At 41.2% G+C, this 130,414-nt stretch overlaps 4 protein-coding genes across 7 annotated transcripts; 2 read left to right on the forward strand and 2 right to left on the reverse strand.

The window, feature by feature from the left end:
- The first annotated feature begins 32,231 nt into the window (after positions 1 to 32,231).
- Positions 32,232 to 40,971, forward strand: LOC133269201 (cytoplasmic tyrosine-protein kinase BMX-like). Its single transcript, XM_061453144.1, has 3 exons — positions 32,232 to 32,537; positions 38,742 to 38,898; positions 39,889 to 40,971. Exons 1-3 carry the CDS (start codon positions 32,494 to 32,496, stop codon positions 39,961 to 39,963), a joined length of 276 nt encoding a protein of 91 aa, XP_061309128.1. The 5' UTR covers positions 32,232 to 32,493; the 3' UTR covers positions 39,964 to 40,971.
- Positions 40,972 to 43,275: 2,304 nt separating this feature from the next.
- ACE2 (angiotensin converting enzyme 2) lies at positions 43,276 to 71,413 on the reverse strand. Its single transcript, XM_061453145.1, has 18 exons — positions 71,106 to 71,413; positions 68,593 to 68,751; positions 66,626 to 66,719; positions 65,901 to 66,044; positions 64,984 to 65,096; positions 64,337 to 64,445; positions 63,509 to 63,606; positions 61,832 to 62,001; positions 60,602 to 60,828; positions 59,648 to 59,792; positions 53,675 to 53,773; positions 52,922 to 53,044; positions 52,395 to 52,567; positions 51,395 to 51,453; positions 47,215 to 47,315; positions 46,169 to 46,285; positions 44,719 to 44,913; positions 43,276 to 44,081 (listed from the first exon to the last, which is right to left on the reverse strand). Exons 1-18 carry the CDS (start codon positions 71,286 to 71,288, stop codon positions 43,961 to 43,963), a joined length of 2,430 nt encoding a protein of 809 aa, XP_061309129.1. The 5' UTR covers positions 71,289 to 71,413; the 3' UTR covers positions 43,276 to 43,960.
- An 8,055-nt stretch (positions 71,414 to 79,468) lies between these two features.
- On the reverse strand, positions 79,469 to 103,412 carry CLTRN (collectrin, amino acid transport regulator). 2 transcript variants are annotated; one of them, XM_061453149.1, is made up of 6 exons: positions 103,266 to 103,412; positions 102,828 to 102,886; positions 97,115 to 97,200; positions 89,501 to 89,617; positions 86,019 to 86,213; positions 79,469 to 81,396 (listed from the first exon to the last, which is right to left on the reverse strand). In XM_061453149.1, exons 1-6 carry the CDS (start codon positions 103,330 to 103,332, stop codon positions 81,240 to 81,242), a joined length of 681 nt encoding a protein of 226 aa, XP_061309133.1. In that variant the 5' UTR covers positions 103,333 to 103,412; the 3' UTR covers positions 79,469 to 81,239. The 2 variants fall into 2 exon arrangements, with proteins under 2 accessions (XP_061309133.1, XP_061309134.1); XM_061453150.1 differs by lacking the exon at positions 79,469 to 81,396 and adding an exon at positions 83,055 to 83,215.
- Positions 103,413 to 110,412: 7,000 nt separating this feature from the next.
- On the forward strand, positions 110,413 to 125,209 carry ZRSR2 (zinc finger CCCH-type, RNA binding motif and serine/arginine rich 2). Of its 3 annotated transcripts, none has more exons than XM_061453151.1 (11): positions 110,413 to 110,548; positions 112,360 to 112,439; positions 112,574 to 112,673; positions 112,969 to 113,077; positions 113,413 to 113,499; positions 115,995 to 116,033; positions 117,846 to 117,961; positions 120,765 to 120,978; positions 123,460 to 123,515; positions 123,692 to 123,801; positions 124,432 to 125,209. In XM_061453151.1, exons 1-11 carry the CDS (start codon positions 110,502 to 110,504, stop codon positions 124,911 to 124,913), a joined length of 1,440 nt encoding a protein of 479 aa, XP_061309135.1. In that variant the 5' UTR covers positions 110,413 to 110,501; the 3' UTR covers positions 124,914 to 125,209. The 3 variants fall into 3 exon arrangements, with proteins under 3 accessions (XP_061309135.1, XP_061309137.1, XP_061309136.1); XM_061453152.1 differs by lacking the exon at positions 110,413 to 110,548 and adding an exon at positions 110,616 to 110,809; XM_061453153.1 differs by lacking the exon at positions 115,995 to 116,033 and having other exon boundaries at positions 110,472 to 110,548.
- Positions 125,210 to 130,414: the final 5,205 nt, after the last annotated feature.

Consider the following 130,414-nt stretch of genomic DNA (forward strand, 5'->3'; position numbering starts at 1 on the left):
GACAAGATGGAACATTTACCACAGAACTGCAACTCTCAAAACTTATTTATAAAAATCCAGAGAATCTTTAGTCTTAAAGTTTAAGGAAGCTGAGACAAGCTAGGTTTAAACTTGTCTGCAGATGTATGATAAATAAAGCTCTACAGCACACAAATCACTTGCATATACTGACCAGTTGTCACAGTGTTCTAAAGAATTTACCTTTGTCCCCAGCATCTCTCCTGAAGTGATGGATGGGATTATTTCATTCTTGCAGGGTTTTGGAAGTGCTTCTGCTTTCTTTCATGATCATAGAATGGTTTGGGTTGGAAGGGACATTAAAGCTCATCTAGTTCCAATCCCCCTCCCATGGGTAGGGACACCTTCCACTAGACAGGTTGCTCAAAGTCCCATTCAATCTAACCTTGAGCACTGTCAGGGATGGGGCAGCCACAATTTCTCTGGGCAACCTGTGCCAGCGCTTCATCACCTTCACAGGGAAGAATTTTTTCCTAGTATCTAACCTATTAGATTAATCTAATATCTATCATTAATTAAGATAATAAGATCTAATGATAGTGAGGCCTTACCATTTTCTCTGATCTGCTCAAATTGATTCAGATTTGCAGTCCATGGACTAGTTTCTCTGAGTAAGAAATCTCTGCATGAAGACCTGTTTGTCTCATTTGCTAAAGAAGAAGAGGTTAACAAACAGATGACAAACAAAAAACAGAAGTCAGACACTGAATTTTAGAACACAGGATCACAGGAGCATAGCAATGTCACAGAACATTTCCCAGTGTAAGAAAGACACCCAGCAAAATACTAAAAGACAAAGTACAGTGTGGTGACATAGGTATAAAACTCACAGCATTAAAAGAATCATAAATATCCCTATACTCCTTCAACAGGAGATACCAGATTAGAGGAAGTATGGATGGAGAAAAATAAATACGAGAATTGCATTTTATGGGACAAATTTATATGGCTGAGGCTTTCACCTGAGAGGAAGATAGGTAAACAATAGCTTTCATATCTATTATCTGTTGATTTTCTTGTGTTGAAATGGTGCACTGCAAAATACCACTAAAATGTTAATCAGCTTTAGCAGATCAAGAAAGCATGGTAATTCACTGCTGGTGGAGATTTAATCAGTGCAAACCTAAAGATTCTCAGTAAATTATGACATGTTGAGGATTCATCTGGAATGTAAACATGCTGCATTCATGAGGGAAAATACAACATTTGGCTGACTTCACCAGCTGGTTGCAACATACCAGAAAGATGCGGTAACAAAAGCATGCCATACTTTTAGGCTGCAAAGTCTTCATCAATTCATATACAAAGGCAGATGGAGCCTCCTATATATCAAGTACTACTTTCTGTCAAGATTTCCTTACCTGTGAACCTTGGCTTCAGCTTAGTCACATGTCCACAGAAGTACTCATAAGCCATAAAACCTCTAATAGTTAAGTTACCTTGAAGAGCAAGGGATACAGATTAATTCAACAGCTGCCAGCTCCTTTCAAAACAATAACAAACCCACACACTTCACACTAACTATAGAAATACACTCTGTCTAGGTTTGTTTGTATTGTTTCTAGGACAGGAGAAAGAGGAGAAGAAATAAGCTAAGAAACTAAACCTGCATACCACAGTTTTTGTTACAATGGTAATCCAGAAAAACCCACATTTTATGAAGACTGTCCTGAGGAAATCACGAGGAGAAGCACCACAGAACAAGCCATGGGCCATTTTTCCTGCAACAATATGTTGAGGAAAGCACTGTTGAGACATCTGCAGGTCTGGCTGTTCCTACAAGCACATAATGCTCACTCTAAGGTTTTCAAAGTGCAAATTAAATCTGGGTGAACCAGCTGCCAAATTCCCTGCTTAGCTGAACTGTTAACTGCTGTGCTGAGGCAGGAAGAAATACTTTCCACTAGACAAGCATCTCTGGGCCTCAGTTAGTTTCAGCTGACAGCTGGGTGTAGGCTCATGCATTTCTCCACCTGTTTTTGCTCACCTCAGATGAGCCCCAACATCTGAAGCTGTCAAATGGTGTTGTGCTATCTCATCTCTGGATCAGCTTCACAAAAACAAGTTGTAGTTTGAGCAAAATTTAGGTCAAACAAGTTACAGATCTGGGACAATAAAGCCAAGAACTGAGAAAGGATAGGAGTCTAATTACATGGAAGAGGAGTCAGAAGTCAAACATAAAGCAGCATTTGTGGGCATCTAGAATAAATAGCCAGTTAAACCAAATATGAACCCCCATGTAGGGACTGATGCAGAAGCGATTATCAAAAAGCCTCTGTCTGCCTACTCCAAATGAAAGCCCATCTTAAGCATTTATAAACCACATGTCAGGCCTTCAGAAATCATGCTGCTCTAATATATATATATTTATTTAGACATTGCCTACTGTGTCCATTTATTTTTACAGGAAGCCTCCTAACTTCAGCATGCAAGTAAACAGTTCAAATCCAATAGTCACTACAATATGGAAGCAGCAAATAACAGTCCCCTAATATCCACATGAGGGAAGCTCCATCTACCATATCAAAACCCCCTGTGCCAGGCAGATGGCTATTTCAACTGGCCTCTCCCGTAACCTGTAGTCTCATCTTCACTATCTATTTCATGAGCCTTCACAAGCCGGCTCTCAGGACATCTCCTTTATCTCCTCAATCTGTTACACACTCACATTACCCTATCTCTCTCCTACTGCATCCCACCCACCCAAGACCATCACATCTGCAGAATGCAGCTTTTCCTTTTTGGTTTTGTTTGGATTTTTTTTTTTTGGTTTTTTTTTGTTTGTTTGTTTTTTTAATGAGTTGAAAATGTCTTTAAATGAGTAAATAAAGACAATGTCAGCCATTCTGATCCACCCTGACTCCATTGAAAGTGATGGAAATCTTTAGTTGTTATGAATGAGGAAATAAAATTCCAGGAGATGGAAGGCAGCAATAAGGAAATGTGAATTAGGGACACATCTCAGTATCAGGAGACTAAATTCACAGATACATGTCACAGAGAGCAATAGTGATATGCTCACTTATGCCATGGGTGAATTTGGTCTAGAACAATTTTCATGTTTATAAAGATGAAGAAAAACTTTGTTAAAATATTAAAAAGCAGTTTTTGCAGGGTGTCTGCAGAAATTATCACAAACTCAACAAAAACATCTGTATCTTTTTGCAGCCATGGATTTATTTATGTACTATAGTCAGGCGGTATTTTATGCAGTTATGACTTTTTCAGTATTTGCATAAAAACGTTGCTGAAAATCAAATTTTAAGGACAGCAAAACCATCTCCGGAATTATACCCACAGCAACTCAACTCATGTAGGAGGTTAAAGTAAAGCCCTCTCCCCTTTTTATCAAAAGCTTCAACCAGAATAATTTTTAACATTTATCCTGGATGTATAAGAAGTTACTTCAATATATGACTCAACTGCAGAGGTATTGCTAACAATTTTAGCTCTTTAAACTTAGATTTTTGTAGTTTATGGTGTTTGTAGTACACCATGCATCAAGTGAAATGCAATCTGCAGGATATTTATTATTTTACAATACAATCTGGTGATTTCCATCTAATCTGCTGTTTTCTGTACATCCCACTCCTTTACTTTGAACTTCTGCTATTACAAGGAGTGTTTCAAAACAAAAAGCTGTGGTTATCATCTCCCAGCGATTTTCAATATGAATTGTAATCTGTGATATTGCATCTTTATTCAATGCCACCCTAATAATCTAACAGCAGTATTTCTCCACTGATTTTCTACCTCTTTACTCACTGAACTTTGAATGCCTTGTCCACTCTGCAAAAAAAACCTTATTTTCTCTTAAATTTATTTAGACATTTAGTTAATATGTTTCCTGTGATGTTCAAATGGTTTAATCATCAGTTATCAACTAAAACCTGCATTTTATTATTTTCCCCAAGACAAGAGGAGAGCTATTCTTTTGAAAAGAAGGGTTAATTTACTACTACCACACTTAGATTTATGCCACTGAAACTTCACAGTGAGAAAAAGTCACCAGTGTTACACCATTACAAAACTGAAGTTGTATCAGGCCCTTGAATGGAGATCTAGAAGAGAAAAATTGTATGGATTAATCTGTGCTGAATACTTTTTTATAGGTTATGTTTCACCTGTCATTCTGTTATACTGTGAATAGGGCCAGAAAAGTTAAAGCTGCTTTAGATTTTGTGACCACATCTTTACACATCTTTTTGTCTAAAAGACCTAACTTGTTTTTTTATTAAAACTAACAATGTAAAGTGCATAAATTCAAAAGAAAGAACTGCCAGGTGTCTGAGCTATGGGAACAGGTAATGCAGTTACCCTTGGATTACCTCTTTAAGGTGAGTTTCAGAGAGCTGCCACTGGCAGAAAGGCTGATCATCCAATTGTAGAAGCCCAGAAAAAGAGGTTTCATTCTGTTGTACAGGTGACTCTGGATCTCTTGCTGAAAGGAAATGCTGTTGAGATAAAGCAGTAGAGAGGAAAACCAACAATAAGAGGTAAACATTACCAGAGCCCCCAGAATGTTTTCCAAGGAAGAAGATATCAAGCACGTATTGCTGCTCCACAATTATTAAATCTGCGTCAGTTTTACTGCTGGCTGTGCTCAGGCAATTTAAAATGTAATGCATCAGTAGAACAATTTACAGATGCATTAATCACTACTTACTCTTGTTAGCAAAGAATGTATAAAGCATCTTCCAACTTTAAGGCAAGTGCCATGTAAAGTTCATCTGATAGAGCAAATTTTCATCCTGAAACAGTACATGATTTTATTCATAGCATTTAATGCAATGAAGGAGAGCTTAATTTCCAAAGGGAGACTACCAGTCATTAAATAGTTGAAGAAAGTTTTACACACAAATTCTGTTTCATAATAGCCAAATCAGACACACGCATAGGGTAATAGTGTCTCATCAATTCAGAGTGCTCTGCCCACAATAGCATTTATAGATTTTAACCAGATCATTATTTTCTGTCTAGGAGATTCTGCCAGATTAAAAAAGGTGGAGAAGGAGGAATAAAAACCGCTTTAGAATGAAGAGTGGTTTTGCCAGTGGAACATATTTGTTTGGGTCAGTGTCAAAAAAAAAGAGAAAACCTGAGTCTTTTAACATAATTTGAAACCAGATCCTGCTCTGAGGAATGGAAATAGGAAAAAGAATAAGGAAAAAAAAAGCTGTTGTCCTGAGGCTAGGTGTGAAGGCAAACTGCAATAACCCTAATTAAATGTCGCTGCCCCCATAAGCATCCTCCTGTAGACACATACTGCAGCATTGAAGCAACACAAGGCTGAGGGTAAAAATGAAGTGGGACTACTTTATTGGATTTATTTTCCAATGGGAGAATCCAATCAATGTGTCTATCACTAATACTCCTTTGAAAGTATTTCATTTTAGAGAGCATGGCTGTCAGGTGGGGGCAGAGCAGGAGCCAATAGTATGAGAGAGACTACTCTGATGGCTAACAGCAGGAAGGCCCTACCACCTCAGGTGGTGAGCAGGAGAAAGAGGTAAACATGAAGCTCAACTGAAAAAGATGTACTAAAATAAATATTTTCAGAGGAATATTTCAACAAAATAATGAGTCCAGAGCAGGGCCATGAAGATGATTAGAGGGCTGGAGCACCTCTCATATGAGAACAGGCTTAGGGCTGGGATTGTTGAGCCTGGAGAAGAGAAGGTTCCAGCGAGACCTTAGAGCAGCTGACAAGAAACCTGGAGAGGGACATTTTACAAGGGCATGTAGTGACAGGACAAGGGGACTGGCTTTAAACTGAAAGAGGGTAGATTTAGATTAGACATTAGGAAGAAGCTCCTGACTATGAGGGTGGTGAGGCACTGCTCAGACACTGGCACAGGTTGCCCAGAGAAGCTGTGGCTGCCCCATCCCTGGCAATGTTCAAAGCCAGGTTGGACGGGCCTCTGAGTGATCCGTCTAGTGGAAGGTGTCCCTGCCCATGGGAGGGGGTTTGGAACTAGATGATCTCTAATGTCCCTTCCAACCCAAACCAGTCTGTGATTTTATGATTCTATGAAAACTGTTGATTTAAAATAATCAAGATTTTCACTGAGAAGAGGGATTTGAATCAGCAATTGAACCAGGGCAATGGAGTTGGCTGGCACTTGGCAGAGATGGGTTTCTATCATTCTAGCACCTCCGTTCCTTGCTCTCCCAGCCCTTCAGTCCCTATGCTTCCTTTAAGGAACAGGGAAGAGGCAAGCAAGCAGACAGCAGCTAGATAGTTAACTGCATTTCAGTTCTCTCAATAAACTTTTTTTCTCCCTCTAAATGTCTGGTGGCTGGAGCTGAATTATTTGCTTTCCTTAGTGTGAATCCAGACATACGAAGGTCCCGTCTCATTCCTGCATCTTCCCTTTTCAGTTCCTTATTTCTAACCCTGGATTACAATTCCTAGCCCTCATCATGAAAATACCCTTTTTTTTAGCACATAGGAATGAGTTTATGGCAAAGACCACAAACAGTTTGTTAGTACAACTGAAAACAGTTATGTTAGTACAACGGAAAACAGTTATGTTAGTACAACTGAGAGGGTTGCAGGAATATGAAAGAGCAGCCAGCAGATGACAAAGGGCAAGAACTTCTTGTCTCCAAAGAAAACACACTGTAGAGCACCCTCCTGAGAGCTCAGCCAGCTTCAGCCAGGCTCCTGGCTCTCCAGAACTACTCCCCAGACCTTGGCCCAGCACATCTGCTCCTTCTCAGCACCAGCTGTATTTGCCATAGTAAGGTGAATTTCACAATACTAGCTGTTTTTCAGTAGCCCTTCTGCTCTGGAATAAAGAAAAAAAATTACTTACCTTAAGAAACAAACAAAGAAAAGCATTTGTGGTTTGAAAGACAAGTTTGATAATGTGAACCCTGATGACTCAACACATCTAGAAGGAAAAAAGCTGCATAAAACTAGTAATTTTTTAATGGCTTGATTTTATTTTTTTGTGGGATGACTTTTGAGCATAACACTCAGAACCTGCAACACCCCATCTGCATTTCACTAGGACACAGGGTTGCTTTCCTTCAGTTTGTCCATGGTTTCACCCTAAAAAAATCAACTTCCCTATGTCTATATAATGTGAACAGAGGTGCTTTTCTTTATATATACAGACATGCCCACAATAAAGCAAAAGATTGCAAAATTAGCAAGAAGGCCATTGGCTTTATCCAGTCCCAGATGGAATAAAAAGATTGACCATATAAATGAAGTTTGAGAACACCTGCTCTTCTTTGACATGTTCTGCCACCAGCATTATGGCAGAAGCATTTTCATGACACTTGGCAAGCTACCATAAGAGCTTGCTCTTGCCAGCTACACACTTCCTGTTGCCTTAGTTGTGCCAGCTTTCATGTTGTTCATCCTATTTCTCCATGAACCAGTGTAACTTATGCAATGCACAGAAAAAAACTGGCAAATAATGAAGACACTTCTGCTGTTATAGTGAGTCAAATCAGTTCAGCAGAAGGTAAAACACTAACCAACAACCTCTGCCAAGGAGAAAGCAATCTGAGTGATCTTGCATAGATCATTTTCTCCTTTACCTCAGCTTCCTTTTTGTAAATGAGGCTCATGCAGAAAAAGGAATGCTATTAGAAATGGTGTTTTTCTTCTGAATGTTCACGAACTTCACCCAGCTGTTTCGGCTAGACTTGCTTCTGTTTTCCCAAATTTTGAGTTTCCTGTAATTAACCAGAAGCCTATTACATGGAAAATGGAAGCTAAACAAAAAGAGGCAAGTTGTCTCTTGCTAGCAGTTTGCCCACTGTCTGTGGTTAGCAGTGAGCTACTCCATTATGCAAGGCTGTATCTAGTATAGCATAGCCATGTAACTCTGTAGGCATATCAAATTCAGCACAGCTGGCTTCAGTTCCAATGCTATACATGTTCTTGGGAAGCAAAAGCATCAGGAAGTGTTTAGATCAGTCAATAACAAAGGCTTCTCTCATCATAGTCTCTTGTTTTCATATCCTAAATGAAAAATTTCCTTTTAAGTGAAATCTGTAAGTATCAGAAACAAATATATCAGACAGCTAGTATTTTTGTTCTGTAAGAATTGCAGTTTCAGTGCTCATCAATAAGTTATTCTTATGACAAGAGCACAAAAGTCTATACAGTACAATTTCTGACAGTTAAAAATAAATCCAAGCAACCCTTTCCAGACTTTTTTCTTGCTATTATTTTTGAATCTTGAGATTTAACCATTACCCTTCTTAGAGCCCTTCACAAAAAGAAGACATTTAAATAACAAAGATTCTCTCAGATATGAAGAATGCATGGCCTGATACGTTAGTAATTGTTCCCTTCCTCAGTATGGCTGCTCACAGTTTCACTACCCTGAATCATCAAAGCTCAGATTTGAACAATATTAGGTCAAAAAAAGTCGTTATTATCTTAAGCATTATTTCCATGTATTTCAGAACTTTGGTTGGAACATCTGTAACAAGGAAGATCGCAGGAGTCCTTTCTAAGGGTGAATTTACAGATGTAAACATTCTGAGTTAACAAAACCATTATGCGACTTAGTCTAAACTCACAAACACAATTCAAACTCAAATCAGCCAGCTAGTGCAATGTTGCACTTTCATTCGAACCACAACCACAACAATGTGCAGCAATATATAGGTTTAATTTGTGTGAGATTCAGCACATTTTCTTGTCTGAGCTTTATATGGATTTGTACCTAATGAATCTTATTTAGAATTTGAGCCTAACTGCAAAATTGCTTCCTAAATTTGCTGCACAGGTCATGAAAGTTGAATCCCACATATTACACAAACACATAACAAGGGCCTTGGGTGTTAGGAAGACTCATGAAACCATCAACACCAAAACATGGCTACAAATAAACAAGAAGGCAGAATTAAATCTAGTTCTTTTAAAACATTTATAATTCTCTGAGAATTATTTGGCAGCCTTTTAGAGAAAGAACATTGACGTAGCCCAGAAAGAGTCAACAAAAATGATAAAATTTGATGGTTAACATGCACAGAAAGTCTGGAAAAGCATGAATGCCATAAAGTGAAATGTAAGCTTTTAAACTCTTAAAATGGTGTTTCATAAAAGAATAGAGCAAAACCAGCAGTTATCACTCCAGGAACGAGGCAGTGCATTTTGCAAAGCAATAATGGAGCAATAATGGAGCTCCTTGCTTGTGCTTTTAGGAGTAAGAGTTCTGTTTGCTTATCTCTGTGGTTATACCCTGCTTAGCAATGAAGAACCCTGAGCCCAACTCTGAGCATTTTGGGTACTTTTACTCAGAAGTCAGCATTCTACACTAAACTGAGATACAAAGGTTCCGTTCAGTACAACCAAGTCCTTTCCATTACTTTGTCATTTCACACATTTTAAATACATATATATATATATAAAGAAAAAAAAGGTCAGTGAAAGAAAAGATCAAGTTTTTTCTTCCTATAGAAGCATGTGATACTGTTGTGTGCATGAACTGCCATCCTTACATGGGGGATGTAAGAAAAAGTGTATGTATCCACAGTGCGTTTCCTGGCACTGCATCACATTTCTGAGAATGCATCCTATTTCCTGTTTCCCCTCTCTCCCCTTTTTGTCCTTACTCTGGACCTTATTCAATGGCATTATTTTGACATCAAAGGGAATTTAGATTAACAATCACCATATGTTATTCTGCATGACCCTTTGCTATGGCTGGATCCTGGTATCAGAGCACTGACACTATCAGGCTGATGACAAACAAAGCTCATGAAATTCCAACACTCCTAGGGCAAAGAGCTTCTTACTTCAGCACATGATAGTAAGCGACCTGACAGACTCTACCAGCCTGATGAAGCTAGACTGAAATGTTCTGTCCTTCTCTGTTTGGCCTTCATTTCTGGCCACTAGACAACCTCTGCTGCTGTAAATTTCCACCAACTCATTTAACTGACTCAATTTTGAAGCCCCACCTTGTCTGCTAAATTCAGTAAGTATTGAACATTACAAGGAATGGGAGCAGTAATCTTTTTTCAAAGTGAAAGCATGAGTGAAACATAAGGAAGACATTAAAATGGCTGAGGGTACACGTACACTGTGCAGTGGATTATGGCACAGAGATCCTCAAACTATCACGCAATAAATGAGCTCCAGGACAAGCAACATTAGAACCGCACTGTCTGTGGGCTAATCAGACTTGCTGAGAAGCACTGCATTAATGCAGTTACAGTGTTTCCAAGATTCAAGATCCCTGGTTTTGTGGTTAAATCTAAAGAAATTTTGATTTAAATTTCTGTTAATGCAAAACTTTGAAAAATAGTGATCTGGGCAAAAATAACATTAGAAACCCCAATAATTTTATTCTATTCATTGTGGGCATTTTTTATAATGAACAATGCTAAACTCGTAAGGGCAGAGAAACAGCCCTCAAATGTATCTCATGTCCTCCACAGTCTTGGCACCTTTGCAGAAGGGTGCAGTTCACTCCTCTGCTTCATTGTGAGTAGAACTTTTAACTAAATCTTTGTCTCCTGTCTCAGGCAGAGATAGAGACCCATTACATTCATCCTTTTACACCAGTTCCAGTACCTAGAAAACTACTGGCCACAGGGAAAGAGACTGATACTGTGGTGGTAATTAACAAATTCTTTGGAGAGGTTTTGGTTTCAGCTCTTAATCCAGTACATATTTCAGAAAAGCAGCTTCAAAGACCAGAAGAAACCACCCTGAATCCCCTGCAGCCTACAGCAAAAAAAGCTCCACAGGAAAAAAAGACCACGTTTCAAATTCCTTTCCCAAACCTGACAAAGAAATAACTTAAGAAAAGGTTTTCTTTTTCCTCCCACTCTTCAAAAAGAGTACTCTGACCACTGTGCTATGAGGGTGGGCTTTCCAGGGCTAAGTCCATTGAATATTACTTCTGAATTTAGTCAAAAGCAAGTTTCATCAAATTCACCTCACTACTACCATTACTCATTCAAATGCTACTTCGGACAGCTCAGCTTGTCCCCCTCAAACATTCATACAAGTATGTTGCTACTTCATTGTATTAAACACCTTCAAAATGTTCAGTTTGGACCTGCATCTTTGTCCTATAATTAGGAGCAGCATCATTTCAACACTAATAAAAGATAAATAAGCTTTTACTCCAAGCACTCAACTACAATTTCTAAACTGACAGTAATCACAAAGACTTCAGTTGCAAGTAGTCATCATCTTATAAAAACTGTTTATACTACATGTCTGCTCGTTTCCGTGAGCTTTTCCCAGAGATTAAGGTAATGCATACATACAAGCTGACAAGAGCTAGGGAAAACCTTCCAGCTGTGACATTAACTTACGCCGGATGTACCTGAACATGGTACATTTTAATTACTCACTTTCTCATCCGTATCTGTTTACCAAGGCAAATATTACTTAACCAGAAGTCTTTTGCTTCACTGGAAATTTTTTTATCTCGTTACATTTGCTTTTATATATTCATGACTTGTATCAAAGCACAATAACATAAACAGCAGAGTAAATCAACAATAAAATTAGATGGAGCCTAATCATAGAACCATAGAACAGTTTGGGTTGTAAGGGACATTAGATAATGTAGTTCCAACACCCCTGCCAAGGGCAGGGACACCTTCTACTAGACCAGGTTGCTCAAAGCCCCATCCAACCCAGCCTTGAAAACCTCCAGGGATGGGGTATCCACAAATTCCCTGGGAAACCTGTGCCAGCATCTCACCATCCTCACAATAAAGACTTCTTTGTTATATCTAATCTAAATCTACTCTCTTTTCATTTAAAACTTGCTCTTATACAAAGAGCACTGCTTGCTCTTATACAAAGTCCCTAATCATCTCTAACAACCATTTCTGTTCACGTGAAAAGAATCACACAGAAAGTGCAGCCTTCTCCCTGCCTCTGCATTTCCCACAGATTCCACAGATGCTCACCAGAAATGAAGTATGGGCTAAACTGTTAAGCAGCAAGGTCCCAGATGCCTGCTGTTTTTAAAGTTCCAGGTCCTGGTCCCATTGATGACTGGTGGTGCACCTTTCTGAGGACCAACCTGTAATGCCTCTGCTGTGTTGGAGGGCCCATGTCTTTCATTCACTCAACAAGCTCACATGTGTACATGAGGTCATGAGGCTGCCTAGCTATAAGACACCTATAAGGTGCTCCTTAAAAGGTCAAATGGCCTTCCTGTCAGAAATGGAGAGCCAGGAAAGATCACCTTTAACACCAAACTAATGCTATGCTACCAGGAAGGCCTACCAATGTAGTGTAGTGTTAACATGGCTTGGGCACACACAACACACCTTCAATACAAAATTTGTAAAATTAATTACAAAATTTGTAAAAATAAAATAAACTTCTTTTTAAAAAAAAAGCCTATGCTGAATACCCCTCTCTGAAGTAGAAGTGGTTCTTCCTGAGTCCTTTTTCTAAATAAACATGGCTTTTTTTTCTATTCAGCGTGTAGCACACCTTACTGCTGCTTGCGGATTTTTAGTGCTGTTGAACCGTGCCATCTGCTGGCTCTCCTGAGAAAGAAAGATTGCTGAGAGCTCAAAACCGCAGGATGCTTGCCGGGCTGAAAGGGACTTCCGGAGAGCCTGCTGCCCAAATTCCTGTGGGAAATGATGGCCTTGCATATGTCAGACTGAGTCTTGGCTATTTCTGGCAAAGAAGATCCACCATGATTTCAATATTAATTCTTATCACAGAGAAGTATTTTTTCCTTACATGCAGACGGAATTTCCTGAGACCTGCTGCTTCTTGCCCCATCATTATGCATCTTTGTGAAGAATGTCTCAATCTTCTCTATAAATACCTTTCATTATTTGATATTTAGTATTTGATTAATATTTGAAGGATGTAACTAGTTCCCTCCCCTTCCTTTTCCTCTATATCAGGAGGCAATGAGGTTGGTTATGCACTGTTTACTCTTGGTAAATCTGACTTAGCTTGTTCCAGCCACCTTCTTGCACTTCAAAAGTAAGCAAACAGCTTCCACGAGGACATGTTACATACTGTTCCCAGGGTGTGCTCACCAGCGTGCAGTTTCTTTCTGTGTAGTTCTTTCTTTTCACAGTTGGGAATAGTACTTTGTCCTCTTCCTGTTGTCCACAACCTTCCTCTGGTTTCTGTGACCTTTCAGAAATGGTAGAGTGGCTTTGCAATTACATCAGCTAGCTCTCTTAGAAACCTCAAATACACCCCCACATGTCCCACAGACCTTTTTAAATATATTTTTCTCCAGTTTGTACAGACTGTCCCCAGTCAACTTAATACTACTGTTGATGGTGTGCCATGTCAGCCTTGCACTTTGGCACAGAGGAAATGCTGGTGGCTACATGCACATGTAAGTCTGTTACGAAAGCCTTATTTAAAACCTGAGTAGAACAATGTCAAGGCACTTCATGATTTGCTGAAGTCTTTGGCTACTGAAATCAGCCGTATATGTGAAAACAAGCAATTCTCACTGACAACAAAACTAGATTCCAAGTTTGTGTAAAACAAATTAAAGTGACCTGAAGGTGATAAAAAAAACCCTTCAATTCTATTTCTTTTCTTTTTAATTTCATGGTTATTTGATACCTGACTGGTACTTTGCTTGGCAATAATATGAAGATATTACATCATACCTGATACATAAATTACAAATGTATATAATTTATATTGTTAGCTTTATTTGTCTAGATAAGTGATCACTGCTTAAGAAATACTGGAAAACATCAGCAATCAAAAAGATACTTTATCAGGGTAATGGACTGTGCTTTTTAAGTATATTAAGTCCATACTTCTTTCAGAGAAAGCTCAGGTCACAAAACTATTAGAGTAGCACTCATACAGTATGAGATCACTAGACTACTTCCTGAAACACTGTCTTATGTAAGCAAAGAAAATTTTAATATCCTCAGTACAACCGCAACTGTTCGGAACACAAAACACACACTTCAGGATGCAAAAGTAATCAAAGATCCCTAGATCCTTTACGTCTCTTCAACTTATATGGAACAAATGTTTACAGTTAATTCCGTATGGCTTTTTATTTTATTCCAGAGAGAAATTAGCTTTCACAGTTGAAGCACTTTAGCTCCACCCAGCAAAGAGGGAGGATACCATACCCTGCAATTCTCTAAGTAGGCAGAATTTTGTACACAGCACAGGCCACTCTCTGCACTTTCTCCACTGAAGGATTATCACTTCAGCACAACTGAGTGGTTAGAGCAAGCACATTCTGACTTGCTCGGAAGAGTCTGGTTACAGAGGAAGGGCAGCCTGGGCAGTGAAAAGGCAGTGCAAAACGAGCAAGTTTTATTCCTTCAACTGTAACCTTATTTTAAAAAAAGTAAAAGAAAAAAACAAACCAAAAACAAATCCCAAAATGTTGATTTGACGTAATTTCAGCTATTACAATTTCTTGTCCGCAAGAAGGCAAAGAAGAGTAAGCAGTGGATCTGCACAAATATTAGCTTTGCTGTCAATATTTTTTTTGAGTTTGAAATTGTTTTCTATCTATCTTAAATTGTAATGAGAAGTCAAAGTCTGGAAAACGTTTTTTAAACTTGAACCAGAGCACTCCAGTAATGAAGTGGCTTATATAAGCTGCAACATAAGCAGCTGCTCCCTCAAAGACTGAAAACAGTATTCTATTTTAGAGATGCCAAGGGATGTAATAAACTTACAGGCTATTTTACATTTTTCTTTTAATCTGTACCTTTAACCATCTATTGCACCCTTAGAAACAGGTCATGTGCTTGCCACAGATCCACAGATAACAAGGTAGAAGGTTTACTATTAGATCACAAGGCAATCCAGGATGTCATATACTATGCAAGGACATATGCACAAACATCGTGTTCCTAAGTGGAACAGACTGTTATTTTCAGCTAATTGTTTCAGAAAGAAGAGTATGTGGGTTTGCCTATATTAAAAAAAAAGAAAATAATATATATATTACAAGTATTTATATTTTTAAGAAATATGTTTAATAAATCTTTCAGGAGTTTAATATTTATTTCATATTTTGTATTTGATATATGTAATATTCCTGTATTTGTAATACCATTTATTAACAAATAGGTGTTACAAGTTATGATTTATAGAACGTAAGGTTCTAATACTTAAATGAAATTATAGACTGTGATAAATCCTTTTGTCATTACCTTTTTCTTGGTATGCACTCATGGCGCAACTTTGTCAAACCCAGAGGTTGTTTTGTTAGTTCTTCTACAAGTAGTAATGGAAGTACTTGTTCTTTTTTCTAAGCCACACCAAGTATAGACTGCAGTCACTCCATGTGACTTCAGCTGGTATTCTCTGGGCTCTCAGTCGTTAGTGTTAGAGTCCTTACTTCTGAAAGTCTGACTTCTCTGAAATGTTTTCAATTAATTGTGATAGAATGTAGATCAAATCTTGTTTATTTATGTTCAAAGGTTTATCAGATATAGAGGACTAGAAACCTAATCTCACATGAATGATGTTATCAGTCCTGGCAGTTCAGGTAATTGCTCAGAGTAATTCAAGCAGCAGTTATTTAAGAAATTTTGTAAAGATCACCGAGTGACAACCCTGGAAAAACGAGCTACAAATAATGCTTTAAAATATGGTAGCTAAAATTCCACCTCACCTATCCTTTCTCTTAGCCTCCAGTAGGTTAGTAAAGCCCCCTCTTTTCCTCTTCAGACTGTTTCTACTAGATATTTGGTACTTTCTGGTGTTGGGTGGGATTCAGTGGAGAGATCAGGTGACTATGATGAGCATCATGAAAATTTTCCTTTCCTGCTGGGCTCTCTGAAGTGAACATGGACAAAACTAAGTGGGTTGCTTAGCTCAGCACTTCCCCTTGGAGCTCCACAATGTACAGGGCAAAAGACGTGACCTACATTCTTCACATTTCAGTAAGATAACCTGAAATTGTATTAAACTTGTAGAAATATGATGGATCTCATCCTTCTTGGCATTTTCCATTGTATGCTTAGCAAGGCTAAGAAAAAAATACATAGCTGTAAATATATATGCATATACATACCTTGCAAGAACGTTTTTACTTTTTGATCTTTCTGTGTGTCACCATTCTATAAACATGCATTTATTTCAGTTGAAATAAAGGAATGAGAAATTTTTAGTTCAGGGAACACAATTGTCAGCACTAGGTATGTTTTTCTGGTCTATAAATAGAACGGTTTTCTTTCTTGTCATTCTCTTTCCTGCTGTAATGACTTGCATGTTATGCTGCAGATGTAATACATTCGTGGATAAAGCAGACTATGCTCTTTGCCAGAAAGGGTGCATGGTCTTAAAAGCAGAGATCCTCAAGACAGTAAAATAACAGAGATTCTTTTTTTAGAACTACAGTATATCTGTAGCTTAATTTTTGTATACTATTATTGTAGTATACAAATATAATAAAAGTATATTTTTGTATACTGTTATTTGCATACTATTAATACTGCTTAAACAAATAAGGTTATTTAGTTTATTCACTCAGTAAATTCATTTAAGCAGTATTAAACACATGCTTTGTAACCAGATATTACATAAAATTTTATAAAACATATAGAATACAATGATTCTTAATATATTCATTACAGTTTCTATAGTTGATCTTGCAATGCTTATTTATAGTAGTAATACAATGGAGAAGAAAACAATTCTAAAAGAACTTCTTTTAAAGAAATCACAACAGAAGAAAAAATATCACTAATTAATTACAAGAAAAGTTTGTTTGTTCAGACGAAAGCAAACCTTTCTTACTATGAATATGACAAAGGGATAAGAAACATTTTTTTACATAAACGTCTAAGATTTTCTAGTGTCACCTTACTCCTCTGTTTTTCTTCTGTGAAACTTAATTAGACATTATGTGTTGTAACAACAAGTGTACTTTGTTCTGAGTAGAATTATAGGGTATCAGATCCTAGTTTCAGTTCAGGAAAACACTTAGCTGCAGGCTTGAGAGTGTCTTCATTCAAAACAAATCTTACAGTGATTACCATTGAGCATCTGTTTGTGTCCTTCCAAAGAGAACGTAAGCAAGTAATTAACACTGGCATATGCTTATGTTGCCTTGAGTAGGATGTTTCCTTTTTCAGGCTTCCCTCTGAACTGATGTAAATAATGGGATTCAGAAGTTAGTTACATGTATAAGGAATAATTAATTCAGAATCCCGTCCGTCAGCTGCACAAAGCAAATGGTTGTCCCTTTTTTCCTAAGGAGTGACTGTATATCGTGAAAGAGTGGCTTTTTACTCAGAAGATCTCCCATGAGGAATGCAAGTGTATGCCCCAGGCAGCTTATCTTGAAGTTTTTGCTCCTTTAAACACATTTGGACTCCTCCTATGAGATACATCCCACTGCAAAACTGCAGGGAAGCTCAGTGAGAATAAGCTCCGTTACCTTAACAAAATTATGGATGCTGCTGCTAGGCTTCTGGTTTGCAATTAAAGTGTTTTCCTCCTAATTTCTCCTTCTTCTTTTCCTCCTAGCCCCTCCTTCTGCCCTGTACTCCTGCAGCTGCAGCAGATGCTTTCACAGATGTGTGGCTGTGTTCTGCAATTCTTGTAACTGACTTAAAAAGGAATTTGAATAACATTATATTAGGGTACAAGGGAGGTTTTTTACTACCTTTATTTTAAAATTTAACAAAGCCAAAGCTGTGGCTTATACAGCTTGAAAAATGAAATTGAGTGAAATCATCAAAGTAGAACACTTTATACTGTGTTAATATTAGTTTACAGTCTGCTGTGTTTTTTCTCTCTTAGAAAAAAAAAAGAAGCAAAAAAGGGATCAATTGAGAAAACACAATGTGTTGAAACAATGAATCTTGAGGAAGCACCACCTCCTGCAAGACAATATCCTTTTCAGGTTAGCCATGAAATCTGTTTGATTTACATTTCATGTGCAAGATGACAGTCATCCTAAACAGTTGCACTTAGTGTTCCTGTCCTGCGTGGAGATACCTGACATTGCTGAGTGCTAGTGATACTTAATGGTTGGACTTGATGATTCAAAACGTCTTTTCCAACCTAACGGATTCCATGGTGTCCGGTGTCCTGGGTTCAGCAGAAGCAGTCATTTTTCTCCTTCTTAGTAGCTGGTGCAGTGCTGTGGTTTTGACTTTCAGCCTGGGAACAGTGCTGATAACACCGATGGTTTTAGTTGTTGCTCAGTAATGTTTAGTCTGAATAAGGACTTTCCAAGTCTCATGCTCTGCAGGGAGGAGGGGGAGCCAGGAGGAAGCAGAGACAGGACACCTGACCCAGACTGGCCAAAGAGGTATTCCATACCACAGCACATCATGCCCACTATATAAACTGGGGGCAGTTACCGGGAAGGGCTTAGATCACTGCTCGGTCAGGCTGGGTATCGGTCGGCAGGTGGTGAGCAGTTGTATTCTCTTCCCTTGTTATTTCCCTTATCGTTATTATTATTGGTGATAGCAGCAGTGGTTTGTGTTATACCTTAGTTACTGGACTGTTCTTATCTCAACCCGTGAGAGTTACATTCTTTCGATTCTCCTCCCCATCCCTCCAGGAGCAGGGGGAGTAAGTGGGGGGAGTGAGCGAACTGCTACGTGGTACTGAATTACTGGATGGGCTTAAACCACGACGCATGGTTCTGACATTGTCAGCAAATAGAAAAGCAATCCCTATTACTGAAGTTGTGACTTTGATGTAATATTTTTAATTGACTGTGATAGAATTTAGATCAAGTCTTGGTTCTATTGAGTTCAAAGGTCTATCAAATATTTGCCTTAATATTATCTGAAATATATAGATCACTATACTATGTGATTATCACTTTTTTGAGGCAGAATTAAGCACTTAAAAATTCTTATTTTGATTTTCACTGCCTCTTTCCACTTCTGTTTCGGCCTTAATACCAAGTGCAAGATTTTACTTCTGACTGCTCCATTATCATTCAGATGTGCCACAGTCACGAAAACCAAGCCTATGCCCTGTATCAGAAGATGGAGCTGCACAAAGCATTACACATTCAAGAATTAAATGTGATGAGAAAACCATAACTTCAAATTTGCTGCCTTTCATCTGTTTCAGTTGCCCAGTTCAGGTTCCTCCTAAAGACTCCATGAATCTCAGTTCTACAGTCAGTGAAACTAGAGTGCCACTGACAAACAGTACAAGTGCCATGTTTGGGAGAGGGAATGCCAGTTTATGAGTATTTGTGTTTCAGCCTTTTAAAGCTTGTTTATTTGAAACTGTGGAGCACTGGGAGATCCACTAATTTCAATCATGGTTGAACCTTGGTCTTACATATTTACAGTCACAATCAAAAAAATATGAACACAAAACTAGAAGTTAAATCTAAAAATGTAGGTGTGAGCAGTTAGGTACCTGATTTAGATCCGTGAGACTTCTTCTAACAGGCATTCATTTTTGAAAATTTAAATGAATTATACAGGCTTATCTACTATTACTACAGGTTTCATCATTATGGAACACTAAATAATGTAAAGAGTGGTCGGTTGATTTATATCAGTAATGTTAATAGCTTAATCTAGCTTCAAAATCACTTGTTTCAAAAGCAAATAAGGAGGCCATGAAACCCCCATCAATTACAAGGACAAGGCAATACCTCATTACCGGTCATGGATGATTTAGCCAAGATAAGAATGATAAAGAGAGTTTTTTTATATTGAATGCTTCGTTTATGTCTGAGATAAAAAAGCATGCAGGATAATGTGCTGTATCTACTCTAAATTTGTTCCTAAATAAGTTCCTAAGGTTGTCAACAGAGATGTGCAGAGCACAGGGAGACTGTCTATGTAGAGATGACTCCAGATAGCCTCAGTATTGTAACCACTGGGTAGTTGAAAGCAGTTTTTATCATTGCTTCATAGACTAAAAATGTCAATGAAACAATTTCAAAGAACCAGAATAAAAATAAAGCATACATGTGTTTCCTTCTGAATGCAATCAAATCAATCACAAAGTGAGTTTTCAGTTCTTGGAGAAATAAAAAGGGGGGGATCAGCAAAACTGCAGAGGGCTGAATTTGTCCTATTTAGAAGCCTGGTTGATAGTTCCTTGGGAAGCAGTTCCGAAGTGCAAAGAACTCTAGGAAAGCTGGAAATTCTTTAAGAAATAAATCTTAAAGGTGTAGGAATAGGCTGTCCCTATGTGCCAAAAGATGAGCCAGTGGAAAGAAGACCAGCCTGGCTGAATAGAGAGATGGAAATCAGGAAAAAAAAAGGGGAGTTTATGATGTTTGGAAGAAGGAAAGGGCCACTCAGGAGGACTACAATGATGTCGTGAGGTTATACAGGAAGAAAATTAGAAGGGGCAAAGCCCAATAGAACTTAATCTGGCTACTGACATAAAGGACAAAAAAAAAAAAGTTTCTATAAATACATTAGGAACAAAAGGAGGCTAAGGAGAATCTCTATGCTTTATTGGATGTGAGGGGAAACATAATGACAAAGGATGAGCAAACGGCTGAGGTACTTAATGCCTACTTTGTGAGGTGTATGTTGATCTATTGTCCCAAGTAACAAGCAACAGGATGAGAGGAGGTGGCCTCAAGTTGCACCAGATGAGGTTTTGATTTGCTATTAGGAAAAAGTTCTTCACCTTCAAAGGGTTGTTGAGCATTGGAACAGGCTGTCCAGGGAAATGGTTGAGTCACCATCCCTGGAGGTATTTAAAGGATATGCAGGCATGGTTCTTAGGGACACGGTTTAGTGCTGGATTTGGCAGTGCTAGGTTAGAGAACAGACTCAATGATCTTAAAGGTCTTTTCTAACCGAAGTGATTCTATTATTCCAACTAAGCTAACAGAACTGGGAAAAATACACAGCTAAATACAACAACAAATTTCTCTGAATTCACATTTTACCATAGATTAAAACAATGATTGATGAGTTTATTAAGGATATTGAGATGGTGCTTGAATTAAGAGAATGTTAAAAACACAGAGCTAGAGCATGTCAGAATATCAGGCAGATGAAATGTCAACTGTCATGATGCTGTTGCTACCACTATATAGATCTGGAAGTGAGAGAGCCCCAGGAGATGAAAACCCACTTAAATTTGTGGGGTTTATTTTAATTCTCCCTCTCTTCTAGATGTGACTCTGCGTTGTACAACTGGGTCTCTAAAACCACTGCCTCCAGTCCTTCAAATGCTGGTAGGTGAAAACATTTGATTATCTGGCTGGAGGGAAAGACCCAGGTGGTAGGAAGGGTGTGGGATGGAATGGAGAATTGAAACAGCACTCACTGGAAGTTGGTGTAAACTTCTAATCTGCAGTGCAGCTTCAGAATCTTTGTGTCCAGCAGTTTGTCAGACATAAAGACTCATCTCCCTCCTCCATGTGGCAAACTGGGAAAGTATCGGCCACATTCGATTTAATATGCTGGTGGCAGTACTGGCTACAGCCCTTGTATTGTATATATCTTTTACTTTATATACCTATTTTCAGTGGGACCAGAGAATGACATCAAACTTAGCTCTCTAGTTTGTAGGTGGTCCCATTCCTACAGATGCCAAAAACTTCCCTCCACCACACTCCCCAGTGAAAATGGTGCTCACAGTACTTCGAGAAAATATTGTGACTGAAGACGTCAACAAATATACCTGCTTTGTGGGGGTTAGAAATGGTGGACGAACTACATTTATCTCAGGCAAGTCCCAAACTGTGCTCCTCTGCGGCTGGGTCAGGAGTACAGATGCCTTTTTAATCCAACTTTACAGAGGCAGCCTCTAAGTTAAGAAATTGCAAAGTTCATCTGAGCTTTTTATCTGCTCTTGCCTTTATCTTGACTTTGTATCAGACAAAAGCCCAAGAGTGTGGTGTTCCACCAGCACTCACTGGGCCTTACTGTCCATCTGAGAAAGGCAGGCTTTCACAGACCCAAAGAGACAAACATAACACTAAGATGCCAAAAGGTAATACTTGGGCTTCATTCATCCTGAGTCCCCTAGCACAGCAGTTGCTTGATGAAAAAGGTCAGCAGTTAGAAGGGTTAAAAAAAGTAAACTGGAATATCTGCTTCTATGCTTATTTCCTCATCTATCTTCTCCTGTAAAATACAAGAACAATAGTGATATCTTTGACCTTAATTTTACTGCCCAGCTAAATTACTGATGTTTGTAGGTGGGAAGGAGGTAACAATGACAAGAGAAGAGACCAAAGTGGCTTCAGTTATAATGTTTTTATCTCTTAAAGAAATGTCTAACAGTATGGTTGGACTGTGTATTCACACACTGTTACACAGCCTCCTCCAAATTAAACCAGTTTGGGTCTCAAATAATGAGATTTTAAAATCTGTATTTCCTGCTTTATTTTGTCTTCTGTTTTGTATCTTTAGATCTGGGTCTATATCTTAGCTTTTTCTGAAAGCTAGGGCTTTAAGAAACACATAGATTATCAAGAGACAGAAGATAAAACCATAAAAGCTGTAAAATGGAGTTTTACAAAAAATAATAATAAAGCCTTGTAAAGAAGCTATGAACAAAGAAGCTTTTGACATTTTTTCTGATAATGAGATTTTAAAGTAATAGCATTATGAACAGGCAGCAGCTTAACTTGTTTTGAATACTGAGGTCTGTTTTGCCTGACTTCCGTCAGGAGATGCTTTGCCTATCTGGAGAGATCACCAGTCATGCAAATCTGCTTCTGAACATACTGCCTTCTGCTAGGCTTTTATGATTTATTTTTATTATCTGCTTGAGTTCAGAGATGATATTTTGAAAAGGAAATTTAAAAAGCAGGAACATGACAGTTTTCAGATGGGTACTTCCAAATCAGGTTTAGTAAATGTAGGTATAATAACTACCACATTTGGTTAGAAAAATGTGATTTCATTTTCCCAAGCAGTACAATATAATCAGGTTAAGAAGGCTAATACTGACTTCTTATGGTAAGAAAGTCTATATTTAGTCACAGAGCTACTTCTGTAAGATCTCAGCACATTTTCATTTTGCCCTTTCATCTACTCAGTTAGGTCACCAGAGGTACTACTGTTATCCCTAACCTTCCTTCTGCCTACTTTTCAGTTCATGTTCCTCACCTATCCAGCCTTGTAAGTTTTGCTCCTTGCTTTCTTCCCAGCTGATCAGAGGCATCACTTCTGTGTGTGGGTAAAACTGACTAGAGGCACTGCTTTTGGCATGAGGCATTACTTTTGTATGCTTACACCCTGCATCCTTGATGCCTCTGTCCCTTTCACCAGTTCAGTTATACCTCAAAGTCTCCCACAGTGGAGCTGGTTCCTAAAGAGCGATGGCATTACAAAGAATAGTGGGCACAAAGGTCCCTCCACAGGAACCCATAGGCACATCTCCTGTGCTTTGGTAACAGCTTCTTGCCTGAGAAACACTTTCACCTCTGCTGATGCCTGGCATCCACTGTCTTTGCAATAGGAAATGGTTCATGGTGGACAGACCAATAGTGCAGTAGATCAGATAGAAGTTCATTGAGTGCACACAAACATCTTCTTATGATTATATATTGGACAGGTTTTATGGAAGCTGAAGTGCTCCAGGACATGCTTCCAGTTTTATGGCAGGGGTGCAGTTCTGCAGAAAGTAACCATTGCCTATATGGACATCACAGCCGAATCACAGACTGTCACCTGCATCTCTTTCTAGGTAAGAGTGTCACAGTCATCAATATGAAAACCACAACAATATCACTGCCAGCATAAAGGAAATAATAAGGTTCACCAAGTTACTGTTAGGAAATGCTCTGGACCTTTCTGCTAGTGTTGGAAATGGAAAGCTGCATATAGGGACACAAGTGAGGACATTCATCTCTATCAGGTTACAGATGAAGTCTATCCAGAATACTGTAACAGACTATTGCAAACAGACATGTTCAGAAGGACACAAATGTCATGGGCTCATTTTTGGCTGTTTCTTTTCCCTGTCCCTGGTTGGACAAAGCAAAACTAATTTCTTTGATAATAATTCTTTCTACCATTTACTTTGGTCAGGGCTTTGAAATTTCTTCTGTTCACACAAAAAGATGAAAGCTCCATCAAAGAGTGACACTCTGGTCATTCCACAAGTGAAACACAGGAAATTAAGAAAGAACAATTTAATCTCAGAAAATTACTAAGGCCAAATGCAGGAGGGGCACATCAGCTCATAAAAGCATGTATTGAGTATCAGCTTTCTCTAACATCATTAGATGCTTTAAAGAGAAAACAGTTCAATCTTTGCATTATAATTTTCTCCATCTTTCTGAAAACTGCAGGAAACACTAGTTCTGTCATTATTCTACAAAACAAATAGCCAATCTAAAACCTGAATGATGCCTAACACATACCCTCAAGCTATAAGCATCTTTCCACCAAAGTCAGATATGACAAAAAAGGAACCACTCTTATTGGGTTCAAGTAGTAGTAGCTGATGAGTAACAGATCTTCTTCTGTTCAAATGAAGATGACTCTGCTGTGAGTGATATCTTTTAAAGAATGAGTATCTCCACTGGAGCTTAGTGGGATCAGATGAGGCTTTGTGTGTTTGCAGGAAGAGATCATGTGTGTCTTCTGGCTCAGTGGACTCAATCAGGCATTCACTTGGCTCTTTGGTTTCTCCTTGTTTAAATAAAATAAATAAATAAATGTCAGTGAAGAGAAAACAAGCAAACATGCAATGCTATGTTCACTTGGACTTGATTTAAAGAAATCACAGCCTGATTCAAGACACTTGGCGTTCTTCCCTGGTGTTTCATTGCAGTGGTTTTCAATAATAAATAGGTGTCATTTGGAACTTTTTCTCCTAAGTCTTTCTTATTTTCCCTCATCCTTTGCTGCCAGTGTAGTTATCTCTGCTCTTAAAGAATTGTGATGCCTGGATTTTCTCAGTTATGTCATTTCCCAAATTTCTAAATGCATTTCATTGCCTTAATTTTACATGCTCTTTTGCCTATGGTTTGGGTGATGTCCCATAACTTTAATGCTAGGCTTCTCCTTCAAGTAATTTGTGTAGGCCTCTTCAACAATCAGTGATGAGTGATAGACATTTCTGTAGGATGACATATTCCACATGAAGTTAATTGCTTCTGTTGTCATTATCACAGAACTTGGTTCTGTTCTCACCTGTCTCACACGTATGGACAATATTTGGGACGTGCGTCTGCATGGATGAGGAAAGAGCTGCTTGTCTGTGGCCATCTTTTTAGCTTTAATAAATTTGACTAGTATCATTCTACATGTTGAATATATAAGTGATCCTGTACATGACATGTTATTACTGTACCCTATGCTACATCCCTTTATAATTTTATTTCCTCTGTCTTCAGAAGTGGAAGCATAGAAGAGTGTCTCAAGTGCCATCACCACACAAGTCAGTCCTGAATATGGCTGTGGCCCAGTGCAACTATGAACTCAAAGAAAATTCAGCTATCCACCTTGTCAGAAGCAATAAATGCTATATATTGCAAGAGGAAGATTCTGACTCATGGAATGCAAAGGATTTGGAAAGGCAAGTGTACCCGGCAGAATACTTTTGTTTCATGACCATGGTCTTCCCCATACCTCATCTTCACAGACAACACTGCAGGCAGTCCTAGTACCTTTCAGGATCTATGTTAGAATTACCTTAGTAGTTTTAAATGTTGCTTTAGAAGCCTCATTGTCATCTGTACAACTCCATTTTCATTACCATCCTTGGCTGCCAGGTTGAGTAAGATTTACAACAGTCACTGCCTAGTACACTAGCAAAGGTGGTCTTAATTTTGACATGTGCCTGAAGAAGGGCTTATGTACACAGAAACTGTAATTTTTTTCCCAATTATTTAGTTTAAATGAATAAAAAGATAAAATCTCAGAGATGTTGCCTCTGTCGTACACACAAACCATCTAGACCAACTCCATTACTATTGCAGTAGGGGAGACCAGTGAGAACTGCTGAGGCATGAATTACTTATGACTCCAGTCTCTCCCCAGTGTTGGCAATACTTATTCATGAAGAAAGGGCACCCAATACCACACAGAGTTTAATTATTCTCTTTGAGGTTCACAAAATGAGGAATCCCCTTTAGCAACAGAAAAAAAAAAAAAAAAAGAAAAGGTATTTTTCATTAATATCCAGCTGAGGCAGAAAAGAGTGTCTCTTCCCAAGTTATTAAATAAGAAACAGCTTTAGGAGTACACTGGAGGCAAAGGCAAGGCAACAAACAGAAGCTGCCTGGAAGAGATAAGATTCCTTGTCTGTCTCACGTTGGATGCTAGCTGAGTTTGATTTTATATAATTGATAGAAATGTGGAAGGGAAGAATTTTTGAGCTAAGGGATGCCCAAACTAGTTTGGAACAGAATAAAATTACTTAATCCGCTCACAATTCATTTATTTGAGTTTACAACTGCAGGAAAATCAGCAACCTTAATTTAAGCTAAAGTGTCTGCATTTTATATCTCACAAGCTTAGCATACTGTTCTGGATGAAGAAAGCAGCACACAATGCCAGCAACTCAGAGATGTTGTAAGCTGAGATACACTCTTAGGTGTATTCACTGGACTGCTTATGGCTATGTAAAAGCATATAATAAAGGGAGCTCTGCTTATAAATCCTGAATAGAGGGCTCTAAGATCAATGGAGGAGCAGGGAAAGGTCAAAAGAAAGGGAGGACATTTACAGTTTTTTCTTTGGCTTGAGAAACTTGAGAGTTTTGCATTACTGATTCTGTAAGGACAAATCACACATACATCATTAGAAAACCTTTAAATTCTGCTTGAAAAGAAAAGATATAGTTTTGTTGAATGTAATAAGAACGAACATCAGAAGTTACCTGTTTCACCTGTTTTCATGCATTTTCAGTTTTCTTTTCACTTCACTGAAATCTGTGCTAAAGAAACTCTTTCTATGTCTACCTACATTCAAAGGTACTATTTATTCCCCCTACTTATTTTCCTCTTGGGCACAGCATATAGCCCACCCCTTACTACTACAGATGCCTGCTGCGCCTCATAACTTAGGTCTATCATGCCGTGCTGCCAGATGCTTTTAAGTGCTAGCTCAGCTGTCCATCTTCACTTAGCTTAGCTTCTCAATTGCATCTGTCATTGTGTCAGGAAGAGTGCTGAGCCTACCTATTGACTTTCTGCAGTCGACCTTGGATGCTCTGCTGGCACCCATTAATCACTGGCATCCTTCATCGCAGCAGCTGAGATGACATGTAATGATATTGTTGAACAGCTGCTCCCATCATTCCATATGATGAAACCAATCACAGGGGAAGAAGCCATTTCAGTGGCTAGTGAAAAGACTATTTCATTGAAAGGTAACTTTCTAAAACAAATTACTTCTCTATTTTGCTATATGGTAAGTAAAAGCAGAAATGTTTTCACCATAATCATTTCAGCCAGTGGCATTCTAAAAATTGACTTTCTGATTTACTTTCTGAATCCCTTTATTTATTTTAAATGACCAAATTTAAGATGCTAACTGTGAACTGTTTTTTATTTTTTTGTGGAAATGAAGGTTTTGTACTGAGCACTTACTTGAGAAAGACATCTCTGAGTGCTGATGAGCCAAGATGAATAAATATGCAGCCTTAATGTTTTCCTTAATGTTTAATGCTTAAATGTTTTAAATGTTTTCCTCCCCCCTCCAGTAAAGACAAGGCAATATTTTTGGAATACTTTTCTTTTTAAATAACACTGAGTTTCCTGAAATGTATAGAATCAGATACAATTTGTGCTCCTGACTCATGCAAAAAAAAAACTTCAGTTGAAAATACTGATTTCATTTAAATCAATACAGTTTTGCCATTGACTTCAGCGATGCTGGCATTTCAATCTTTTACTCATGGAAGTGCTAGCAAGGCACTAAATCAGCCTTGCTAGCACTTCCATGCCTTTGTATGTATGTGAGTAGTCCAGTACAGGATAAAGGGAGTCCAGGTCTGTCAGGGTGATACATCAGATTCCTCTTTCCCTTTTTAGTAACATGACATGATGTTGTAAGCATTAAAGGTACGCCATAAATGTATGACAGATTATCTTACCATAAACCATACTGCACAAGATTCAGAGGTTTCCTTAAAAAAACCCTACTTTTACAGTATCCTGTAAAAGGCAAGCATAAATCAGTATTATTTTTGCATAAGAGGTTATTTTAGGCATCTCTTTTTCTGCCACTGTTTTCAGCCATACTAAACACTTTTTGGAAAGTCTAGCGCTTTATATGTCTGCCATGCAAATTTTGAAAAGGTAGATGCACTCTTCATAAGGTCACTAAAGTGATGTGTAGTTTCATAGCCTGTTACAGTATGCAGAGAGAGTATTTGGCTTTCTGACACATTGCACAGTGGAGAGGAAAGTCTGTGTGTTTATCAAGTCCCCCAAAAAATCCAAACAACTAAACATGTCTCAACTTTTCAAAATATTCGCTTTAGACCATGGCATAGCCATTCAAAAAACATACATAGTATGGCTTTTAACCATAGTTATTTTTCGTAACTGATTTTTCATAATTTCAGCATGTTGTTTTGGTTTTGCAGGGAAAACACCAGGGTCAGTGAACAAGCATTGGCAGAAACAGAGTATCATTAAGCATGAGTGAGTATATAGAATATGTCTTCATAAGAATCCAAAGGATTCTTTGGGCAGAGATTGCCTTTCCACTTTTAGTGTCTGCTATACATAGAACAATGGTATCCTACATATGGCTGTCATAAAAATTATCATAATTGCAGATATTGTTATCAGCAACGTAACAGCCAGCAGACTTTCAAAGGCATGAATGTATTTGCTTTCAGACAAAGTCATTAGACGCATCAGTCTTGTATGCTAAAGGGCTGCTTCATGAAAGTGAAGCTATTTTTTTAAGCTATTTAAAAAGTTTCATTGAAGCTTCCAGAACTGATCTGACATAGCATGTTTGGCTTGTTTCCTCCATTTGGGATCTCTCAGTTTACTGAAATATTATGATAACTAGAAGGTTCAAGATTAGAAAAGAATCATGCACAGCCCAGCTTTTAGAGAGACAGCTATGTCATGGTCAGCAGGAGACAGAGTAAATTACTTCTGGTAGGGATCCTAGCAGAACTTTAGGGCAGCAGAGTCCTCCTCTAACAAGCTACTGTAAGTCAGAGTCACAGAGTGAGTCCAGATATTTCAGGGTGAGCAGAGCCATTGGAATAGAGGAAGCAGATGGGAACTAGCAATTTCTCTTTAATATCCTAAAGCCACATATGCAGGACAAGTCCCAGGTCTACCCTCTGGCTTTTAAAAGCAGTTTTGAAAATACAATGACTGGCATTTTTATGTGCCTGCTGTGCCTTTTTCAGAAATCAGCTTGTGAATAATAAGCCCAATATTCCTCTTTGAAGTCAGTATGCTGGTAATATCTCCTGTGCCCAGTATGAGCAGCTGCTCCATCAGAAGGACCTACATATCCTTTATTCTTTATATATGAACAACCATGGAAATGTTTGTTGAACAACAATGAACTTTGAACAACATTGAACAACAGCGAACAACAGCAGCTCCAGCCAGTGACAATCACGGCAGTCAGATGAAGTTCCCAACGACTGGAAAAAGGGAAATATAACCCCCATTTTCAAGAAGGGGAAAATGGATGACCTGGGGAACTGTAGACCAGTCAGTCCCACCTCTGTGCCTGGCAAAATCTTGGAGCAGATTCTTCTGGAAGGCATGCCAAGGCACGTTTAAAACAATGAGGTGGTTTGTGACAGCCAGCAGAAATCAGACCAAGGGAGATGTAACAGTCTTCCTGGTAACATGTACTAGATTGTTATTTGGGCAGCTGGAATGTGGCAGTTCATTCAGTAACCAACTGATCTATTAGCATATGGGCTGGAGGGCACTTTCCAAGGCTTTGATATGTGCTACACTTTGGGGAGTTGGACTAGATGACTTTTGAAGGTCCCTTCCAACCCGAACTGTTCTATGATTCTATGCTTTTCTGAAGTAAAAAGGGAACATTCAAACATTACCATGTGCATAAAACTCCTGAGAACAAGTATTACCTCACTAAAAATTACTGTTTGAATCAATTCCCAAGGTTATACACTACCATCAGCACAACTCAGATGGTAATCCCATATGCTCTTTCTACTTAAGTTGCTTTGTCTTATGGTATTTCTCAGCATTATGTTGACTCTCTTCCAATACTGAATACTCTAAATATTGAAACACATTTTAGGAAAGTTTGGGTGGAACTTGATCTAACATCTTCGCAATCAATATAGCTGCTTTCCTTTGATGTACTGAAGAATTGCACAGCTGCAGGCAGAGGCGACCCCACAGCAGCAGGCGGAGGTGCCCCCACTGCTGAGTGGACGCAGCTGGCAGAGCTGCTTCATCCAGCTGTGTCCAGCCAACACCGCCCAGCCCATTCTCACCACTGCTGCTGCTCCTGCTCCACTGCCGGGTGGTACCAGCTGTTCCGAGCAGTGTGGAAGCACTCCCCGGGCTGGCAGCAGAGGGAAGAACTGGCTTGGGTCTCACACAGCTCTTTCTATGCCCCTTCCCCATGCACAGACCACCTGAAGGAGTCACCCAGCTGCCCTCCATCAAGCTGGTGCTCAAGGAGCTGAGTGGCCGCAATTCTGTAAGTGTCCCTCCTGCCACTGCTCTGCCCCAGGGGCTGCCCCACCCCAGCATCAGCTGCATGGCTCCTCATCTTCTGCTCTTTTCCCATTGCCTAGGATTCAACACTGCATGCCAGCGGCCTAGAGAAGCTGCTCCAGCACCAGGCTCAGGTCAGGCTCACAGCCTCTCACACACAGCCAGGGCCTGATGCAGCTCACCAGGGGCCTGGTCTGCTGCAGGGCTGCTTGGTGAGCGCAGCACATTTCTTGCAGGCTGGTGCCAAGCAGGAGCCACCTCCAGAAATTGAGGTGGATGTCTGGGAGCACTCTCCCGATGCTTCTCCTCCACGGCTCTTTGCTTTGTTTCCCTTGGCAGCAGTGGGATCCATAGGAGCAGGAGGAGGCTGACCAAGACATTTGTGTGGCCAGGGACCTCAGCTGCAGTAGAGGCACTGGGGCCGCCAGGCTTTGCTGGTGCAGAGGCTCTCTTTGGCTGGCACCTGCCAGCTCTCTGCAGACAGGAGAGCATACTGCCCCAGCCCTTCCAGGTAAGCCAGCACGGCCAGGGGGTCCCCATCCCACCCCACCTCATCCCATCCCATCGCATCTCATCCCATCCCACTGGCTCCTCCAGAGAAGGGCTGTCCCCAGCACCTACCTCAGTGCCTGTCTCCAGCCCAGCAACTCTCCTCTGTGCCCGCAGGACCTGCTGGTTCTGCTGAAAAAGCATGGACCATCCACAGAGGGGATCTTCTGGTGGGCAGCCAGCGAGCATGCCTCCCGTGAGATCAGGGAGGCCCTCAACAGCGGGGTTGAGGTCCACCTTGAGAACTAGCCTGTGATGCTGCTGGCTGACAGCTTCAAGGTGAGCCCTGCTGACCTGGAGCCCAGCAGCCCCCAGCTCTCTTGGTGCTGATGGGCACCTGCAGGAGCACAAGCAGAAACCCAGTCACCTGCTCATGAACCAGAGGGCCTGGGGATGCTGCAGGTGCTCCTGGGGGCAGTGGCCAAAGCCTCATATGGAGCCCTTGGCATTGCAGGATCTCCTCCGCAAGATCCCCTTCAAACTCCTTGATGTCCAGCTATACGAGGAGTGGATGAGTGCCCTTCAGAAGACCAGCAGGCAGGAGAGGCTGGCAGCACTGAAAGAGTAAGTGTGGCAGCAGCCTGCCTGCTCCGCAGGGACTGGCACAGGCCAGGACTCGCCTGCAAAGCAGTGGCCTGCCTGAAATAGCCATGGTTTATGCAAGCCACCTCTACTGATGTGGGGTTTGGATCTGGGGAGAAAGGGTGACAGAAAATCTTTTCTCTGTGGGAATCACTTTCTGCAGACATTGGAGCTTGCTCCAGCAAGGGCCTCTTTCAGAAGGGCAGGGAGGGAGGGGGGTGGCTGCATCTCAGGGAAGGCAGTCCCTCCACTATAAACCAGGTGGTGGCCTTGGGTGAGATCAGCCTGGGAGACCTGTGTTGTCAACACCAACTTCATTAAGGTTGTGCTTCTGTTCCCTCTGGGTGGCCAGCAAGTTATCTGAGGCCAACATGCTCCTGCTTCAGCACTTGCTGTCCCTGCTCCATAACATCACCAGGAACCTGGCCATGAGCAAGTTGACAGCTAGGAACCTGGCCATCTGCCTGGGTCTAAACCTCATCAGCCCCCACCATGAGCTCCCCCCGGATGTCCTGGCAGGAGACAGGGAAGGTACACTGTGTTCACCTCTCAGCTACAGCCTCCCCAGCTGACCTTAGCCTTGTTGCTCAGAGGGCCCTGGCTGCCTCCTCCCATCAGCAGCTGGGAAGAGCAGCCACACAGCTGCACCTTCCTGCACAGAAGTGTGGATCAGGCTGGAAAAGGCTGTTTGAGCCCTTATCAGCCTCCTTGGTGAAACCAGAGCTCTGCTGTGTGCAGGTGACGCAGCTTGTGCAGCTCTTTATTGAACACCAGGAAGAACTCCTTGGGGAGGAGGTGGTTGGGCCGGCTAGTGAGGGGGATGAGGAGCCACCAGCACCTCAGACGGCACCAGAAACAGCAGAGGTAAGTGAAGTGCACAAACAGCATAACAAAAAACTCCCCCCTCAGAAGGTGGGGCTGCTGCTGCAGGGACAAGCACGGTCATCCACCAGCCTGCAGCTCTGCCAAAGCGCAAAGCAAGGCTGATGCAGGTTGGCCATCCCTCTTTGTGCTGTGATCCCACCACAGCTGGCTCACCTGAGCTGAGCAAACCCACCCAAGGGATGTGCCTTTCAGAGCTAGGGCAGCAATTGAGCAGGGAGGTCGTTGCCCCCTACTAACTTACACATTGCCATTGCAGGTGCCTCCCATTGCTCCCAAAAGCAAACACCTGAAGAGCTCTTCTGGGGAGAGAAAGTAAAACTACCTTGCTTTCCTGGGTTCAAGGTAATCATGACTTCACCTGTCTAACTATGCTATTGAACAGAAAGGTTGCCTGGGTCTTCATGGGGCACCAGGAAGCGAAGAGCAACCTGTGAAGAGGGGAGCAACTGACAACTGGTCATTAGGAAGAGAAGGCTGGCAACCGAGCTGCCAGAGATGGGCAACTGAGTAAATCCAAACAGGGGAAGGAGAACAAGGCACCTGGGTATATAGCAGATCCTGTTTTCAACCTTTCAAAGCTCTAAGTGTAGGAAACATCCCTGAAGTGAACAGGATGAGTCCTAGACAGGGGGCATGTACATGCCCTTGGGGGAACATGGATGTCAGGTGCCTCTCCCCTGTATCCCCTTTTACAGCATACTTCAAAAAAAAAACAGGAGTCAAGTTCCGCCTGTTCTTGCCCTCATGGCTTCATCAGCACTTTCTGAGTCTGCCCTTGCAGGTGCCCATTTCCTTGTGCTGCTTGGATTCCCTGGATGAGCTCTGCCTCCTGGGCTTGCAGTTCCACCCTGCTGCCCCAGCACCACCCAGGCGGCAGCAAGGACAGCGCCACCCTGTCCTTCTGCTCTGTCTGGAAAGTTCCACCAGCTCGCTTCAGAGTCAGAGCAGTGCCCTCAGACCCATTCCAGACCTTGCAGGGGGCCTTGTTGGCTCACTTGTCAGCTCTGCCAGCAAATGCCACCCTCTGACCCATCTCCCTGAGTGGGGAGCTGGCCTCTGAACTCCATCTCACACATGGCCTTGAAGATCATTTGAGTGGGACAGAGGGCACAACACTTATGCTGGGACACTTGTTTATTACTGTGTTTGTTAATATGTTTATTATTGTGTTCATTACTATGCTTATTGTTATGTTTATTACTATGTTTGTTACTATTATATATTACTGGTTTTTATTACTGTGTTTATTACTCCTTTGTTTCTGAAATAAATTTTAGGATATACTTTATCATATATTTAGGATATATTTTTAGAAACATGTCAGAGGATATAGGATATATTTAGAGAGTAGTTTAGGAAACGTTATAGGATAGTATTTATTTCATATTGTTTACACACTTCTAGGGTCATAGAATAGTTATGGTTAGAATAGGGTAGTTAGGGTTGGAAAGGACTTCTAGGAATTTCATATTATGTCACAAGACTACTCTTAGAATGATTTTTCAGCTATATTATTAAAAAAGCAGAAAGAATTACAAAAGTCATATCTCTATCTTGCCATCTGCATCCTGTAGAATGCAAAATGGAAAAAAAAGTATACTTTGATTGTCTATGTATTAGGAAAGAAATGACAGAAAGATATTTATGAAAGCAGAAGAAGAATGGTAAGTTATCACATATCAGACTTGACACTTCTGAGTGGGTGTTAAGAAAGCGTATAATGCCAGCATAGCTACACTGCCTTTTGGTACGGGAACAAACCACTACACCTTGAAAAGGTTAAAAAAATTCATTCTAAGCAGAGAGATGCTGAACAAAAAAAAAAACAGAAAACACACAAACAAAACACCTGACAAACAAAAAAAAACAAACAAAACCCAAAAAACAGACCCAAAAAAAACTAAAAAACCCTGAAAAATCCCACAAAAAAGAAACCAAATTAAAAAAAACCCTAAATTATTTTTTGAAGATAATAATAATAAAAAAAAATCCTTAGATCCCTCTGCACTCAAAAGTGAGAAACATCAGCTCTCAAGATCTCAGTGGGATCTGCCATAGATGTCCAGTGTATATAGTGATACTTTATAAACAGAAGGCTATCTAAATGCCATTGGGAAATTACAGCAGGCATTCCATCCATCTTCAAACAAAGCTGTCTTAAATCTGAGTACCAACAAAGCGATTTGTTTGTAATAGGGCTGAGTGACAACTGCTACAGCATGGCATGGGACAGAGGAAAAACTGACTTGAAACCTGCATCCATGGTTCAGGCTCTTCTGCTCTTTTTAGAGGAAGGTTTAGGGTGTGTTTTTCACATTTAGATGTAATTTCCACTGAAGTTTCAGAATGGACTGAAAACCACAAAGTTGGCAATATCATGATAGTCTTGCAAATACTTTGCAACAAAGGAAGCCTGAAAATATTAGAAAATCTAATTTCCAAAATTCTTGATTTAATACAATATTATTGGTACTCCTCAAACAGCTCAAACTCTCAACATTTCAGATCAACAAAAGGCAATGATTATTTTCTTCAGCCTGAAGTTCTGCAATTTATCTGATTTCCCAAAGATATGAAACTCACTATAGTGCTCTATGACCATCTGTGTATATATGTCACACATGTGTGCGTATGTATTTTCCATTCTCACCATAATAATTTCAAATATTTTACCCAATTTTAACTCTATTTCATAAGGTTCTACATTTTTACAAGTGTTGAAGAAGTAAGTCATTATAGACATAGGTAGGGAGTTCCTATTCCTGCCCCAGAAGAGAGAAAGGCTTTTATGCAAGCGCTGACGCTGCAGACAATTCACATAGGAGGTGAGCCTGAAGGTGTGAATTCATAACAAATGAAGTATCATCTACTCTGCTGATGGAAAATCTACCAGGTTTTGGAACTGCCAGAAAACCAATAGATTAGTTCTCTGAGAAACCAGTCTTGGCTATAAGGTATCTTGAGACCATTTTGTCTTTCCTGGACAGAGTTATCTTTACCATCCAGACCACCCTGAATGTTAACTGGGTTTAGCTTCCTTTTTGAACCTCTAAGATGTCCTTTGACATAGAAAAAAATCCCATTAGTGATGCTGAAGGGCTCAGTTCTTCCTTTCCCACCCCAGGACGTCTTTTTTTTAGTTCGACTCCCAGATGACCTTCTCCCACCTGTCCTGAATCCTATAAATATTTTTCTAAAGCCTGCTGGGTTTCTGCACCACTCCACAACCCAGTTCAGCAACACACAGTAACCTTAAGCTGCTGCACTGAAATCAATACTCACGTGCCTAAGTGCTTCGCTGTAAAGGGGACTGGATAGCCATAAGGCCATTGCCTTGTCACTCCATGTAGAGTGATTACTCTGCTATGCAGTAGAACTCTGTAAATGTGATCTGTTCAGCACAGCAAATAAATACCTCTATTGGAACATTCACGTAGGGCTTATTTGTGACATGTGTGAATGTTATTTATTAGAAAATTTAAACATTATTGCAGCCAATTAGAAAAGCACTTTTTATTACTTGCAGCCTTTGCTGCTGCCAGTGCCTCATGTCTTCCCTCTTAACACCACTGTTATATACTGGCTCACTTAAAAGGCACAGGGAGCATGCCCAGCTCTGCAAAGGTTCTGTAATCTGAACTCCAGGTGTGATGGTAGTCTGATTTCAGCTATGCTGCTTGTGCTAAAACTCAAGCAGACATGAACACAACTATTTGGAGGATTCAAATCTCCACTTGGACATTTGAGCCATTGATCACTCTTTGGGTGCAAACATCCAGGCAATTCCTTATCAAGTTAGTGTCCTGGGTTCAGCAGTAGCAGTCATTTTTCTCCTTCTTGGTAGCTGGTGTAGCGTAGTGTTTTGACAGCCAAGTTTGGTTCTTGCATTGTAGGTATGTTCTGGATGACTAGTATATAAGTTCACTAGGAACCAAGTTTCCAGTAAAGTGGTCAGCACCAGAAGTTTTTCATTACACCAAATTTAGCAGCAAGTCAGACGTATGGACCTTTGGTATGTATGGAATTTGACTTATAAATATACATGCATATATGCCACTATGTTTGGATTTCCTCAGCTTACTAAGCAGAAATGATAGACATTTACACACATAAGGAATGTAAAAAACATTTACAGCTTATGTTCTTGTTTAATAGTTTTATGCATCCAAGCCCCATACTCTTCAGATTTTTCTAACTATACTGTTTTTCTTCTAGGCACATTAAAACTGCCTAATCCCCATTTACCATTTATGTGTTTTAATATGGTAAACTAAACTGTTGGCAGTGGAGATCAAACAGTATCTTTGGTGTATCTAGACAACAAATCAATGCTGCTCAACTCAAAGCTTTTCTGTTAGTCACAGAGGTCAGAGTGGACTGCGTGCATGAGCCAGCTGTGGAAGAGAGTGGGTGAGCTAGGACTGTGTATCTCAGCAAAAATAAAATACGTTTGCAGATCACTTTCTATCCAGGAATTTCAAACATCTGAACTTCTACTTCAGTGCTTTTCAAGCTATGATTTACAAATCCCTGGAGCCTGTTCCCTGTTTCTAAAAGTCTGCAAAAGGTATCAAAGGGAGCCTTTTGTGAATGTGCTTAAATTCTGCTTACATCCTCCTAAAGCAGGAATTTTTTTTTGCAGCTGTCAAGTTGATGAAAGATTGGCAATCCACTTTTCTTGACATTGAACAATGGTGAATAAAGCAGATGAAACTATTTCCAAATAATGGGCTTCTTCTTATCTTTAACTTCAGCTAGTCTCCCAGTATTAACAGCCACAAGAGAAACAGCTCATTCATGCCCTTTACAGGTTATTTATAATATATCTGATTAAATCAGAAGTTGGATTTTCTGGTGATACTTTTTCTTTTTTCTCTTATAAAAGAAATCCTGGCTCCAGGCTACATTGTTGTTAACTTCAAAATTGGCATTAATTTCAGTGAGAAACATTAATTTTCTCTGGAAGCTCTTTCCGCGTTTAAAAACTATCTGTTGATGCAGTGGAAGCAAGGGGAGAGCAGGATACATCAGTTCTTGTTTGGTTGGTTTTAACTAATGAGTCTTTAAAGGGCTAAAGAACTGATGTATTCATATCCCAAAAGCAGATGTCAGAGAACAAATAACCTTGTTGTTTAAATTTTCTCATCACAGAAAGCTGGCATTCAGATACCATTTTATTCTGATCCCACTGTACAATGCTCCACTCTTCAGAATAATTGCTGATAGTGCACCTGGGTCTTGAATAAGCCAGGGAGTGTTTAGGTGCAAGGTCGGGCTGGGAAGCAGCCTGGGGAGTGATTGTTTATAGACTGGAATTTACAGTAACTGAAAACAGTCACTGGGAATGATGTAGTTGCTGTTTGGCTTTATGGCTCAGATCTGTATCTGCATGCTATGTATTACCATGCTTCGGTGAATAAAGAAGAGCTAGTTGTGAAAGCAGTGTGTGTGTGCATGTGCGTGTTTAGCCTCTTTCTTTACAGATGCTGCAGTCATTGCTGACAGTATTGCATATCACCGTGAAATAAATATTTCACTTTTTTTTCACTTTAGGGTTGGCATGATTATCACATATGTTCAGTTACAACAAAAATTGTTTCTTGTAAAAGCTATCATTATGAATTAATGATTATGATGTTATCCAGTGTTTCTATTGCTTCAGTATAATCCTGTTTTTACAGGTATGTGTAGCTGACACTATAATGTATTTGGCTATCTTTCTGTTATGTCCCACAGAAAACAAAAAATCAGTAGCAATCTTTCCTATTATTCTATAAAAACATAGATACCTATAGCTGTCATTTTGGGTTTTTTCCCCTCTTTCTGTGTGCATTCACATACATAAAGGGATGTTTGAATGGATTTTGTAAAAAGCTCAGTCCATGGATAGCTATATCTTGGGATTTCTCCATCATTGACTACTTTATCCATCATTGACTACATTAGATATATTTTATAACTGTCTTTATCATTTAACTTTACCTTATTCTGCAGTAGAAGTTGTTTTATATTTATGTACAGAATCGCATTTGTCAGTCATATCTGTACTTTTCTTTGGACTGTATTCTCTGTGGAGTCTGACCAGTCATATGTTGCATGTGTGTCTTGTTCTGGGAAAAAGGACTAATCTTCTATGTCTTGACTTTCATTTTTTGTCCTCCATTGCCATGAAAATTTTTGCAGGTATCTTAATGTGGGAGATGTCACTTTGGGAAAGCACCCCTACAAGGTTTATGATAACATGAAGGTGATTGAGAAAGTTTTTCAGGGATACAGACTTTATAGACCGCAACTGGTTCCAGACATCATCTACCAGATAATGTACAACTGCTGGCATGAGGTATGTAAATCTCCACATACAAACTGGAGAAAACAAAATAATAAAGGTCACTAGGAACCCCTCTTGATAGCTGAACTAATGTTCATAGTGGAAAATATCCCTTATAAAAGCCATTGATTGTACATTCTATATATCAGTCTAATTCAGGACATTGTTAGTACAGGAAACAGGCCATGAAGGAAGATTGGCTCCCTTTTATCAGAACCATGTATTTAGCAAATAACAATAAGTGCACTTCAACATCAACATGATACACAGAATGAGATTCTTCTCATCTAATTTAATAGTTTAAAATTTGGGTGCTGAGCTAGCTAACTGCCTTAATTCCTTCCATGGTTACAGGACCATTACTGTTACCTGTCCATGGTCATTTATCTTGTCTATCTCAGCCACCACAGAATAAAATACCTGCTTTCTTATACAGCGATCTTAAACAGCAAATGTAGATGAAATGTCTGCCTCTTTAGACAGCTTAAGTTCTGTGAAGCAGCCCCACCCTTAGAATGAGAAGGATGTGCTACCCTATCAGTGAGTCTTCTAGGAGTTGTAAGTCAGATGCTGACCATGCTCATTTTATTTTGACACCTGCATCTTCTCTACCAAGACTTATGCTGATTTATTGTTCCTCTTCATTGAAATTTTATACAGCTGTCTGTGGACCATGACTTGTGTCTCAGCAGCAACAAAGAACTGTTTGGCACATTAGTAGTGATACCATGAAATGACAGTGATGTTTGGTGTTTTTGTAATATAATTGTCAGAAAAATAAGAAAAATAGCTTACATTTGAGGAAATGTTAATGCAAAGAAAGAAGTTTAAACTATCACAGCGTAAGACATATATAAAAAGTAATTTAATTTTTCTTATCTCATAGTCATCACTGTCTCTGCAAATTTCTGCATGCTAAAATCAGGAAAAACTAATGCAAATTCCAGTTCCTGAATGATTTCAAAATTAAATAACCTTATGCATCATCTTTGCTTCATTTAGCTACCAGAAAAGCACCTTGCCTTTTATCAGCTCTTGTCTTTTTTTGAGGCACTAAGAGAAGACAACAGATCTTGAAAAAGAAGACTCTGCATACTGGTTCCATATCACCTGTCTTCTATATGAGAGCTAAGTCTGAAATCTGCCTGACATTAGCTATCCCTATTATTCTGTATGTTAGCGTTCTTCTCATTTAATCAGCATTCTGGGGAAAGAAGCATATGGAGAAAGCTTTTGTAACACTCTGTAGGTGACAGAATTTGCAAGGATACTGAGGTAGAATATAATTCATTTTGTTAACATTGTCTCAAAAGACTTTTCAGACACTGAGATATATATTCCATTTGTGTACACTCCTTCAGTGCATCAAGCAGTTATTATTTGGCCTTAACTGCAAATGTAAACAAGGAAATATATGCTTGTTAGGTTTTTTTCTTATCATAACTCACCTGAATGTGTTTTTTCTCTGTAATCACCTGAAACTGATGCCTGAAGTAGGTCAAATTTAGAACTGCTGCGAGTGACAGAAACACAGGTTATAGTCTTGCTTTCAATTACTAAGAAATTACTACTGGTAAAATATTATATGTTTGCTTACAAGCACTATTGACTTAAGTTTCAGTCCTCAAGGTGTACATTTGATTTCAAATTATTCTAAGCTACATATCTAAGATATCTGCATCTTAGCAGATGAGGTATTTACTAGAGCGTTATTGCTTCCTGCTGCAGGTAAAAATAGAGAAAAAAAAAGTTTTATGCAGAATTCCTTAGTCATTGCAATAGCAAATGGTAAATTTGCTGATCTCTATAAAACCTGAAGAAAATTAAAAATGCTATCAATATAATTACTTTGCCAAATACTTTACTACTGAGGAGGTGAAATTTGGCTCCTGACTTTAACACTTAAATAAGAGCACCCAACTTTCAAATGTGCTCAGCACTGCACAAATTAGTGCTAACTTCAGTAAGTCTAGAGTTACCAAATACATCTGCAGCTAAAAAACTGAGGCATCTAAACTTAGACACTGGCGTTTACAAAATGCTGATCTAGTACGTATAAAATAAGGGGGGTTTAAAATAAAGTCTGAAAAACCACTCTCCTCTCTCCTTATATTCCAGCTAGTTCGGTGTGTGATGCCTCTAAGAGTCCAAGTCACATCTGCTTGCCTTTTCTGTGATGGAGCTGGCTCTACCCTATCAGGGACACCTCTACAGGTCCAGTTTGAGCTCAACTGAATGTAAAGAGTAAGAAATGCAGGGTGCAGACAGGTAGGGAGAGGGGAGAAGGAAATTAAACCAGAGGTTCCAGCACCTGTGCTCACTGGTGTTGCCTGGTCCCAGCACTGTAAGGTGGCAGGCAGAGCACATCCCTGTCTGCACTGGGAGCTGTGAACGAGTCTGAGGGAAAGCAGCATTTCGGGTCATTCAAATGACTGTGGGGATCTACACAGGCCTGGAAGGCCATGGGAAGCTGCATTTAATGGAGAAGTAGGGGCATGGTATGATGCTGCCTATGCATCAAGTTGGGCCAAGGAGTGCTGGCCCAGAGAAAAGGACAGGAAAGAGTGCTGACACAGGCAAAATCTGAAAGGAGTGTGCCCTTGCAGCACAGAGGATATGAGGTATTGTTGGGGCTAATGCATGTGGTTGATTTTTTCAATATAAATGTTTTATTTCTGTTCTAACATCCTGCTGTATTTTTTTTAGTGGCTTTATGTGTTGACAGTTCTGAATGGTGTTTTTTTGATTCATAGCACAGCTTTTAAAATTAATTGCTTGAAATGAAAGCTTGCTTTAATGGAAATGTTAGTCTTAACAACAGATCTGAAGATAGCTGGCATGACAAATTATGTTACTTGATTGTTTCCAGCTTTGCCATTCCCTTTTTCCGTTACCGCACATTAAGTGGGAAGACCACATATAGTTGAATTATTTATCTCAGAAGTTCAGCTGAAGTACTAAGATTTGGGGATGTTATGGCAATGGGATATATGATGTAGGTAAGAAACTTAGAGAAAAATTATTTTTATTGCTTTACATTCCTGTCTAGTTTGCAGTTAATCAGTATCATCTGCCTACCATCTCATTTAAGGGCTTTGTCTCTTAAATATGAAGGGAGAGTGAAACATTAGGATAGTGTTTTATGAATCCACAGAGTCCAACTGTATGTTTTCAGATATGTTTGCCAGCTTTCTACAGTTTCTGGTTATTTTGGAGGCACATTATTTTAAAAGTCTATGCATTTGTTGAATGCTTTCATGCAGGCTTGTGTTTGCTACCAGCTTTTTGTCAGAATGCATGACTGGGTAGATACCTTGTGCTTTTCAGTGACCCTGGTGTGACAGAAGAACTGCACTGGCATGGTGGCAGGAATGGCATAGATGGCATAGGTCCTACAAGAGACAGAATCACAGAAATGCTGGCTGGAAGGGATGTCTGGAGGTCACCTAGCCAAACTTTTTCAGTCAGAGTGGGACTGTCCCCACTGCTCGGTCAGCCATTCCTTTGCCTACCTGAGTTCTGGACACTTTAAACGTGAAGATGCCACAGTCTCTCCCAGAGCATGGAACAGGGAACCTGTTCCAGTATTGCAATACTGTCCTGGTGAAGAGCATTTTCTTTTTCAGGTGCAACTTGAACCTCTCAAGCCCCAGTCTACTGACCCCTGTATATAATAGTGCAATTTGTATTTGTAGCATGCAGTATTTGTAATGCAATATTTGTAATAGCGGTGGTGAGGTACTGAAAAATAGAAAAACTTTACTGTCCTGGGTTCAGCAGTAGCAGTCATTTTTCTCCTTCTTAGTAGCTGGTGCAGCATTGTGTTTTGACTTTCGGCCTGGGAACAGAGTTGATAATGCTGATGTTTTAGTCTGACCAAGGACTTTATGAGCCTCATGCTCTGCCAGGGAGGAGGGAAAGCTGGGAGAAAGCAGAGACAGGACACCTGACCCAAACTGACCAAAGAGGTATTGCATACCACAGCACGTCATGCCCAGGAGGTAACTGGGAGTTAGCCGGAAGGGCTAGGACTGGGGGGCTGGATGAGGTATCTGCTGGTGCTTGGTGAGGCTGGGGGAGCAAGTTATCGGTCGGCTGGTGGTGAGATGTTGTATTCTCTTCCCTTGTTATTTCCTTTATCATTATTATTATTGGTGGTAGCAGCAGTGATTTGTGTTATACCTTAGTTACTAAACTGTTCTTATCTCAACCCGTGGGACCTGCATTTTTTTTGATTCTCCTCTCTGTCCCTCCGGAAGTAGGGGGAGAGCAAGAAGGAAGGGGGGGGGGGGGGAGTGAGTGAACAAGCTGGCTGGCTGGGTTTAAACCATGACAATAGTTTGGTTTTAAGAAAGTTATTCCATTTTTGGATGATAACATAACACAGAGATCTTTTAATTATTTTTTTTTTTCTGAGAGAGCATGGGCTATTTGTCTTTACAATACTTATCAAGCAAGCAGTTAGAAAAATAACTTATGTTACAACTTCCTAACAAAGTTCCAGTGCTTGTTAGCCTTCATCTAGTATCCATTTCACATTGATATAGATTTCCTGAAGGTGCAAAAATTGCAGTTTCATAACAAATTGAGTTCTTCATCACTACAGATCTTCTGGTGATCAGTGGGCTTTTTTTCTTACTGTCTATTAGACACCCTTTTAAGGTCTCTGTCTTGAATGATCAAGATTTTCCTCACAGGCATTAGGAGTGTGTGAACTATTGTTATGTCTGTCTTGACCTGTATACAACTGTATACTTCCAAGTTTTTGCATCTCATTATAGAAGAAGCAAAAAGAAGTTGGATACAGCACACTTATGGAAAGCAGCAGTGTATAACATTATGTGCATAATTCATAGAAAAGCCACAGGACATATATATCTTCAAATTTGCATTTTTTCTAGTTACCACATAAACAATAGATGTAGTTGATGTTGCCTATGAACCAGTAAGTTAATGGTCAATCAGAAGATACTATGCATAACACTATGACATCCATAGTATTTTGGTCCTTGCTAGGCACTACTGCTAAAAGTGAGATGAAAAATCCCACAAATCCTTAGTGTACCCACATCTTCTAGAATGATGTTTGTGTCTCTTCAGATGGCTCAAAACCCATGTTGCTTTTTCCTTCTTCAGCATAAGGGTTCACTTCTTGACAGTTTGATCCTGCTTCACCTCTCCTTTCTCTCTCTTTCCTGTAATGAAAATGCAGTTTCTTATTAGAAGCCTCTGTTCAGTTCAAGTCCTTCTGGATCCCCAGAATCCCCTACTGTAAATAATACTGTGTTTAAACAGGAATCTTTATATAAAAGGAATTGTGTCGGTTTTAAGGGAACTGTAGCAAACCTACTACATTCTTAGAAACACCATTAACGGAGACACATAGAAAACCAACCCAGCTACATTGCTGTTAATGCAGTAATATTTAAAGAACATTACATTACTGGACAGCCTCCAACAAGATTACTGAAAACTGCCACTGGTGATGAATGTGGGCAACTCTGCTCTCGGAGAAGGCACTGTGTTCCCAGCAGGCCACACCATCAATCTTGCAGTGAGGCTGGCAGAAGCCTAGCTCCTCACAACTCCCTGAAGCTACAGCATCCAGCTGTGATGATGATGGGGAAATTGCACTAAGCTGCCAAATCTGCTGTGCAGGAAAAGCAGGAAGCTGAGCCTTTAGCTATCACTGTTGGTGGGAGGGGAATTATAAGCAGTAATTCCTTAACTTGCTTCAGTTAGATTTGGCAGCCTATTTGTGAGCACCCTGGCGATTCAGTCATCAGGACATCTTCCAGCGGTCATGATCATAGTATCAAAAATATTACTCACTTTTTGCGATCTCTCTGACCAGTGATGATCAACACAATAACTCCAATGACAACCAGGCTAATGACCACCCCAAATATAATTAACCAGATGGTGACTGGTGGTTCATAAGGTGTGGCCAAGGTTGGAAGTATGCCCACAAACTCCAGCGTGTTATCATCCAGTCTGAAAGCCTCATTGATACGTCCCCGAGACATCCTGCCATTGAGAGCAAATTCAAAGAGTTTTGCATGTTTATTGGAAGCATACAAACAGTTTTCAGTTGATTTATAAATCTCCAGTGTCAGCTTCCCCTGGGCTGCTCAGTTGGAAAGGCTGCAAAGGAGGTACTGTTAAGCCCATGTTCCTTCTGGCATAGGTCAGTGAGTGACAACCACAGTAACGTAAGCTCTTAATGTATTGAAGCTTAACTGGCATGTTCAGAGACTGAATGAACTCTTAACCTCAGTCTTGACATTTATAAAAATGAGGCAAACAGCCTTCTGATCTCCCTCTCTATTTGCATTTCTCCCATGATTCTCTTTACCTTAAGTGTCTTAGCTATCTGTAAGTTTCTTCAACATGTGATAGAAAACCACGGCTTTGAAGGAAACCACAGAAGACCTGGTTCCCTCCTACAGTGTTCCATAGTTTTTATTCTTGTGTTTTTCACTGGCCTGAAACCCCTTTCTTTGGTGTATTTTCTGTGCTTTGTTTTTCCCTGAACTTCTGCTATTGAGTGCTAACCAGACAGTGACTATCGTAGCCATATTCTTCTCCCTTGGTTCACCAACTTATCTCACTGCTTTTTCAACCCCATCTCATACTGCATCTGCTTTTAGATTTGTGCCCTCTTCATTTCCCACTGTAGATTACCTGTGACAAATTGCAGAATTGCAGTTTTACTTATCATTTTTACAGCAGTGACTTACAGTACTGTCATACTGTGCTATAAGGAGCTCTTCATTGATCCATAAGTAGGAACAATCTCCTGTTCTGACCTCTTCTTTTCTGTATAATTGAATACATCTGGCTATCTTTCTAATACATCATTGTTCTGAAGTCCTTACTGACAATAAATCTTCCACTGAATTTTCACTTATGAGAGGAGAAAACACACATGCATTCACACACAGTTACGGTGCTCTGTATTTCAGAATATAAGATCCTGTTAAAGTTCAAGCAATATGATATTTTCTGGCAAAGTATGATGCAATTAGGTGTGTTACAGCAGTTTTACAAGCATGCTGAAGCATTCTACATTGGCTGTTGTCCAAGACATCATCAGATAGATGGACTGTTTTCTTTCTGTCATAACAGTTTCTCACATCCCACTATTTCTGCTGACTGCATAAATGACTTTCTTATCACCCCTTCTGCCTCAGCTGACTTGAGCATTGCTTTCCTTTCCACCCTTTCACCTGGTTGTTTGGCTGATGAGGTTTTTTTCTTTCCCCAGAGAGCAAAATCTCACCTGATGGCATTTTCCACATCAGCTTTGGGCACAATATCACTGATATTGCCTGGCATGCTGACAGTAAGGTAGAAGGAGATCCTTTGTGTCTGTTCCCCAACGTGAATGTCTGTAGTTCTGAATAAGAAACAGAATTAAAAGATTTTTTTTTTTAATTGCTGAGACAAAATTAGCTTTAAATTTGGGTAAGTGAGCAGATGTGATGGACAATGCCAGGGGTTAGTTTATTTAAGTGAATTTCAGTTATATAAGTGAATGCTTCCTAGTGACCTCAGCTGGAAACTGAAATAAATTTCCTCACAGAATTTCTTTTTCTATGTGCTATTTCTTTACTCAGATGGAGAAATTCTACCCTGTACCTTTTCCAAAGCACATAATCAGCTGCAGAAGAAAAAGTGTTCAAGGCAAGTCTTGTGAATGAGGTGATGTACGAAGTACCTAACCATTTTTCCTTATATCCTGCTGGTCATAGGTCCTAAATATTACGTGGCTGATGTTCTATAAAGTAGCATCAAACAGCTTAAGTAGATAGCCTGAAAAATTTTTGAGAGACCTAATAAAAAGGGCTGTTTTCCTACCAGAATCGATTTCAGATGATAGATTTTATGTGTAAGTGAACCTAGATAAAATTAGTAAGTCTGCACAGAATTCTAGTGTTTTGTAATTAACAAATCTTTCCTTGGCCCAAAACCTCTTGTATATTTAGTATCATACACACACATTGTCATAAATGCATCTTCCCTGATATTCCCATATACGTGTCAAATTCTCAAGGCTCGCTTCAACCAAATAACTGTGGGAGGCAAAGCCTTCTGCATCCACTGAAGTGACCTAAGCTTCACACATTATTCCTAACCTTCAGACTCTTGAGTGTAAAGACAGCATGTAACCAAGGTGGCATTTTACCTTTTGCAACCAGCTGATGTTTAACACTGTTTGCTATCACCTTACATTTGACAGAAGGCACAATTAATTCCACCAATTCATGCTGCTAGCGAACCAGAAGCAATATAGACATAGCTGGCACAATTAAGCAAGTCACTCACCGGAAGTTAACTTCCTGTTGCTTCACCTCTGCAAAGTATTTTCTCATGGCATAGGCGATGGATGACTTGAACAGGAAGAGCTCACTTTCGTCCCATTCATACTGCAGAAACAGCATAAGTGAAATTCATGAGAGATGGCAAGTTACCTGACACCAAGAAATCATTCTGAAAAGAAATAGCAATCGTAATGCTTGGCATGCACTTCAGTATTATTTATTTGCGCCATGATAGCACTTCAGGAACCTCCTCAAACCTTTTAGCTCTGTTAATCTGAGTGTTTTTGCAGGAGAATAAACATGCAGGCAGCCCTGCTGCCAAACACCGCATGAGGCTGTCCCTCTGCAATTTCTGGTACCTTTACATGAGGTCGCTGAAGGTGCTGCAGTCCCAGCTCATCATTTTATTTGCAGACCTAGTCTTTTGAGGAGAAACTTTGGGGTGGGATTATTATGTGAAGGTGATTTATTTATTTGCCTGGTGAGCTTGGATTTTTATTTGGGGTTTGGTTTATTTCAATAAAAACTCTTTTCATCAGTATTTCTGAAACAGGCATATAGTTGCTGGTTTTCCCTGAAGAATAGAGGGGAGATATAAAAAAATGCACTACCTGTGTGTGGACTCATCCTGACCTGCCTTATGAGTCCAAAGTTATTTGCAATGGAAATCAAAAACAGCTTCTCAGGGCCAGGAACTGAGAGCTGTACACAGGACAAAAACCATCACAGGAGCTGATAATGCAGCCTGCTCTGTTGTGCAACACTGTGGGCACAAAGGGAAAATTCCTGTCTGAACTCTGTAGCAATTTTTTTATCCCCTAGATTTGCCTAGATTTGACTGTGTTTATGGTACCCTAGCAGGAATCCCTATAAATGTTGCCAGGGATAGTTTTACATAGCTCCTGACTCACTCAAGTGTCATTCTGGAAGGTGTGGTTGAAGGCAGCTCTGTTGTAACAGGTTTTATAAACCCCATATTTTAACCTTGTCCTCCTCTTGACACTGATATAAAATGAAAAAGGAGACATACAAGGGAAAAAGCAGAAAGAACCTGCTGTTGTCAATTTGTGCAGGATCAGGCCCCGGGAATACACCGGGGTCCCAAAGCCACTGCTAGCAAAGCAGCCTCATTAGAGAGCGGAGGGCAAGGGCTGTGCCAGCTCTGGGTGTTCCCATCAGCAAGGGTTGAAGCTGTGAATCGCCTTGGCGAATGCCTGTGGCTTTCTCCTGTTTGCTGAGTGGCAAGTAAATCCCTGTGCTGAAGCACTTCTTCTTGTTACCGCAGTTATCTCCAGCAGCTGGCAGTGTTCACCATCGCAGCCTAGGATGCTGCTGTGGGAGTTTCTCAATTTTTCATTTATCCCCAACATCTTTAGACTGCAGTGTTTTTGGTTTTTGTGTTTTGTTTTTTTTTTAAACCAGGAGCTAATTGAGCTTGATTACTGCTGCTTTCTTGCTGCTTTCTGTACTTAGCATTTTAGCTTTTTAATTATTTACTCATTTCCATATATATTTTGGTTTTTTTACTCTAATGTCTTTTAATTGCCACTATGCCTCTCAAGTGCCTTTATAAATACCATTACTGGTTGTGTGGATGGGAAGTACCTGGCTGGCTTCTGATCTGTGTTTGAGTAATGAGTACCCACACAACTTCCCTAGGCATCTCAGAAACCTACCTTGGTGCTTGGTATTCATTACAGAGGCTGCTTTGCTTTCAGAACAAAATGAACTTTGCTAAGTGCCTCTGCTCTATTATAGCCTGTTCCCTCCAAGATCCCATGTGCGACTTAAATGACAGTGTAAGTCTGGCCTCTGATTCAAAATGCATTTTCCATTGTAAAATATGTCCAAATGCCCGCAGGCTGACAGCTCCCCATTCCCTAACGCTGTCTTGTGTGACAGCTTTTTACAGTGTAATCAGATGTATGACATTGACCCAGTGGAGAATATTGAATCAATGTTTGAAGAGGGGTCCTGTTGTCAAGTTTTGCTCAGGGGACTGACACTCTGGAACCCTTTAATTTAAATAAGACAGACCCCATGTGATAAAGCATGGGGTCTTGTAGCAGTTTCCCTTGAAAGGGCACTTTTCATAAAGGGCCAGCTGAAGCAAAAGCTGTGGGTGTTTCAGCTTCACTGATGATCCAGCAAAGCTAGGCTGCAGCTTTAATCTCATCAGCCTGAAAACAATTAGCAGGGTAATTGCAGTAGCACACACTCTGGTACAGCTGTTGTAAACCCATCCGTCAGTCTGGGAGCTTAATTTGCATAACTTTGGCCTACTGAAACATCTCTGCTGGTAATAGCCAGGGTATGTAGTCGTGGGGTGCAGGACTGCCTGCATGAGCTGCAGCTGCCCCAGGGCAGCTCTCCCTCTGCTGGGAGGGGGGATCTTTCCCTTTCTGCTCAACTCAGTGCTAAAAAGCAGAAATATTAAAAGATTTGCTGGCATACTCAGACTGTTTTCTGCTGTCATAATGGTGCAAAGCAGCTCGAAAGACATCTTAAACAAACAGTTGCATCAGGTTCTCGGCTTCTATACGCTCTGAGGTGTGTAAAGCTGCCAAAACATATTGCTTTGTGTAGCTGGGCTGAGATTCCTGCCTGAGGTTCTCCCTGCCTTTTCTCTATGCCAGTTCTTGCATGTGCTATTACCCACGGCTGGCATACAAATATAGAGAGTGATGTGCCTGGGAGCGCAGCATAAGAGAAATTTGTGGGGAGGCAGAAAGCTACTGTACAAAAAAGGTTTCTTGAAAGTTAGTAATGTGGACTGGTTTTGAGAGGAAAATGCATGGCTTGCTCTTTGGAGCTTAGGAACCTACTGTCCATACAATAATTCAAATTGAGTAATCTGCATGAGATTATTTTACAGCTGCTCAATTGTACAACAAAAGACTGTGATGGCAAAAAGCAGGCATAAAAATGGTATTAAGCTAAACATTAACCATAATGACTAATAAATGTGTTGTAATATGGAACCTTTTCATGCTCCTAATATCAGGTTTGAATTGTATCTAACTCGACTCAGTGGTCTAGGAAGCACTAAAACTCCAGTGGGGTTTGCATGTGAGACAGCAATGGAAGCAAGAGCATCCATTCATATGAAAAATGAGTCCATGGTATTGTGTCTTTGCTAGTCCAATAGGCTTCAACATGCCGGTCTAAATGATCTGCCTGATGACGTACTCATTCCTGGAAAATCACTAATGTTCTGCAAGGTGAAAATGGCTATTGACAAGAATGAAGTGTCTGCACTTAAGCCTTCTATGTCACCTCTGTGAGATTAACATAAAGAGGCACAGCTAGAGTAGGGAGCAAATTTTCAGCCTGGGTTTAGCAGCTGGGCTAAGACAATGCTCTGTTTAAAATCATAAAAGCCATCTTTGGCTTTGATGAGTTTTTCCAGTTGCTGTAATACATTTTATTGGACCAGCTGGTATAACCGGGGAAAGCAGACAACCTCTTGGGAATGAAAGCCCTTCTTGTCTGAAACAGAAGCAGCTGCGCTGCTCCCCGCAATCTTAATAACAAAGCTTTCTCTGCGTAGGAGTTGGAGGGCAGGGAGTCAGCCAAATATATCAAGGCCTGGAAAGATTACAGCAAACAGGCAAACAAAAATCTACAAAGAAATGCTGACAGAAGGGTTTCAGCATGAAATCAAGAGCATTTGAGACTAGCTAGTGGAATTCAACTCCTCTGCGTTAAGCCCCACATTCAAATGTGAAATAGCTGCTCTAATAGCAATTTCTGAAGAGAGCCACAGTACCATTCATAAAGAAAATTAGAGGAAATTAGATAGAGGCTTTGCTTAGACACACCAGCATAGCTGGGAAAAATATAGTCATTTTCAGGTACACAACTTCCCCTACACTACCCTCCAGGCATGTCCTGTAACAGGTAAAAATGGACCAGTATTTCCACAGAATAACTGAACTCATCTAGCTGAGATGTTTGTCTAAAATGGGTAGGATCACTCCCTGGAGAGGTCCCTCCACCAACTGTAGCAGGAGTCTTGAGCACAAACTCAGACAAGACACCGTTTACGTGATAACACTTCACCTGAGCTGACGCCACTCTTCAGATGCAAAGATCAGCTATACCCTGCTTTATTTTCTGAGAATTAGCACAACATCTCTGTTGCCCAGGCAATGCAAAGAGTGCCACAGCACAAACACACTTACCGCCTGGTCTCCAAGTGCTGACTTCAGGCTGATGCGTACTTTGATGGCATTGTTGGAATCTGGTTTAAAAAGAAACAAGGGCTGTGTCACAGCTGTAGTGACAGAAAGTCTGCCCCTGGGAAATGCTGGGGGGACTAGAGATTCCTTATAGGTTCCCCTGCTCCAAATGGCCAGCTTGGTGGGATTGATCTTGTTTCCCTTCAACCACCTTTACTGCAAACATCAATGTCTGAGCTGTCTGTACCCAAGTTTGGTTCGGTAGCAGACAGAGTGAGCACATCTAGAGCGCAGTCCTCTGGTCTTTAAACATCTCCCAAAGGAAGTGACTCTTTCCTACCACTAGGAATGAGCAGCTCAGATGCAAATATTGGTTTCTGTTTGTCTGGTTAGATAAATCCCACCATTAGGCACATCACTGTGTTATGGTATGCTCCAGTACTGGCAGAGATTATACGTATATAACCTGGGTGGTTCAATGCTCAATGTCATCACAATAGGCTGAAATATGCAATTCCTCCCCTTGAGCTCCCTTCTTTGACTAGCATGTGACAGCAAATAAAAAAATAGTGGTAATTTTTTGTAGTGATTTTCCCTTGTGCCCCCAGCTCGAGGTCCTCTGTTTCCCAGGACTGGTGGCTCCCAGCCCTGCAGAACAGCCACACTACTCCCAGGCAAGCACCAAACAAGTCCAAGCCTCTGGTCTTTCTTCCCTCTGCACAGCCATCCCACATTCTTAGTGCTACTACAACTCAATAACATAAACTATTTCTGAAAACTGATGAAGCTGTGACAAACCTCATGTATGCCAATTTCTCCAGCTTTGGCCATGAGGAAGCCAGACAGCCTTCCCATGAGTGAAACTTACTGCTCAGTGTGTATTTCCCAAAACCCTGCTTCCCTAGGAAGAAGAGCCTTCAATAGCTGAGAGAGAGGGAATTTGCTGATCAAGAATTGTGAGGACTACTGTGTGGCCCTGAATCCATCCACAAGCCATACATACATGGAGCCCAGTCTGTTTTCCAACCAATGTATCTGCCAGCGTTGTTTTTTTGCAGCCAGTTATATAAAGGTTCAAAGTACTGGAGCAACGGTGATGCATTCATGTATTTCTCTCCTGTTACGCTTTCCAGTGCCTGAGTCCAGGGCTTGGATCTACCTAATTCAAGCAGTTGTCTGGGTACATGGAAGGAGAGGCAGTATATGTTATTGCTATGTTTCATCCAGCAATCTAGCAAAACAATCTGCAAGTAGTATCAAAATTTTCTTTTTGCTTCTGAATTCCCCCTTTCCTCCCATCACTCCTATTAATAAAAATAAATTATTTTCCCATTAATGGGCAATTAAACCTTTGATGTTTAGATCCTCAGTAGATATAAACTTAGTCAACCTATCAAAATAAACTGAGTAGATAAATGCTAAATTTTTAAGCTAGGTTCATTCTAGGTTCATTGACTCCAGAAGTTTTCAAGGACGAATTAGTCTTCGTTATACTCTGATTTATTATGTGCGAGAAATTTGTTTTGTTACCTCAGCTTCTGACCAGCTGCTCTGGAGTTGGTAATGTCACATGTGTGAAGAGGGCCAGTATGGTTAGCTGCTTTGCAAAGTGCCTCCTGAAACTGGAACTGATAGATGGTCCGGGTGTAATACCTAAAGGAAGGGAAAGGATAAGGAAGGCACAGTTTTCGTTAGTCATCTGGCAAGGAAACCTATAAGCCCTTTGCCTTTGGAGAGCTCCGCTATGTCAGCTGGTGCTCCTGCTGATATTTATAGGCTATGCTAACTCAGATTTAACAAAATGCCAAGATCAGATGCAGCAGAAGAATCCCAGATCTGTTTGCTGCCACATAAACCAGGAGAAAGTAAGGTTTTTAAGGCCCAACTCTCTGCTCCAGCTCAGCATTCTGAAATGAGATGGATGGGGCATAGAGGAACATCCAGAGTTAGTTTCTTCAGGGCTGCATGTGCATAGCCCAAGTGACAGTGGTACAGGGTACACTGTCTCCTCAAAAGGCAAGCACCTCCTACAGATGTGCTCCCAATGGTTTGATGATAGCACAAAGCTTCTCTGCCCCACAAGAAGCTCAGCAGCCTCCTCACTGCTTAGACGTTGCTATGCAGCAGCCCCTGGTGTTCACGGAAAAGCTTCCACTGAAATCAATGACCCAATCAGGACTTTAAACCCAGTAAGATTGTCCCGAGACTCCCCAGCAGATGTTTTAGGTAGCTGGGGCTTGTTCTGTACCCAAAATGTAAGGCATTAATTAAACACTGAACTACCTTATGAACGAGTAATCATTAGCCACATGAAACAGCACTGCAGGGTCACAATAGGTTTCATCATGAGGGACTGGTTCAACAACACCAACTATTTCTCTCCTGGGATAAAGAAAAAACACATGATTTCTGTTAGTAGATAATAAGGTGGGGGGGGACGGACGGGACGGGACGGGGACGACCTGACTCTGCTCTTCCTCTATATGTTCAGATACATATGGACACCTCTTTCACTTCCAAACAGAAGTCAAAAAAAGACAACAAAAAAAAGGAGGAAGAGGACAATTAAAAGCAAGGGGCTTCCTCCTAAATCTGATGTCCCCACCCAGCACTGCTTCGTAGTTCTGCAGGGGCCTAACGAGGAAACACACACCTCACCACATGAACAACCGGCTGATGCACCAGTAAAGAGGATCACTACTGGTGCCACCAGGAAAAAGCGGTGGGACGTAGTAGTAGGGGACTCTACTTTGGACAGGCACAGAGGCAACCATCTGTCGGCCTGACCCAGTCTCAAGGGATGTGTGTTGCCTACCAGGGGCCTGGTTCAGCAGAGAGGCTGCCTGGTCTAGTAAGTTCCACTGACTATTACCCACTTCTAGTGATCCATGTGGATGCTAGTGATATAGATAGCAGTAGCTCAGAGAGCATTAAGGACTACAGAGCCCTGGGAGAGGTGGTTAAGGTCTCTGGGGCTCAGACAGGTTTTGCATCAATCCTGCAGGCCAGAGGTGAGAACCTTAAGAAGGGTAGATGGATTTGGCAGGTTAATAAATGGCTAGAACGGTGGTGCCATAGTCAGGGGTTTGGGTATTTAGAACATGGGTCTAGATTTGAGAGGCCAGGTCTACTGGAGGCTGGTGGAGCTGAGTTTTTGGTAGGAGGCTTGCCAGGCTGGTCAAGAAAGCATTAAACTAGATGTGTTGGGGGAGGGGGGCATCACTCCATCCCAACACACCCAGTCAGTTGCCAGCACCTATAATAAATGCATGTTTGGAGCAATGTAGAGATATTCCAGCCGCTCCAGCCAATGAGCTGGCTTCAGTTGGAGCTCGGTTCATATGCCTCAATACAAACGCCCGTAGCATGGGGAACAAACAAGAGGAATTAGAGATGTGTGTACGTCTACGGGGTATGATATAATAGGCATCACAGAAACATGGTGGGGTGGCTCCTGTGACTGCAGTGTTGGAATGGAAGGTTACAGGCTCTTTAGAAAAAACAGGCCCAGCAGACAGGGAGGGGGAGTTGCTGTTTATGTTAGGGATAGGCTGGAGAGCATGGAACTCTGTCTGGGGACAGGTGAGCGGTGCACAGAGAGTTTGTGGGTCAGGGTTAAAGGGAGAACAGCAATGGGAGACATTACTGTGGGGATCTGTTACAGACTGCCTGATCAAGAAGACTCTGCGGATGAAGCACTCTACAGACAGATAGAAACAGCCTCACGCTCGCAGGCCCTTGTTCTCATGGGGGACTTCAACCACTCTGACATCTGTTGGAGCAATGGTACAGCCTGGCACAAGGAATCCAGGAGGTTCCTCGGTTGTGTGGAAGACAAATTCCTTCTGCAAGTAATAGAAGAGTCGACAAGGAGGGGTGCCATGATCACCATGATGGTGATGACCTTGTGATCACCAACAGGGAAGAGATGGTTGGAAATGTGATGCTCCAGGGCAGCCTTGGATGCAGCGATCATGAGATGGTCGAGCTTGAGATCCTTGGGACAGTGAGAAGAGCGTGCAGCAAGCTCACTGCCCTGGACTTCAAGAGAGCAGACTTTGGCCTCTTCAGGAACCTCCTCAGTAAGGTTCCATGGGATACATCCCTACAGGGGAGGGGGGCCCAAGACTGTTGGTCGATATTCAATGATCACCTGCTCCAAGCTCAGGAGTGTTGCATCCCAACTAGAACGAAGTGCAGCAAGAGGGCCAGGAGACCTTCTTGGATGGATAAGGAGCTGCTGAGGGAACTTAGAGGGAAAAAGGAGGCTTATAAAAGGTGGAAGCAAAGACAAGCGGCCTGGGAAGAATACAGGGATGTTGTCCAGGAAGCTAGGGACCACGTTAGGAAAGCTATGGCCCAGTTAGAATTAAACTTCGCTAGGGATGTGAAAGAGAACAGGTAGGGATTCTATATTTACACTGCAAATAAAAGACAGACTAGGGACAACGTGGGACTTTTCTGGAAGCTATCAGGAGAACTGGCTACCCTGTATTTGGAGAAGGCTGAGGTTCTGAATGACTTCTTTGCCTCAGTCTTCACTGGCAAATGCTCCGACCACACTACTCAAGTCTTGGAAGGCAGACGCAGGCACTGTGAGAATGAAGACCTTGGGCCCACTGTAAGAAAGGATCTGGTTCGAGACCATCTTAAAAACCTGAATGTACACAAATCCATGGCACCTGATGAAATCCATCCACGCGTCCTGAAGGAGCTGGGGAATGAAGTTGCTAAGCTGCTGGCCATCATATTTGAAAAATCATGGCAGTCAGGTGAAGTTCCCAACAACTGGAAAAAGGGAAATATAACCCCCATTTTCAAGAAGGAGAAAATGGATGAGCCAGGGTACTACAGACCAGTCAGTCTCACCTCTGTGCCTGGCAAAATCTTGGAGCAGATTCTCCTGGAAGGCATGCTAAGGCACATGAAAAACAACAAGGTGCTTGGTGACAGCCAGCATGGCTTCACTAAGGGGAAATCCTGCCTGACCAATTTGGTGGCCTTCTGTGATGGGGCTACAGAACTGATGGACAGGAGCAGAGCAGCTGACGTCATCTACCTGGACTTGTGCAAGGTGTCCAACACTGTCCCACACGACATCCTTGTCTCTAAATTGGAGAGACATCAGTTTGATGGATGGACCACTCAGTGGATAAAGAACTGGCTGGATGGCTGCACACAAAGAGTTGTGGCCAATGGCTCAATGTCCAGCTGGAGACCAGTAACGAGTGGTGTCCCTCAGGGATCAGGGTTGGGTCCGATCTTGTTCAACATCTTCATCACTGACATGGACAGTGGGATTGAGTGCACCCTCAGCAAGTTTGCGAAAGACACCAAGTTGTGTGGTTTGGTTGATACGCTGGAGGGAAGGAATGCCATGCAGAGGGACCTCGACACACTTGTGAGGTGGGCTGATGCCAACCTCATGAAGTTTAACCATGCCAAGTGCAAGGTCATACACCTGGGTCGGAGCAATCCCAGGCACAGCTACAGGTTGGGCAGAGAAGAGATTCAGAGCAGCCCTGCGGAGAAGGACTTGGGGGTGTTGGTCGGTGAGAAAATGAACATGAGCTGCCTTCAGTGTGCACTTGCAGCCCAGAAAGCCAACCGTATCCTGGGCTGCATCAAAAGGAGCGTGACCAGCAGGTCCAAGGAGGTGATCCTGCCCCTCTACTCTGCTTTCGTGAGACCTCACTTGGAGTATTGGGTGCAGTTCTGGTTCCATAAAAAGGACATGGAACTGTTGGAACAAGTCCAGAGGAGGGCCACGAGGATGATCAGGGGACTGGAGCACCTCCCATATGAAGATAGGCGGAGAAAGGTGGGGCTGTTCAGCCTGGAGAAGACAAGGCTGTGTGGAGACCTCATAGCAGCCTTCCAGTATCTGAAGGGGGCCTGTAAGGATGCTGGGGAGGGACTCTTTATTAGGGATTGTAGTAATAGGACAAGGGGTAACGGGTTAAAACTTAAACAGGGTGTCGTGGTTTAAACCCAGTCAGGTAACTTGTTCACTCACTTCCAGTGAGTGGTGCCGAGCTGACAACAATCGAGGTCCGTGTCTGTCTCCCCCGCCCCCCCCCCCCCCCCCCCCCCCCCCGCACCGGGGCTCTCCCCTTCCCCGCTCCCGGAGGAACGGGGAGGAGGATCGAGAGAGTGCAACTCCTACGGGTTGAGACAAGAACAGTCCAGTAACAAATCACCACCGCTACTATCAGCTAAAACAATGATAAGGGAAAATAACAAGGGAAGAGAATACGATACCACCAGCCAAGAAAGCGAGTTCCACCCGGAAGCTCCTGTCCTTCCGGGTAACTCCCAGTTACCCCTCACCCCGGGCATGACGTGCTGTGGTATGGAATACCTCCCCGGCTAGCCCGGGTCAGGCGCCCCGTCTCTGCTTCCTCACAGCCTCCCCTCCTCCCTGGCAGAGCATGAGCCTCACAGAGTCCTTGGTCAGGGTAAACATCACTTAGCAACAACCGAAAACATCGGCTTCACCAACACTGTTCTCAAACTAGAAGTCAAAACACAGCACTGCACCAGTTAACACAAAGGAAAAACATGACTGCTACTGCTGAACCCAGGACACAGGGGAAGTTTTGATTGGATATAAAGAGGAAGTTCTTTACTGTGAGGGTGGTGAGGCACTGGAATGTGTTTCCCATGGAAGTTGTGAATGCTCCATTCCTGGCAGAGCTCAAGCCTGGGTTGGACAGAGCCTTGGGTGACATGGTTTAGTGTGAGGTGTCCCCGCCCGTGGTGGATACCAGGCTGCACCCATAGCCTGGTATTCACCCCTGCCCATGGCAGGGATGTTGGAACTTGATGATCTTGAAGTCCTTTCCAACCCTAACTGTTCTATGATTCTACGATTCTAAGTCCATACAGCTCGCAGTAACCCCAAATGAGTACTGCTCCACAGCTGGAGACCACAGAGAGGAAGCTGCTTTGAAACTGATAGTGCAAGAAAGGGATTTGTGTGACAGCAGAGTGTGAAGGGAGTAACTAGTGGAATGAAATAATCTACAAGACATAAGCTTCATGTGTACACCTCATGCCCTGGACCATCCCCACTTTGGAGACTAACACTTGCACTTTTTGTGCTGTATGGCCTGTTGTGCCACTAGGCGGGAGATTAAATTTCTCTCTATTTTCCTCTCCTGAGAGTGTGATTTATGGAAACAAGCCCATTCCCTAAATTCTGAAAATCGTAATAAGCTCCCATGGAAATATTTTCCATAAACCTGCACTTCAAGGTCTTGCTCCAGCAGAGAGCTTTGTGGTGCTGCTACAACAGATGTGATAAGCTTCCCTGAACAATTTGTCATTCTCAATTTTCTGACATCTCTGCTACTTTTGAATAAATTGAAGCTGATTGATTTTTACAGTGGGTCAGGAGGTTTGCTTATATCAAATTTTGTTACAGATTTTGTTTGCTGGTGGAGGCTGTTTTTTGGTCATGTTAAGAGTTCAGACCCCATTTTCAGTGTGGGCTTGTTAGGTTTCTTTGCATTTTTCTGCCCCCATATTAACAAACCTGGGAAATTACAGTCTCCAGTTTGAATCAAACTGCTTTTTAATCTTGAGCACCAGGGTACTGAAAACAGGTTGGCTGGTGGGCATTATCTGAAAAGACACCTCTGGACTCTACTTGCCAAGGGAACTGTATTTCCTTGATCGAGAAAAGTGGTGTCTCAATAAGAAAGTAAAGGATCAGTCTGGAGTCTTTCAGACAATTTGCCTCCAAAACCACGTGAGAAGGGGGAGACAAGAGTGCACAGACATTTGGTAAACTGAGGTCCCTATGCTTCTCAGGCTGGCAAGCATGATGAACTTCACTTTCCACTTGTCCTTAAGGCGGTGGGAAGCAAACCAGAGTTTATGGCTGATAAGACTTAGGAGAGGTGTGTGTCAGGGAAACGGCAGGGTCAATCCTGGGATCTGGAACATCTCATGTGAAGGCCAAGGGCTGTCTTTATCAGAGGAACTGACATTAGAAATGAGGGGAAAGTCTGCTGAGAGGCAGGGTACACTGCTGGGGGCTATACACAGTGCTAATGGGGACACATTGCTTGTGAGATGTTGTCTCTACCACACTGAGCATTTGTAGCTGGTATTCTACCAGGCAATGTAGAAACAGCCTGAAAGACAGATCCTGCCCTGTCGGGGCACAGGCACTTCACTGCACTGAGTAACTATGAAGGGCTGGTTTTGCAGGTTCATTTGCAAAAAATTGCTTTTGTTTCACAAACTTACTTCATCTCCCACCACCGCTTCGTCCATTCCTGCTTTGTAATCTCACCGCTAAACACCATCCACCTCCACTTCTCCAGCATGTAAGTAAAAGGCATTGTTCCAACAATCGTTAGTGCTTGTTTGAGCAGAAAGTTGATTTCCGTTTCTGAAGAGAGAAGTAGTTAAGGTAATGGTTATGGTAGCAATTAGTATCTGATTAGAAAGCTTAAGTTGCTTCCTTTTACAGCTAATGCTTACATCTGGTTTGAATTACAAATTTTCACTAAAGAAAAAGTGAATACTACTGAAAAAAGCAACACGAGAAAAGATCACTTAGGTATTGTATACGCTTTTGCCTCTCTCTCCCCCCCCCCCCCCCCCCCTTAAATAACCTAGTACTTTGGCATTTACATTTCATTATATACCACTGGAAATCTTCCCAGGCTCTGGGGAATATCAAGTTGAAGACATCTCAGAATGTACAAAGTGTACATCTCCATCTTTATAAGGTAATATTCAGAGAAGCCAGACAAAATGCATTATAACGAAGGCCTACCTACATTGTCTGCTCAATATTCACTTAAGTAGGAGATGGAAATCTCAAGGTTTCAGTTTCATTTGAACTGCTAAGTACATACTTGGTAGAAATATGTACAGATTCATGCAACAGAAATTGAAAAGACTATTGGAGTCTCATCTAAATGAACAATGAAGATTTGGGAATAAGTTGTTCAGTACTGAAGATAATGAAGTGCTAGCTATTTGTTTCTAAATTATGTAGCAGCATTATAAAGTAGTGACCCTTGCTTCATGATGTGATCTGGGGAAAAAAAATGGTATTTCTGGTAAGTTAGTGGGGTAAGACTTTTAGAAGCCTCTGAGCTGCTCACTCAGTTTGCAGACACAATCTTCTGCTACAAAATAAGACCTGCAAGTGTTTTCACATAAATATATAATATTTATGTATGCATTTACCTTCATCCTCTTGGAAAGTTTGCTCTAGGAGGTCAAGAGATTTCAAGTGCTGAGGGGTGGCTGCAGAAAGTGACATAATTTCACCCACTGCTTCGTGGAAGCCCTCATTGGCACCGCCTCTTAGCAGGTAGGGCTGCACAGAGTACGCCATGTCATACTCGATGTGGCCCATCTCATGGTGCGCGGTCAAGAAGTCATCCATGGTCACTTTGGTGCACATCTTGATCCTGCACACCAGAGCAACATGTTTGTGTTTAGAGAGACAGTGGTCCAGCCAGCTGCTGCCCAAGCCCTACCTACAAAGCAGCCTCCACAACTTGCAAACACCCTTTGCCCCTTGCAAAGCCTGGGCAGACACATCTTAGCGTGGGATGCAGTTTCTCCTGCAAGAGCTATACTTGGAGGGGGAATTCAGCAGAACACTTTCACCCACCTTGAAATTGTGTTGGGGGTATGAGAAAATTGTTGTTTTGTGAGAAGCAGATGCACTTTGAATCTTGGCAATAAAGTCACTGTGTTAGAGCGAGTACCCACCATCAAGCTTAGGAAGAGAGTAGTGTAAAAAAACTGTGTGCCACTGACTCTGGCTACTTCAGCCTCCCATTGGCACTATTAAATAATGGAATTTCTTCCAAATAGCGTTTCCTTTCGGCTTCCTCAACTGGTGAGGTGTGAGGCTGGCAGCTTTCACTAAGGCTCTGCTGGGGACCAGCCCCTTTCCCCAGGTAACCGCAGGGAGGGCACAGAATTTGCCCCAAGAGACTTCCCTGTGTGGGAATTTGCTGTCCCTCTCCTTTCCCAAATACAGAAGAGATTGTTGGATTTTCACAAAACTGGATATATCTGCTAAAGAAGAAGGTGGGCTCTCAGGTTTTCACTTGCTGTTTAGGAATCGTGTCCCATTGCTGCTGAGTGGGCAAGTGTCCCCAAATCTCACTGGTATCCACAAATACCAGTATTTATGCTTATTCCTTAAGCTCTAGAGCATAGCCATTTCTGTAATTCATATAAATTTGAGAGTAGTTATTAGATCTTCATAGAAAAAGTTACACAGAAAGGTTTACAGTCCCACAGGAATGACTGCTCTTTTGTCTTCCTTTCCCATCTTATCAGCTAGAAGAAAATTATTAATAATGAAAAAATATAACTTATACCAGTATGGTGTACCATTAGTGAAAATATGAGTGTTTTATGAGATGGTATAAAAAGGGGTTTTAGTAAACACAGTACCTGTAGTCATTTTTCCCCAGATCCCATGCTGTAGGATGGCAGACAACTTTCCTATTGTCTGCTGGCTCTGTGAGCATAGAGTTATTCCAGAAGCCCTCAGTCATTTCGTCGAGGCCAATGGAGGTGAAGAAGGCCTCAGCAGCTTTAAATATTCTCATTGCATCCCACTGCTGAGGGAGACAACGCCACCATTAACCATTGCTTCCCACAGAGCCTGTTCCCTGTGGTGGGCTTAACACAGGGCAGCTGCCTTCGTATTTATCTCCCATGAACTTCAGATCAGCACCTCATTTTCTGGGAATAAGATGGTAGTGTTTGCCTTTGGCATTTCCGTAAATTCTGCTGGTAACTGGAATTAAGTGTTTTCTCCACAAACAAAACCGGTTTCCTCACTCAGAGGTTCAGCAGATAGCACCTGGCCCAGACCAGAGAAGCCCTCAACCAAAGATAAGGCAGTGCACATAAAAAAGGCATGCCTCTCAATAGCATGTCAGATCTGGGGTGCAACCCTTTGGCCATTTCAGCTGGGGACTACTGATTTGAGAGAGCGAAGCAGCACTCCAAGAATATGAGTATTACAGGAGATCTCAGCCAGAACCATAAAACCTTGCAAATGCATCTAGAAGACTTCTCAGATTATAACTGCATGGTAATGTTCAAAACATTTTTGTCATTCAGCAGTTTTATTATTCTACATAGGAGGACCTCTGCATGTACTGGACTGAGTTTTCAGAGTCATTTAGGTGGCAGACAGATCAGTTGGATGAGAATCCTAAATTGGGTACATCCACTAACAAGGATGAGTTCAGCCTTTGCCTCAAGGCTCTGTAAATAATGCTTTCCTCCTCACAGTGGTACTTTAATATACATAAGTTTATGACTACAAGGGGGTCAGTATTGTAAAACAGAGGTGAGATTGATGCAGACTTGTTCAAACTGCTTATGAATCAAATTTCTCCATTCCTTCTCTTGCCAGCGTAACTTTTGCATGGAGTGCTCCTATTGAAAAGGAGGTAGATTTCAGGTGAATAATCACATTTTAGAAATTAAATTCCACCAGAGCTTCACTTCTTTTATCTTGTAAAAGGAGTGAATCTTAGTCAAGACTACAGAGATTTATCTTCATCCATGTTCCCGTTTTGGTAAAGGTGTTGTCACAGCTGTTAGCACCACAGATCTCAAACACAGACCTTATGGTGCCATGCAGCGATCAAAAGATAACAGGCAGCACTGCAGTTCCTAGCTGTATTCAAATAAACAAGACTGGGAAAAAAAAACCACAAACCAAACAACAACCCAAACTGCAATACACAAACTATTTGATTATGGTAATGGCTGGCAAAGGTCATATTTGAAACCAGCCAACTCCATGAGTTCTGAAATATTTATATGTACAAAATACATCTCTTAATGGATGGAGGTCTCTGAGGAAAATAGATGTGGAGCCAAGATTAAGCCAGTCAAAGAAACTGGAGAAGAAAGAGAGGAGAACAGCTAAGGGAAAAGGTACAGTGCATGAACACATTAAGGTGAACTGCAAACAAAAAAGGATGCTGAAAGCAATGTTTTGCCTTAGGGCAGCTATGGCTTTCTAAAAAAGCAGCTGAGATCTGCTCTATAATTGTTATTCCATCTAGATTTCTTGCGTAATTTGTACTGCATAAAAGCACGTCTTACCTTTTGAACCATTGTAGAAGTTACATCAATGTTGGGTTTGGCTGGATAGGGAACTGTCAAGGCATACAGATTTGTCCAAAATCTACCCCACATATCACCTTCAAATAAAGAAAGAAACAAAGAAAGAATTTAAATGATTGCTTATATATTGTTCAAAAGTGCTAGACAGTTCTAGAAATTGTGCAGTGTCATAAATGGATGTCCTATACATGTAAATAGGTCTGATTCAGCTGTGGAGGTCAGAAGTTCTAGGAAGTCATGCATAGGTCAAAGTCAGATCAAAGATCCTTTTATTCTACAAGATCAGCTATTATTTTAAAATGCAGTTTCAGAACAGGTCACCTTCCTAAAGGTCTGTTCACAACTGAACTTCACGTTGTTAGTCCACATGATTGTTGATGCCGTGTTCAGGTACATTACAGTTACAGCAACCTGATGCTTTGTGCTTTGGAAGCAAAGTTGTGGAAATGCGGGTCCTTAAAATACGATTTAAAAGGGAATATGGGTCTCTCTGAAACTCTCATTTCTAAGTAAGACAAGTGCTGCAGAGGAGAGGGAAATGTCCCACCCAGTGCTGGAGTTCTGAGCTGAGAGTTACCAGCTCCAGCAAGGATGAGGACACCTGCCTTCCCTACCTGCCACTGCTGCTAAGCACCTGTGTCATCTCTGCCAGGGACTTTACTCCATTTCTCCTCTCCCTTTCTCTTATCTGTAACCTGTTTGTTAATATCCTGATTAAACAGGCAGATTACTCTCTTCCCTTATGCCTTGAAGGGGTCTGCCCTGTGTACAAAGTCAGGCTTGCGTGGCACGGCCGCGTTGACATACCCAGCAAGTGAGCAGGCAGGCATCCTGTGGAGCTGATGAGCTCGGGGCCATAGACCTGCTCCAGCTGGTGCCTCACATAGGCATGCAGCTGTTGGTACAGAGGTTTTATCTGGAGGCAGAGGAGAAGAAGGAAACAAATTATTTTCTCTTTGCTCTACCCCACTCATCCCTCTTAAACAGAGAGCCTCAAAAGTGTCTGACAAAGTTCTCCTGGCAGGTAAGTGTACCCCAAACCTGCAGCCGAGCTTTGCCTCAGGGCTCAAGTGCTGAGTCCAGATCCTAACCCCAGAAGTCCTGCTCAGATATGAGGGAGGGAGAATTGCTAACTTTACATGAGGAATATCACAGATGCCATCTACCCATGGGTAACATGGTTTCCCACATGGGCCCTGCCTGGAGGAGAGACATCTCAGCTCTGCAGAGCCCCCTCTTTTCCCAGCCTTTGGCACAGCGCAGCCAAAGGGGACCAAGCTGATCTTAGAATGGCTGCGGAGGTTAAAAAGTTTATGTTTCCCAACATCTATTAACCCCATGCGGGCTAGGATTAGTCAGTTTAAAGCAGGTCTTCCTTCACAACATTGACACATGAGACCTCCATCACAAAACACAACCCTGTGGCTCAGATGAGAGCTTTTTTCTGCCTCTACCTGCTCAAATGTCTTCTCCACATCTCTGACCAGTTGGTCACGGCTGTATTTGTATTCTTCTGGATAGTCTGCTTCATAATTTGCTCTCCAGTAATCTCCATAGTCAGAATAACCTGTAAAGCACAGATGCATCAAATCAGGATACCACACATGGAACCACGTGGGTCTGCAGAAGTGCTGCTCCCTGCTGATCCCATGCAGACCTCAAAGGGTCTAGGCAGGGGGAGAGTGCTCATCCATGGCTCTGTTCCATGAATATGCAGGTATGGTAGTGTTCCAAGAAATGCAGTTATTGCAGTCACGGTTATCTGCTAATTAAGGTCATTCCAGTTGGAGGTCAAAGGAAATTGTCACTCCTGACTGGAGCACCTGTGGCTATGAGGGAGGGCAGCCTCTGTCAGGCTGTGTACTAAGGGGTTCTCACTGAAGATGTAAGGTGGTGGACACTGAATATGGCCCCCCCCTTCTAGCAACGAAATCACCAGGGCAGGTGTAGATACCAGGACTGGAACTCATCTCCCAGTTCCACCAAATCTTCCAGTCCACTGAGCTCCATTAAGCCTGGAGTAGAAATGTCTCATAGCTGAGGCCTCTTCCTTAGTGATATGGAGAAAGTTCTTTATGATCATTTCTTAATATTTGATTTTTTCGTGTCTAACTATTCAGGCTATAATTTCTTATTCCTTATGTCTAGCTCCAGCTTGACACTTTTCACAAAACAAGGATATAGGAAAGCAGGTGATACAGGTGCAGTTTGGCCAAGAGACAGATAATATAGCTACTTCAAAAGATATTTTAAAAGAAAACTAGCAGCCATCTGCCATTGTCCCTTGAGAAAACAGTTCCAAATTGTGCAAGACTCATGCATGTTTGTTACTTTCTGGGTGCCAGAAAAGAAAGATAAAATTGCGACTTACTATTAAGCTTTGCAACCTCATTTTTAAGTTCAACATACTCTTCATATAATGGCCTCATCGTTCTGCCAACGCCAGCTCTCCAGCCTTCCCAGGCCCACAGCCTCTCATTATAATCCGTGCTGTTGGCCATAATAGTGTCAAGACCTGTCAGAAAAGAAAAATAAGTACTAAGACTTGAAAGAGCAGAATCTCTGTTTTTCTTTCACAGGAAACAAATTAGCCAAAGCAAAAGAAATTTTCAAGAACTCACTATTTTATTGCATCCTTTTCTGATTTGAGCTTTTCCTGTCCTTCTCTTTAAGAGACATGGAGCAGATCATGAGTCCCTTATATGCTCTCTTTACATTAGCTTCCCTTAAACGGGCAGTGTTCTTGGGACTGGCCTCAATGTAATGTTGAGTCCAACAGGACTTTGATGATGGGGAAGAAAATGGACTTTCTGTGACACAGGCAAACTCCAGGTGACAGGCAGACTGTCACACAAGCTGAAAGCTCTCTTCAAATTCTGTCTACTACAGGTAGGAGACAGTATGTCTTGTGGGCAGCAGGCCCGCTGGAGGTCCCTGAACCACACGATGCAATTAAATTGTGACTAAGTTTTAGATAACAGAATATATCTATTGAAATGACAGCCTGGTCTCTTGCAGTCAGGAGCCACTCTTGGGCTTTTTGGTTTTGAACCCTCAGTGTAAAGGACAGAGTAGGGGCTATGGTTAGTACTGTACCTGGCTCCAGCACCAAACACTCGGATGGTTCGGTGATTTTACAGACAGTCCCAGTGCTGTAGATGGTACTCATTGTATTTAGCACAGTGCTCAGCTGCAAGTTAGGTGTGAGATAGTCTGTTAGAAACACACTTTGTGCAAAATAACAGCCAATTATGCTAATTCCTTAAAAGCTCAATTCAACACTTCACCCACCAGCTTAGCATTTAAACAAACGGTTAAACTCAGTAGAGATTAATGAAAGAATTTTCCTAAATGCATTACTGAACCAGGACCTAGCTGGAAAAGGCAGATAATCTCCCAAATTTATGATGTAATATTCAGGTCCTTAGTATACAGTCAGAGAGAGCCCTGGATTTAATGATTATCATGACAGCTAGCAATGTACAGTAGCAATCAAACAATACAGTTTAGCAACATGCTTCCGTAAGCGTGGATGCACCTAAATTTTTCAGGTAGGTCATGGTTTTCAGTGGCAGCAAAAAGGGCCCCTTCTGCAGGTGCTGCGACGCTCCCTGTTACTTGCGGTTTTTTACATCACATGGCACTGGTTGCATAGATCTGCTTATACTTCATTACAGGGAAGTTACAGCTTATGTCTTGGGTCAGCTGAAGGCCAAATTAATCTGAAATCATTCAGCTCTACCTCCGAAACTATGCTAATAGCTCTGGTTTGAGGTGTTTTTTTATGTTTCAGATTTTCATACCTCAAAAAATCCATGTACCACTTTTAGCTTCTCTTTTTGGACTACGTTATTTCTCATTTAAACCTTTAAATCATAACTATGTAGAGCTGTCAGTGGGAGGGGTAGTTAATGACTAGCTCTAACTTTATCTCTGTTAGCATTAAAGTAAGTTGGTGCCTAGAGAAATTTTTGTATTGATGAATCCCATCGGACTGTACAAAAAGTCACTTGTCAAGCAAAAGCCAATTTCACCCCCAAAGGCCATTTATCTGGGAAATTGCAGGCGTCAAAACAGGGAGGATACTGAAAAAAATCCTCCTCAACAGAGAAAGTATTGCCATCAGTGCATTGCTGTGTTCCAAAATAAACACAACTTTGTAGGAACTGTCAGCATTCCCACCAAGGTAATCTGCCCAGAAACACATCTCATTTGGATCAGACAGGAGATCCATCCAATCTGCTTTTCTTGCATGGTGGTTAACACTGCTGATCTCAGCAGAAAAATCTCAGGATCCTTCTAGAATCAGGACTGCAGGATCCCCAAGTTCAATGCTCTTTCAATTTAATCTGCAGCAAAAGGAAACTAATTTAGCCTTAAAGTGTTTGGTTATAAATCCCTTTTGCGTCTGCACAGCTATTCCAACTCCACATATAGTCATTATCCATGCACATGCCTCTTACATAAACTTGTCAGTGGAAACATCAAGCCTTACTATGAATCTTGCTAAATCCTGATGGCCTTCAGCAGCCTTCTGTGGAAGGAAGTCACCAACCCTCTGCAATTTCAGGCAACCCAGTGTGCCCGCTGCATAAAACACCCCCTTTTTCACTGGTTAATAATGAAACATGAGCAAAGAAAGAAAGTCTTCCTCCACCTTTTTGACTCATTGAATATCCTTTGACCCATCTCTTTCTGCTCATTGCTCTAGGTCTGGACTTAGCCAAGCACTTCTCACAGGTACTCTTTTCCACTTAGGACCAATACAGCTATTTGTCAAGGACACCTTTGAGGCGTGTGTTCATGTTCGAAATTCATTGCATGGATTACACAACGAAACTGCTGACTTGGATGGGAACCAGCTTCGTAAACCAGACCTCCCCATCAGTCCTGCACTGCTATGAGTACCTTGAACAGGTACACTCTCCATTCTGGTGCTGGAAAAAGGCATCATCCTGAGACAAGCAGGGTGGCAACAACACTCTGCCCTTGCTTGGGGGGTGCTGTGGCAGGCAGCTCAGCTCAGCTCACCTCACAATAATGAGCTACATTCATCAACTTACTCTGCTGTATTTTTCTGGTGACAGCACAGATGATCCTCTGTCCTGGAGAGCCTGAATCTGAAGCCTGGTGAGAGCATCCTGGATGCTGGATAACGGGAAGCTGCTGGCATTCCTGGAGGCCTCCTCGTAAAACATGGACCACTTGGCACCTGCCTCATTCTGAAAGAGGTTCACACAAACCCTGAATTACTCTGCCGAAAGAGGCCACCATCCTGAAATACTCAGTAGGCAAGAATGTTACTTCTGGGAAAACTTCCTTTGTGGAGACCACCTGGGGATTGCAGGCTGAGCATTTGCACTGATTTGCAAATGATTGAAGAATGCTTTGGCTTTGCTTTGTTAGCATATCCAGATAACTTTTTCTTTGGAAATAGCAAAAAGCAGACCTGTCACCTCACACCATGCTTGTTATAATTGATCCAGCATCACCTACCTCTGTTCCCTGATACTTTAAAACACCATGTGTTCTTCCTTTAGTGCTTTTTTCCACCCACCTGTGCCTAACAAAAACCAGATACAAGTCAGGGCACGAGAGGTCTGCATCCCAGATGTCATTCCCCATTTCTGCTTCAAGTAGCAGTGACAGACAGCAGCCATATGCATATATCAATTTATATATCAATAATATCATAATAGATCAATATATATAAAATCAATAACCATATGCAAATATCAATTTCTCCTGAAGTTCTGGTAAATAAATTATTATACTTGAGCTTAGAAGCCCAGAAATAGGTGCCTAGATTGGGCATGCAAAACCTCAATGTTTTGCATGAGGTTGCTTTTATCACTGCTACAGTTTTATACCATGAGATGTGAAACTCCCCGATTTCAGTGCACAAAGTAGCCCCATAAAGACATTATTTGGATTTCGGACTGTGTTATTTTTATTCCCCTTTTTAAAATGTTTGTACATTGCATATCAATACCCATCCCAAATGGTAACAAGAACAGTACTAATTAACCTGGATCCTCAGGACATTTTAATTAATTGTGCTCATGCCAGAGCTTCCTGGGTTGTGGAGAAGGCACCTGTAACATCTCCCTCAGCAGAGCCCCTCCCTGCTGAAGCATCAGGAAACACCAATGTCATATTGACTCTGAAAAGCTCTTTCATGCACATTGTGTAAATCTGTGTCTGAACTCCTTGTGCTGAGCAGGGATTGATAGGTGCCTTAGTAGCAGTGAGGCAGAAGAGGGGGCTCTTTGGCTATAAAAGCTGGGGGAAAGAAGTTAGCTTGCTGTCTGATTTTTCCTCAATTAGAGGTACTGGTTGAGAAGTCAGAGGAATAGTTAAGGTGTTTGTGGCACAGTTTACAAGGAATATGGTTGGGAAGGAGCCAGAAAAGACAGTATTCATTAACTCTGATTCTCATAAGTGGGCTTATTTCAAGTGTTACTGAAGAGATCAAGTGAGAGAAAATGTTCTCTTTGAGCACTGAACTAATTGATTCTTCTTGCTGGTGTCTTCTCATGTATTTTATTATCATCTCACTAATGCTGAAGCTACTATATCAGGCTTTTATTTTACATGTTCGGAAATGTTAGAGTATAAGTACCTGGTGCCTCAGAAAACATTCCAGGTTGACAATGATTAGCCATTCAGATTTCTTCCAGCAACCAGTCTCCTTGCTTTAATTAAGAAATACGATCATTAAACCATGTTTTAATTAAGCTATAAGACCACGAAGTGGAAGAGTTAAACCATTACGGAAAATTGGATGTAGGATGTTCAGCTTCATTTTTCTGCTCTGAATTGTTTTTCTGTAAAGCTTGAGTTAATCTTAAAATACACACAGCTACAAAATTCAAGGTGTCTGTCCATTTTGAAAGGCTCCACTGTTATGAGATGCTAGGCTGAGGCATGGCAGCCATGATCTTGTAACCACCTAGATCATGGCTAACTGCTCTTCATAAACACGGTACCTGCCTACAGATCCCATCTGCCTCGACAGCTAGAGGTTGAGAAGCAGGGAGAACTGTACTGCAAGATAACGTACGTACAAATGCTGTGGTCTTTTCTGCTGCAAGGCAGCATCTCGCCTGGGCCCTGGAAGAAGACCATGCCTCCAGCCTGTGACCTCTCCAAGAGGAAAGGGGTCCTACACAGGAACGGTGCACCAGGAAGCGCTGGTGGTGGTGGACCCCAATCAGAAGGAAGCATCTCTCTCACATTTCAGAGCAGAACATGCACCACTTCCTTGCCTTTCCTCTTCACTCACCAGGGTGACTCAGGGTAATGGCTAGGGACAAGTCCAGCCTCTGACCATCCCCATGTGCTGCATAGGCAGCCTAGGCACCAACCCTAAGCTGTAGAGGCTGGTAGTGGCCCAGGCACCTCCAGCGAGGCATTGCTGTGTTAAAGCAAGACCCTCTACCCTCCTGAAACTAAACCACAGCTACCAAAGAAGTAGCAGTCCAATTTCAGCCAACTTAACTGGAACCAAAATAGGCTAGAAAGTAGCCGTCAGATTCCTCAAAAAACAGTAAAACCCGTGGGATGGAGCACTTACCATTTGCCTGGCAGTCTCCTCAGTGATGTTGGTGTTGTAGTTCCATGAGGCAAGGGCGCTTTCATAGCTGATGTCTTCTGCCTTCCTGTTAAATTCTTCTAGAAACATTTGGGCTTGTAGTGTGACATCCTGGGGGGTCACGACAGCGCTCAGACCACAGACAAGCCAAAGGTGGACCAACATATTCTTGTCTGGGCTAAGAACCACTCAGTGAAGTAGGTTTCCTCAGGTAAGCTTCTGTGTCAGGCTATATCTCATCAGCCTTCAAGCATGACTAGAGTGAAGAAAAAAGGCTGAATCCAATTTGTGGGGCCTTTTATGGGTTTTATCCATTGTAGGAGAGAAAGGAAAAAGTTTTTTATAAAAAGACAAATAAACAAAAGTCAATTATTAACTTTGGGAAAACATAATTACTGCTGCCATTTTATGGCCTTCTTATAAAAGGCTTTTACTTTTGGTTAATGTTTCCCAAATGTGCTGTCAATGATACCGCTGGCCAATTTATCTATAGCCTGCCCTTGTCTTTGGTAGCTCAGAATCTGTGAATCCTTTAACAAGTTGGTGATAAGCTGTAAAAATATTTAGAAACTTCACTGAAACACCAAGCTGTGAACCTTAACTCCCAGGCAGGAAGAAACCCCAGTTAGCCTGACATAGGGTATCTGGCTGGGGGTTTAGGTCCATGTTTTAAAAGCCTTTGCAAAGCCCAAGTGGTTTGGATGATATACCTCATTTTCAAAGCATCTGGGGCATATAAAACCAGATTTTTTAATGTGTTCACTGAACTATTGAAAAATAGCAAGAGATAAGTGGGATCACAGCGTCTTGCATAGAGACCTAATCTGAACTATAAGTCGACTGGATTTAAGTACTATGGTGACTCTGACTACTAATATGACTCCAGTTTAACATCTTAATACCTTTGCTAATCTAGCTTGGAACCTAGCACTTACTGCAGATCAATGAGAAAATCGATGCACAAATTAGTTCTGGAAATGCAGCTTGGGTTGAGTGTTATGGTTCAGACAATATCTTGGTATTTTTTTAAATTAGCCTGTTTCTACCCAGGATCACCTGGCTGCTTTTGGTTTGGGTTCTTGGTTTATTTCTTGCCAAGGGGGAGTTTTTTGGGACACAACTCTGCAGCCACATCCGTGGGTTTGGTTTCCAGTTCCCAGCAGAGCCCCTCCAAAACCACTGAGTCTGCATATCAGCAGCAGCAATCAGCCCCTTCATTGCCAAACCCAAGAAGGTAGCAGCAGCCTTCCATCTGCAAGAGACTGAAACTAGCACAGCCTCATCAGGGCAACCAGCAACAGGCATCCCCTAGCAAGCAGAGCCAGAAACTAGGGACCTTGAGGAAACACCTTGTTTCAATATTGTGTGATACATGTCCCATGGACCAGGTAAAAGTGATCTCTCATCCGTGTACAATCTTTTAACAATCTTTTAGCAATCTTTTTTTTTTTTCAATAACATTCACTCAACCCTTCCCCACGTTCCCTAAATTCCATGTTACTTTTCTCAGCGCCATCCAGACTCACTACATTTTGTGCTTTCTCAGCAATCATGTCCACATCTGATCGTAACTGAAACCTTATCAATGATCAGTAGTGCAATCACCATCCATATCTTAGATGATGTACCTTGCTGATACACACCTTCTTTCTGGCAACATCAGCCAACATTGACTCATTTGTGACCTTTCCAGTAGCACTGCTACTTGCTCAGTTGTTCCTTTTTTGTCTCTGTACCTCTGGTTCCAGGGTGGCACTAATAAGCATACTTTGAATTTGTTTGGGCTGAATCCATAGCAATGATTTCAGACCAGTTATCCAGTTTTTTATGATCATTTGGAATCGTTAATCCTTCAAAAGACTTCCACCTGGCAATGCCGCAAACCTGTTAGGTTTTCTCTTCCCTCATCCAGATTGTATGGGATACAGCAAGGCCCAGGAGTTATCACTTAAAATGGCCCCTCTTCTTGACTGATAACTGTAAAGCCTGTTTTTTTAAGTAATTATGCGCCTTTTGTGATTCTTGTCTAGCTCATCGTTCCTTAATTTGTCAGTGAGTCTGTCATGTACTGAAATGTTGATAGGTTTTTGTGTTGTTTCATCTGCTGTCTGTCAGAGCAGGGAATTATGTCTATTATTACCTTGATACGATTTCTTCTCTCCCATTAGTCAACAGGGATTATGTTGACTGTTCACTTTAACTCTCATTTTCTCCTCTATGCTGGTAAATTACCTGAACACTCACTGGACCCAGTACTTCTTCAGGTACTAAAACAGTGAGCTGAAAATGGTAGCAGGGAGAGCCACACTGAATTACGCCGCAGATTTTCAGCCTTCTTTGTAAGTTCTTTTCTATTGCATACCTAAATGCAACACTTGATATCATATCTGAGAAATAATACAAGAATTACACTGCATCTTTCTTGCCATTGCCTTAACTCAAGAGAAAAAACTCTAACCTGTGAGATTAATTAGCACAAAGACATGTTCTGAAAAACAGTTACAACAGTGGGGCTCCACACACATCATACTTTCATGGATGGATTTGTTTCCGCAAGCAGACACATGGAAGACCACTGGATACAGACTTGTTTGTGTCAGCCTTACTGCAGGCTTTCTGAAGGATGGCTGGGCTCTGAGCTTGGAGTGACTTGTGTAGTCTAAAATGGTGAGGGCAGGTCTGTTGGGAGAGGATGCCATCCACTCTCAGATGAGCTGGGAGCATTTTTTGGGGTGGACCTTCTGGCTGGTCTGGCAAGAACCTGGAGATAGTTTGTGCCACAGCAAAAAGGAACAGCAAACAACTGAGAAATGGAAGTAGCTTGATCCTTTTCAGGAAATCCAAACATCCAGCAAGGGCAGCAAGGCAGCAGCCCTTGGGCTTGGTTGACAGGAGAAGAGCAACGAGGAGTTAAAATCCAGTCTCATTCAAAGATGTTGTATGCAATGGCAGGCAGCCTGCTTGGCTCAGAGCAAAGATGACTATGTCAGTTTGCCACAGTACAAAGGCTGCAGATAACCTGACATGACGGCACAAGCTCATTCTTTTCCAGTGTGCCAATCCTCCCCTCCACCCCTCAGGTCGGCAGTGAGCACTGTGGCTCCCAGCTCCTACCTGATACTCCCAGTCCAGTAGTCTCAAGGGTTTGAGTTGCTTGACATCTACTTAAATAGCTGCCCGCCAATGTTCGTCTGTACTCTGGCTTTGTTAGAACAGCTTTCTGCCTCATCACTCACGTTGCTGGCTGAGCTGTGCTATGAAACTAGGACTGCAATAACAAAGAATTGCAGTCAGGGCATGCCTCAATAAGAAACTCCTGTGTTGTGGATTGGGCATCACAAAGTCTTTAAATTGCTTAAAATATCATTATCAGGCAATTTTTTTCCAGGCAGGATAATTGCCTAAGCTCTCTGCTGCACTTTGTTATTCTGCCTAGTGCATAAAAGACAGACATAAGCATTACTCAGTGACTGATTTACAGAGAGGAGCTCTGAAGGGCTATGGCTGCATAGCACCAGGGCTGCATGGCTTGGAGCATCCCCAAGGAGGACGAGCTGCTGTGGAACAGCCGTCCCGCTGCCTGTGCAGGGTTGCGCCTGAGCCACTCTCTGCCATTCCTCTGCTGTTTGCCAAAGAGCTGCTCAAATCAGTTAAATACCTGGCAAGTCCTTGCTCTGAGGGCTCCCCGTAAAGTGGCTTTGTGGAGGCAGTGGATGGCCCAAGCATGGCTTCAGCCCCAGCGCACGTTTCTGTGACACTACAGTAGTACTTGGAGAGGGGCCACACTGCTGCAGCTGCACCTGGGCATTGCTGGGGGGCAATCCCAGCTCCTCTCCCTCTTCCTGGTGCTTCAAACCGGGGGCTGGGCAAATAGTCCTTTTAATCCCCTGAGCAGCCTTTTTCCCACATGACTAACTCTTCTGCATGCATGACATACGCCCTTTTCCAGACAAAAGCCCTCCTGCCACTGCCGGGATCGGGGTGCTGGCTTTCTGGCTCACCAGTTGCCCTCAGCCCATGTGACGGGGCCTTTCCCCTCACTGCGAGCACTCCTACAAGAAGGGAGTTATGTGAAATCCTTGTGTCTGCTCCCTAGGTTGGGAGCAGAGCTGTGCTGCAGCAAGGGTGGACATCTCGGTTACTCTGCAGGTAGGCACATTCTGTCCTGCTCAACCTCTGAGCCACCTGGGACCAGCTCCGGTGCAAAAGGCACATACCAGCAGCCGGTCTTGGCATAGCTGGCTCTTCCTCTGCAGTGACAGGGTGGATCAATGGCTGGTTGAATTAATTCCTCATTGTCCAGCAAGAATGGAGGTCAAGGCAATGAGTGCAGGGCAGAAAGACTCCCCACCTGCTGCCCCCCCACACAGGACCTTCATCTCAGAGGGGAAGAACTGAGGCAGGGGGAGCTTCTACCTCGCTTGCACCCACCTCCTGCAGCTGATTTGGCCACACGGCCATATCCCAGTAACTTCATAGAGCAGGGAGGGGTTTGCACCCTGCCAACCTGGGGTTGGGGCTGGCACCTTGGATGACTAATTCATATCCCTCCATAAACTGCTGTTCCATGGCAGGCTGCTTCACTGCCTGGATTTCAGACTTAAAGAAAAGCTATGACCTCTGCGCCACACTTTTTCGCTCCAATAGAGGCACAGACTGGTGGCTGTTCCCCAAGCCAAAGCGTGCTCACCATCGCCAAGGAGGGAATTGCCCTGTGGGTAGGGGCAAGCCCCACATCTGAAGACAACATCACAATATCAGGAGTTGTGTAAAGATGCTGTCAGTTGCCCAAAGCGTCAGGAAACCAAAGTGTTTTTCCACGGTTTTGGAGAAAGCTGAATGATTTTCAGGAAGGCAGATGAGTGTACAAACCAGCAGGTTAAATTAGGATATCATAAAGTGTCACTGCTGAAGGCCACAATCAAAATCAAGACCATATGCTAAGAAAGCAAAGGAGAGGGAAGCACCCAGGGGCACAATACTCTGTATTCCTTATGCCCTGCCCATTACAAAAAGCCACCTTGCCCCACCAATGAAGGGAAAGGTACTGATCCTGTGAAACACAGCTTTTCATCTAGGCATCCAGTGTTCTCATTTCAGTTTTACTGAGTGCTCCCAGTTCGTTTTACACTAAACATGTGTCTACACATCAGCATCTACAATGTTGTTTCAATACAATATCATAGTGTACATCACTCCTGAGTCTGTTGGTCCACAACTGATAAAAACTACACACTGTAATTTGTAGCAATTAGGATCTAAATGATAGGAGAGAGGCAGAAGCTGACAGAAAGAACGCCAGAACACACTCTCTCGTTATTTCTCAAAAATTAAATGTTTCCTATTTAGCCGTTGCTGTCGCTAATAAGATACTTTGATGGCTTCAGATTGCCACCTCCAAGGGAAAGGGAAACACAGGAGAAGGAAGACAACAGCAAAATCAAACTTTTCTTTTTGATCTTAGGTCAAATTCAGCTCATACCGAACCTTCTGACTTTACTTTCAGCAAAGTTGAATACATGCTATAAAGGTGGAATTCCTCTGATGCAAACATCAATCCAGCCACAGAATATCCAGTTAAAACACAAACGCATTATGCTAAGTGCATCCACAGTGCTTAATGTATTCATGGAACTGAACATACTGACACATTTGTGCTGGCAAGTGTGTATCACTCATCACTGTCAATGTACTTTAGCTTTATGTGATTTGAAAACTAGCAAGTTCAGTCCATCAAATTAGGTATATCTAACAGTGCAAATTTTTCATTAGCAATTGTCAGCATAGGAAGCTGTGGTGTCACTCCATTGCACACATCCCTCCCTGCATGCCACATTAAAAGGAAACAAAAACCATGAGAGGCTAAAAGAAACTGCTCATAGAAAACCAAGCAGATTGCTCATTGCTAATGGATCGTGGACAGTTGGTCAATGCATTTTGTATAAAAACTTGGCACATTTAAAACAGCTTATGAGTCACAGGTTACTGCACTGATGAACTGACCAAATTTCTGAGGGCAGCAGAGCCATGTTTTTAGGAGTATCTAGAAACACAGACTCACACTGCTCACTGGGAGTTATTTTACATTTTTGTTGCCCTTCTGCCCTAAGATTTAATTTCTTTTGTTTTTCCACATGTGGGAGGTTACATAAGAAAACTCTTTCCTTCAAGGTGTGGTATTTCTCCTTGCTTGGAAAACAATGACGCCCAGTTCAAAGAACCAAATTATCACACCAGAAGCTCCTGTTCTAATTCCACAACTTGTATTAATTTGGGAATTATTTCATTCTCACAGTGATGAAGGAACAGCACTTGAATACTAACCTAAGGCTCCTTGTGCCCACTTCACCCTTCTCTTTTGTGAACAATGGTAGAAACTGTGAACTGGCTTCTGTCTTCCCTCAAAATGCATAACAAAGGTGTCTCTTTATGAAGGCATAGCCAGGAAAGAGTTCTCCATTAAGGTCAATGCAACAGAAGCAAATGTCATACCTGGACAGGCAAATACGACCACGTAGGGCAGAGCCTGTAGGAATATTGGGTCCAGTAGTGAGCACCAGACTTTAAGGTGGCTAACAGGGAGATGTTTAGGAGTGAGAACCACAGAACTTCTCAAAGTATTGTACACTGCCATGGAAGGGAAAAGACAAATGCTGATGTGACAGAACAAGCTTCAGTCTAGTTTTTTCTAACACAGAGTAAGCATCAGCTTGCAGGACACAATGGTTAGCTTTCCTTCAAGCAAGTGGCAGAATGGCTCAAGTAAGGACTTCAGCATCTGCTCACAGTTTGCAATCTTCCCTGCATAAATATAGGTAAACAAAGACTGCTAGCTTCATCTACAAGACCAGTCTGTGATCCATACAACACTGAAGGTTGCACACAGCAAACAGTTGCTTCACAACCAATGCTGGCTCTAATTCAAGGAGGGCACTGCAGAGTTCCCAACATTCTCTAGCACTACAAATGTGTAGCTAATGACTGACAGTGTAAACAACTTGTTCATGCATGATTTGTGCTCATTCTAGCCTAGACATCTCTCTCAAGTAAGCTGAACAGAACTGTAACATCCTTCCTGAAATGTCAACTCTTCAAACAGAACTTCTTTGCTTTTATTGCTTCATTTAACTGAATTTCCTTTTCTACTCTCTTTTCTCTCAAAAGGAGCTCTTGAAAATTAAACAGGGTAGTCTCCGGCACGCCATGTTCCTTTGTCAAAACTCATTGGCATGGCACAAATGTAACTGAAAGCAGAACAACTCACTGTTTTAGGAAGCAGTTTACAGTACAGTCTATATTGTTTGTTCCTCATTTTTCTGTTTATTATCAGGTTGTTTGATGGCAAGTGGTTTAGAGGAAAAAGAAAAAAAAAGGTGAAAGCTACATAAAACATCTGGGTGAGATCCTCAAGGAATATAAATTGTACTGTACCATTTGCAGGCTCTGGACGACAGCCTTTACTAAATCAAAATGCTCTTTGTTTTCTAATATGATCCTGCTGCAGAGACTTCTGTAGCACTGCGCCCTTGATTAACCCAGTTTGTGGTACCTATTTCAGTGAAAGAGCTAATACCAACCCTGACTTCAAAGCATTGCTAAGTGTGATATGTGCCTGTTCATGTATCATTTGCTTCTCTCAAGCCATTTTCTGTCAGCAGAGAGGCAAGCAAGATGTATGATCTGAGTAAATCCCATGTCATCATTAGCAGAACATTACACCAAACTGCTGTAAAGTAATTACGTGGCTAAAAGGTAAGCTGGGAGGAAGTCAGTGATTAAATACCTACCACCAGACTCAGCCCACATCACATAATGTTTTTTGGTCAGAGGCTTTCAATCTATTTTCAAATTATCCACCAGTGCCATGGGCTGAATTCTTCACTCAGACCTTGATAATTATTTTGCTCAGATATGCTTGGCCCTTTTCCATATCGAATGAATTTTATTTCGGTATCATATAATACAATACAGGATAATAGTAATTCTTAGTCAGTAGCTTGAAGTTGCTCTTGCACCGCCAAGCTTTTCTCACCAAAATCTTTCACGGGTTCTTACAGAGGGGCTGCAGTTACAGCAACCCATTGTGGTCACACTGCAGTGTAGCTATCTGTCCTACAAAAAATACAAAAAGTGTGAAGTTCTAGAAATTATGGGATCTGAATTACCTCAATAAAACTCTGCCTAAGTGAAAGACCTTGGGGTAATGACTGAGGAAGCAATAATAACACTGTACTCTGTATCTTCCCTCCATACAATTTTAAACACCAGTAAGCTTCATCTTTGACATTCCTATGAGAAATATATCTCCACATTGTGGATGGTAATTTTGAAGGACTGAGATACTATCATGAATAACTGACTTTATTAATCCTTTTCAGAATGGAGCAGCACACCATCTGGGACACAGAGAAGATGCCATCCTTGTCCAGAGGGACCCACCACCAGGACAGCTGTGACAGATGAGACCACATGAGGTAAATTATCAGTGGGTTCCATAGTTTTATTTTGCATTTAGCCCTCTTCTCCCCCAACTCCCTTGAGCTTCTCCCTCTCAGCTTCCTCCCTTTGTCCTGCAGCTTACCCTCCTCTTCCCCATTTCTCCCCTTTTGCTCACCCTGTTCGCAACAGCCAGCGCTAAGTCAAATTGACAGCCAAAAGTGCTCAATACAGCCAAAATGCTGAAGGATGTATACCCTGAGAGACAAGAAACATTTTAGCCTTAGGACTGGATGGTCCTTTACAAGCAGCTTTGACACTATTTTACCCCGTTCTTCTTTGTGAGGAGTCTGATGGAATAACCCTGGTAAATAAATGGGTTTTCTAATATTGCCTCCAAACACAGCAAACAGGATGCCTAATGGTTAAATTCTGCCTCCAGTGATATGGGCATCTTTGGTGATTTCAGATACTGCATCACACTTCCATTCTCTGTGTACAGTTACCCACACACTTGAACCCCCTTTCACTGGAGCTCAGTTCTTCTGAAATCAGTCAGAATTTTATCACAGATTTAAATGGGAATGGGATCAGGGCCCAGATACTACAGTCTGTACGTATGGCAATCCAACACTGCAGTTCAGGGTCTGGCACCATTTGATGCCCTCAACTCCCAGCCACACAAACAGCAACGCAGGTCTGAAAAGTCTCTGCCAACTTACCACCACCTACATGTTGTCACGCAGGTTGGGTACACCAAGCCCAGCAGCTAGTGTCTCAAGCACTGAACCTTTTCAGAAGCTCTCCAGCTGTCACATGAAGGTTCACCTGACCCCAGGCTGGCTATGTCTTGGATGTCTACTCTAGTTTCACTATTTAAAAATGTAAGGGGGATTTTTTTTTCAGAGCTGTGAAATGTCCTCATAGATTTAATGAGAGCTGGGCCACTCACTACAGACTGCACCTTCAGAAATCTGCCCTTTGTTGAAACTTCTACTTTCAACGGATCTTAAACTTTTGCAACTCTTAATTTCCTGGTCATATGCTTTGTGACTTTGACTGTTAAATGAAAAACAGTTTTAGTACCAGACCTTTGCTAGCCTTAAAGCTATATATGGTCCAGCTGCTTTTTAATCTGCTGTTATGGAGGCTGTGAAAGCCTGCTTTTTTTCTCAATAAATGAAAACTTCCATGCACTGATCACTATTCCATCCAAAGGCATACTGCATATCAGCAAAACCAAGTCATTTTACAGAGAAACTTTTGCATATGGCTTGAAAGAAAGCCCAGCAAGAATTGACAATGATAAATGTTATCCCCAGTGACATTCAGGAATAATGCAGTTTCACATTTATATTAGGGGAAAACAAGCGATGGACATATTTAAATAATCATTACAAATTAAATGCCTGACACAAGGCAGGTTTCAACCTTGTTTTGCTGCACATCTTCTGGTAATCTTTAATGGCTATCATTTGAGGTCTTCTCATTTGCTTTGCCCATGAACAAAAGCTTTGTAATGGAGGTTCAAGTGTATGTGTCATCAGCAAAAGGTTCTCTTGAGGAAAATTAAGTGAAAGGACATTTTTCTTGTCTTCATGTTTGACATTGAGGAGTAGTGACGAGATAAGGTAGGCACAGGAGTCTTTCAAAAAAACACCAGAGAGCAATGGCAGCATTTCATAAGGATGTGAACCGTTCATCATCTGCTGCAAAGACTCCGTTAATTCGGCCTGCTTTTAAATCCAGCACTTCACAAGGAATCCCATTTTCTACTGTTATTGTCACTTCGCATTTCTCTTCTAAATTTTCTCTCTCTGTTGGCTTTTTATTCTTTCTAAAAACAAGAAAGAGAAAATCATCTTATTCTGTTGACCTGCAGCACTCCACCATGATTCCACAGCCAGGAAACTGCATATATAGTCAGAAGTTCATTACAGGTTATGAAAAGCATAATCTGGTGCACCTCTTTGCTGCTGTAAGCATACCACAGATGGTGGAGGCTTAAAGACTGGAAACCCTGGTTTAGTGGTTTGAGATCAGGAATCAGGAATCAGAAAACCTAAAGTAAACATGTTGTAAGCATGTTATACATATTACTTCACCTTCTCATTCTGTAGAATGACTGGAGAGTGCAGAAGGAAAAGCTGGTGAAAAACAAAAATGGAAAAAAACCTCTACATCTGTTTTTGCTTTATGTCAGGAAGGACCACATTAAGCATCTAGTCTGACCCTGTTAGGTATGTTATAGATTTTACCCCATAATGTGGGCAAATTAAAACATAACTTTAGAAACTGATCATCTTAAGACTATAGTCTCCAAATGTGGAGACGTGAATGCCCTCACACTCCTTGATGATCTCCAGAACTTAGGTACTCTTAATGCTGCAAATCCGTGTTTTTCAGTCAATCTTCATTAACAGTCACCTTCCCACCCAGTATTTATACTTCTGTGTTCTAGATCAAACAATTGCACAGCTTTCACTTTTCCAGGCTCCAGTTCCCACCGAAAGCATATTAAAATTATCCAAAAATACAACCACAAGAGGATGTAATACAGAAATATCAGTCAACATGTCACGATGTTCCTTTAGTTCCAGATTTATTCTGACCTTGAGATCTACTAGTTCATAGTTTAAAAACCTGCTACACTTTACAGCCTGCAGCATCAGCAGTTTCAGAGGATAAGAAACTCAAAGTTCAGCTCCACTGCTTCTTCCTATCCTGCAACATGTACTGTAACAATCTGACTCAGGACAACCGTAACAACCTGAGTCAGTGTAACTGCCAATAACAGCGATATTAACAATAATAAAATTTTATTGGCCTTTGGGAGATTCTTGGCATTACAGATTTGCTAAAAATAAACATGGGCAGTAGTAGGGGAAACCTCTTGAGTGCTGTACCTGCTCTTACGTTGCTAAAAGGAGTGTTCTTTAGTACAAAAACTGCGGGGCCAGAACATAAAAGAAGATGCTAACAAGCAGGTTTGCAAGAAATTTTCTTAATCAGGGACTGTAGTGATAAGAGGTAATGGGTTCAGACTTAGGGAAAGTTCTGGTTGGATATAAGGAAGAAGTTCTTTACTGTAAAGGTGGTGAGGCACTTGAACAGGTTGCCCAAAGAAGTGGTAAATGCTCCATCACTAGCACTGTTCAAGGCCAGGCTGGACAGAGCCTTGAGCAACACGGTCTAGTGTGAGGTATCCCTGCCCATGGCAGGGGGGTTCAAACTAGATGATCTTAAGGTTCTTTCCAACCCAAACCATTCTATGATTCTGTGATTCTATGAAATTACATGAAGAGGAGATGTGTAGAACTCGTTGCCATAGGAATTCAGAGAAGCCAAAAATTTCTGAGTCCAAGGGGATACTAACAAGTTAAGAAGAAAACATTGTGGGTTACTCAATACATGAAAACCCAACACAGCTCAGGAAGGCCCCCAGCTGTAAATTAGACATTGGGAGAGTAACAGACGGAAAAAACGTGTGCTTACTCTGTTTTCACTCTTCCCAAGGCAAATGTTTATGGCCTCTGCGGCAGATGGTATTTTGGGGGGTAAGGATAGACTTCAGTCTAGTTCAGCATAACCAGTAGAGGATGATCCTGCCCTGGGTATGTGCCAAATCTATTATCAGACAGGGAGGTGTCCTATAGCTGCAATGACAGGAGAACAAACATAAGGCTGGGAGACAGTATGTCTGATACAGCTCACTGTAAAGTGAAAGGCTACAATTACACAGAGCTCTTCAACTGCAGACAGCTGTGGGCTGGAATTTTATATGTTGGCAGTGATGCACACTGAAGGACTAATTAAGAAAATTTTTTAATTCAAGAAATAAGGCATGAGTGTAACTCATTCCTGAAACTCCATTATAGGCCAGTAGTGCTTCCCAGCCACCCTGAGTACGAATGGCCTGAAGCATGTGCTTTTGGGCTTCCTTTAACAGAGGTATTTAACTGATACTTTAAACGCCTATAAATACAGAATTCCAAACTTTTTTTTTTTTTTTTTTTAATTTTTACATTTTTACTTCTTACAAGGGCATGTTGTGATAGAACAGTGGGTAATGGCTTTAAATTGAAAGAGGGTAGGTTAGATTAGATATTAGGAAGAAGTTCTTCCCTCTGAGGGTGGTGAGACACTGGAATAGGTTTTCCAGAGAGGTTGTGGCTTCCCCATCCCTGGCCAGGTTGGACAGGGCTTTGAGCAACCTGGTCTAAGTGGAAGGTGTCCCTGCCCATGGCAGGGCAGTTAGAACTAGAGGAGCTTTAGGTCCCTTCCAACTCAGACCATTCCATGGTTGATATGACTTTATGAGTTATAAGAAGTCAACACTGTCCTTGGGGCCAGATTTCCAACACGGCTTACTAGGCAGCAAAGCTGCTGCTATGTCAGTTCTGGACAGATTTCCAGTAAAACTCATTAATGGGCATGCTAAAATCTTTGACAACCTGGTCACATACTTTGATGCCTGAAAAAGAGATGAGTACTTTCTAATTTCTCCTCTCTGATGTCTGGCTCTTCTTTCAAGCAGCCAAATAGCTTAGACCATCCATGTTATTTTTCCAGTCTTTGTAACAGTAGTTTACCCTCTCTCTCACTCCCTTGCCCCTGCCTGCAGATGCCATTGATGTAAAAGGAGGGTTGGAGTTCAATCATGGTGGGATCTGCTCTGAGGAAAAGTTATATGTAAAGGCAAAGAAGGGAAACAGGAGAAATGAAGCATAACAAGTAAAAGGACAAGAGCATGACACAGAGAGGATGCCAACTGACCACAGGCAGGCAGCAAGTCATATTAGTGGTGGTAGGATAATATGAGCATGTAGTTTACACCATATTGAGGGGAACCGCTCAAGCTCGGCTGAGTTATTTTGAAAATAAGAGGGGAGAAAATAATGTCTTTCAGCATGATATGAAACACAAATTATTATTTTAGCTAGAAAAAAAATCATAGCTATTTAGCATAATTTATATTACACTTATTTGAAATGCTCAAAGACCCCCTTTAAGTTAAGCCCTACATAGACACACAGCCATTTTACTAACACAGAGGGCACATATGGGCTTCATATAGTGAAACATCATTCTCCAGTTTTACAGAAGAAGTTGCCTAGGTTCAGAGATGAAATAACTCAGCCCATACCACATGGAAGGTTGTGACAGGGCCTAAGCTAATCGCACACCCGAAGTATCTGCCCAGACTCTTCCCCCAACAGCATCTCTCATCTATTTGTCAAATTCTGCTGTTTAAAAACAGAGGGCTTGCAAAACATACAATTCTTCTGAATGCAAAATATAACTAAAGGGATTCTGACTCCACTACTACAGGTTCTTTATGAGAAGCACTTATCCTTCACAATAAGTGGTGTTCTTCTGCAGTTAAAATAATGTTCTTCAAGGTGATAAGGAGGCAGAAAGGAAGTGTCTCTACAACACACCACTCTTCATATCTTCTTACAAGAATTCTTTGTTCTGTTGTATTTGGGGATGCAGCTCACCATATAGTCAATAATTTTAACATTATCTAGTTGTCAGCAGAGATTTACCCTTTTTCAGTTCTTCTGCTGTTCCTATATAACTCTGTTGCTGAAGTCATAATTTTTTCATGCTTAGCATAACCTTTGTGGCAGCCTAAAGCATGGCAGAAACTGAACTTGTACAGCAGAATCTCAGATGACCTGAGAAATTTCTATTCCTTATGCCCACTTCCAAGCCAACAGAAAGGGCAGAAACAAAATTCCACCTGCTCTCTGTCTTGCTCCAACATGCTCACACTAGGACAGCATGAGTAGCCTTCTCTTTTTCACCACTGCCACCACAGAAACTAAGAGAAAAAGGGCAGAAATGAAAAGAAAAAGAGTGTGTCTCTCTCCTACCCTACTGCCAAACAGCAAACACTTAGGCTCATGGGGAGATCTGGAAATCTGTGAAGGGCTGGGTTCTTTGCACTCAATAAGGTGAGACCATGCACCATTCCATTGAGCAGACCCTCTTCAGCCATACATTAATCATTATTGTGTCCCCTACTGAGTCTTCTGAAACTGCAGCAGCAATTTTTTTAGCCCTGCCAGGAGGCACACAATCACTGCTAGGCTTCTCCTTCTTGGTAGCAATTTGGGTAGTCTGTGAGAGGAGGCTCGCCTGTGGCACTAAACCTTGAGAACAATGACAGCAAATGTCTTGTAAAGCTATCATGTCTAGGTAGGTATTCTCCAGGATCATATTCTTGTACTCCCTATTTCCTCAGTACAACTCAACATTACTATACTTCACAGTTGTTACACTTCACATCTATACTTCCTTTTCTCAGAAAAAGACAGATGGGTTATCTTTACCTAGTGAGGGAGAGGGGGGCACAGCTATAATTTCTCTGAGACTGATCTGAAAAACAAAACCAGCCCAGATGGCTTAACTTGCAGTATTCAGTTAAGACAGAAGAAAAGCTAAGCCGCTTACTTCTTGCGTTGATGAATCCCTGCAACAACGAGGAAAACAATTCCAGCCAAAATAAGACAAAGAACAACACCAAATACAATAAGCCAGACAGGTGTGGAGGGCTCCACAGGAGGTGATAAGGTTGAGGTTATCTTCACGAACTGCAGTGTTTTGTCGCTCAACAGGAAGGCACTGTTGATTCTGTTCCGGTTCATCCTTCATAAAAACACAAAGAACATCACAACTTTTTATAATGGCATTTTACAAGTTAAAAAGATAAAAAGAAGGAAAAAAAAATCATATAGGTGCTGCAAGTCTGGGAGGGCTGAGTTTGATCCAGTATGATATTGGCAAGATTACACAGACCTTCATTTTAATACAGACCTTGTCAGTAATCCACAGACATCCACACACTTACAAACTTTTGTACACTTGAGTTTTGTATGTGTTCATGTGAAAAACTGGGAAATATAGGTGAGACCTGCAGTATTATTATTTATTTCTAGTTTGGACCATACACTGAAGACTTAGCAGGTTGTAATCTGTAACAGTGGCTCTGTTATCTTGTTCATGCAGCATTCAAGATTAGCACAGAAGTGGATTTACTTTTCAGTGCCCCTTGGTTCCTCAGACTGAACCACCCTGCATGTGATGGGCTGGTACATCTGCTCTTGCTCCTGTGGATTTTCTTAGGTCCATGAGGCACAAGATAAAATTTGGTCCAGAGGAATCCACCCATATAGCCTACATGCCCTTCCTCCCCGCAGGGTGCATATAAAAGGATTTATACTTTGCACATTTTTTCCAATTGCTACCCTTTAACACATACTTTCACTCACAGTCACTACTTCTAAGTATTTTCAGGCATTTTTGGATCTGAATCTAAGCAGCCTTAAGAGGCTTTAGCAGTATCTTTCAATTGCTACCCTTTAACACATACTTTCACTCACAGTCACTGCTTCTAAGTATTTTCAGGCATTTTTGGATCTGAATCTAAGCAGCCTTAAGAGGCTTTAGCAGTATCTTTCATTAGCTCTTTCAGAATGTTAAAAATTTTTGAGAAAATTTATTACACATATTTTTCTTGAGAGATTCTTTTTGTTTGTAGTTGTATGATTTACAAGCAGCTTTCCTGTATACAATTCCATCTAATTACCATAAAGCAAGTATTTCCTAAGAACAAATATATGGGAAATGCAAGTAAGATTTTGCAAATTTTTTTTCTTGGAAATTATAATGTTTGCCTTTCCCTTAAACAGGAAGTTCTTAGCCTTAATGAAAAGCTAGCATTCCTGGGGAAGACTGAAAGCCATGGCATATTAAAAGACTCGTTATACGGTAATCCGTCTTTGATTTAGAAAAGATTTTTATCCTTACTGATATGAAAGAATCATTGTGAACAGCTGAAATAAGCATTGTTCACCCTCATCTAACAGCTGGAGTTACAGAATTATGTGCTGAAACACATGCAGGCAGCTACAGGTGCATTTCATGTTTGTATATGCATAAGTATACCTTGTGTATATTTATGCAAGATCTTGAGTCTCATACAGAGCTCTGAAAAGGTTTACTTTATTCTTACTGTGTAGAGAATATGATACAATAAAATTATGGTCCATGAGTAGTGTTCTTATGTGCTACTGTAGCATGAAGAATTAGAATAATGGTTTACTGTGGAAGCCTACAATTAGAAGCAATTGAATAAAAAGTATTGTAGTTTTATAGATCATTTTATTTCTCATTTCTAAGTTATAAAAGTTCCTATAAATAGCATATTCTTTATCAGGTGACAGACAACAGTTAAAAACCAAACATACTATAACAGCATCCAATTTCTGTGGCAAACAGGGCACATAAAAGATTTAAATAAATCAGCTTATGCTACTGAAGGTATCAAAGAATAACAGAAATGCAAAACCCCTGCATTCCATCACTCTGACAGAGAACTTCAGTGAATAAATAATCTGCTTCCTTCACTAATGCTATGAAGCTATTGTTTGGTGTCTGTGTAGGAAATAGTCTAATCTGCTCATGAGCTTAAGTTAATCCTTCCCAAAGAACGCATACTCATTCATCAGGAATTAGGCATTACACCTCCATAGAGATAACATGAATTTTCAAGACAAAGTACAGAATGCCTGAAAACAAAGAGGTCTGTTTTCCACTCCATGCGCCAGAAATGTACGAGTAATGCTGAAGTCAGATTACCCTTTTTTTTTTTTTTTTCCCCTTCTTCAGCTCTACACTCCTTTTATTGGCTACAGAATGTGATATTTAGTAGAAAGCAAACTGCTTTGTACTGTACGGTCATTTGTACAAGCAACGCTCAACAACGTTATCGACTGGCATTCTAGTAAGAGATATGAAAAGAATGTAAGCATAAGATTGTTAGATTATTTAAGCCAAGCTGGGACACAGCCAGCTCTGGTCATAAAGAATTCACAGGAGCTCTTGTATTGTGAAAGCTGACTTCTAAATTAAGTCAGATGAACTGCGCTTGAGAAGCACCAAAAGGGAGCCTGTGGCCATTAGTCTAGGCATAGATGTGCATGTGTCATGCAATGAAAGTTAAATGACCTCGAATACTGTATTCAGTTATGGGCCTCTCACTACGAGAAAGACATTGAGGTACTGGAACGGGTCCAGAGAAGGGCAAGGAAGGTGGTGAAGGGTCCGGAGAGCAAGCCCTGTGAGAAGCAGCTGAGGGAACTGGGGTTATTTAGTCTGAAGAAAATGAGGCTCAGGGGAGACCTTATTGCTCTCTACGACTACCTGAAACTAGTAGGGCAAGAGGTAGGTGTCATTTTCTTCTTCAAGTAACAAGCAACAGGGTGAGAGGAAACAGACTCAAGTTACACCAGAGGAGATTTAGATTGTATATTAGGAAAAACATCTTCACCAAAAAGGTTGTCAAGCATTGAAACAGGCTGCCCAGGGAAGTGGTCGAGTCACCATTTCTGGAGATATTGAAAAGACATTGAAGTAACATTTAGGGACTTGGTTTAGTGATGGACTTGACACTTAACACTGTCAAGTGTTAACAGTTTATGGCTGGACTCGATGATCTTACAGGTCTTTTCCAACCTAAATGTTTCTATGATTCTATGATATAAATTACACCCAGAAAGTGTGCAATTCTCTCATCTGAGGGAGAAGGCTCTCTCACTGGAAAATACAGCAGCTGGATGAGAGCAGCATATGTGCAGTACAGTACCTGCAAATTACAGGTAAAGCTCTAGAAAAGGGCTAGATTTCTTCTGGGGCTCCAGCAGTAAGGGAGACTCCTTCCAAGTCATAATCCCAATGCTGACGTGCTTTGCATTCTGTGGTACTGTTAAAAATCCTCTAATCTCACATGCATGAAAGAGTAGTGACCCCTTGGTGTTTTAACTACTTGGACAGGTTCATCCTTAAAGAGGCAGAGTGCTCATTCACACAAGTCCAGAGAGAGAAAGCATTCTCAGTCAGCAAGGAAGAAAAGGTTGCAGAGGCAGTGGCTGTACCTGATGGCAGCTTCTACCTCACTTCCAGGAACAGTTGTCACATTTTTTGAAGAATCTGTGACCACGAACCAAAAGGACACCCTATCCGTCACATTGCAGAGCAGCACATTGGAAATTCTGCAGACAGTTAAAACAACAATCATCATTAAAGTGCACAGAAGGAATTACTGAAATATTACAGATTTTCTTAAAATATATCTTTCATTTAAAGGGGGAAAAGTTCTTACTTTAAAAACGTTTACAGTTAATGCTCAAGAGAAAAATATCACTCCCAGCATTTCCTATTTCCCAATACGAATAATAATAAAAAAAGCTTACTAAGACCAAACTTGAGTCTTAAAATGAATTTCTGAATCTATTACAAACTTGTATAGTCTTGCATACACATTTAGTGCAATCAAATGGAAAAATACATACTTGCATCTTAATCATTAGGGCTGTGACTAAAGCCATATAAAGGGGCAAATGCATTGGTTGAACTAAGAACTTTGGTTTTGACAGGTAATGCCACAGGAACCAGGAATGAGGGATTCCCCACATGATTTTCAAATGAATGCAGTCCTCATATAGGATACATTTGTTGGAGGGAAGAGCAATGAAACCGATGTTATTCTTTTTCACATCTTTATTCACAGAGTAAGGGCAATGGGCTAAGTTTATATATTCTACTGACACTGGCCTATGACCTTTAGCTTATGCTATGACAAAGATTTATCTTATCTGTTTAAAAAGATTGCTCAGCTTTATGTGAAGTTAATAGTGGAAGGCCCCAGGCACACAGCTTCTTATGGCATACTATGTAAAAAGTCTGAAAAAAAAATGTCTTTTAAATTACTTTTTTCAGATTCTTACAAATTCGTTTTCTATCACTCATAGTAGTAAAAGGTGTAAGTATCATTTAAAAAATCCATGGAATGTCATGGTATTTAAACTAAAGTGAAGGGCAATATATCATAGTAGTGACTGAGGATAGATGGTAACCTTATGTCTTTCTGTGTGTTCCCAGTTTATCCACACAACTAAGAAACAAACCAGCCAAATGCATAATACATAGGAATTGTATAATGTGACATTAATTACAGCATGGCAAGGAACATCACATGTACCATAAAAGGACTGCTGAAGTCTTTATGAAAGAGAGCTAGAGAGATAAAAATGGGGAAAAAATATTTAGTTCTTTATCATTATACATTATATACATATATAATTATATACTTTCAGGTTGGATGGGGTTTTGGGCAACTTGGTCTAGGGGAAGGTGTCCTTGCCCATGGCAGGGGGCTGAAATGAGATAATCTTTAAGGTTGCTTCCAAACCAAACCATTCTGTGACTCTATGATTTTATGATCATTAATAAATAACCTAAAGAATTTAGCTCAGGACTCAGGTTTACTGACCATGTCCAAGCAGCAAGCAGATATTCTGAAAGTCTAGGACCAAGAATTAGGATCATTTTTATTTCCAGAGAGCAGCCCTGACTCGTTTCCCCTTTGCACAAGTTCTACCTGGTCACAAGCTCTCCTGTCTTGACCAACCTCAGTTGGGATGGTCAGTCTTCAGATACTTCCTGCTGTTCTGGAGAAGGAAACTCTGCAGTATGTCAGTGAAGAAGATTGCAGCCCCTCTTTTAATTCACTGGAGTGATGTTTGTAACATCCATTACTACTACAATTGGTTTTAAGATTTAGCCTGTCCATCATCAAAATTCAGGTTTTAACATTTGCTTTTCCAACCTGTGATCCTTCTCAGGGTGATGAATTCCCAGCTGCTAGCCACCTCCCCTGCGGCAGAGTTCTGTTTTGTAGTGCCATCTGCCGGCTAATTACAATCATAATTAAATGACCTCTGCAGTGGCCTGAGAAACAGGAAGCATGAGGCAGGAAGGAATACAAGGCAGTCAAAATTGCCGATGAATGTGTAGACTTTGTCCAGAAAAGAACGAGTTTGCTTTTAAGGCACAACAGGCATTGGCTTGATCACAGTATTCCACTATGCGTATTTTTGCACAAATATTTTACTTACTGCTGAAAACCTTTTGGGGCAGTATTCTGAGTATCTTGGGTAGTGCAACCTTTTGTTTTACAGAGAAGGTATGTATTAAATAGAGATACACAATAAAATTGACATCAGTAAGTCTGCAGTGCTGGAACAGCCACTTTTACTATTATGGAACAATGACAATTTTGCAAATATAGAGAATTTTTATGGAAAAAAGAGGAAAGTCATCCCCTGGAATTTGGAAAGATGTTCACATCAGTTTGCTGGCAACAGTCAGAGGATCAAAGCAGATTTAGTCCTCCCAAAACAAAAGCAAAGCACAACATTTGGGGGAGGGGGGAGTGTCTTGCTGACTTCACAGAATATCCAAAATTGTATCTGCAGAGGAAGTTTTCCATCAGGAGAATTTAGAACAGTAGGACCTAAGGCTTCATTTCACTGCAGTTCCTAAAGCTGGAATTTCTGTAGTGCAATCAAAACCTGACCCAGGTAGAAAATCTGAGTTCATATTGCCCTACAGATGATTTTGAAATGGGGTGAGTGAGGAAAGTCTGATCCACAAAGAGATCCCCAATAAATTTCATAAAGACTGGCAGAACACCCTGACTTTCTTACTCTCATTCAGAGATTCAGAGACACTTCAATCTGGGGTCTTCCCAGTGTCAAAGCTTTCGGCATGTGATATAGCAGTTCATCATTTTGGGGCAACATATCTTTCTCTAGAACAAACAGCACTGACTCAATCAATTGGGCAGCAAGGCTTACGCTAGAATACTTGAATTTTGTCTCCTTTCTGCTCCCTATTTTGTCTAAAATCTTTGCTCAATTATAAGAATCCAAAATCTGGCTTTACTGCCACCACCATTGGCAGAATCTGAATGCTGTAAATCCTCCCAGTCTCCAAAAAGAGTAATACTGCTTCTGAGAATTTCAAAGGGGATTGAGTAAACACCAAAACAGACCGGTTCAACAAGCACCAATGTGGAAATCTTTTTGCAGCAGGTACACTTTTTGGCTTTTTTCCTCTGTGCTGTTTCCACGCAGGTTTGTTTCACAGCATGCAGAAGAATTACTACACTATGCTTATATATTGTTTAGATTTGAGAATCTGATATCTCGATGCACTATGCTTATTAAATGTATTTGTAAACATATATGCGGACATCTTTCTACTTCCTTAGCAGGCAAGAAGACTTTTGTCACAGGTACTATAGGAAACTGTTATCATTAAAATGGTTCTGCTGGTTCTGCTTTATGGCACCATGGCAGAAGTCTGAAATTGCATTTCCTTTAATATATGCAAGTGAACATCAGTGAGTTGGGTGCAGGAAACCCTGATGGTTCTTTGGCCTGAAACACCATCATTGTTCCTTATGGAGATATAAAGGCTTGGTTAGGGTAAGAAAGAGCTGCCAGAGACTTGGGGAGCTGGTTGCCTCGAGCGGTCGTTAGCTCGTGAAAGAACCACAGTCCCCAGGTCCTGAGCACCTATCTCTAACTCCTGAAGGCATCAGGCCCCTTCCAAGCCAGTGCTGTGCGGCTGCTCCTGCAAAGAAATGTTACTTTCTTCCTCTTTGCGAACAGCAGCAATGAGATCACCTTGCTGTAACAGCTTTAACTCTAGAAGCTTATTTTCTTGTTCTAAATAGACACAATATTTTTAGTACCAAAAAAGCCTGTCTTAGGAAGATGGATAATGTTGATGGATATTTTTCTCATCATTTCATGGGGAATACTTCAGCTTTTTTAATATACAAATGAGGAAAAGACGTACCAAAAGTAGATTCTATTACTTGAATGAAAGTAAATGTGATGACATTCTTTCTGTTTTAAAGATCAACTAGTCTGAGGCCCAAAAGAGATGCATATTATTTCAAATGAGTCACAGATTATAAAAAACAGGGTTACTAACACAGACTACAGACAATATTTTTTTAACACTGAGAGATCAAAGGTTGGCTCACATAGTTCAGTAATGTACGTATTGAGAACCCATATACAGAGCAGGAAATAAAGGGGGTTTAATTCTTCACTGAAAAAGAAATATTTATTTTATATGTATTAATAATTACTGAGTAATTTGATGGATTGTGTCTTTGTTTCATACAAACTTGAAAAGTTTGACAAGCCTTTCAAGCATTAAACAGAGCTTCATTATTTATTAAATTCTAGTTTAGAAATTAACTTTAGAGAACTCAAGATGTAATGTGCAATCCTGTCCATTTTGCATTAGTTACACAAGGGCAACAGCACCATCAGCTGTTGTTTCCCGCGGCACATTTAAATGCTTGTCGTTACAGGCTGGCTTTTATTCAGCTCCAGAAGCCTAACAAAAGATGACTTTGAATCTCAAAAATGATGGAACAGACTGTAACAATGGTTATGCTGATCCACCAGACAGATTATTCTGGGGCCTGATCCAGCTAGCTCAAGTTAATGGCATTTGGTCTCATGTGGGAGTTAGTTGCGGCTGTGAGTTACTGCAAGGCTGTGGGTGTGCTAGAAATCAACGTTAAAGGGGAGGTTTGTCACATCCTGGTTATGGATGGTGCAGAATTTATACCCTGGCAGAACCAGCATTTGCTTACATAAAATACTGGTGAATTTTTCATAAGTCTTTATTTTGACAAAAGTCTTTAATTAAACAGATGCAAAATTTGGGTAAATTTAGATGCTACCAGAATGCAGTCACAAACAATTTGTTTGTTATTTTATGAGAGAATAATTATCATTGATCTTTTACAGCTCCCAAAGAAAATGTGTTGGCATTAATCTGTAAAAGCTCCTGCAGCGCAGTGTAATTCATCTGACACCAGCTCCTGCTGGTGCTAACACTCTCCTTACCAGCTATGCAAGAGTGTGCAGGGCATGCTGCTCTACAATCTGGGATGCTGAGTGGTCCTGCACCTCCATTCCCACTGTGAACGGGATGGAGATGGGCTGCACTCCCTCCTCTATACCCAGTTACTCCAGCTGCCAGCCACACGGGTGGGGAAAGGAGTATATTATTTCCAGATTTCTAACAGGATGGAGGCTTTCATAACTTTCCTGATCTCATGTAACAGGCAGGTTAGCTGGGGTGCACTGAGAGGTTCACCTAGATCTCCATTGCTGAACTCTGAAGAGTCAGAGGTCCTCTGGGACTTGTGAGAAATTTATAAATAGGAAACTCCTCAGTCTGTTGCCTAGCAAGTTGGACCAGATCTCAGAGCGGCACAGCTGTCGGTTGACATGCTGTCTACACATGACCCCAGAGGTATCTAGAAGTGCTAGAAGAGTTATCAGTTATACCTCGAAGGTACACCCCAACAAGCTATACCCCACATAAGGAAGTCCTATACCATCTTAAAAAGATATAAAGATGACCACACCTAGCTGTTTCCAAATATTATACTGACTTCACTTCTGACAAACATAGCAGCAGGAAATTATTGACATGTCCAACCCCTCCTCCAAACTGCAGTGACACTGACATTATCGTATTTGTCCATAGGAAAAATTGTCTTGGTAGGAGACTGAATTAAGTGAGCATAAATTCTGTGATTTCCCAGAGTGGATAGAGATAACTTCCATTCAAACTTTAACTGCTTTCATACTGGCTTGATTTTTTAACTCTTCCTGCACCAAGCTTTCTAATTTCACTTTAATGTGCAGAGAGCCATTTTGCTTAAAGAGGAAAAAGATCACTGGCTTCTGACCCAGGTTTTTTGCTATGTGAAAGAACTATGACTTTGAAGAAAGTAATTTACAAAAAGGACATGAGACTAAAATAAGTGTACAAAAGCAAATCTTTACGGATCAGATACTCTGCAACCTCTGCTAATTTGAAAACCTGAGAAAAAGCCCTGCATAATCACCTTTAATTAACTTGTATCTTGAACTCATTTTTTTAAATGTCATTTTAATTGGGTGCAGTAGCATACTTGGCTGTTTCTGTTAAGCTCAGTATAATGGCTGTCTTGCTCAAAGGAGACAACTTCTGAGGAATAAAAATGAAACAGCAAGGAACCAAACATTCGTGTTACACAGAGAGGGAAATCGCCTTGTATTTAAGAGAAAGTGCAGCAGCCACAATAATCACCATGTGACTAAAGGTAACTAATACCTTTGCAAACGTGGAATATGCTTCATCTGATACAATGACAGCGTGAAGCAGGGTTTATTAAAGTAAATTAAAAACCTTATTCTCATTAGCCTACCAGAACTATAAATCTTTCCTTTAAGACTAAAAAAAAAAAGAAAAAATAATAGACCTATAGAAATTCACTTATAAGGTTTCTCAATTAAGATACATACTGAAAATACAGCTTGCTAAATAGTCTGCCTATTCTGATATCTAATTTCATAAATTGCAAGGATCAGAAACCTGAGAAGAATATTCAATACCTCAGGGTGGATTTAATCCCAAAACCAATTAGAGGCTGATTTATGTCTGAACTGCAATATCTGAAACTTCTTGACGTTATGTAACTCAACCACTGCAATATTAGGGATAGATACACGCAGCAGAACAGAGCAGTAGCATAGCCATCCACCTTCCAGTTCCCCAAGTCAGCTCATCTTCAGCATACCACTGGAGCTGTGCTCTGAAATGTGCACCAAAGCTGCCTATTCAAGGATCTGTACTGCATTTCTTAACCTTGCCAATGTGTCCCTTCACCTCTTCCCCGTATGGTGTGCAGAAAGTATCATGTCTTACTGTCAGATTCTGCTAAAGTGAAACGGCGCAATCCACTGAGATCCGCAGCTGTTGAACTCACATCAACAGGGATACTGGTCCAAAGACTGAACATTGCTTAAGACAAAGAGAGTGTGATGTTTAACACAGTCCTGGTTTCAGCTGGGATAGAGTTAGTTTTCTTCCTAGTAGCTGGTGCAGTGCTGTGTTTTGGATTTAGTCTGAGAACAATGCTGAAAACACGCTGATGTTTTTAGTTGTTGCTAAGTAATGCTTACCCCAATTAAGGACTTTTCAGTCTCATGATCTGCCAGTGAGGAGGGGCACAAGAAGCCGTGAGGGAGCAGAGACAGGACACCTGATCCAAACTAGCCAAAGGGGTATTCCATATCACAGCAGCCATGCCCAGTATAGAAACTGGGCGGGGGGAGAGTTAAGCATGAAGGGACCAATTGCTGTTTGGGTTGGTCTGGATATCGTTTGGTGGGTGGTGAGCAATTTTACTGTGCATCACTTGTGTTTACTGGGGTTCTGGGTTTTTTTGTTTTGTGGTGTTTTTTTTTCTCTTTTCTTCTTCCCTTCTAGTTTTATATGTCTCTCCTTGTTATTTCACTTTCATTCTTATTAGTAGTAGTACTAGCAGTAGCACATTGCACTTTAACTATTAAACTGCTTTTATCTCAACCCACAGGTTTTACTTTATTTTTTCAATTTTCCTCCTCATCCCACTGTGGGGGGTGTGTGAGCATCTGCATGCTATTTAGTTGCCAGCTGGTGTTAAACCATGACAAACATATATCTGTGTGTCAAAGAAATATAGTGGTATAGTCTGTTTTCAGGAACTTTATATAACGATTTCTACAGTTCTTTACAGCAAAGAATGCACCACTACGTACAGCATTTTAATATGTATAAGGCAAATCAGAGTAGGTGCTTACTGAGTCGTGCTCTTGCTGGAATATCTTCTCATTGCAAAAGCCATCATTGCTTTGAAGAGGTACTCTTCATTAGCATCCCAGGCATACTGTAAAGGAAGAAGGAAGATAATCAGTTTCAGCACCAGTGAAATACAGAAAAGGGAAAAGGGTCACTGAACTTGAAATGCTATATTGATCAAGAAAATGAATAAATTCTCTGGTTGTGCTATGAAAATAAATTCCTACCCACTATCTGGCGTTCACTAAGGACTTTTAAGAGCAGCTGTTATAAAGCACAATATAAAGTGCAAAGAATGTTTCCAAAAGCTTAATGCATTGAATGCTTCCAAAAGTTGGAGATGCAAAGATTCTTGCACCAAAGATAAGGCATATTACTAGAATTCTCCCTCACACACCCGCATTGATGGCCTTGACTCTTTTGCTGGATAAACCCTAGTGAAGCAAAAGGCCTAAATTCACTCTCAAAGACTATTTCACTTTGTCCCTCCCCCCTCAAAAAAAAAAAAGATAATGCTGAAGGTAGTCTCTGAGAGTTGGATACCAGGACACCAAGAAATAAAACGAGATTATGGCCTTATTGCTGCATGTCATCCTTGCAACAAGACAAACTAAACTATAATACAAATTACTACATCGCACATGAGACAAAAGAAAAATAGCATCCTTACTAATTCAATAGAAATTAAAATGCAGGCTCCAAAAGTTGTTCTCTGTTTTCTTGACAAAAAATCATGGGGAGGGGAGGGCAGGGGAAGGGAAGGGAATAAAAAAAAAGAAAAGAAGAAAAAAAGAAAAAGAAAAAGACACAAATGCAATGTAGTACTACTGAGTATATGTATTTGGTATGCTTCATTCAGTGCAGTACATGTATATATGCACAATTTGTCACTATCAAGTATCCAGTTTTCATAAATAATGCAGTAGCCTATAGGTTCTTTAAGTCAGAGTAACAAAGGGCATCTTAAAACAGGGAAATTAATTTGTAGTGAGGAACTCAATCCCCAGCTAAAAGAGTAAGCACTTTAAAAAGAAGACAGAATAAACAGAAAGCTGCAAGAAATGGGGAAAGAGAGAAAGCTCAGCAGAAACTGGGAGCCTGCTTGAGATGCTGAAAAAGATGCTGCAAACAAACTTCTGGGTGGAAGGGCACGAAGTCCCAAGAAAACAGTGATCAGACAGAAGTTAAGAGGAGATTAAGGTTGCTGTGGGCTCCATATGAACAAGAACCTCAGGACATGATTCATGAAGGAATATGCAAGAGGAAGGGAACATAATGAGGAGGAAAAGTATGGCAAGAATACCTTAAAGCTAACAAACTGTATGAATTCAGGACAAGTGGGCATGGATTGCCAGAAGTCAATTTCTAATCATCAGCTTTCTCCAGTCAGAGAGGGGTAGGTGCAAAGAAACCTAGAAACCTGAATTGTTCTACTATCAGGCTTTATCAGTTTCACCTTTATCCTCCAACTGCAAAAGCCTGGACTGCAGCTGATGACTGAGGATGTTGCTTCTGCTCTCATGTTCCTATAAAGTACAGCTATTAATGCACATTTTGTGCTGCTAGAGAGGAAATATTAAATATCATTTGCAACCACACACTATAAGCATAACTCTGTTATCAATGAAACCTTACATGACAGTATCAGAAACGTTACTGTTTACCATCTTCTTTGCTACACAGAGGAACACACACAAAGACCATGGCTCAGTTGCGCTTGTCATCCTTTATATGTTACGGAGGAGGAGAATTAGACACAGCTGACTGTAAAAGCCAGTTTTAAGTGCCTGTAGCAAAAGCGGAGGTTGATGATAGATGTGTAAGTTGTTGATGAGGTGAAATGGTATAGTAATGCTCTAAGGAAGATAACATTAAATGTTAAAGTAGCAGAACAAGATAGATTATAATATTACAAAATTGCCGTGAGCAACCTGATCTGATTTCAGTGTTGACCTGGCTTTGAGCAGCAGGGGACTAGGGACCTTCCAAGGTCCCCTCCCTCTTGAACAGTTCTGTGTTTTAATTAAACAGCCATTCAGGCTACAGTATGGCTACAGACATATGAACATACTTCTATTTCACCTGTCTGCAGCCCCTGAGGTACCAGCTTTCTGACTCTGACATTTAAACTGAGTGGTGACACAGACTTACATGGAATTCTCAGGGCATATAATTTCTATTCACTTCCTAGCTGTCTTTGGCCCTTTTGAATTAACTCTCTAGCACTCTGCTACCTCCATGCATAGGAAGCAACTAGTGACTAGCACCTATTCCAGAAGCTACTCATAAAGTTAACATCATCCTCAGACTCACAAATCACTTTCCTTTCATTTAGGCTACAGATACCATGTCTCCTCCTACTAGTTAGCAAACAATATCAAGTACACCCATTATTTGCAAATAAAATGGTAACAGCTAAATACATACGGTCTCTTAGCTGCTCTTTCCAGCTCCATTGTGATAAGAACCATATAAATATATGAAATGGCACTCCTGCCTCAAAGTACAGCCTGCCTTGTAAACAGATTAAAAAATGGTGTCCTGTCTTTATCAGCCTCACAAAAAGTGGCATGCACTAAACCTTGTGGAAAACGACAGTAACCTATTTTCTGTGCCCCTGCACATTGGAGTTATCCTGCCAATCCTAGAGCAAAATGCCCACAGTATCAGTGTTTTGTATTGTAATCCAGCTTGAAGTGACTTGGAAATGAATGGGAAAAAAATTAGCAGCAGATCATCATAACCAAGATGTTCTAAGCAGGCTGTGTCCTACTGTGATACAGTGACATCATTATGCTTTTCTTTGCTAAAAGAGATAAATAAAATGAAAAAGTGTTCCAAATTATTCAATCAAAATAAATTTCAGTTTGATAGTAGTTTCAGTTTTCAGTTTCAGGCATTTGCAAAGAAGACTGCAAAGCCTACGGAAAGAAGCAACTACTACCTGTGCACTTTGTAAATTGTTCATTATTTGTGAATAATTCTGTATGGCATCATACCACTTTCTGCATGTTGTTGTTCTAAAATGCTGTTCTAAACTGTCCCATTCAGAAGATATATATGAAATAAACTACTATCTAAAAAAAAAAATAGACTCCTCAGTTACTGCTTTTTTCTTGTGATACAAAATGACTTCAAGATTCATTATTTGTATCAAAGCCTTTTTAGATGAAAAATAATAAAAAAAAGGTCCCAAATGATCAAATACCCCTCCCCCCCCCCCTTATTTTACTACAATTGGAGAAGGAAAAAGCACTAAGAAAGAACATTACTGGGAACTGCAATTTTCATTCCTTGCTACTATTTTGAACCAAGATTAAATCGAAACATTACAGTTACCATCGAGAGAAGCTTCAATAACAGAAGCCATAGAACACTATTTTCAATAAATTTTTGAACTAATCAGGCTCACACTACTGTTTAATTAAAGTCTCTCACCCAAGTGAATTGATTTCAATATGAATTTCCACAAATACTTTAGCATGTATCTGGAACTTTTCTTCCCAATTTGTCTGGTTTATGAAGTTATCAGCAGGATAAGGCCCCTGCTAATGTCAGCTTGGTTACTGGACTGTTCTTGTCTCAGCCCGTGGGAGTTGCACTTTTGATTCTCCTCCCCATCCCTCCGGGAGTGAGGAAGGGGAGAGACCCCAGGTTGGTTGGGGGGGGCCTCAATTGCTTCCAGCCCGGCACCACTCACTAGGAGTGAGTGAACAACCTGTCTGGCTAGGTTTTAAACCACAACAGTTCTTTTTGGCGCCAACATGGGGCCCGAAGGGTTGAGATAATGACGGATCTGACTGGATTAATAGTCACTCGTCACAATGCTGATTTATTTGCGCTCAAGGTTGTTCCTCTTGATCTCACAGTTTCAGTATATCGTATCTTACTTCCATCCGGTATTTGCTGTATTAGTGTTTTTCAAGTGTGGGGCTTGGGCTAAGGTTTTTGTCTTATTGTACTTTATGGTAATGACTTGTAATACAATAGAATCATTGATCATGAAACTGATCTGGTTTATGTTCCCAGTGTGGTCACCACCTTTATACTTTGGGAGGTATATAATAGAAGTGCTTAGCAATTACACATCTTTTTTCTCCTCAGGTGGTCAACCTGTGAAGGAGACATCCTTTTACCCTCCCAGTCCTCCCCCCAGACCATTTACATTTGTGAGTTTTGAAGTTTCTGAATGGCCTTTTAATGCTGTTGAGACTTGTTTGCTGATCGTGATGGGGAGCACCATGTTGGCATGCATACAGAGTGTATTTTGCTCACGAATGATTTCAAGAGTTAAGCAGAGTCAGGTCTGGGTCTTGTCTGGGGTCAAACGACGATGTAGGAGGACCAAGAGATTTTCCCTGAGGCTGGACAGCCATGAGTGGCAGGGTGTGTGGGATAGTATGGGCAAGTATCTAGGTCAGTGGGCCCCTCCAGTACTTTGGAATTTCACCACCGAACAACTGCAAAATCCAGAATGGTGAAACCCTTAAATGAGTTGTGTGGCCATTCTGGCCATACCAGAGATGGACAAATCATGGCAACGTGCTGGGGCTTGGCCTATGCTTACAGGGCCTTGTTCAACACTGTCCAGCACCTTCAAAAGGAAAAAAATGTCAGTGGATGTGAGGGCAAAGCAACAGTCAGTGCAGCTACTCCAGCTCCAGGCACAGCAGCTTCACCACCCCCAGCAACAAGTACAGTCGCTACTCAAACTCTTGCTGCAATGAACAGCACAGCTACCCCAGTGGCAAGCAAAGCAGCTACTCAAACTTCGACTGCAACAGACAGTGCAGCTACCCCAGCTCCAAGCACAGCAGCTACACCACCTCTAATTTTGGAAAGGCTTCTACAGTCACAGGGAGACTTACACGTCTCCAATGTCTTATAATATGTAACCAACTGCTTTTTGTTTCCCAGGGCTCCTAACATAATTAGACACCAGACTTCCAGATAGAAAACTGCTCAAGACATTTCATATCTAATTTTATGCTGTATCACACTGCAGATTTGCTCTAAGCATTCTACACTGCAAACAAAGTACTGAGCTCTGCCATATTTCATAGTGCTTTAGATCAGGAAGGACCATTCAGTCATCCAATGTCCCAGTCTCTTATGTATCACAGACCCTTATTGCTCACAACAGTACTTCATTAAGCTCAAGGACCTGCTTTAAGCTGAAGCATTCTAGTCCTCATGAGCCTCATGAGAAGAAAGGCCACTGTCTGATGAAGCCCTACATTAGTAGGGAATTGATGAGATATGCTTGAATGATCTCTCCAGAGCAGTCTGAGAGTCTGACATAAGTCCCATTTTATAAAGACCTAACAATCTTTTCCTGCTTCTCTTCCCAGACATACTTGACTTTACAATTAGCACTGAAGTAGAAGTGCTTTTCCCAAAATACAGACTAAGTTTTATGCTGCACCTCTCATGCATAAAGTGTAATACTTCTACTGTTTTTCCAGGAAAAAAATAAAATATTTCACAGAATATTATCTTTATGAAAATATGAGCTTTATACTTCTCTTAAAGGATCCCATTTTAAGGAGCGGACTAGTCAAATGTCAAGAAATGGATGCCTGGATCATGACTTGAGCACATCTATTACAATTAACACTTCAAAACAAATTGCTTGTGCTGCCTTCAGAAACTTTACAGTATACATTACTTCTTATATATTCAGTTAGGATGAATATGTGAAGATATTTTACTTACTGCATCATCTCCCAAAGCTGTTTTGATACTAAGCCGTACTTTGAAAGCATTCTGTGCATCTGGCACAAAGAGAGAAAAAAGGAAACATATATTGACAATCAGCCAAAATAGGACTTATTTACTTCTCTGATTATTTCACAAATGGCAGCTCTTCTAAATTTGTCTCTACAGATCATCCAGTTAGGAGGACAGAAGTTACTGGCGTGAAAAAAGCCATAGCCCTACAGAGTCTCAGTGAGAGTTACCACGACCTTTTTAAGTGAGATCAACTTCCAGATTTAATTTGCAAACTCATAAAAGAAGTGAATGCTCAGCATTTCAACCTCCAAACCAGAGACAACCAGTTACAATAAAAATCTGAGAAGCTGGCAGCATTACAGATGTAAACTCATAGCTACATTTATCTGGGAAAGGGTGGGAATAAGCTCCAAAACTTACCTGGCTTGCAGAGCTCAGCATGAGCAATAGCAGCTACAGAGAGAGTAACCAGCAAAACCCGTAACATCCTGTCAGCATGGAAAGGCTGAAGAAGTGAGGCTCCCCTGTAAAGCACTCTTAAACTTTCTGTGACCCAGGATTAAAGCATCAGGAGCATATGTGAGCAACCAAGGGTTTAATAATTAACCCCCATTATTTTAGCTAAAACAGGCACTAGAAACAAGTGTCTTCTGTTAGTTATTTACTATCTTTTTTATGTAGTAAAAAAGCCATAACAGCTTCTTAATTTTCCTTCTTCCTTTTTAGAATAATACAAAACTTCACCAGACCAACCTTTTTTCCTCATATATGCGATGTAAGACAGGCATACAGATGTCCAAGGGACATTACAGCTGAGCAGCCAGTGACTGCAGTGGTAGGATGCTGTGTTCTTACCCACAGCAGGTGAATTTGAAGCTCAGGTGCCGCTGGATCCCAAAGGAAGCTGCTGCCCAGCTTGCTTCAGAAACTGGCTGGCCCCACAGAGGGCCCCTGAGGATAAAGGAAGACTAGACACCTTTTTCAACCCAAAATAAACGAGTGACGAACACAGAAGCCCCAGCCCCAAAAAACAAGGCTCCAGATTTTCCTCTTCTTTGCCTTTGAACTCGCAGGACTTCTGACGAGCCAGCATCATCCTCCCAGTGGCATGCACCCCCAACCCTGACAAAGCCCCACTCCACTTTCTGGCTAAGGAGTTTGTCTGAGCCTGGCAGAGCGAACATCTCATTCCCCACAAAAGCCTCACAACTGAGGCATTGCTTTGCATGAAAAGAATGTTATAAAAGTGGAAAAATACTTTCTTGCTCTTGGAGGATCATTATGGTAGCAACTAGAATAAGAAGAGGTACAATAAAATGAGACTTTGTAGAAGCATGGTGAATAAGCACATACTCTGTTTTGTAGACATGGCATGCTGTGTATACATATATGCACACATGTGAAAATACTTTAAGAAATGCAGAGGAGAATGAATTCAGAAACTGGAATGTATCATAAGTACTTGAACAGTCTTTGCATTCTGGGTAGCAAGACAGGATTATTTTATTTCACTCTGCTGCTGTAGTCCCCCTGTAGCCACTCTGATTAATGGTTAGTTCACAAATCGAAAATAGCTTCAAAATTACTTTCAGTTGGTCCTTTAGCACTAAGAAGTGTGTCTTGAGACTGCAAAACCAAAGACCTGCACAAGAATGAGAAAATTTCACTGAACTGTGTGACTAAATTTATGGAAAACAATAACCAGTATTTACTACATAGGAATACTTGGACTTTCAGGTAATTGAGAACTTAGTGTTTTACTAATTTAATCTTATTTTTAGAAGCCACTGTTAAAGGACTTGATATCCCATCTTTAGAAGTCATTAAATCAAACTAATTTCTGGGCACCTGTTTGCTCTCACTAGGCAACCAGTTCTGAGTACAAAATTACTGGATACATTATCTGCTCAGACGTTTGATCTATGCCTATGAAAACATAAAAATCATGTATTCACTTCTAATGACAGCTTCAACTAACACACTGCATACGCATGGATCAGAAGGAGAGCACTGAAAAATGTACAGATGTATGAAAGACTTCTCTGTAAAATTTGTAATTTAAAAAATCCTTAGAAGAACGTGAATGTGATCAGTTTCATTCTAAATTCATGTGCATTACTTCAATAATAAGCATGTGAACCTTTTTTTACCTTTGGAGAAAATACTGGAGAACTTAGGAAGGGAAGGGAAAAGCCAAATGTGGTTTCCCTGCTGTCAGAAGGCAAAGAGAACTGAGCGTCGATACGTGGCATCACCATTCCTCCCTGCTGTAAACCACTGTAAATCAGTTCTTTCCCTCAGAATCACAAGGAGCTGGTGTCAAAGTACATCGAAGGCACACAACACCCAGCATGAGCAACCTCAGACAACATGACTCGGTTCCCTGACCAGGGCTGCTAACTTCCAGCTGGGGTGGCTGATTTTCCCCAATTTGTCTTGCTGGCAAGCAGCAAGGCAAATGCTTTTTTCCAGCGGAGAGGGGAGGAGGCCAGGAGAAGCAGCAGTGTGATAAAAACCCTAGCTCAGAGCTCACAGGGAGAGCATCGCACAGTTGATATATATGTGCATAGCAGTTTGGATCCAGGAAAAACCCATCCAGCTGACAGCTCATGTGCTTAGCCAGTTGTATATGCACTGCATGTAAACAACTGATTGCTGCACATCTACGAATCTTTTTCCAAAGCCAGCATGTTTTTTAAATAAGCTAGAAGGACAAGCTAGACTAGAGAGATGTTAGCAGAAAGATAACTTTTCTTCAAATTAATGGCATTTTTAAATACTGTTTTAAAAATCTCCCTAATCTTTCAGGTTACAAATGGCATTTTAGATTATCAGCATAATGTAAAAAGACAGACATCCTGTCACTTCATATCTCGGTAATAAATCTACATGCATGGTAATTCTAGATTATCCAGCATAACCTACAAAGACAGACATCCTGTCACTTCATACCTCAGTAATAAATTTACATGCATGGGTTTATTACCCATTTTAGCTCCCATTTTAGACAGATAAGTAGCATTGTTGAAGCATCTCTGCATTTATTTGCCACAAATTAATTAGTCAGGCATCCATCTGCTTTAACAAATGACAATCTACATGCATATATGCAAGGTATGGCTTTAACTCTGTTACTCTGTGAGGTGTTAGATTTTTAGATAGTTCCTCTTTTATAGTAACTTTGTTTTTCCTGACTACTGTTGAGCTACAGGTGGTAGCCATGCAGAATCTCATGCACGATCTACATCCCAGAAATATCACTGATCAAGTGCAAGGAACTATTTCTCTTCCTGTACTAAATGAACTGTTGAAAATACCAGTATACTGATGTTTTTTTTCAGTGTTTGTGACTTCCAGAAGTTCATGTATTGCTTGTATGCATGTACTTAACAGTATACTGTAATTTGGACTTCCAAACAAATCAAGAAAGGACTGAAATTTCAAGAAAGCATATGACTTGGTAAAACAAACAAACCCCTTCAATCTTATCAACATGATTAGCAAGGTACTTTTCTGCTTCTTTCAAAGGCTTTGAAATGGAAAATCCCAGGAAAGTAAAATATTGAGAGCTATCATATAAGTTAATTAACAGCTATGGCCAAACTTAACCTCAGTTTTCAAATTTGACAAATTAACAGTTTTAAACTCTGACAAAGTTAATATTTAGTCTTAAATAGCTGTGTTCAACTCTCATGAGGAAAGAGTCAATGTGCTACTGTCAGCATTAGTCACTCATGGAAATGTACCTGGAGAACTGCAGATCTAATTGTACACAGTGCTTTGCAATTCCCCAGGTGAAATGGAAACACTGCACACCTTCTGCTGACTTCAGAAGCTGATGAGATTAGGATCTATGTGAATTACAGTATCATCCAAGAGACCAGGTCCTCTAAGTCTCATTAAACGGGAGTTTTTCCAGCAATTTTTCGGGAAACAGGATGCTGAATGCGGACCACCACCACTGTCATCAATGTAATAATGCAAAAGTGACTTACACCGTTACAGAGTTTTTATCAGTGCTCACAGATCAGACAGTATATGAGAAATCTGAGCCTGTAGTGTAGCCACTGGGCAGCAGGCAGGGGAAGGATGTCTCCAGATTGTGAAATCTCCAGATTTCACATATATTGCCTTAAAATGTGCACTCTGCATTGGAAAGCACCAAGGACTGCCCACAATGGGCTGCAGAGGGTGTTGCATAGGATGCTGCTGCTTCCATCATTTCACTGTTACAGTACAATTCACATCCCTGAAGTGTCAACAAGAACTATTTCCCATCTCAAACCCACACTTCCTGAATGTCTCCTAGTCAAGATCACTTTCTTAGTCAAACAAATCAGTACCAGTGATTTATTGCCATTTGTATCATGCTCTCTTATGTCAATTTTCTTCAGGAAGGAAAATAAAAGCAGTAAGGTTCCATGAGGACCACTCTCCTATTGGAGTGTATGGCCAAAATTATGATGAGGGCAACTTCTAGGTAACCCGTATGCTTATAAAAATTACCTTCCTTTTTTCAACACAGGGCTTTGGCATACAACAAAGAGAGTGAACAGTTCTTATCTGATTATGTCAGTCCACAATGGAAGGAAATATGACAGAAATGGAAACCAGAAGCACAAGGAAATGAAGTGCAAATGTGTGCTAAATGGAGTACCTGTACTCTTGACCAGAGTGGGTCTGCTGCATGCAGAATTCTGTGCACAGGTCTTAGAATACACCCAGAGACTTATAATGCAGTATGATATGTAACTTCAAGTTGTAGGAGGAAAGTTTCTCTGTTCTGCCATGTTCTGTGAAGTACCATCAGTGTATCCAGTACTGGCCTTCCCGTGATAGGCTTCATATAGTACCATACCATACAGGTGTATTTATTCTTCTTTAGGAAACATGGGAGTTCCACACACTTCGTGTAGGTTTCCACAGAAATAAACTGCTTGAAAAGGCCTGTGGTCTATAATCCCCATGTAAGGCCTAACAGCTATTAACCAGAATGCCACATTACTTTCGGTATGTGAATGGACATTTTTTGTTTCTTTCTGACACCTTATCAATTAAATTGTATGGAATTCAGTGCTGCACTTGAATATCAAACTGCTATTATGTGTATAAATTAATAAGAATAAACAATATGGAGAAAACCACAATTATTGTATTCCTGTTTCAAAGAGGTGTTTTTCCAGAGCTTTTTCCAGAACCATTATGAGTATCTGTAACAGTTGATGTATTTTGTGTTTTCTTACAAGAGATCCTCCTTTTCACTGCTGAAATATATAAGCTCAAGATGGTTCTTTCCCAAAGTATATCAGGAAAATGCCAGAATGTAGCATACCAATGAAAGTCAGGCTTGACTTACAGATAAATGAAGGTTACTGTACAGCACTTACTGTGTTGAAAAGAAGGTGAAATGTTACAGTTGTAATTACTTAATGAAATAAGATTTATGAAACACGTTTTACTGTATTTTTTCAAAACTTTCATGGGTGTCAATGGTCCATCAGTTGTAAAGTGCACAACACTGCCATCTTCTGTACCTAAGAAGCAGCAAATCATGTGTGGTTTCACATGTATGTTCTGCACAAACAGTAAAAGTAATAAAAATGTCAAATCCTTCATTTTAAAAGACAATCCAGAATCTGAAACATTGTTAGGTAATAGCAGAGAGGTCACGGTCTGAATATTCACTGGTCAAACAGCAAACATAACTGCTGACTACAGCAGTCACATGTTTGCTTTGAGTAACTTCACTGAGCTTCAGCATAAATAAGAGGATGTTCATTATGCTGTTAACAAACAGCATGGTCAATTAATCCAGTTTTGACAAAGCCTGCTCTGGTATGCTTCTTTGCCTGCAGCTCAGACTATTTATGCAATATACTACCTCTAGGATGCACAAGTTCCTACACTGTGGTTTCTGACAATAATTTAGATCTTAATCAACAATGTACATTATTAATGGCTATGCAAAACGTGCCCAAGGAAAACCTAAAAATTCATTGCCTCTGAAGACTGCAATCTATAATGCATGTCACTGAGGAATTGATTACTGACAACTTGCATATTTCGACCCATCATACCCATGACTGTATGTGCATTGTAATTCATTTCCTGCCATGAAATACATTTATAATCAAGACAGGTAGTATGCCTCAGAGACAATTATAGGAATATATCAGCAGCCTCAGGTAAATTCATCAATATACCAGCCTGATGTTCCCCTGCTATACTAGAGCTGTGACTTTCCTCAGCAGTTTCATAGGCTGTAGGCCTAGACAGCTATCCATCACCTGTATTCATAGCAGCCAAGACGCAAACTAGAAGCTCGCCTTTTGGCAAGCATTGCACACCTCATGTTTCCAAACATATGTCACGAGGTAACCAACACAACGTAAGAGAGGACAAGCTGTCAGCAGCTAGTCACTTCAGTTGGGAGTATTGACGTAGCACAGGCTGCAACGTGCTGAAAAAAATACAGGCTAGCTGCTGCACAGTGCACCAAGTGTACTGCTTTACTCAGGAAGTCTGGGAAGATAACCACTATGAAAGATTCAGTGGACTAAATTAATTCTGGTCTTTAAAGACAGTTTAATAAACTGGAATTTAAAATGCTACTTTTCCACACATTTGCTGAATCCTAGTTCTTGGCTGGAGGAGTAACTTTATCTCATCTTCTCAGATGTGAATACAAGAGCAAGGGATGTGAATTACAAGGAGAACCTGCTGGAGTGAGTCCAGAAGAGGCCATGAAAATGATCAGAGGGCTGGAGCACCTGTCCTATAGAGACAGGCTGAGAGAGTTGTTCAGCCTGGAGAAGAAAAGGCTCAGGACACACCTTGGAGTTGCCTTCCAGTACCTAAAGGGGCCTACAAGAAATCTGGAGAGGGCCATTTTACAAGGGCACATAGTGACAGGACAAAGGTGAATGGCTTTAACCTGACAGAGCAGATTTACATTAGACATTAGGAAGAAATTCTTCACTATGACACTGGTGAGACACTGGCACAGGTTACCCAGAGAAGCTGTGGCTGCCCCATCCCTGGCAGTATTCAAGGCCAGGTTGGATGTGGCTTTGAGCAACGAGGTCTAATGGAGGGTGTCCCTGTCTGTGACAGGGGGCTTAGAACGGGATGATCTTTAAGGTCCCTTCCAACCCATTTCTATTTTACTATGATTCCATTAACAGCTCTGGCCTTGTTTTCCAGATTTTACAGAAGTAACTTTGATAATGCCTAAACACGCTAAGAACAGCTGTAGCCGCCAGCCACCCAAACCTTGCCCTCTTCCCTCTGCATTCACTACCCAGCTCACTGGAGCTTCACATGGCTGAGGGGCGGCTAGAAACCCACGGCTGCAGTCCATCAGCCCCTGTGCCTCCCAGCACCTTCCTCAGCGACCCGGCCACAGTCGTCGAAGGACAGCAGATACCCTTGCCCTGTCCCTCCGCCTCCCGCCTCCGGTGACCGGAGCTCGTCCTCAGACCGCACCGCCCCCCTCGCGGCGGCTTCGAGCGTCCCCGTCTCCGCCGGCAGCGCAGTGCGCATGCGTGCTCGCACCTCCCACCCGGGCCCGCCGCCGCCGCTCCCCGTTCAGGCTGCCGGAAGGGATTTTGCGCCCTTCCGCCAAGGGATCACGTGACATCCCCCTGGTAACGCAAGATGGCGGCGCCCATGTTGCTGCCCGAGTCCCCTCTGGGGAAGTTGAGGTGAGGCCGAGGCTGGTACCGGTACTGGGCCTCCCCGCCGCCTCTAGGGGAAAGGGGAAGGGCCTGGGGATCCCCGAGGAGGGTCGTGGCCCAGCCCTGGCCGACACCACCCCGGCCGTACGGCGGCCGCATATGAGGCCGCCTCGCGGACGGGCCTGGGAGTGGCGCAGTTTACGTGCGGCTGCGGCCATGGCTGACCGACCGCCGCCGGGCATGGGAGATGAGCGGGATGTGTGCAATCGGCGCCCGTGGGGGGTGGAGGTTGGAGCGCGGGATGGCCAGCGGGGCTGTGGGGGGCTCCCGCAAGAGGGGCCCGATGGGGGTGGGGGAGGGCACAGTGCCGTGGGACTGATCGGCGCTGCCAAGAGGGGAGCCGGAGGTGGAGGTCGGCCCTCCACGCCCAGGGGAAGAGGCGGCCACGAGAGTCTCGGCAAAGGCCGCGGCGCGGGGAGACAGCCGGCAAATCCGGCGCCTTCCGCTGATGGTGGGATCCCCGCTCCTTGTCTTCGCAAGCGCCTACCCTTTGCACATGCTGGAGTGGCCTTCATCGCCAGTGCTGTGTGGCTGGAAAGGGAAGCGAGCCAAGTCGCTGCTCCTTGGGCTTAAGCTGTTTGCCCACCTCCTCGTGTGCTGCTGTGGGCTGGGAGTGAGGCGAGTTGCTGGCTCTGTTTCTTAGGCTTCACGAGCAGCTAAGGAAGTGTGGGGACTGGGAAGGAGGTATTCTCATTTGCCGGCCTGAGGCACCTGCTGAGTGGATGAGGTTCACTTCAGGCAGGTGGCATTACAAGAGGAGTCACTAGGCTTGCTTGACTTACCAAATGCAGGAGGCTCAGATGTGGGCATTGCATGCGGTCAGGCATTGCTCTTTGAGGGCAAGTGCTCTGTTGCCGGAATAACTACCATGACGGCACGCAGATGGTGAGGTTGTGAGTAAGCCTGAACAGAAGGGTGAGAGATGCAGGTGAGGTTCTGGCTGCGTGATTTACACCTGTGGAATCTTTTAGAATTACATACTTCAAAACCTGGAGATTTTGATCTCCTGTTTGAATATTTTGCATGGCAGAATGACAAGAGCTGAAGATCATCCTTCCCTCCTATTTTTCCATTATGAAGTGGCTAGAAAGAATAAAGTTAGAATGAAATATGATAGAAAAGGGGTTGATATGAGAAGGCTTTCAGATACTTAAGGGTTTTATGACCATAACAAAAGCATGGTGTTGTTTCTAGGCAGCCTTGCTGAGCTTTCAGACAAGGAAGGATCAATCTGGCCAAGCTTCAGTAGCAGAAGAGTAGACCTGAGCATTGTGCGCAGTGATGGTGAAGTGTGCTTTTCTTACCTGTACATTAAGGCTGCTGCCTGTAGAGAATATCAAAGGAGATGGGAAGGGACTTAAAATTTCATACCCTGTGTAAGAGAGGAAGACTAGAATGAAATGAAAGGTGTGCCAAAATTGCAGGATAGGAGAGCCGCAAATTTTTCTCCCTAATCTTACCTAGTATCCAAGTTTCAGGAACTAAGGGAGAGTTCATGGAGTTGGCAATAACGTCAATACTGCACAGCTCTGGAAGGTTGAGACCCTCTGTGTTGTGTCCAAATGTGATTGCTGCTGCTGTCTGCATGTGGCTCTGACAGCAGGTGCCACAGATTCATTATCATGTCAGATGTCCCTGTAGAGTTACTGTTTCTTATGAATAGCTGTTAATTTTGTGGTTTGTGGGGTTTTGGACTGCTGATGTAAATTGAGTGCATCTATGAAGTAAAAACCCTTTGCTTGGCTGTTTTAATGTAATTAATATTTTCTTATCCTCAGCCATCAAAAATACAGAGCTATTCTAAAGAAAGAAAAGCGAAAAAAAAAGCGGCAGGCACTTGCCAAACTAAGAGACTCTGGTAAGTGTGGTTTGTATTGTCAGTGGAACGAGTAGGTTGTGATTTTTTTTGTTTTTTAAAGGATATAATTTTGTGTATCTTTGCTAAGTGCAGCATCCCATTATTTAGATGTATTGTTTTGTGGGTTTTCTCAGAAACTACAGAAAAAGATGAATCAGTGTCGGAGGAGGAAGAGGAGGAGGTGGAAGAAGAAGAGGAAGAAGAAGAAGAAGAAAAGAAACTTGAGGCAGAAAGGTGAAGAATCTAGAAAATGCCATATATGCAGTAGATGCATTTGTAGTTAATTGCACTTTGATACTTTGAAAAGTTTCAGTATAGTCTGTAAAATTGAATCCATTTTGTCTATTTTGGGCAATACAGTTTTTTCTCTAAAGTCTGAATGATTCCTATGGAATTTTCTTTTTTAATGAAGATTGGATGACCTGTAGTTATTCCTGAACTAATAACATTTGACTTGTATGCATGATAATTCTATCAGTTGTGGATAGTCATTAAATTTTGTCTAAGTGGTATCTGGTTTCCTTGGTAGACAAAAGCTACATGAACAGTGGTTGCTGAGAGAAGAAAAGGCCCAAGAAGAGTTCAAGCTTAAGAAAGAAAAAGAAGAGGCTGCAAGAAAACGTCAGGAAGAAGAAGAGGTGATGTATAAATCGAGTATTACAATTGTGTCTGGCAGCAAGCTAGATTTAGTGTAGTATCTTTTACTGTTCTGTAATGGACTCAGTTTTCTTGATGTCGATATGTTTGAAAGTGTAAGCTCTTCTTTCTTCCGCTCTAGAAGAGCAAAATTAAAACAGGGAAAAAAAACGCTCTTTAAATTTTTTTTCTTTTTTTCTCTAGAGGTTTAGTTGCTTATGACTGGATGAAAACTTAATGGTCAGGGAGTTGTATTACAACAGGATTGTTTTGAACTTGATTGATATAAAGCATTAGTTTCCTTAAATATTATTTTTTTATTTTTTTAATCATAAAGAGGAAGATAAAAGAAGAGTGGGAAGAGCAGCAAAGAAAAGAGAAAGAAGCGGCACAGCAGAAGCAGCAGGAGAAGAAAGAGAGAGAGGTGATTCCTGGCAGTGGGAGGATAAACGTGTTACATATCTTCTTACATTATCAGATACAGCAGTCTGAATGTTGGAAGAGGGATTTCAGTCTAATTAGCCATTGTATAAATGTGTTAGAATACTATTTCTCTTGGTTCTGTCTATATTCCTGAAACTGTTATTCACTGATAAAGAGGATACAGTGAATCCATATACCTAGAAGCAACTAGGTTTTCATAGTATGCAATTTCTGTATCTATTAAATACAAAAGCACACTGTGAATTCAGGTTCTGTTGTACACTTTTTGCATCATGCATTAAAGATAATCATTACTTAATAGAATCACAGAATGGTTTGGATTGGAAGGGACATTAAAGCTCATCCAGTTCCAACCCCCTGCCATGGGCAGAGACACCTTCCACTAGACCAGGTTGCTCAAAGCACTGTCCAGCCTTGGGCTTGAACACTTCCAGGGAAGGGGCAGCCACAATTTCTCTGGGCAACATTTTCCAGTGCCTCACCACCCTCACAGTAAAGAACTTCTTCCTTAAAATGTCCCAGTTGAATACAGCCAGTGTTGAAGAAAATGCTCTATGAGGATATGGAATACGGAATTACATTGCTGCTGTTCCTTAACACAGTTCTTAAAAGATACAGCTCCTCTTTACCCGACTCATCCAACAGAATGTATCTTTTTTCAGAGCTCTTTGAGAGGAATAAAAATGGTACTGAAGATACAAGGCAATAGTAACTTTTCTGTTAACAATACATTCTTCTTAAGTTTTAGAAGTTGAATGGCCTGGATGTAAGATGTCCTGTAGAGAATTCCAACGTGAGGACTGGCCTATCACCAGGAAAGGGTGATTGCAGCTTTCTAGGATCGGTCATGTTAGCTTCTCAACAATCACAAACGATTCCTGTCGTTTCACTGGGAGGTGTCTTGCTGCTGTCTCATAGCCACAGCAGGAGAAGAGACATGAGCGAGCAGGACTGGCTCCTGCATGCAATAGCTGGTTTTGTCACTACTTACCTAATACTTGCATGGGCAATGAAAAAGAACAGCAGTTGTTGTATTTCCCGTCTTACTTCCACTTGTGTGAAGTGTCCTATTTTTGTAGAATAGGGAGAGAAAATAATGGTTGTGTCCTTTATTTAACGTTGAGATATAGTTTCAAGAGAGTTGAACCAGCAGGTTCAACTGCTTCAGTGGTAACAGCTGCATTTTATTCCTTCCATCTCCTTGTGTCTGGCTTTGCCCAAGCCCGCAGTGAGCTAATTTGGTTCCCTGAACTAGATGGAAGCTGCTTTCTTTTTGGTTTGGTTGTTGGCTGGTTTGGTTGGTTTGGGTTTTTGTTGGCTGGGAGGGTTTTGGTTGGTTGTTGTTGTGGTTTTTTCTGGGTTACTATTTTACTGGTTTAGTGGGTTGAATTGGCTCATAGAGGGCATTGACAGTCACCCAGAGGGAAACCGTACCCAGCTGTGAGTGGAGGCACTCACTTCAGCAGCAGAAAGTTGATCCGTTGATTTTGCCTGTCTCTTTAAACAGCAGTTTATTCAAATTCTGAGTTAGTGATTTGAAAAATAAAATAAAATTCTCTCCCTAAGGTGAGAAAATAGGTTTTCTGATTTGATGGTGTTTTGGTTGGGGTTTTGATTATTTAGTTTTTGGTGTGTATTTTGGGGTTGTTTTTGTTTTTTTTTTTACGAAGTTTGATTTGATTTGTTTTTCTTTATTAAGGTGAATAGTATCTGACATACTTGATAATGCTGTCTGGATCCTCATGTTGGATTGCTTTTTTTTTTTTTTTTTTTTTAAATTTGCTCTTTTTTAATTTAATTAATTCTCTTCCAAATGAGAACAAAGTTTTCTTGTATTGGTTAGGTTTAAATTTTTTTTTTTTTCTTGTAACATCCGAGCATAATTTGTTAGAGCACATTTCCAGCCAGTTTTGGAGGGTGACTATTGTTTTGCTCAGCCAACTTAGAAGAAGAAAGGGGAAAAATAACCTCATTGTTTTCTGGTATTTCAAAGGCTAGATACAGTGAACTTACGATATTAAAGTTTCTTAACAGTTACATATTTTGCTTTAACAGAAGCTCACTAAGCAATGTGTTTTTCTATGTGTTACATAGAATGTTCCAAGTTGAAAAGCTTAGGGCAGCTAAATGATGATGAACCTGTCTGTAACCAGACTGAGTACTAGAGCAGGAGATATATTTAAGTATTCAGTAGCTCAATGATAGTTTTAAAAGAGAAAATGAAACTTAAAGTTGTCTAGCATTTAAATTAGAAAATCATCTACACAAAGGTGTTGTCTGATGTATCCTTTAACAGCTTTGTAGTACTTGAATTGCTACAGAGCAGAAGTAAGCCTTCCATTTTTAAAGCAAACCCCATCAAACTTTTATTATGTATAATCACTGAATATTGTAAATTAGGTTCTTAACTAAAGAAACCAGATGTTTTGTGTGTCTTCAGGGTTTTCACTAGTCCTGTGTTTGCACCATTTATAGGCAGCTGTGCAGAGGATGCTGGATCAAGCTGAAAGCCAGGTATGCTCAGAGACTTTCTCAAAAAGAACTGAAAAGTAATTTAATTGCTATCCAGTGTTCCCTTCTAGCATGTTGTCCATCTGCTCTCAAGAGCCTAGTGGCCTGAATAAATTTAATATGTAGTGGCTTGCATGGCTATAAACAATTATTTACTGGGTGGAACATAATTAAGCATATTTCTGGCTGGTTGGTGTCAGTGCAGTTGTGCATGCTCATTCCTCTTCAGGAGATCTGAATCAAAATAAATCCGGAAATACTGCTATGTGCTGTTCAAAAAAAAAAAAAAAGCTAAACACTGTGTGTGGTGGTTTATATGTGAATTAGAATTCTCAATAAATCTGTCAGTCCTTCTGGGTGGCAAGACAAACTTGTCTTTTTAAGCAGATGGCAAGCTCTAAATAGAAGGATTCTGTAGTAGAGGAGGGCAGGGATCTGTAACGGGAAAAATGAAAGGTATGGGAGGGAGAAGCTGACTGCTTGGGTGCCTGGAAAAGCATGGATCTCAAGCTGGCAGCGTGTGGTTTTCATTTGAATCTTAGGGAGGATCAATTCAGTCTTCCCACTGCCTTACAGAATAATTTGGCTTTGTATTCCTGTCCTGTGTTAAACTCATGAAGATTCTTGCTCTGCTTAAACCACTGTGTGAATCTGAAAATGAAGTTTTAATCTAGTTAACCCACTGAATGTTGATTGCCATAGCTACATTGGAGTTGAATTAAGTTCCAAATTATGTTTAAACTGTTCTTTAGGTAGGGAATATCTCTGTTTCATAATATGTGTGGAAAAATGCTCTGAGCTATCTGCCCAGAGCTCAAGATGTATTAGCAGCCATTTCTGCAAAGGAATAGGCAGAAATGTGCTATGTTAGACACTTCATTATAGTATCAGCGCAGGGATCAGTTATGTGCTGTCGAAGCAATGGTGCTGTTAAGTTACAAGAAAATTATGTCCGAGAGTCATGAACAGAACTAGCAGCAGGGTCAAATGCTGCTTGTAAGTAAACAGTTTTCAGTTGATTTTAAATGAGAACTTAGGTGAGTCAGCTGTACAAATCTCTTGGTTAACAACATGAAAATTCCCTTTTTAAAATGTGCCTTTTTGTGGTCAGTGATGGCTTGCAACTTGATAATCCCATTTTGAATTACAGAAATTTTTAATGGCCTGAGATTATAGTATGGAGGCTTTTACTTCCAGTGCCAACTGAATTTATTTTGTTTTTTTTTTAATTCTGGCCTTTGGCATGTTACTATTATTTTAGCCTTTTCTAGCTGCACAAAAATAATAATGATGATAACCTTACTGAGCTCTGAGCTGTTGCAGAGACTAATGAATAAATAGTCCTAGCTTTCTATCTGCCAGGTGTATAAAGGGCTGCTCAGCAGGTCCTGGGCCGAAGTAGGTAACTGGCTTAGCTGAATGGAAAGAACCTGTCCAATATTTGTAATTCCTGTGGAAAACAAATGAAGTTGCTGCTCAAGGAGCAAAATACTCTTTTTCTGTTTTTCATTTAACAGAAGAAAGCATCCACTTTAGTCATTTTTTTGTTGTTGTTGTTAAAAAAAAATAATAAAGGATTGTTCTTAAAACTGAGCAAGTACCAAGAAAAGAGGTGTCCATCACCAGAGACCCAAGCCATTTGGCAGCTTAGTAACACAGTGCTTAAAGTAGGTTCAGCTTGCCTTGTAGTAACACGGTGCTTATAACTACATACGAATTTAATTGGTGGTAGTGGTTTTATTTTGACATCGTGTTTCCTTATTCTTTTTTAACTTCTGTGTATTTTAATGTTTGGGTTTTTTTTTTTCCACACAGCTGGAAAATGGTGTGACCTGGCATAACCCAGAACCCCCAGAGAATATAGGAACAGAGAAGGATAGAGCGAATTGCCCATTCTACATTAAAACAGGTTCCTGCCGATTCGGAGACAGGTAATTAATTGAATATTTACCAGCAAAGGAGTGTTTTGGAGAGATGAAAGGGAAGAAACTTCATTAGGGCATATGCAAACTGAAGAAAAATTGCTATGCAAATTACTTTTAATTTATTTGGATGTGGTTATGTTATTCATGATGGAACCAGACACTGAAAGCGAAAGTGTTCCCTAGCTGGAATTAAACTGTTTATTGTTAAGGCAAATTACTGATGTTGCATCCTGGTTACATTGGTCAGACTGACTTTTCCTTTGCTCTGATGCATGCACAGATATATTCAAACAGAATATGTTTGTTATTAGTACAGGCTTGGTATGTCATCTGGCTAAAAATCCCTGATTTTTTTGTGTGTATTATGGAGGAACTATAACTCAGCAGAGAAAGACTCTGATACTTATTATATGAATTGTCAGCATAAACTAATAAGGCTATTTTACTAATTTATACTACTGTCCAGCTATTGTAGCCTTCTCTATCCTAGAAGTAATTTGTTTCGGTGTGGTGTAAATTGTGGATAATTATGAGATAATGCAACTCTGTGGAAGCTTCAAGTCCACACAGAATCACAGAATAGTTAGGGTTGGAAAGGACCCTAAGATAATCTAGTTCCAACCCCCCTGATATGGGCAGGGACACTTTGCACTAAACCATGTCACCCAAGGCTCCATCCAGCCTGGCCTTGATCTCTGCCCAGGGATGGAGCATTCACAACTTCTGTAGGAAACCCATTCCAGTGCCTCACCACCATCACAGTAAAGAACTTCTTCCTTATATCTACCCTAAACTTCCCTTGTTTAAGTTTGAACCTATTACCTCTTCTCCTGTCACTACAGTCCCTAATGAAGAGTCCCTCCCCAGCATCCTTGTAGGCCCCCATCAGATGCTAGAAGGCTGCGATGAGGTCTCCGCGCAGCCTTCTTTTCTCTAGGCTGAACAGCCCCAACTTTCTCAGCCTGTCTTCATATGAGAGGTGCTCCAGCCCCCTGATCATTCTTGCGACCCTCTTCTACACTTGCTCCTATAGCTCCATCTTCTTATACATCTTTATTCTGAAATATGTGTCAGAATTCCTAAATAAAACTTTGGCCAGCTATTTCACTGCAGGCAGCATTTTTGCTTTTCAGATGTTTAGTTCTTTATATTTTTTAATAGTATTTGTGTTTCAGTGATATTTAATGGAGGTAATCTCCTTGGATTAATGATGGATTGCATAAAAATCAGTTTTGCTTTGAACTGTGAACAGCGTTGGTAAATACTGAGAAATATCATATTCCACCTTTCTTGTCTCATCTGTTGTTGACATCAGCTACCTCTCCTTCATCTTCCTTCCTCCTCCTGATATACCTGCTTCCTCCATATTCTGGTCATTTTAACCTCTGGTGTTGACGATAAATTGAAGGACCAAGGTACAGCTAGGATAAGAACTAGAAGAATGGGTCAGAAGCTGAAATGGACCTCAGTGAAAAATTGAGAGCCAGTATTATCAATAAAATAATTGCTGAATCTTGTCAAAGCTCACTATGTCTTGAAGAAGGTAAAAACTGGCTGAGTTCACCATTATTAATTTCTCCAGTAATTCAAACCCTAATATTTTGTAGTAATACTGGATTTTGGGTAATTCATTTTCCTCGAGGCTGATTGTGTTCTGTCAAATGCTGTATTCATTTTGTGTACAGACAGTATTGGTTGGGTATATTTTGAGCTGCTATTATTCTATGAGCTTCTATTCTATGATTCTGTTCAAATAGAACAAATGAATTGTCTCTGGATTTAGTTTTGGGTTTGGAGTTTTGTTTTTGTCGGTAGTTTTTTGAAGTCAGAAGTGTCAACCAGAAAGTGAGAGTCAATTTCTGACTGATTGGATGCAGAAAGAAACTTCTGATCTGAAGTCTAGTTTGCAGTTGCCCATTTTGAGACCTGACCTCCTCCAATTTGTCTGTGCTTTGCAAGTGCTAGATAAAGAGAGTAGACTAGTCTTGACTTTTTCTGATCATGTCTTGAAAAGGAGAAATGTGTTGGAGAGTGCATGACCCAGTTGCTCAGGGCAGTGTTTGAAATGGAGATCATAAAGCACAGTGAAATAAACACGATGGCTAACATCCGTTTTCGTACTAAAACTAAAGGTTTGTAGAGCAGAACTGTGTTTTAGCATATGAGGGAGATAGCCTGAACATGATGGATGATGAGGGAGGTCTAATACTTTTATGGCTGCCAAGAAGATGCAGTTTAAGGTAAGGCTTACTTAGAAGAATCCATTTTTTTTTATTTATTTATTTTATTTTTTTTTTAAAGTGGAAAAACACCAATCTTGTACTCATCCAATTTCAGGTCTAAATGTGCCTTCCTTCCCTCAATTCTTCTCCCTACCTCTGTATGATAAGAAAAACTTCAGTAAAAGTTGTTCCACTTGCAAAATAAAGAGCAAGGACTTGCTTTAAAATGTCTTAAAAGATTGTCAGTAGTCTTTCTATAAAGCCCTTCAGAAGTGGGGAACATTTTTTAAACCTAGAAGCCTAAAAGAACTTCAGCTCTTACTGTATTACTAGTACCTACAGCTTTTGCAGATGTGCTTTTTTAAGCAAGAATGTATTTATGCATGGCAGAAAGCACTAAGGTTATATGTAAACTCACTTCTGAAATAACTGTTTTAATAATTGAAGTATGTTAATCTTTCCCTAACTGATTTTCTGTTGTAATATGTGTAACTTGAAATGGGAAGCATTTGTGAAGTTTCAGTAGATGCATCTTTGACTCACAGTGATAATCTTTTTACTTTCCTTTCTTCACTACAAATGCACAGGTGTTCTCGCAAGCATAACTATCCAACATCTAGTAAGACACTACTCGTTCGAGGGATGTTCATTACTTTTGGCATGGAGCAGTGCCGGAGAGATGACTATGACACAGATGCAAGCCTCGAGTATAGTGACGAGGAGACCTATCAGCAGTTCCTGGAGTTCTATGAGGACGTGCTCCCTGAGTTTCAGAATGTGGGGAAGGTTGTGCAGTTCAAGGTATGCATCTGAATGTAAGCTTGTTAAATATCTAACATATACCACCTAAGTTGTGTTTTACTAGCCTTAACAGGAATTGTGTCCAGCATGCCTTAGCTAAATCCCATGTACACAAGAGAACTATACAGTTTCCTTACAGCAAACTGTACGTCTCTCATGTCACTTGTAAACTTGTCAATGCTGTTATAGAGCATTGTCTTACTCCAGGTAAATCTTCTGTCCTGTTCCCTTGACTGTTATAAAAGCTTGTACTTTTATATTGCAAGTTACTCATACTGCTCAACAGTCCACTTACATCACAGTCGCTGCTTTACTTAGCCCTTGATAAGCCCCAGAGGGTCCACTAAGACTGTTAGATAATATGTCTGAGCTATTGTATTTGTGCCTAAGGAATGAAATAGTGGGGATATAAAATGTATTTGGACTATAAACCCAAAGAGTGTAACTTTAGAGCTTGTTGGATAAAATAAAATCAAATTACAATGAATTGCAACAGTAGTAGATGTTTTGTTAGGAGGAATTATAAAAAGGTAAGTTACGTAAATGGTGTCGAGATTTGTCATATATTCTTTGTGTGCTTGGTTTGCTGAACGTTCTGTACTGAATTTTCCCCATTTATATTATGATTTCTTATGGGGGAAAAAGAGGGACCTGTGTATGGAGACCCCAGAGATGAATGATGTGTGTTTACAGTCCCATGTTGCTTCAAAATACGCGGCTTGGATAGTGAAATTGCCTTGCAGTGAAGTCTAGTGCAGCATACTTTCCTGCTTGCCATTCCTGAGTGTTTTCCTGCAGTCACCAGGAGGCAGGCAGTGCTTTTTCTCCTGTTGTTTCCATCTACTGACAGCTGCCTCAGAACTGAGATTGCATTAGCATTTAAAAAAAGAGGAAAGTAGAAAAAGTGAATTTTCAATAGCTGTATAAGCTTTGTAGGTAAAAACCTTCACTGGTTTGGAGGAGCATCCTCTCCACATTTTGACTCATGGAGTATTAGCAGGCTATGCTCCAACCTAGAAGATGGGGTATAGATTCCCGATGAAGTGTGGGTGGAAATGCTGTCTCACCATCTAACTCAGATCCTTGACTTTGTATCATTGCTATATGCAACTGTGCAAAGTTGCACCTTCTTGGGTCCCTGTGACTAATAATGGGGTAAGAACTTTTAGCATGGCATTTCTCAGCTTCTGAAGCAATTGTGCAACTGTAATGTGATTCTCACGGGTGTTTTCATTTATTAGAGATACTCAGAAATTGCATGTTGGCTGCAGGGGTCTTAACTGTGAGCTGAGTCTCTGCTACCATTTGGAATCAGATTATGCACACCCCTATCTTAGAGATGACTTCCATTTTCAATGTGGCCTAAGGTTTTATTCTTGCTGTTCTTTCTGGGAAGCTACATCAGAATCTGGCAGATCTGACAAAACGCACTTCTTTTCCCACCCAAAAATGTCTATGGCAAAACCATTCTTGGTTTTGTGTTGACATTGTTTATCTCAGAGTTTGACTGCTTATTCTGTACTATTTAATTATTCAACTGCTTGTGGTTGTGTCTGAAGCCCTTGCCTAATCCAATGGACAGAGAGGTGTTCTCTGAGGGCCGGTCGCGGTTCAGTGAAGAAAGGAGCCACTTGCCTCATTAGGTGCTGATATCAGAAGAGGCCTCGAGTCAAAAGAAGCTGGGTACGCTCTTCTGCCCTGGAGAACTGGGTTCTTGCCTGCTTGGGCCATCCCACCTCAGAATCTTTTGTAACTAGCAACAAGCTTTTTGGAAGTTGAATAATGTATTTTTGAGACCTTTAGATACACTTTGAATTCTAAATCATTATGAAAAAAGGTGTTTCAGAACTGTTCAGTGATGAAAGTTAGCGACTTCAACTTTTCTAACTCATCTCATGAGGATGCTGTGAAGGTAAATGGCTCTAAAGATTCTCTTACTGTAATGAATCCTGCATCCCTGGCAGTGTTCAAGACCAGGTTGGATGAGGCCTTGGGTGATATGATTTAGTGTGAGGTGTCCCTGCCCACAGCAGGGGGGTTGGAACTAGATGATCTTAAGGTCCTTTCCAACCCTAACGATTCTATGATTCTATGATTTCCACGTGAGGATACTACTGATCATTTTCAGAGCAGGATTTTGCTGTTCCAGAGTAGAGGTGGTCCAGACAAATGCAAGACAATTAGTACAGGCTGTCTTGCAGACTAAGTGAAGCAGAGGTCCCTGAGTTAATAAAAGCATAATGCTGGAAACCATCAAACGTAAGTCAGAAGGGTGGTTTTTTGTTTGTTTTGTGGGGTGTTTTGTTTGGGAATTTTTGGGTTTGTTTTTTCTTTTTGGCTAAAACTAAGTTTGCAGAAGAATCACTTGTAAGTTCACATTGATGAGCTGTGATATATTGGAATAGCAGGATCTTAGCATGTGTGAGCTGCTGTATAGCATAAACTTTGAGTTGTGCCAACTTTATGTTTCCATCCTCTTAGGTCAGTTGCAACTATGAGCCTCACCTTCGAGGAAATGTATATGTCCAGTATCAGTCGTAAGTACTCACGGTCTTACACAGTTTTACAACTAAACTCCAAAGTTCAGTAAAAAACACTGTCTCTATAATCCAGTTGATTCATTCTCATACTGTAATGGGTGCCTAAAATTGGTAAATAATATCTGAAGTGATTGTAGGATGATAACGTGATTTGTCATTTTTACTTATCAAAGGGAGAAGGACTGCCAGGCAGCTCTTGCTCTCTTCAGTGGACGATGGTATGCAGGCCGACAGCTTCATTGTGAATTTTGTCCTGTGACAAGGTGGAAAACTGCTATATGTGGTGAGTCACAAACTGAGAATGTGTGTTACTGAAAGCGTACTTCTGGAAGTGAAAAAGAGGGAATTAGCCTGTAGCTTTCAGATCTGCCTAATGTTGTAGTTCATTTCTGTTTGGAAGACAAACATGCTGATTTGCTTGACTGCAGATCTAGGAAGGAAAGGGAATATTCCTGCCATGTCACATGTGTGTCTGAATTGTTCTAGTGGGTGTGCCTTGGACTGGAAAAGAAGGTTTGGATCTATGCTTTGGAAATAATAATCTTAAAGTGAAACTACAGGAAGTACCAATTTATCTTTTTAAAAAGCAACAGCAGTTTCTGAACCGTCAGTTCTTAGCAGTAACTATCACATTCGACTTACCTATATTTACATTCTTAGATTAAGGTAGTAAAAGTATTTATGAAAATTGTTTTAAGCTAAAACCTTCATAGCTGTTGGAATTAACTTTCTAAGGAATGTACATATTGAAAACTAATCTTGTGTGAATTAAATTGATGGGAGGTCAGATGCATGTTTTTCTGTTTGAAGATGTGAAATGCAGTTTATTAAGTTTCTTTCTGGTAGGCACAGAATGAAGAAAGGGATTTAACAGGTCTGGTTCATAAAAAAAGCAAACCCTAATCTGTTGCAGGCTTATTTGAAAGGCAGAAGTGTCCAAGAGGGAAACACTGCAATTTTCTTCATGTATTCAAAAATCCAAACAACGAGTTTTGGGAGGCCAATAGAGACATACGTATTTCTCCTGAACGGACTAATCAGTCGTCTAAAAACTCTGAAAGGAGAAAAAGGACAAGCCATCGTGATGACTATTACAGCCGCTCAAGGAGAAGGGGCAGCCCCAGCCCAGATCATTCTTACCGGAGAAATGGAGAATCTGAGAGAAAAAAGAACCGCCGCAAAAACAAGAGAAGGCGTCGATCGGGAAGGTCAAGAAGCCGAGAACGGAGGAGGTCTCACAGCCGGGGCAGAAAGAGGAGAGGCCGCAGTCGCAGCAGAAGTCATAGTCGAACGCGCAGCAGGAGCAGAAGCCGGAGTTCCTCTCGATCCAGGAGCAGGGGTAAAAAGAGATCAAGCAGCAGAGGAAAGAATAGTGAAACTCCCAAAACAAAGTGAGAATTACTTTCAGAAATTGCTAATTGATCAAACCTAGAGCTGACAAAGCAATCTTTCCAATAGGGCACCAGATATTTGAGTTTCAAATAAAGTGTTCTTGCACAATAAATGTTTCTTCCTAATAAAGGAACCTAATTCATTGTGTGCTAAGCTTCAGAAAATTAAAAGTTTTAAGTCCTATATAAGGTGTGAATGTCAAGTACTCTAGCTACTCTGTCCTTCTGAACTGCTGCAACACCTGGATGCATACCAAGTACACATAGAGAGAGAAGTAAAGCTTACTTGGTATATGCTTATTTCTGTGTTACGTGTGTGTTAAATGTTTACTCTCCTTTTAAGGAGTTAGTACAGAACAGCCAGTGTGCTGTAAATTCACACTGCAGCATATTGCAAACTGAAGCCTCTGTAGAAGACTGCCATTTATATTTTCCATCTGTTCATGGGAAATCTCGTTCAAGACAAAGTAAATATAATCCTGTTATGAGTTGGAGAAAAGGGATCTAAAAGACATTGCTGTTTGATTGTACAATACTTTCCCAGTAGGAGCTTTGTGGTCACTTGTGTTGGATTTTTCTCTCTCCCCTGATGGAGCTGCTGAGTTAAGTGCCTGTAGGGATTGCAGTAGACTAAAACCAAGTAGGAAATACACAGAAAAACAATTGATTTATTCAGTATCTTAATCCCCAAGTATGAGTGGAGACCATGAGGTTGTAATCCTCGAGTGGGGATAGAAAATACTGTCCTAGCTCTTGGTTGCATACCATTTGTAGTTGAAAACAACCTGCCTGACCTGTGAAGGAGCGGTGGAAAAGTGCACGTCTGGTAACCAAAGATGCATATATGTACTTTTGAAGGCTCAGGATGCTGGCAGAGTGGCTAAAGAAACTGAAGGGTTTATAAGTGAAACAATACTTCCGGTTTTTGGGAGAGGAGGACTTGACTTTTTAGGCTTATCTTACAAATGGTTTAAGGCACCCTACTGCCTAGTTTTCCTACAGTCAAGGTGGAGAGCAGGGTACATAAAAGTGAAGTTATCAGGGAAAAAATGTTTTTTAAGTGACAGCTTTATTAGCAAAGTACCTGCAATTAGATAAATCCTTACAAATATTTCTCCCCTTTTAAATGGAAGACTTGTGCTGTTAGTTGGACTGTACTTCACTGTTTAACTTACGGTATTTAACTTGGGTACGTAGGTGTCTTTAGGTGCTTGGAGAGCAGATTGTGGGACTGAAGGTGCCCTGCAGGGTCTGCAGAGGCACTTCCATCTCTTCAGCCTCTCCAAAGAACTTGGGCTTCCGCTATTAGAGTACAGTTCTGACCACTGAAGTCAGAAGCCTAAAGCAGAAATGCAGTGATCCCAAATTGGTATTCATTAACAATTCCTACAAAGTAATAAAGTCCCACAGAAAATCTGGATATCTAAACTTTATGACAGCATTCCTCACAAGAATGTTTTTCCCCAAGGATAGTTCAGAGTGAATGAACATTGTTTCTGGGTATAATATATATATTTTTGCTTTTCTAAATGCATACTGCACCTAGCATGCTGATTATACATTTTCCTTCTTTCATGTGTAATTGTTGTCCAATATGGAGTAATACAACAAAAGTGCTATATATTGATGTTCAGTTCAGAAACGACTTTCACTATATATTGTCATAACGGTAGGCAGAATTGTAGCTTAGTTAATTTGATTAAATGTTTTAGTTATTAACAGATGTAGGACTTGTAACTTAATAGCATAACTTTTGAAATAACAACTTTGTTTTAAAGGCATATTTCAAAGGATAGACAGCACTAAGTTTTAAATTACATTTGGGAAATTTGTGACCACTGCTTTCTTGTGCTGTACTTTTTTGTGACTAGACCTTACAGGCAGATTTTCCCCAGGGTTTCTATTTTTTCACAGATGCTCACTTGTCTAGTTGAGTCACTGATGCAGAATGTGGCAAATGCCAGTTCGGCTCCCTGGAACAGGATTGAACTGGCAGGCCAGTAACACCTCCCTTTGGATGGTGCTGCTGGCTTCCCACAGCTGCTGCTGCACCAGCCTGCTGGTTAAGACTGACTCCTGCCATCTGTAGTGCACTGTATATCCTGTGTCAGGTGGCAGGCCATAGCTGAGCATTATCCGAGTGAAATCAATTGCTGAGCTCAAAGGGCAGTAGTGGAATGGGTGGTGGGAACCCGTGACCAGCAAAGCAGGCTTCTGCAGGATTAGAAACTGGGTGCCAGCTAATGCCCATGTGAGAATTCCACAGGTAATTAGGCTTTGTGTCCCCATGGTTTTGTAATGGGATTTGGGAACCTGAGCTGCTGTATTTTTTTAAAAAATAAGTTCTTATAATAAAAAAAGACTTGCTCAGAGGTGCATGTAAAAATTTAAATATACTTTATTTCTGCTACTATAATGGCTGAAGCTTCAGCTTCTTTTTCTTGAGGCCTGGACACGAATGTACTGGCTGTACCTGTGCAGTGTAGGACTGGTAGCTGTAATTATCATTCTCTTCTACATGCAATCTGTTTAGTACACAGAAACTGAGTGCTGTAAAACTGATATTTATTTTGCATTTCTTAGCATGAAACCTGGGATTCAACCAGTTTTCTGACTTCCATATACTTCAATAGTGTTCCCCTACTTCATAATCTTTAGTGTTACATGCATGGTTTTGTGTTTCCTTATTAGCTGAGTGAGCTTTTTATTCTGAAGAGACAAAAAGACTAGAAGTTTTTAAATGTTAAGCTTAATTCTTTTTCCAAAGGGGAGAAACCCAAGAAGAACACAGAAAGGATTTAAATTTGCAAGGAATAACTTGTATTCACTGCCTGTTATTCTGCATTATTCCACATAAAAGGACCTTAGAAACTGAATTCATATTGGCCAAGTTTTGGTTTGGTTTGGTTTGAAGGACGAGGGTGATGAGACACTGGCACAGGTTGCCCAGAGAAGCTGTGGCTGCCCCATCCCTGGCAGTGTTCAAGGCCAGGTTGGACAGGGCTTTGAGCGACCTGGTCTAGTGGAAAGTGTCCCTGCCTATGGTAGGGGGTTGGAGCTGAATGATATTTAAGGCCCCTTAACCAGTCTAGAATTCTACATTTCTGTGGCTGCTTAAAAGCAGTGGCTTTCAAAGTTCTTTCAGTTGTGAATTCTGAAAGGCTGGCTGAGGTGGGTTAGGGTGATGAGCAAAGCAGGTGCTGACACAGAGTGGGAAGAAGTTGTCAAGGCAGCAGGGAGGCCTTTCCTGGCAGGGAGATCTCCAGGCAGGAAGAGTGCATTTCCCAGTGGCAGAAGGGAAATAATGGCAGCGTGGTGAGAACTCCTGTGGACACAGGCAATAGTGTTGCCCAGCAGCACTCAGGCACCAGGGATCAGGACTTGTTCTCCTCTGCAGCAGCCTGCCCAGAGCAGCTTAACCACCAGCAGAGTGAGGAGTGGCAGATGGATGCAAAGCTTTCTATTGCTCACGGAGTGGGACACCAGCACCTGGAAGGGCCTTTCTGCTCTGTCCCCTGCCCTGGCTTGTAGAGCAGGAGGCCTGGAATGCAACCCCAGTAACTTCACAGCTTTACATCCTTTGATGACAATATGTCTTTCTTGGATTCAGCTTTGCATTACTCCATTGGGCATATCAGAAATTGCCCTAAAGAAGTTCATTAGTGACATTCTTTTTTTTTTTTCCCCAAAGAAACATAAGAGCCTGCTTAAAGATGCTGTTGCTTCTTGTCCTGGGTCAGCACTTCTTACAAAACATTAAAGTCTGCGCTACTTAATAATTTAAAGGTTTCATTTACTTTCTTACATCATCTAAAGAGTGCAGCTGATTTTGCTTTCACTGCAAAAGTTGTAATTAAAAGAAATCCCTATTATTCCACATATCCTTCTGTTCAGCACTGTTGAATGAGCTGAATTCAGTATCTGTCTCTGGTTAAAAAAAATATATGTAACACTGACAAGGTTACACTTGGGTAAACTATGATGAGGCAGGTTACAAAGCGAGCTGTACAAGCACAACCCATGACACATGGTACCGTTCCAAACACAGACACAGGGCCACCATCATCATCATGGCATTAACCCCAAAGGAACAGCACATGTTTAGGAAGGGCTCTTTCAGTTAAAGACTAAGATTCAGTGAAGTTGAAGACACTCAAGCCAACAGTCAACTTGCCTAAACAATCCAGAAAGTCTAATTAATGCTTGAGCTTCCCCCAACCTATTCCCTGTAAAACATGAAATTTAAGAAACAAACATTTCATGCTAAAGAAAGGCCCTAAGATGGTGTTGTGGCTTATGAAGTTTTCCCCATGCTTCTGATAACATCAATCAGTTCAGTTCTTTCAGAAAGGTGGAGAACAGACTGATCTGAGAGACTTTTGGTCGAGACCAGGACTGTGGCTGTTGCAATGACTTGCTCATAGTTCCATGTAAGGATATGACTATTCGGTCTGTCTTATCCAGAACCCTTTCTCAACGTGGTTTGTTTCAATTTGCAGATGAAATGGCACTACGCATCCACTTTAATAAATTCCATGTTTAATGTGGTAAGCCTTCCAGAAACTTGCCAATTTACTGCTTTCTGTACACTTCAAATGGATGTAAATAACTGATCTTGGACACAGTATACTCTCACATTTTTTTAATAAAGTGCTCAAGAACAGGTTAAGCACTGTAATAAAATTTCCCTTTTTCTAAGCTAGCACCGAGTAGCCTCTTCTTTGCAAATACCAGAACTGATGACATATAAACACATGGTAATGGTGTAAAAATGGACATTTATTACAACTAAACCAATATGACAGACAGAGGTCAAACAGTTTGTCACAACCACAACAAAGCTTAATCCAGCCAAGCACATACAAGTGACAGTGTAAACGTTAAAAACATGTTTAATACATACAAAATCGCTTCAGATTTGATTTAAGGTAATTTTAACGCTTCAAGCTCACACAAGGGTCATTCTGCTACCACCTTCCCCTTGCCTACCCCTGCAGGTCATGCACTGGGGAAATGCAAACCACTGCCTTGGTGTGCCCTAGAACAGAAACAGTCTCCAGCAATTCATATGTTTAAATCCCAGAAAGGGCCGAAGGAGACAAATTCCACCACTGTGAGTTCATACGCTCCACCCTGGCACTGCCCTTCTGCTGCCCCATGCATTTATTTATACTGGGATCTGTATCAGGGGTGGCTGTGGCAACACTAAGTCAGTCCCAGTGGGTTAAATTTAACCTAGACGGCATCAAGCTGCCAGTCTGGCTCTCCAGATGGCTATGTAAATGCTTATACTAGCAGCGCATGACTGCTTCCAGCAACAGCGCCAAAGCTAAGGTTTGTGAAAACGTGGCACTACTGACTCAAGCAAACAAGCCAAAATGTAGACTCTTAGAGTGAAGTTACTGGGGAGGGAGGAAGAGAGGGAAGCAGCTCCGCCTCCTCAGAGACCATGCAGATGCACAGCAGAATTTGGCTAGTCTAAAGCATGATGCATGACCTCAAAAG

The sequence above is a fragment of the Pezoporus flaviventris genome, unplaced genomic scaffold (genome assembly GCF_033815535.1).
Source record: "Pezoporus flaviventris isolate CSIRO_AGI_PZ_B2104156 unplaced genomic scaffold, CSIRO_AGI_Pfla_v1 ptg000015l, whole genome shotgun sequence".
Lineage (NCBI taxonomy): Eukaryota > Metazoa > Chordata > Aves > Psittaciformes > Psittacidae > Pezoporus > Pezoporus flaviventris.

Excerpts from the sequence above, each read along its gene's own strand:
- LOC133269201 (XM_061453144.1), top strand. The coding sequence starts at position 32,494 with ATGAGGAGCCACCAGCACCTCAGACGGCACCAGAAACAGCAGAG. Across the intron at positions 32,538-38,741 it reads CGGCACCAGAAACAGCAGAG|GTATCTTAATGTGGGAGATG; the intron begins GTAAGTGAAGTG and ends AAATTTTTGCAG. Across the intron at positions 38,899-39,888 it reads TGTACAACTGCTGGCATGAG|CTACCAGAAAAGCACCTTGC; the intron begins GTATGTAAATCT and ends TGCTTCATTTAG.
- ACE2 (XM_061453145.1), bottom strand. The coding sequence starts at position 71,288 with ATGTTGGTCCACCTTTGGCTTGTCTGTGGTCTGAGCGCTGTCGTGACC. Across the intron at positions 60,829-61,831 it reads CTGGGGAAAAATGACTACAG|GATCAAGATGTGCACCAAAG; the intron begins GTACTGTGTTTA and ends TCTGGTGTGCAG. Across the intron at positions 44,082-44,718 it reads GGTCAGAGAGATCGCAAAAA|GAAAGAGAGAGAAAGGAGAG; the intron begins GTGAGTAATATT and ends TTTTCATTACAG.
- CLTRN (XM_061453149.1), bottom strand. The coding sequence starts at position 103,332 with ATGTTACGGGTTTTGCTGGTTACTCTCTCTGTAGCTGCTATTGCTCAT. Across the intron at positions 102,887-103,265 it reads TGCTGAGCTCTGCAAGCCAG|ATGCACAGAATGCTTTCAAA; the intron begins GTAAGTTTTGGA and ends TCTTTGTGCCAG. Across the intron at positions 89,618-97,114 it reads TCCAGCAAGAGCACGACTCA|AATTTCCAATGTGCTGCTCT; the intron begins GTAAGCACCTAC and ends AACTGTCTGCAG.
- ZRSR2 (XM_061453151.1), top strand. The coding sequence starts at position 110,502 with ATGGCGGCGCCCATGTTGCTGCCCGAGTCCCCTCTGGGGAAGTTGAG. Across the intron at positions 112,674-112,968 it reads AAGAAACTTGAGGCAGAAAG|ACAAAAGCTACATGAACAGT; the intron begins GTGAAGAATCTA and ends TTTCCTTGGTAG. Across the intron at positions 117,962-120,764 it reads TCCTGCCGATTCGGAGACAG|GTGTTCTCGCAAGCATAACT; the intron begins GTAATTAATTGA and ends ACAAATGCACAG.